Source organism: Stenella coeruleoalba (genome assembly GCF_951394435.1).
Source record: "Stenella coeruleoalba genome assembly, chromosome: 8".
NCBI classification, from domain to species: domain Eukaryota; kingdom Metazoa; phylum Chordata; class Mammalia; order Artiodactyla; family Delphinidae; genus Stenella; species Stenella coeruleoalba.
This window is the reverse complement of record NC_137154.1, coordinates 7,336,477-7,473,671: the sequence shown is the minus strand read 5'-3', so window position 1 is coordinate 7,473,671 and position 137,195 is coordinate 7,336,477. Positions and strand designations below refer to the sequence as shown.

Here is a 137,195-nt window from a genome sequence, read left to right as displayed (position 1 = left end):
CTGAGCGTCTGTATATATATAGGCTTACTGGGCTCCCTCCACTATGATACAAGGGACAGGAAGGCAGGGTTTCTGTCTGCTTTGCTCATCGCTACATCCAGCATCTGGAACAGCATGGCAGCAGCTGACCTAGTACAGGAGCAGGGGCCCGCAGGAGTTCCCGTGGAGTGAGCGCTAGCTGAGCAGCAGGGACACGAGGGCCTGTCCCGGCGCCCCACCCCGGCTGGCCTCACCTTGCTGAGCTGGATCTCCATGAGGACGTGGTGCTGCCGGCCACTGCCCCCCTGCGCACGCCAGGAGTTCTGGGGCCGGTTGGGGCCGGAGCAGCGAGAAGGGGAGCTCCTGGGGCCTGCGAGGCCTGCTCTTGCCCTGGGAAGAGGAACAAGGGACACGCTGCCTCAGGGGAAGCCCCTTTCCTCATTCCCTCCCATCACAGCAGGACTTTCAGCCTGGGGCAAGAGACCCTCTCCTGGGAGGTAGGCGGGGCAAGGGAAGAGGAAGAGTTAATAAGGCCAGAAGGTGAGGATCTGGCTCAAGGTTACCAGCTGCTGAGGGTCAGAACTGGACCCCAGCCCGGGCCTCATCTCCTGGGGGCCCCACTGCCACAGCTGCCACCTGCGCCCTCTCCTTCTCACCTGTGTCCGGGATGGGGGCCAAAGTCTCGGCCCCCATAGAGGTGCCAGACGAGGGAGACCTCACGCAGCACCACACGACTGCTGGGCACTGGGAAGTGGGCAGGTGCCCGCAGCAGGTCTGTGCTGCCCAGCGGCTGTGAGAAGTGCCCGTCCTGCACTATGATGGGGTCTGGATGCAGCTGTGTCACCACAGGCTCCCCATCTTGGGGCTGCAGGAAGGAGGCCAAGTGAACATATAGGCCACAGAAGCTTTCCCCAGTCCAGGCCACCTGTTTATCCCTCATCCTCGCATCTCTCTCCCTTTTTTCACAAAAGATGATTCTCACGGGCAATTATCCTGAGGAGCCTGAGTGCCCCTTGCTCCTGTCGGCCCTGTCAGGTCTGGCTTGCGTGTGACAGTGAGTCTGGACGTCATTCCCACTGGCACTTGGGGGCCAGGAGGCCAGCACCGTTGCAGCCAGGTGGTTCTCCTCATTCTCCCGCTACCTGCCCTGCTCCTATCCCTCCCTACTCTTATTTATTTATTTATTTATTTTGCGGTACGCGGGCCTCTCACTGCTGTGGCCTCTCCCGTTGCGGAGCACAGGCTCCGGATGCGCTGGCCCAGCAGCCATGGCTCACGGGCCCAGCCGCTCCGCGGCATGTGGTATCCTCCCGGACTGGGGCATGAACCCGTGTCCCCTGCATCGGCAGGTGGACTCTCAACCACTGCGCCACCAGGGGAGCCCCCCCCCTACTCTTGAATGTCCCAGTCCCTCTGCCCAGGACTCCATGCCTTGTCACTTCCTCTGGAAATCCGTCAACTCCTTCAAAGCCCAGAGTGAGGGCTGCCTCCCCAGGGACCCAACCCCACTTCCCCACTGATACTGACCACCTCCTGCCTCTCTCACAGTGGGAGCTCTAGAAGGGCCTAGAACTGAGCCACCCTCTTCCAGGCCCCTGCCCAGCCTGCCCACCACACACCAATATGCCCAGGCCAGGAGCGTCAAGGATGCAAAACTCATCGCTGTCCAGAGTGTCTCCATCCCCCTCCTCTTCCTTCTCCTCTTCTTTGGCCTCTGAGTGGGGCCCCAAGCTGCCAGTGGGGGCCCCAACCAGGGGCGAGGGGGGCTGGGCCCCACTCCGTTCACCTGGGAATAGGTAGACTGACACTGGAGAGGCCTGAAAGAAGGGGCTCCCTGTGGGGGAGAAAGAGGCTGGCTTAGGGCGATGCCCGATGTGGGTGTCTGATTGTGTCTGCTGGCCGCAAAGCAGCCTGAGCCCACCTGAAGCCTGGGCCAGCTCCCGCAGGCTGCGCTCCGTGTCCAGGAGGGCGTCGGTCAGGTCCCGCTGGTTGATGAGGGCTGTCTCCACTGGGGGGCATGAGGGCAGGGAGGCAGGGCTCTCCGAGAGCTGCGCCAGGCAGGGGAGGACTGGTGAATGCGTGTCAGGAGGGAGGGGGGCCCCAGGGCTCCCCCATCACCAGGTCCCTGGCGGCCATGGCGGGGAGGGGGCTGGGCAGGGCTCTGGTGGCCTGTACGGCCAGGCCTCACCTGTACCTTCTGGCCAGCGATCTCCGTGGGGCTGGGGGGCCGGGGAGGGGGGTGCAGGTCGCCCTCACTCATCACATACTGGAGCAGGTTGACCAGCAGGGCACAGGAGTCAGCACAGCTATGCACGTGCATCACATTGTTGGAGCAGCGCAGCTCGAAGAGTGGCTGGCTCTGCGGGGTTGGGGGCGGGTATCAGCCTGGGTTCTAGCCCCACCAGACTTAGACAGGACTGGGCCAGGTCTCCCCTGGGGCGGTCAGCCAACTACCCTTTGAACACATGGGCAAACTGAGCCTAGAGAGTAAAAGGGGCTTCGCCCAGGGCCGCCTGAGGAAGCAAGAGTGCACTCCCGGGTGAGGGACTCTGAGCGCCATCTCCAGTGAGGCGGGGCCTGGGATCTCCCTTTTACAGATAAGGACACTGGAGACCCAGAAAGGCTGACTCCTGAGGCCCTGCTTTTTCGTGGCTACAGCTGCCCTCTGCTGGCAGGGTTCATAGGGAGGGATGTCCACCAAAGGTCTGGCCCTTCCCAGGAGGACCAATAACCACAGGGAAGGGCTGTCAGTGACTGGGACCTGAGCCCGGGCCCAGGGAGCAGAAACAAAGAGATGGTGCGTGGGGAAAAGTGATCCCCCGAAGGCTCCCTTGCCCCGGTCCCTGCTCTGGCTCTGGGGGACCCTGGGCGACAGCCACACTCACCAGTTTGTCCTCAGTGCTCCCCTTCCAGGTTTTGATCACGAGCTCCAGAAGGTCGACGTCCAAGACACAGACATAATCTGAGGCAGAGGCAGGAGAGGCTCCCGTTGCCTCCTCCTACCCAGGCCCCGGCCCCGCTGCGAGAATCTAGGGTTTGTCTGGGTGCAGCCCTTGTGTGCGTGCACGTGTGCGTGGGCGCTGAGGACCTGGCCAGCAGCTGGGTGAGGACAGCGGGCTGCTCTGGGTATGGCCGGGGGCCACAGCCCCTCAGACGGGAGGGAGCCCAGTCCAGGCCCTGCCCACCTCGCCGCAGATCCAGGGTCTCCATGTCACACTTGTCGGACAGGTACAAGGCGGAGTCGTCGAGGATGAACCTGGGGGGGAATGGGGCTGAGAAGGGCCGGGAGCCACTGCAGGCGGCAGCTCCGAAGGAGCTGGCAGGGGTGGTGCTCGCTCATAGAGACGGGCAGCGGGGGCACCAACAGGGGGTCCCAAGCCCACAAGAGAAGACTAGTGCTGGGTCTTCTCTGGCCTCGGTGTTCTTGTCTGTACAGTGGGGAGACTGGGCCTGGAGTCTTGTACCACAGGCCCAGACAACAGGCACTCGAGGCAACCGGGCAGCATTTCTCTTTCTCCAAAAACTTCCAGCTTCTCCACCTCACCTGGGCCTCATAGCAGCCCTGGGAGGGAAATGTCCTGTTTTCCCCCTACAGCCTGCATTGTTCTTTTAAAATAAGTCCTTATTTTAATGGCAACCTAACATAAGCTCCTTTCAAATATTTAAAAAATATAGTTAATCCCGAATTCTGACAAAAGCACCTTATACGGTCAGCCCTCCATATCTGCAGGTTCTGCTTCTGAGGATTCAACCAACCGCGGATCAAAATATTTTTTTAAAAATCCAGAAAGTTCCCAAAAGCAAAACTTGAATTTGTCATGCGCTGGTAACTACTTACATAGCAATACATTGTGTTGGGTATTATTAAGCGATCTAGAGACGATTTGAAGTACATGGGAGGGACTTCCCTGCTGGCGCAGTGGTTAAGAATCCGCCTGCCAATGCAGTGAACACGGGTCCAGGAAGATCCCACATGCTGCGGAGCAACTAAGCCTGTGTGCCACAACTACTGAGCCTACACTCTAGAGCCCGTGAGCCACAGCTACTGAGCCCACGTGCCACAACTAATGAAGCCCGTGCGCCTAGAGCCCGTGCTCCGCAACAAGAGAAGCCACTGCAATGAGAAGGGCACCACAAAGAGTAGCCCCCTGCTCGCCACAACCAGAGAAAGCCCGCGTACAGCAACGAAGACCCAACGCAGCCAAAAATAAATAAATTAATTAAAAATATATACATATGGGAGGATGTGCATGGGTTATATGCAAATATTGCACCCTTTTATATGTGACTTGAGCGCCCCTGGATTTTGGTATCCACGAGGGGTCCTGGAACCAATCCCCTGTGGGATACCAAGGGACAGCTATACATCTCCACCCTGTCTTTTCTATGAAGCCACACAGAGATGCATACAAACACACCCCCAAAAATCTTAAAAAAGAAAAGAAAAAAAAATATAGTTTTATATCTATATATAAATATTGTACTATGGCATTTCCCCATATTTGTCAATGTTATTCTTAAATTTGACTTTAATGGTTGAGTGGGCCATGTTTACTGACTGAGGTCATAATTTGGGGGCATTTAAGTTGTTTACAAGTTTTGACTATTTTGAATTATACTACAGAGGCCTTATATTCTACCTTTCTTATCCTTCTAGCCTAAGGACAACCACCAGAAGTGAGGTGATCAGGTCAGAGAGCTCAAACACCTTTAAGGCTCTGATTTGAAGGCCTGACTGACTCTGGGAAGGTGAAACCCAATCTTGTTCCCCGGGGAGGGATCACCTAAATGTCCAGAAAGGCTCAGACTGACCTGAGGATATACAGCAGGTACACAGGACCCTGGGGGAGTGGCAGCTGCAGCCAACTTGGGGTGGGATGGACGGGGAGCTCGGGTGGGGGAGCCGCATACCTGAGCAGGAAGGTAGAGGTGTCCATGACGATGTTGCTGGAGAGGGTGAAGGTCTCAGCAGTGACAAGGACACGTACAGGGAGGTAGAGGGGCCTGGAGGGGTGGGCCACATTTGGGTTGGGGCAGGCTCCTTACACAGGGGCCCCAGCCCCTGGCCCCCAGCCCCCTGAGCCGGGGTACCTGTAGTCCACGGCACAGGAGAACAGGTGTACGTGTAGGATGGTAATGACCGTTGGAGGCAGGTAGCCCAGCACTGGGTCATCCAGGACATCTAAGAACTCCAACAGCTTTGGGGGCCAGAGTGAAAGGGACAGGGGAGGAGGGGGCCTCTTTCTTCCTCAAGCCCCCCAACCCCAGCACAGCTCTCCAGTTGCTGCCCATCAGCTGTCTGTCACACCCTTGCCCAGGGGCTCCACCCAGAAGTCGGCTTCAGTCCAAGGTCAGCTCTGGCCCAGCCCACGCCCCCCACGCGACCCTCCCTCACCTGGGAGTGCCAGCTCTGCTCCGGCAGGGCCATGTGGTGGCGCAGGGTGGCTCTGTGCAGCCGCAGTGTCACCAGGAACTCCTGGGGGCAGGGCACAGTCAGCATGGCGGCAGCCCAGCGTTCCAGGCACCAGGGAGGCAATGGCCCTGGCCAAACAGGTGGGCCAGAAGCAGGCGTGGCTGTACCTTGACGTTCCTGTGAGGGTCCAGTTGGATGCGCACCGCGGTGGACAGCATGTGGGGGCCCCGGCCCTGGCCTTTGCGGCCCACGCCTCCTTGCTCAGTCATCCCTTCCTCCGATGGGTAGATGGTTCGGGCCAGCTGGGCCGGAGGAGCAAAGGTGGGCAGCTCCAGGCGACTGGGCAGCAGGTAGTCATCCACAGCCGCTGAGGAGGCATCTGGTGAGCCCCCTGCCAAGCTGGCTGGTCACCCACTCCATCCAGGGCACATGTCCCTCCCGAAGGAGCACCCCTCCCCATGTACCCTAGAGACCCCACGGCGACTGGCCGCCAGCCCTCACACCTCGGTGGTACAGTGTCGCCTTTTCAGCTTCCAGGCAGAAGTAGCCGAGTCCCGGCTGGCCTCGGTACTGGCAGACGCTGAAGATGGTGCCTTGCTCCACGTCCAGCACCAGCTCCCCATGCGTGGCCTCCAGCCGCTTCCCGCACTCGTCCTGCAGGCAGCGTGTGGCTCAGCCTCACCAGCTACACTCAGCAGCCCCCACACCCTCAGGGCGGAGGGCGCCTCTTGGAGCCCGGGCCTGACTAGCGTCGGCTTCAGCCCCTACCCAGAGCGCGGGAGGTCCGGAGCAGCACCTTCTCTTTTGCCAGAGGGGAAGGGTCATCCCTGCCCTGTCTATCTCCGAGCATCAGATGGTGTCCATTCGGGCCCCTGGCATAGTACCGTACGTACAGCAGGTGCTAGTAAGCGGCTGACGGGGCGTGATGGGATGGGTTGGGGGGCATGGGTGGGTCAGTGGGTGGCGGGTGGGTGCTACTGGCTGGACAGGCCGCACTCGGCCCCCGGTGGGGCCTCTGTCTCCCACATTCCCCACTTGGAGCTGCTCACACCGGCCTTGTTCTCCTGCCAGTGGGGGCTCTGGAGTCAGGGGCTCACCTCCCCTGGGCTGTGCTCACCTTGGTCTCACAGTGGGCCGTGATCCGACCCTTTAGCACCGTCACCAGTGTAGAGAAGGTACTCTGGGAGCGAGGGCTCTGGGACTCAGGGGCAAGGCGCTGGGGGGTGCCTGATGCCCCCGCTGAGAAGTGGGTGTCCTCGTCGTCCGAGTCCGAGTCTGGGGGGAGATCAAGGAGCCGAGTGGGAAGGAGACCTGGGAGGGCGGCCCCGGCCCCAGGGCCCCACCAGGGCGCCCCTCCTACCCAGCTTGAAGGCAGACTTGCACATCTTGAAGCTGTCGTGCCAGAAGCCCGAGGCATCTGGGAAGCCAGAGGGGCGAGTGGCAGGCGCGGGGGTGGGAAGCAGGTCCGCGGGCTCCCACATGAGCAGGTCGTTGTTGATCCTGAAAGGGCAGTTGGACCACGGCGGTGAGGGAGGCCCGGCCCAGCCCCTTGCCACCCCCTGCCCTGCCCACGTCGCCACCTGTTGTAGAGGCTCTCGTAGACCTCCTTGCTGGGCAGGAAGACGTGGGCGCCAGGCAGGACCACTTCCACGCTGCAGCGGGACAGCGCCAGGGCCCGGCTCTGAAAGTTCCTCATTTCCTCAGGGTCTCCAGGAATCACCATCTAGGTGTGGGAGCAGGGAAGGGGATGCGAGAGATGTCAGGGCCTGCTGCCGGCCTTAGAATCTGACCCAGGTCTGCTTCCTGAACTCCTATCATTCATTCATTCATCCACATGAGCCCTTCTCTGCTGGGATGTAGGACAGCCGTCTTGTCTGAGGCGCTGACTGCAGGCAAACCCTGCTCCAAGGGCCTCGTTCAGGTTAACCCCTCATCCTCACGACAGGCCCATGAGACAGGTCATTATACCCACTTTCCAGGTGAGGAAACTCATCTGTAGGTAACTCTCCAAGAGGTTAGACAACTTCCCCAGATGACACAGCCACTGAGTGGCAGAGGCTGGATTCGAACCCAGGTCGTTTGGCCCAGAGGCCAGGCCCCTAACTACCTCTCACTCAACCCTCATCACCTTCAGAGAAGAGGATCCTGAGGCCCAAATGTACCCTGCTGATAAATGGCTGATGGGACAGGTCATGATCTTCCCCATCGAGGGCCCGTGTCCCCCAGGCGCTGCCCTCACTCTTGGGCCCCCTGAGACTCCCCACTGACCAGAGACAATGGAAGAAATGAAATTCTCACTGGTGCTGGTTCACATTTTCTGGTGCCCCATGTGGTCTTGTCCCCCTGACCCAGAGCCACCAAGTGGCTCCCGTGAGACCCAGAAGGCCTTGGACCTCACCTCTTCCGTCTCGTACATGGTCCTTTTGGAGGAGAAGGGGGAGGGCTCAGGCTCCCGAAGCTCGCACAGATTCTCGGCCGACAACTCCAGCTCCTCTCCCTTCTCCGGGGTCACTTCCCACTGTGCGCCGAGCTGGGGGTTCAGGGTCACCACTACCCTGCCAGGGCACAGGCCTGTCACTGGCCTGCAGGGCCCCCCAGCCCCTGGTCCCAAGTGGCCTCCCACTGCCCTCAGTAGCAAAGCCCTCCCCTCCTGTCTGCTCCTCCCAGAGCCCCAACTTACTGGGGCAGGAAGTACTTGTGCCCAGGGCTCTTGGGATCCAGGGCTTTGGAGACCCGCAGGCAGGGGACAGGTGGCTTCTCTCCGTCTTCGTAGGTGACTGGACGGGATGGGGAGGGACGGGGGGTTGTCACTGCCACCTTTCCCCATTTCTTCCTCAAGGCCAGGTGGGTCAGTGGGAGCACCCCCATGACAGCTGTGTTTTATTGTGTACAGACCCGTGCCCTCCCTCGCGCCCACAGTCTGCAGCGGCCCAGGGATAAGCGGCCCACTCTGCCCGCTGCCCAGAGGAGCCCTGGGATACCCAATGCTGGTGCCTCACGAAGCAGATGAGGTCTGGACCAGGGTCTGCCCCCGTCGTGACCCAGCCCCTTCCGTGGCCCCAAGCCCACCTCTCCTAGAGGCCTGAGCCCCCTGCCCAAGGGGTTGTCTCCTGGGGGGGCTCTTACCATGGAGGTCGGAGCAGGTGAGTTCCAGGCGGGTGGGGGCTGGGGGGCCAGGCCCACTGCTCAGCTCTGACCGGAACTGGGGCTCAGTCAGCTCCAGGCGCAGCTGCTCGGCCCGCACGGCCCCGCCCACCCAGGGGTCCCGCTCAGGCCGCAGGTCAGCAATGGGGAAGCGCAGCTGCAGTGTGGCCCGGGGTGCCGAGAGCCGCACCACCGCATGCTGCTCAGCTGCTGGCGGGGGCTCTGTCTGTGGGAGGGGGGAGTCAGAGCTGCTGCTAGCCCCCCCGCCCCCACCCAACTGTGGCCGAGAGCCAGAGGGCCCACGGCCTGCCCTCCACCCTGGCTGCGCCTCTTACCAGCAGGCCAGCCGGCTGCTCGGGAGGGGGTGTGGTGGCCTGGTACAGCAGGGCAGCGAGCCGGTCCAGGGCCCCCAGCTCCACATCTGCCTGGAAGTCGGCCAGGTCCAGGGCCAGTTCTGAGTGACAATGGCAGGCAGTTGGGCGCCGGGGCCGGCTCTGAGGGTGAGGGTGCTCAGGTCAGCGAGGGCTGTGGGGTGGGTGAGGGCAGGATGGGCAGGGTTCCCCTTGAGCAAAAACAGAAAGGACACAGAGCCCCCCAAAGCTGTAAGGAGAAGAGCTTGGGTGAGGAACCCAGGGGACCTTCACCGCCTGCTCGGGGCAGACAACCATGCCCGTTTAACGAGAACCACCCAATACTTACCACCTCCAGCCCTGGAGGCTGGCAGGGGTTTGCCAAGATGAGCCAGGAGAGGGGCTAAGAGAGTGGCATGTGTATGGCCCGGAAGTACTCGAGGGCTCCGGGATGGGGAGGTGTGCTCTGGTTTGAGCACAGGTAAGGCGGGTGGAGGGTGGGAGCAGGGAGGCACCAGGGGAGGCCGGTGGGGGGCAATACACCGTGGGAAACAGCCAAGGGCCCCTGGGCCTGGAGCAGGGCGGGTTACCTTGGGCAGCCGGCGCAGGGTCTGCGTGTGGTGCAGGTGAGCACAAGGCTGAGCTGAGGCCTGGGACCGCAGGCTGCTGGGGAAGCTCAGGACCTGGGACGGGACAGGGAAGACGACAGGGTCAGGCCGAGCCCCCAAGCCCACCCTCACCTCTAGGCCCTGCCGTGCACACACTGGCTCTCAGCCCTCACCTCTGTGTACTCGGGCTCCGGAGTGCCCCTGGGCCACAGACACTCCAGCACCTCGAGCTGCCCGAAGTGCACTTCCGTGCTGGTAACCCGCCGGCCCCTGCTTGTCCTTAGCTCCCAGGAAAGCTGCACAGCGGCACCCGTTAGCCTACGGGAAGAAGCTGGGCATCAGAAGGTGGGCTTCAGGGGCTCAGGGAGTCCCCTCTAGTTCAGGCCCGCCTCGGGCTTGTACCGGACGTGGCTACAGGGACAGGCCCTCTGGAAGCGCGGTCGGAGATGGCAGAAGTCATGGGAGCCAAAGGACCCATCCTTGGTGGCATCGAACTCCGCAAAAAAGTGGGTGGTGAGGTCAGGTGGTCCGGAAGACGGGGCAGATGTCTGAAGCAAGGTCAGGGTCACACCCCCCAAGGTCATCTTCAGCAGCGAGTCGGGGCGCAGGGTGTTCGAGGGGGGTGCAGGGGCTGTCTTGCCTGAGAGGACAAAGGCTTCACCAGAGGCTCCCCAGAGCTCATAGGCATCCCAGGTAAAGTGACAGTCAGACAGTGGCCTAGGGGCCAGAAGCCCTGGCCTAGCTGGATCGTGACTCTGGCCAGGGGCTTGGCCAGGCAGGGGTGACGTGAAGCCTTATTATGCCAGACACTGAGTCCAAGCTCAACTCAACCCGCTCAAGGAAGCTGGAAGAACTGGAGGTGACGAAGCACTTACTACCTGACACGTGCGATCTCTCAATAAACATCAGCTCAAACGTGCAGCCTGGCAGGGTCAGATCTCATCCCTTTTTTATGGAAGGGGAAACTGAGTTTAAGTGCTCGGCCCAAGGTCTCTAACTCCAAAACCCAGGTTCTGTCCATCGCACCGCCACCTCCCCTGAGCGTTTCCCACGGAACCAAGTCACCAACGGTGGACCTCCAGGCAGCGCTGGAGGCCTCCCACATGCACGTAGCAAAGATGACACCGGCACCAAGCCTTCTTCCAGCTCTTCCTGCCCCTGGAGAACTCACCGGTTGGGGGGCCCTGAGCAGAGAGCCGGCAGGAGGCCATGTTGCTGTGCACAGAGGCGCCCAGGTCTACATCGGAGAGGGAGAGCTCAGACAGGGCCGAGGCCACGCTGCTGGTGAGGCCCGCCATGGAGAAGAAGAGGTCTGTGGGCCAGGGGAAGGGGGTCAGAGGCAGCCGGGCTCGGCCCCCTGACTCCTGCGCCCACAGTAGACACCCCGCCCATTGCTGGCTCTGGCTCCACACCCACCAGTGCTCTCCAAGTTGACAAGGGGGTTCGAAAGGGGGTCTGAGCTGAGGGGCTCAGCTACGGTCCCCGCCTGCAGCTGCTGATTCAGATCCTGTTCAATCAGCCACAGATCGTCAGCACCTAGTGGGCGGCTCTTGTTCAGCTTGTCGACCAGGCCCTCGGGGTCTACGGGGGAGAACAACTCCTTGTGTCAGTCCAGTCTAGCCGGTGCCTTCCCAGCCATCCCACTCCCTGGACCGCCCAGAGGTCTCACCTGCAAGGCTCAGTGCGCCAAGCAGTTCCTGAAGCTGCTGGAGCTGCCGTGGGGTCAGGAGCAGGTGCAGGGAGCCCAGCTGCCCACACACCTCCAGCTGGGGGTGGAGGAAGCAACCATGGAGCCTACACCAGCCACTGCCGCCACCCACGTGCCCTCACCCTGAGGAGGTAGGACGCCGGTCGCCAGGCTAAGCTCTGCCACCAACTAGCTGTGTGACCCTGGCTCCAACTTGACCACTCTGAGCCTCAGTTTCTCCACTTGCCTAGAAGGCAGTAATTTCCCCCACTCAACGACCCCGCTCTGTCCCAGGGAAGATCAGCATTGCTGAGGAGGATTCTGAGATGGGGCATAATCCCTCCTCCCCAGGGGCCTGGAGACCCACCTTGGGGCCTGGGAAGGCCTCATTTTGCTTCAATTTCACCGTCAGCTCCAGGCACCCTGAGCAGCTGCCAATCTGCAAGGGAGGCTCTGGGGGTCCTTCCTGGGAGACAAGAAGACATGGGAGGGGAGGGGTTGAAAAGATGCAGCCAAAGACGGTCAGAAGGGATGGAGAGGGAAAGATGGGTCAAGGGCCAGAGAGGACAGGGATTAGAAGGAGAAAGAGACGGTCGGACCAGAGTCGGCCCACCTGTGGGCGGAGCTCCTCGAAGTGCAGGCGGACCCCCGCCAGCTGCAGCAGCTTGTGGAGGAAGGCAGGGGGCTGGTGCACGTCCACGGGCGGTGCCTGGCTTGGGTCTCGCACGGCCTCGTCGCAGTACTCTAGTCTGGGGAGTGTAGGATCAGCTCCTGCCCAGGCCGCCCTCTCCCCACACAGCATTCTGTTCTAGGAGTCTGGGGTTAGTGAAGTCTGGCCTGCGGAGCCGTCCCATCATAGCCAGGCCATCCTGGACCTCCATGGCCATTGCTCCCCAGACCCTCAGCGTGTCACCTGACCCCGGGGGCCCAGCTACCCTAGGCCTCTACCACTTGGCCCCGGGACACCACTCCGGGCTCACAACACAGTTCGCCGCCCGCTGCCCTGGCCACAGCCCAGGCCCACCCAGACTTGCCCTGACACTTCCCAGGAGCCCAGGCTGGGGGTGCAGGTGGGGCCAGGGCCACTCAGCAGCCCCTCGCTCCCCCTCTCCCTCACGCCAGCGCCCCCGCTCAGCCCGCCCCTACCTTTGCACGTGGGCTTCCACGGCCACGCCACGCTCCCCAGCACCGGGCGGGTGCTCTACCCTCACGACAGTGTCCAGGAAGGTCACCTTGATCCTTCGCAGTACTGAGAGGTGGGGAGGGGTCTCAGGTCAGGCAGGCAGCAAGGGCCAGACAGAGCTTCCCTGTCAGGCGGCAGGGTGCTGTCTGAGGCCTTTGCCCTGCGGGCCACGGAGGGGCGACAGTGGCCGGGCGGGGCCTGCTCACCAGTCTCAATCGTCTGGGCAAACATCTCCAGTCCTTCCAGGGGCTGTGGTGGTTCAGAGGGCTCGGGCAGCCCATCCCGCAGGCACTCCTGGGCCAGCTGCATGCTCGTGGTCATGCACGAGGCCCAGCTCTGTGAGTCGGCAGCCCCCGGCCCTGCAGGTAGGAAGAGGGTCTCAGGGCCGGCAGGCCCAGTCGGCTCCTGGGTGTCCAGGCCCACTCGCACCGCCTTCTCCCGCACCCCCACCCCTACCCCCGCCCCAGTTTTGCTCTGTCCTCACCCGGGCCCTGGTGGGGCTGTAAGGTGAGCTGGAGGCCTGACACGTGCACGGTGCAGTGGTCGGTGAGCAGCGCGGCCCAGGGCACGGCCACCTCGATAGAGCCCACGAAGCCTTCCACCAGCTCCAGTGGCGACTCCATGGACTCCAGCACCTCATTCACAGACTGGGAGCAGGCAGGAGACAAAGCCAGCTCAGGGAAGCCCCAAACCTAGCCATCTCGCTGGCTGCTGCACTCCTTGCCCGGCTGTTCCACCTCGGAGAGCACCCTCACTCCCCCTGTCCGTCCACATGCTACCTACAAGATCCTACCTTTGCTCAACCGATCCCTACTCTTGGCTCAACTGATCCCTACTCTTGGCCCGCCCTATTACCGTACAGTCCAACGTGCCCAGTCTTTCAAACCAGAGGAGGGCAGAGCTGAAGGACAAAGAGGAGGGAGCCAGGCAGAGGGGATGGAAGGCAGGGTTTCAGGCATGGGCACAGCACATGCAAAGGCCTGGCAGAGAGAGCAGCAGCCCACATTTACCTGGGCGAGCGTGGATTAAGGGGAGTGTCCAGGAGAGGCAGGCAGGGGGCTGACCTGAGCTGGAGGGGGCCCCCCAACTCCAAACACTTGGGGTAGCTGTACTCTCTCCGAGGCACAAGGCTAGAGCCCCTGGTGACAAATAGGGGAGCAGCCCCCCCACCAGTCTGGAAGCTCCCTGAGGGCAGGAGCCCACCTGCCTTCTCTGTGTGACTCCAGGTGCTCTGTGTGGTGCCACCCAGAGAGGGCCTCAGTGAACACCTGTTGGATCCGCGAATGAAATACGCGGCAGAGCTAGAGGGCCCACAGACATCGCGTGCAAATTCCTCACCTACAGATCCACAGATGGGGAAACTTGAGGCCTAAAGAGAAGGGACTAGCCTAGTCACCCAGTGTACTATGGGAACAGAGACTGAGACCCAGGCACTTGGCTTCTTTGGGGGTCTGCAAGGGAGAGGCTGCAGGCGTGGCAGCCTGGAGAAGGGCGGGCATATTGGGAAAGCACTTGCATTCCACCAGGGCCCAACTCCTCCCTGGAGGCCGGGCAGGAAAGCAGCCTAGCTAGGAGCCAATTCAAATCCCCAACCAGAGGGCAGGGCGGGTGGAAGTATAGAAAGGCAGCCTAGAGGTCTGGGCCAGCCTAAGAGGCTGAAGTCAGAGGTCAGAAAAGGTCTCCCGCACTGGGATTCACAGGCAAGAGGTGCCACAAGTCTGGGCTCAGGGCTTTCCGCCTGCCCCACGTTTGCTCAGGAAGACCTGGTCTACCCTAAAGCCCAGTTTCTCCTGCCCAGACTGTATTGAGGCCAGGCACCCTGTCTGCTCCCCCAGAAAACTGCGAAGCCCCTGTCCCCATGCCCACCCCTGTTGCTCTGGACTGGAGGGTTGACCCAGTGCCAGCCCTGGTCTGGCGCCCCTAACTGGTGGCTCCTTTGCAACTTCCCAGGTCAGCTGAACCGTGAGACACAGCTCCTCACTGCCCCCAGCCGCAGGTCTCTGACCCAGAGCTTATTCCTCTTTGCTTCCCCAGCATCTCTCTCCTCTCTGCCTAAGGCCAGATCTCTCCACCTTTCCTCAAGGGCTTTCCTCTAGGTGGGGATGCTGATGCCCAAGCTCCTCCCCAAACACCCATTCAGTCCATCCCACTCTCCTAAAAGCAGGAAGTAGGCAGCGGTGGCAGTCACACAACGTGTTGATCAACAGGGGTGCTGACGCGGTTGTTGACATCCATATCCGGAGACGAACGCCACCCACCGAGCCAGGGTCGTGGGGTCAGGAGGTCAGGGCACCTTTCCCACAGGTGCCCAGAGCAGGGCCCTGGACCCCTGCCAGACTTCCCTAACCAGCTGTGTGCCCCAACTGTCACTTCCCTGGCCTGGTCCCACCAGAGCCCCCTAGTTTCCGAGGTTCCTCCTCACCCTCTCCTTAGCCCCTTGGCACCACGCTCAGCTCAGGCCCCCAATTTGATACACTAATTCTGGCATTCTCCAGACAAGTGACATCCTGCTCCCCAGCTTCAGTTTCTCCTCCTGTGAAGTAGAGGCAGGGGCCCCTTCTGTCCAGCTTCTGGCTCTGGAAGCGATCAGCTGACCCCTGGAAAGGGCCGGACGCCCAAGGCCTCTCCACTCCGGTGCCTGGTCCCCTAGTCCGACCCTTTCGCAGGGAGACTCAGGATGCTGCGCCCCCCAGTCCGACCCTTCCAGGGCTCGGGCCTGGATCCTCACCCAGATCTCCAGGTGTATATCCCGCAGGACAACGCTGCCCTTGTACAGATCGAGGCTGAGCTGGTCCAGGCTGAGGTGCTCCTGGAAGAAGTGACCCAAGTAGTGGTGCAGCAAGTAGCGGCAGACCCGCTCTTTCACACAGTTCGACCACGGCCATAGCCATCGTGACATCTCGGAGACTGCCGGGCCCGGGCCGCCTCCCCTCGCCGGCCGCCGGCGTTCCCCGTCCGGTTGCGCTGTTCACTAGAGCCCCCGGCTCACCCCGCCGCTTCTCTTAGCGCCAGGCCGCACCCCCGGACGCCTGACCACGCCCCCACGCTCACTGCCATTGGTCACTGCAAAGGGCAAGGCCTACTGATTGGCCGCGGGGGCGGAGCCTTCAGGCGCGAAAAAGGGACTGGGCTCTCGGTAAGATATAGGGCTCCCAATATTAATTTACGCTTGCGTATAAATTCTGTGTGGGAGGACCTTTAACCTCTCTCCTACGGGCTCCGGGAAGGCTGTTGCTTGAGGTGCCAGCCCCTCTGAGGAATGCGCATGTGCTGACTCGTCCGACTAGTACTTGAGGTAGTTGGCGAGGATTTAAAGGGACAGTGTCCCATTAAACTTCGCAAGAAGCTTTTCAGAGTCATATTTAGTGTGAGCCCAGTACGCATCTCTAGAAACGATTAAGTGAAAACATTTGCATTTTACAAAACGCTTAACCTTCCGCTATCTCATTCAACCCCCACAGCAACCTCTAAGGTGGAGATTATTGTCACCATTTTACAGATAAGGAAACAGATTTATAAAGGTTGCTGTGAGTCCACCGGGAAGGAGGTCTCACCTGGAATGCTTGACCGGAGATGAACTGATCTTCCCTTCTCTCTGTACTTGGTCAGGGCTCCAGCCCCTCCCTGGAATAATAATAATAATGGTTTTCAATATCTCTAATCCTAGAATTCGGTAAAGAATGGATTCTAACCCCCTTGAGCAGAGGTTTACTGTTTTGCACAGCCCTTGAGCTAAGAATGGTTTTTTTAAAAAAATATTTATTTATTTATTTTGGCTGCCCCGGGTCTTGGTAGTGGCACATGGGATCTTTATTGCGGCATGAGGACTTCTTAGTTGCAGCACGTGGACTCTTTAGTTGCGGCATGCGAACTCTTAGTTGTGGCATGCATGCAGGATCTAGTTCCCCAACCAGGGATCGAACCCGGGGCCCCCTGCATTGGGAGTGTGGAGTCTTATCCACTGGACCACCAGGGAAGAATGGTTTTTACATATTCAAATAGTTGGAAAAAAATCAAAAGAAGAATGTGATTTCATGACGTGAAAATCATATGAAATTCACAGTGTGTCCACAAATAAAGTTTTAGTAGAAGACAGCCATGCTCATTTGATTAAGTACTCTCTAGGGATGCTTTCTTGCTATAGCAGAGTTGAGTACTTGAGACAAAGGCCTGCAAAGCCTAAAATATTTATTTTCTGGCCCTTTACAGGAAAAGTTGGCCCACTCCTGCTCTACAGGTTTAGTCACACAAGCTCCCTTACATCATGATGACTTAGGAGATACCCACAGGTAATTATAATTCCATTTTAGCCTTACTAGGGAGATGGACTCTACTGCAATCTAAAGCCAAAAGTTGGCCGGAAGCAAGGGCAACCACCCTGGCCTGAGGGGTCAGGGATCTGGATTCCAGTCCCAGCTATGTGTGGCCTCAGGCAAGTCACTGCTCCTGTTGGTGAGACTGTTTTATTCCCCTTCGCCTGGGGTCGGGTTAGTAGGCCGGAAGGCTCATTACCTGGAAGGGATTGAAGAACAGCCTCTGAGAGAATTGTGGGGAACACTAGGAAGGCCCCATTCTAGGAGACTGGTTAATAAGATGGCTGCTCAGAAAATGCTTGTGGAATGAATCAAGAGGTCTGCCTGACCCCCATGACAGGCCAGGGGCAGAGCTGTGTTCATCGAGTGTTCATTAAATTAATAATAAAAATAATAGACACCATGAGTTGAGCCATGTGATGTCCTGGACCCTGGGCTTGTCACTTTACATGCATGACTTCATCTGCTCTTTACCACATAGGCTCATGAGGGAGGCACTGTCGCAGCAGAAATAGAAATGAAGTTTTCCCTCTCCTGAGAACAAGGTAAATAAAGGGAACAGTGAACAGGCTAGAGAAGAAACATAACCTGGCCGGAAAGAGTGAGTCAATCCTAGTTTTATTTTAACTGTTACTAAACTGTAATGTCTGTAGTTAGATTTGCCCTTCACAAAGCTAACCTGTCACCACTAATCCTGTGTAATTTACATTCTGCACCTGGTATTTGCTCTCCCTATAATCTCTAGTAGCAAATCACCCCTTGTAGCTGTTTGCATTTCAGAAAGGAGGTCCCAGACCAATAACCCAGAGACTAACGGACCCAATTACTGGGCTGCTGGACCCAATTACCAGCTTGCCTGACTCCAGCAGTGACTGTTTTGAAATAATGCAAGAAGAATGCAAGACATTCACCATTTTGATCCTTATCACTTACTTCGGACTGGGAACTCCCCTATAAGGATCCCTGTAATTCCCCAGGAAGGGGGGCACAGTTCTTGAGGTGCTAGCCTACTGTGTCTTCCCTTTGCCTGGCAAAGAAAATTTAAAAAGCCTCTCTATTTCTTACCTTCCAAATCTCTGTCTCCGTATTTTTATTCGGTATTGGTGTACAGGGAGCCAAGATTTTGGCAACAGCACTATTAATACCCCCATTTTATGGAAAGGAAAACTGAGGCTGTGTGCCTAAGTGCCTGTGGAGCAAGTGAATGACAAGCATCACTTCTCCTCCCAAAGGCAGTAGGAATAGAAAGGCATATTCTCGAGTCTAGGAAAAGTTGTCCTTATGTTCCATCTAGGAGGGAGCTACCATTCCCCTGCAGTGGGAATGGAGAGTACCACCTGCAAAGGGTGGGGACACCGGGCCATTCCCTATATCCAGACAGACCTCCAGTCTGGGGTGGCTGCTTCCTAGGTTGGCTTCCTGCCACTGAGGCTGCACTCAGATCTTGTCTTTCACTGTAACTTTACTAGGAGCCACATCTGTCTCTCAGAAGTGGGTGCTTGTGAGTCCACTCCTAAGCCTGATTCCCTCTGTGACCAGGACACAGTGCAGTGTCTGTGCCACAACAGAGAAGTAGATAGGACTCAGAGGGATAGAAAGTTCCTTCCTGCCACCTCCCCCTAGACAGTACACAGTGAACTCCACAGAAATCCAACAAATACAGTGGCCCTGGGCACTGGACAACGGGATCTCAGAGAACTCAAGGGGTCTGGAAAAGCATGGGGCCAGGGTTCCTCCCCACAGAATGAAAAGGAGAGGGCCAGGCTTTGTGGGGCTTCTTGGGGGCCTCCCCACATCAGATAGGTAGGAACTTATAAGGCAAACCAGGTTCTATAGGCCTCAGGGGCCCTAGGGGGAGGCTCTCCCTTCCCTAGGAATGGCCCACCCAGAAGAAGTCCCTCTGGCAATGTCCTCAGTGGGATCATGATAGGTGTAAAATTGATCACGGAAGGTAGCCTGGGGGCTGTGGCTTTTGACTTGGCCATGGTGGAGGGCCTGGATTTTGCATTTTGTCTGAATTGTGGTAAAATATACATGATAAATGTTACCATTTCTAGAAGTACAATTCAGTAGTGCTAAGTGTATTCACATTGCTGTGGAACTAATCTCCCGGACTTTTTCATTTGCAAAACTGAAATTCTATACTCATTAAACAACAACACCAAACTGGGTGAATTTTGTGGTATGTGAATGATACCCCAAGAAAGATGATTTAAAAAATAATTTTCAACTCCCCCCGCCATGTGACATTGTATCTATTCTGAGACACAGTTCAAAGGCTATTTCTTGCAGGAAGTCTTATGTGTGTCCTCCACACTTCAGTGCCCCAGTCCTCAAACTGAGCACCCCCTTTGTACAAAGCATCAACCCTCCATGGCCAACCTGGCCTGGAGATCCTCAGAGTTCAGGGCACTAGCCCCCAGGGGACCTGGGATGGGGGGCTGGTGCTGGCGTGCACCTGACTTAGGCTGGGAGGTGGGGGCATGGACCGTGGTCCCAGCTTTGATGGTAGGCTATGTAACCCTGGGCAAAGCACTTCTCCTCTCTGGGCCTCGGGGTCCTCACCTGGTTGTAGAAGGCTTGGTGGGCCTGCCCTCCCCCAGCTTCCTCTGCAGGGGCGTGGGAGAGGCTTCATCTCCTGAGCCTGGGAGATGGGCAAGGAGGAGATTATGGGTTTCCAGTTGACAGACGAGGTCACCAAGAGCCAAGTGGATAAGACCTGCTGAGCAAGGGGTTTCATCCTGGATCTCAGCCTGGCTAAACGGTGGCCTTTGCTCTTTATTGCTCCAGTAGGTGAGTACCTCTTGGGTACCCAGGCTCCCTCTGCAGCAGGGAAGGCGGCTGGGTGGTTCCACTGGGGTACTGAGTGGTCAACAAGGCCTAAGGCAGAGTGAGGAAGACTCTAAAAAGGGCCCCATCCCACTCCCTGACTTCATCGCGAGGTTTCACTGCCCACTCCTGACGCTCACATGGACCAGTTGTTTATTTAGACAAAACTGCTGGGTGGAAGCAGAAGCAAGAAGAACTACAATTCTGCAGACTGTGGAAGGAAAAACACATTCACAGAAAGACAGACAAAATGAAAAAGCAGAGGACTTTGTACCAGATGAAAGAACAAGATAAAACCCCAGAAAAACAACTAAATGAAGTGGAGATAGGCACCTTCCAGAAAAATAACTTGGAATAACGATAATGAAGATGATCCAGGACCTCAGAAAAAGAATGGAGGCAAAGATCGAGAAGATGCAAGAAATGTTTAACAAAAACCGAGAAGAATTAAAGAACAAACACCTAGAAGAATTAAAGAACAAATACCTAGAAGAATTAAAGAACAAACAAACAGAGATGAACAATACAATAACTGAAATGAAAAATACACTAGAAGGAATCAATAGCAGAATAACTGAGGCAGAAAAACGGATAAGAGACCTGGAAGAAAGAATGGTGGAATTCACTGCCATGGAACAGAATAAAGAAAAAAGAATGAAAAGAAATGAAGACAGCCTAAGAGACCTCTGGGACAACATTAAACGCAACAACATTCACATTATAGGGGTCCCAGAAGGAGAAGAGAGAGAGAGAAAGGACCAGAGAAAATATTTGAAGAGATTATAGTCGAAAACTTCCCTAACATGGGAAAGGAAATAGGCACCCAAGTCCAGGAAGTGCAGAGAGTCCCAGGCAGGATAAACCCAAGGAGAAACATGCCAACACACATAGTAATCAAATTGACAAAAATTAAAGACAAAGAAAAATTATTGAAAGCAGAAAGGGAAAAAACGACAAAAAACATACAACGGAACTTCCATAAAGTTAACAGCTGATTTCTCAGCGGAAACTCTACAAGCCAGAAGGGAGTGGCGTGATATATTTAAAGTGATGAAAGGGAAGAACCTACAACCAAGACTACTGTACCCGGCAAGGATCTCATTCAGATTCGACAGAGAAATCAAAAGCTTTACAGACAAGCAAAAGCTAAGAGATTTCAGCACCACCAAACCATCTCTACAACAAAGTTCCTTTAGGAACTTTTCTAAGTGGGAAACACTAGAGAAGAAAAGGACCTACAAAAACAAACCCATAACAATTAAGAAAATGGTAATAGAAACATACATATCGATAATTACCTTAAACGTGAATGGGTTAAATGCTCCAACCAAAAGACACAGGCTTGCTGAATGGATACAAAAACAAGACCCATCTATATGCTGTCTACAAGAGACCCACTTCAGACCTAGGGACACATACAGACTGAAAGTAAGGGGATGGAAAAAGATATTCCATGCAAATGGAAGTCAAAACAAAGCTGGAGTAGCAATACTCATATCAGATAAAATAGACTTTAAAATAAAGAATGTTACAGGAGACAAGGAAGGACACTACATAATGATCAAGGGATCAATCCAAGAAGAAGATATAACAATTATAAATATATATGCACCCAACATAGGAGCACCTCAATACATAAGGCAACTGCTAACAGCTATAAAAGAGGAAATCAACAATAACACAATAATAGTGGGGGGCTTTAACACCTCACTTACACCAATGGACAGATCATCCAGAGAGAAAATTAATAAGGAAACACAAGCTTTAAATGAAATAATAGACCAGATAGATTTAATTGATATTTATAGGACATTCCATCCAAAAACAGCAGATTACACTTTCTTCTCAAATGCACACGGGACATTCTCCAGGATGGATCACATCCTGGGTCAGAAATCAAGCCTCAGTAAATTTAAGAAAACTGAAACCATATCAAGCATCTTTTCCGACTACAACACTATGAGATGAGAAATAAATTACAGGGAAAAAAAACGTAAAAAACACAAACACATGGAGGCTAAACAATACGTTACTAAATAACCAAGAGATCACTGAAGAAATCAAAGAGGAAATCAAAAAATACCTAGAGACAAATGATAACGAAAACACGACAATCCAAAACCTATGGGATGCAGCAAAAGCAGTTCTAAGAGGAAAGTTTATAGCAATACAAGACTACCTCAAGAAACAAGAAAAATCTCAAATAAACAATCTAACCTTACACCTAAAGGAACTAAAGAAAGAAGAACAAATGAAACCCAAAGTTAGTAGAAGGAAGTAAATCATAAGATGAGAGCAGAAATAAATGAAATAGAAACAAAGAAAACAGTAGCAAAGATCAATAAAACTAAACGCTGGTTCTTTGAGAAGATAAACAAAATTGATAAACCTTTAGCCAGACTCATTAAGAAATAGAGGGAGAGGACTCAAATCAATAAAATTAGAAATGAAAAAGGAGCAGTTACAAGAGACACCGCAGAAATACAGAGCATCATAAGAGACTCCTACAAGCAACTCTATGCCAATAAAATGGACAACCTGGAAGAAATGGACAAATTCTTAGAAAGGTATAATCTTCCAAGACTGAACCAGGAAGAAACAGAAAATATGAACAGACTAATCACAAGTAACGAAATTGAAACTGTGATTAAAAATCTTCCAACAAACGAAAGTCCAGGACCGGATGGCTTCACAGGTGAATTCTATCAAACATTTAGAGAAGAGCTAACACCCATCCTTCTCAAACTCTTCCAAAAATTTGCAGAGGAAGGAACACTCCCAAACTCATTCTATGAGGCCACCATCACCCTGATACCAAAACCAGACAAAGATACTACAAAAAAAGAAAATTACAGATCAGTATCACTGATGAATATAGATGCAAAAATCCTCAACAAAATACTTGCAAATGGAATCCAACAACACATTAAAAGGATCATACACCATTATCAAGTGGGATTTATCCCAGGGATGCAAGGTTTCTTCAATATACGCAAATCAATCAATGTGATACACCATATTAACAAATTGAGGAATAAAAACCATATGATCGGGCTTCCCTGGTGGTGCAGTGGTTGAGAGTCCGCCTGCCGATGCAGGGGACACGGGTTCGTGCCCCGGTCCGGGAAGATCCCACATGCCGTGGAGTGGCTAGGCCCATGAGCCATGGCCGCTGAGCCTGCTCGTCTGGAGCCTGTGCTCCGCAATGGGAGAGGCCACAAAAGTGAGAGGTCCGCATACCACAAACAAACAAACAAACAAACAAACAAAAAAACCATATGATCATCTCAATAGATGCAGAAAAACCTTTTGACAAAATTCAACACCCATTTATGATAAAAACTCTCCAGAAAGTGGGCATAGAGGGAACCTACCTCAACATAATAAAGGCCCTATACAACAGACCCACAGCAAACATCATTCTCAATGGTGAAAAACTGAAAGCATTTCCTCTAAGATCAGGAACAAGACAAGGATGTCCACTCTCACCACTATTATTCAACATAGCTTTGGAAGTCCTAGCCATGGCAGTCAGAGAAGACAAATAAATAAAAGGAATACAAATTGGAAAAGAAGGAATAAAACTGTCACTGTTTGCAGATAACAAGATACTATACATAGAGAATCCTAAAGATGCCACCAGAAAACTACTAGAGTTAATCAATGAATTTGGTAAAGTTGCAGGATACAAAATTAATGGACAGAAATCTCTTGCATTGGTATACACTAACAATGAAAGATCAGAAAGAGAAATTAAGGAAACAATCCCATTCACCTTTGCAACAAAAAGAATAAAATACCTAGGAATAAACCTAGTAAGGAGGTAAAAGACCTGTATGCGGAAAACTATGACACTGATGAAAGAAATCAAAGATGACACAAACAGATGGAGAGATATACCATGTTCTTGGACTGGAAGAATCAATATTGTGAAAATGACTATACTACCCAAAGCAATCTACAGCTTCAGTGCAATCCCTATCAAATTACCAGTGGCATCTTTTACAGAACTAGAACAAAAAAATCTTAAAATTTGTATGGAAACACAAAAGACCGCGAATAGCCAAAGCAGTCTTGAGGGAAGAAAATGGAGCTGGAAGAATCAGACTCCCTGACTTCAGACTATACTACAAAGCTACAGTAATCAAGACAATATGGTACTGGCACAAAAATAGAAACATAGATCAATGGAACAGGATAGAAAGCCCAGAGATAAACTCATGCACCTATGGTCAACTAATTTATGACAAAGGAAGCAAGGATATACAATGGAGAAAAGAGTCTCTTCAATAAGTGGTGCTGGGATAACTGGACTGCTACATGTAAAAGAATGAAATTAGCACACTCCCTAACACCATACACCAAAATAAACTCAAAATGGATTAGAGACCTAAATGTAAGACCAGACACTATAAAACTCTTAGAGGAAAACATAGGAAGAACAACACTCTTTGACATAAATCGTAGCAAGATCTTTTTTGATCCACCTCCTAGAGTAATGGAAATAAAAACAAAAGCAAACAAATGGGATCTAATGAAACTTAAAAGCTTTTGTGAAGCAAACTACAAACAAGACAAAAAGGCAGCCCTCAGAATGGGAGAAAATATTTGCAAATGAATCAACCGACAAAGGATTAATCTCCAAAATATATAAACAACTTATGCAGCTCAATACTAAAAAAAAAAACAACCCAATCCAAAAATGGGCAGAAGACCTAAATAGACATTTCTCCAAAGAAGACTTACAGATGGCCAAGAAGCACATGAAAAGCTGCTCAACATCACTAATTATTAGAGAAATGCAAATCAAAACTACAATGGGGTATCACCTCACACCGGTTAGAATGGGCATCATCAGAAAATCTACAAACAACAAGTGCTGGAGAGGGTGTGGAGAAAAGGGAACCCTCTTGCACTGTTGGTGGGAATGGAAATTCATACAGCCACTATGGAGAACAGTATGGAGGTTCCTTAAGAAACTAAAAATAGTATTACCATATGACCCAGCAATCCCAGTACTGGGCATATACCCAGAGAAAACCATAATTCAGAAATATACATGCAAAAAAAAATACACATGCAGCCCAATGTTCATTGCAGCACTATTTACAATATCTAGGTCATGGAAGCAACCTAAATGCCCATGGACAGACGAATGGTTAAAGAAGTTGTGGTACGTATATACAATGGAATATTACTCAGCCATAAAAAAGAACAAAATTGGGTCATTTGTAGAGACGTGGATGGATCCAGAGGCTGTCATACAGAGTGAAGTAAGTCAGAAAGAGAAAAACAAATATCGTATATTAACACATATATGTGGAACCTAGAAAAATGGTACAGAGGAACTGGTTTGCAGGGCAGAAATAGAGACACAGATACAGAGAACAAACATATGGACACCAAGGGGGTAAAATGGCAGGGTGGGGTTGTGTGGGGTGGGATGAACTGGGAGATCGGGATTGACATGTATACACTAATATGTATAAAATAGATAACTAATAATGTGCTGTATAAAAAATAAATAAAATAAAATTCAAAAAACAAAACAAAACAGAATTGCTGGGTCGAGATTTCACAGCATAGTGTAGGGGATGGAGTCCAGGGGAATGAAAGGTGTTGGGGTCCAGAGTGCTAGGAAGGGGGTCCCGGACTACAAGCTGGAAAATTTTGGCAGGAATGCCAAACTCCTGGAAGTCCACCTGTGCCTTGGATACCCTGCAGCAGGATTTTGAACAGGAGACCCCAGTAGCACATCTTAGGTCCCAAAGGGGCTGGGAGTTCCATCCAGGGAGGCTAGCTTGCCTGGGGTGGGGTGGCAGCACCGGGGAGCACCCCCTGCTCTGACGCTTTGCCACTCCTAGGCTGGCCCTTTAAACCCAGATCATGATGTCACCTTAGACAGCGAGGGACGGGAGGGGGACTGCAGGTCTGAGGAAGGACTGCATTTCCCAGCAGCCTTGGGTGCACCACACCCCTCCCAGCAGGCACTGGCTCACTGCAGACTATTAACCAGTCCAGTGCCAGTTTCTACTGGGGTTTTGAAGCGTCCAGCCATTCTGGAGTGAGGGTGGGGTTCCCTTGGGGGTGGAATGCCTGGGGCACAGATGGAGCAGGCCAAATCTTTGGGCCTGGCATAGGATTGGGCCTCTTTCCTGCCGGAGTCCTGGCATCGCCCCAGCTTCCTGGTGCAGACTCCTGAGTCTTCCTCTCTCCCTATGCAGTCTCCCTTGCAGAAAGCAGGAACCCAGCGCCAGTTGGACCCCTTCCCGCTCAGCTTCAGTCTTGTCCCTGGGTGCCCGCAGGGATTACCCCTTTGGTCAGGCAGCCGCTTTTATTGGTGAGGGGACTACATCTCCCAGCTGCCCCGGGCGGGAACTTCCTGACGCAGCACCCCACCCACCCACCCCGCCCCCGGCCCCCAAACCCGCGGGGATGTGCGGGCCGACTGGGGGAGGTGACTTGATGTCATCGTGAGCAGCTGGGCGGCGGGTGCCGGTGCGCACAGAGCCGGGGCTCCTGTGGTGCTGCGCGGGTCGGGTGCCACGACTTGAGGAGAGGTCTGCGCGCTGCCCCGGCCAGCCCAGAGCCCGTCGGGCGCCCGCGCCCCGACGCGGGGCTGAGTTGGGTGCACGCTCCGGCCCCCCCGGAGCCAGAGAGAGAACCCAGGAGCGCCGCCGCCCAGCGCCAGCGCCCTGAACCGGACCGCGGCTCGGGAGCGCTGAACAGCTGCTCCCTCCCCACCGGCAGCCCCTGGAGGGTCGGCGACCAAAGTCTGGGCATCTGAGAAGTGAGTGGCCCCCCCCTCGAGAGGCAGATGAGATCTGGGAGCGAGGAAGGAGAAACTGAGGCGGGGGGAGGCTGCGGGTCGTGGGGGGGGCAGGGGGATGGGACCCTCATTCTTGGGGAAGTCCCTGGTGACTGGATTAGTGGAGCAGAAACGGGGGCCCCATTCTGTTAGGGGCCAGGGATGAGGAACGAGGTCCCCGTTCCAGGTAGGGTCTGGCTGGCGGGAGAGGCCCTATTTCGAGATGGGTTGTTTTGGAGTCTGGGGCCTTTCAGTCAGGGAGAAGGGAGGGCCCTGTCTCCTGTGGGAGAGGGCTGCACCTCTCTTTAGGGTCTGGGCCAGGGTAGGAGGGAAAGAAGACTTGGGCGCTCCGCCGCAGCCCCACAGGCTGTCCTGAAAGAACTGACAGGCTCTCTCTGTCTCTTTCTTGCTGACCTCTCTGCCCTGACTTCTTTTTTAAAAGAGCCAGGGTGGGAACCCTAACTGGACTCTTCCGACCCTCAGGAAGGACCTGAGACCTGAGCCATCCTCCTCTCTACCGTGCTTGCCCCCCAGGACTGGGCAGTTGCCAGAGGCCCTGGGGGGGGGGCCAGGACTGTGCTGTGCTCCTCCCCACCGCACAGGATGGGCCCAAGTTAGTCAGCCCAGCCTCACGCAGCATCCTGCAGGCCCAGAGGGAAGCTCAGGGGCTCTGAAGGCTTGGCCCACCGCCTGACCGCCATGGAGACGAAGCTGCCCCCCGCGAGCACCCCTGGCAGCCCCTCGTCCCCAGGGCTGTCCCCGGTGCCCCCACCCGACAAGGTGGACGGCTTCTCCCGCCGTTCCCTCCGCAGGGCCCGGCCCCGGCGGTCCCACAGCTCCTCTCAATTCCGCTATCAGAGCAACCAGCAGGAACTCATCCCACTGCCCCTGCTCAAAGGTGAGCCCGGTCTTGGCTCCGGGGCTACCTGAGTCCTGGAGTGAGCAAGTGAGGTTTGGGGGTGGGGTGGTGGGAAGCAGCTGGCAGCTGCGATCAGAGGGAGTCTGGACGGCCCCTTCCAGGCCAGGGACTCCACCACCTGACCGCCACCTCCCAGCCCTCTACCCTCTCTGCTGACGCATGGCCTGACTGGCCTGTCATCCTTGGAGGTGGGGCATCTGGAGGTGGCACCACCCTGGGGGGCAGACCAGGGCCAAGGGTGGGGCCTACAGCTTGGGTTCCAGGAGGCCACTACCAGCCCAGCTGCTGCCGGGGTCCTGGGGCAGGTGCTTAGCACGCTTCCCTGCAGTCACCGTGAGGTCCCCCCAACTCTGGGCTACAGGGCCCAACTGGCTGAGGCAGAGGCACCCGAGAGGTCCTCGGTGCTGGCTCTCCTCCCCACTTCTGGCTCTTAGAACAGAGTGCCGCCTACGAGAGGGAGGCAGTGGCTGTTTGGGCACCTGTGGAAAGGCCAGGCAGCCAGGGTCTGTTCCCATGCTTTAAAGTCAGGCTATCGTGTTCTCTGAGCCTAGGTTAGGATGAAGAGATGAAGCTCCTTTACTTCACAAGAATGGAGGATGGGACAGAAGTTGTTTGCTTTCTGCAAGGAGTGGGAGATGGCACAAAAGCACGGGGTCTGGGGGGCAGAGGAGCCAGCCTTAGGGATTAGGAGGGCCCGCCCCTGCCCAGAGCTGTGGCAGCTGGGGCCCAGGCTCAGCCCCCTCCTTCCTCCCCAGATGTGCCAGCCTCTGAGCTGCATGAGCTGCTGAGCCGGAAGCTGGCCCAGTGTGGGGTGATGTTTGACTTCTTGGACTGTGTGGCCGACCTGAAGGGGAAGGAGGTGAAGCGGGCGGCGCTCAATGAGCTGGTGGAGTGTGTGGGGAGCACTCGGGGGGTCCTCATTGAGCCTGTCTACCCAGACATCATCCGCATGGTGAGCACCTGGCACCTGGCCTCCGGGGGGAGGGCTTGGTGCCCATGGGAACCCTAAGCCTGCCTGCGGAGCCCCCGTGCGGAGAATAAACCCACGGTCTTTGGCTTGGCCTCAAGGCCCACATCTTCCTCCCCCGCAGCCCCTGTCCCAGCCCCACTGCTGCCCAGCGCCCGGCCAGTGTAGGTAACTCAGTGCCTCCTGGGCTTGTCCCACCCTGCGCTGTTGCTTATGCTCTCCTGAGGCCTGGTGTGCACTCCCACCACGTTCCTTATCGCCATGGCCTGGCTCAGGTGCTGCCTCTTCCATGAAGCCTCTCTCAATGCCCAAGCTAGAAATCTCCCTTTTGCTGCTTAGAATGTCCTTAGACCTGACCACTTTCCATCTCGTCTTCCCTGCTGGACTGCACCTGATAGAGGGCAGGGATGTATCTCATCCACCCCTGGGTCCCCCACCCTGGGCCCAGGTCTATCCATGAACTACATGTTCAGGTAATGATTGCCAAGGAGTGAATTGGTTGCTTGGGTAGGTGCTGAGGCCCATTAAACTTTGGATGAGCGATGTCCTGGTTTCCACCTTCAAGGGTTCTTCCGTAGAGAACCCTGACTCTGTCCCCTCAGATCTCAGTGAATATCTTCCGGACGCTGCCGCCCAGTGAGAACCCTGAATTTGACCCTGAAGAGGATGAGCCCAACCTTGAGCCTTCATGGCCACATCTTCAGGTATGAGGGCTGGGGAAGACAGGGATCTGAGTTTCAGAAGAGATCCGAGGAGAGGGTAGAGGGTCTCCTTAGGCCCCGGACTGTTGGATGAGGGCCACAGGGCAGGATGAGGGGGGAGGCTGCTCCTGAACTCACCTTTCTGTCCGTTCCCCTCCTCCAGCTGGTATACGAGTTTTTCCTGCGTTTCTTGGAGAGCCCAGACTTCCAGCCCTCCGTGGCCAAGAGATATGTGGATCAAAAGTTTGTCCTGATGGTGAAGTGGGGAGCCCAGGCCGGGTGGTGTCATGGGGCAGGGGCAGGCTCTCTGAGTGGCGTGGGGATAGGATGGAAGCAACCTGGCTTGGCCTCTTTCCTAACCCCTGATCCTGTGTCCCACAGCTCCTGGAGCTATTTGATAGCGAGGACCCTCGGGAGCGTGAGTACCTCAAGACCATCTTGCACAGGGTCTATGGAAAGTTCCTGGGGCTCCGGGCCTACATCCGCAAACAGTGCAGCCATATCTTCCTCCGGTGGGTGCCTGCGGCCTACCCCGCTGGGACCTGGGGAGGGAGGGAGAGAGCTATGGGGAGAAGACAGAGCAAAAGCTTCTGGGCTGGGGGGCCCAGTTTTTTCTTGGCAACATATTGTATAATTTTTGCTTATACAAATCCTGTGAGATCAGTAGAGAAAGGTATTTATTTCCATTTTACAGATGAGGAAATTGAGGCTGAGAGATGAAGTGGTTTGCAGGGACTAGGTCAGTTCAGGGGGCCTAGGATCTAATGTCACACCAGGCCTTAAGGACCCAAAGAATGAGATTCTTTCTGCAAATATGTATTGAGCGCCAGTGCCCACTGGGCATCAGGGACCCACATTGCCTTGTAGTTGAGACTGGCTCTTGAGCTAGATGGTCTGTGTTTGAGTTTGGTTCAAATATTTGGGTGAACTTGGGCAAATTATTTAAGCTCTCTCCTAGTCTCCTCGTCTCTAGAATGGGAATGATAACTATACTACACAGAGATAATCATCAAGATGAAATGAGGCAGTGCCTTCAAAGCACTCAGTGTAGCTCCTGGACCAAGGCCGGAACTCTGAAACATTAGCCTTTATCGTTATTAGCTAAAAAATAGGTGAGGCACGATCCCTCTCCTCCAGGAGCTCAGTGTATTAGATCCCTTGCTTATTAACTTTGCGGCAAGTTTCATTGAACTGCTGAGCCTTGATTTCTTCGTCTATATAATGGATCTAATAAGGTCTACCTCCTGGGATAATTTTGAGAAGTACATAGCGCAGAATAGACACTGTAAGTGTTTGTCATTCTTTTGGTTGATTGGCATGAGGAGCGGAGGACTCAGGCTAGGTGCCTGTGGACTGGATGGGGACCAGGTAATGAGGGTTAGGGTCTCGGGGAGGAAGAGACGAGTTGGAATGCTTCATAGAAGAGGGGTTTGAATACCAGAGGGGAAAGGGTGGGTGGGATGAATTGGGAGATTGGGGTTGACATATATACGCTATTGGTACTATGTATAAAACGGAGAGCTAATGAGAACCTACTGTATAGCACAGGGAACTCTACTCAATGCTCTGTGGTAACCTAAATGGGACGGAAATCCAAAAAAGAGGGGATATATGTATATGTATAGCTGATTCACTTTGCTGTACAGTAGAAACTAACACAACATTGTAAAGCAACCATACTCCAATAAAAATTAAAAAAAAAAAAAAAGAAGAAGAAAGGTTTGAGCTGGGACCCAGAGTGGCACTGGTGGCTGGGCTGAGAAGGGTAATAAAGAGGTGGGTGTGGATCTCAGTGGGGCCTCGTTTGGGGTTTGGGGAAGGGAGCACAGCCTCTGGGTGGGGAGAGAGTTGGATTGATGTGCAGGCTGGGGGTGGGCAGGCAGGGTGACAGAGAGGAGGGCTGGGCCTGCTCCAACTGCCTTGAGCCCTTCTGCATCCTTCTCTTCCTCTCAAAGGTTCATCTATGAACTTGAGCACTTCAATGGCGTGGCTGAGCTGCTGGAGATCTTAGGAAGGTGACTCTCTCTGGGCATCAGCTGGAGCCTCAGGATTCTGGGGGGAGGGACTGAGGCCCAGTCATGCCAACCCTCCTCATCTCTTCTGCCCCCTCCTCAGCATCATCAACGGCTTTGCGCTGCCCCTGAAGACCGAGCACAAGCAGTTTCTGGTTCGAGTCCTGATTCCCCTGCACTCTGTCAAGTCGCTGTCTGTCTTTCACGCCCAGGTAAGGCCCAGGCCTGGTCCTGCCACGGCAGAGAGGTCCTGACAGAGTCAGGGCAGCCACCCGGGCCCGCAGAGCCAGCCTGACACTCTGATTTCAGCCACACTAAAAGCGTGAACTCACGGGATCCTCTCTCGCCTTTTTCTTGACTAATTCTGTTCCGTCTACCGTAGAGAATCCCCATGACCGTTTAAGGCCGATCTCAGACATTGGCCTCTGAAGACTTCCCAGCCCCCTCCCGCTCGACCTGCCTGTGCAGGCTTGAGCTCTCCTCCTTCCGTATTCCCATAGATCATGATACGGATTCCGGTTAAGGAACCTTTTGTAAAATTTCTAAGGACTAGTTTGCTGAATGTTTCCCCTGTGAGGTCGTTATTGTGTCCCTGCACACCAAGCATGGTGCCTGGTGTATCCTAGGTGGTCAGTAAATGATTGGTGACTAAGAGAATAGACATAGGAAATGAGCCAATGTCTAGCGTCCTGTCCTGGTCCCCTCCTGACCCCTGTCCTCTTTCTCTATGCCTCCTCCTCCCCCACCACGCCCCGCTGCAGCTGGCATACTGTGTGGTACAGTTCCTGGAGAAGGATGCCACTTTGACAGAGCATGTGAGTACCTCTGGGGGGAAGGGCAAGCCCCCACCCCTGCAGGTCTGACTCTTTTCTGCCTCAACTCCCACAGGTGATCCGGGGGCTGCTCAAATACTGGCCAAAAACCTGTACCCAGAAGGAGGTATGAAGAAGGGCTTTGATGTCCACCACAGGGAGGTTGGGAGGGCTCAGCTTCCAGAGGGCAGGCAGGTGTGTGTCAGGGGAGGTGGGAACTGCTGCTCCCTGTGTCCCTTCCCCCACCCCAGGTGATGTTTCTGGGGGAGATGGAAGAGATTCTGGATGTCATTGAGCCCTCCCAGTTCGTGAAGATCCAGGAGCCCCTCTTCAAGCAGGTGGCTCGCTGTGTGTCCAGCCCCCATTTCCAGGTATGGGGCTGGAATGGGTGGGGGTGAGAGCCAGGGTATGGACTGGTAAGGTTGGCAAGTTGACCTAACACAGCTTCCTCTGCCCTCAGTTTCTCCTCTGGACCTTCCTGGGTCTAATAATGGGGAGATGCTGGACTTAGGGTCAGGAGACCTGGGGTCAAGCCTCAGATCCACCTCCCACTGGCTGAGGAGCCTTGAGCAAATCACTTCACCACTCTGAGTCAGATTAGGCTTCCTTATCTGTAGAATGGGCCAACAGGTGGTGATGAGAGCCGAAGGGATGGTAGCATAAACACATTTCATAAACTGAAATGGATGTTTAGCAAACGTCCATGAATGGGACGGATGGCTGTCCGCTTCCTTAGTGGCCTTAGGTTTCATTAGCCCCACTTCAGAGCCCAGCAAGGCTTCTCCACACCATCCAGGCTGGCTGTAACCAGTGTTCTCCTACATGTGTGTGCAGACTTTCATTTTTATGAGCCATACCTGGTGGTTGTCAATTTTTCCTTCAGTTTACTGAATACCTCATTTGATGCTTACAACAGCCGTTGTATTATTAGCCCCACTTTACAGATTTGAAAACAGAGGCTGAGGGGTTAAATACCCTGTCCAAAGTCACGTGGCCAGTGTGTAGGATTCTCCTCTGAGCGTTGGACTCCTAATCCAGTGTTCTTTTCACCTCACCATGTTGCTTCCTCCCGTGGGTCAGATGAGCCCTGAAGACGGGGTGTGTGGAGGGCAGGGCGCCCTGGGTTTGGGGTTGGGGATGGATACCAGGCCTTGCATGTGCAGGGAAGCCACTGCCAGGCGCCTACTCTGCCATCTCGCTGCCCCAGGTTGCAGAGCGGGCTCTGTATTTCTGGAACAATGAGTATATCCTGAGCCTCATTGAGGACAACTGCCATACTGTGCTGCCTGCTGTGTTTGGGACCCTCTACCAAGTCTCCAAGGAGCACTGGAATCAGTGAGTGCCCAGGCCTTGACCTAACCCACAGAACCTGGGGCAGGGCCAGCCAGTCCAGAACTGGGGTTACTGCTAGCTGGAGAGGATCAGGGAAGGCATCCGAAGATGGCAGAGGGGTGGTGAAAGGGGCAGGCAGAGGGCGGTGCTTGGGGTGTTCAGGGCTGCATGCTGTATTTGGGACACAGGGACAGGCAGAATGCCAGAGAGGGAGGTGGGACCCAACTGAAATTGCTCTCATCTCTCACCCCCTCCCTTGACCCTGCCAAGAACCATTGTGTCTCTGATCTACAATGTGCTCAAGACCTTCATGGAGATGAATGGGAAGCTGTTTGATGAGCTCACAGCCTCCTACAAGCTGGAAAAGCAGCAGTGAGTGCTGGGAGGCTGGACATGGAGGGAGAGGGGAGAAAAGCAGAAAAGAACCAGTTCCTAATGGTTGGAGGGAACCGAAGAGGACAGCCCACATCCCACCTGATCAGATGTTTAAAGTCTTTCCCTATGTTTTTGCCAAGTGCTGGGGCATCCGAGCCCAGTTATCCCCTGCATCCTCCAATTATCCTCCCAAGTACTTCTTCCAGGTATGGAGCATCCTATACTTCAGCTGGGGCCTCTCAGGGCCAGGCTGATCCATCTACTCCATGACCACAGGCTGGGACCAGTCTCTCCTTAGTGCCTTCTCCCCTAAGTGGAGTCTCTTTGCAGGTGGGGTGGTGGTGAGGGAGGCTGAATTGCAGGTGGGGCCCCAGGTAAGGGAACTGCCTCGCCCTCTCTCCCCAGGGAACAGCAGAAGGCCCAGGAACGTCAGGAGCTGTGGCAAGGCCTGGAGGAGCTACGGCTACGCCGGTTACAGGGGACCCAGGGGGCCAAAGAGGCCCCGCTCCAGCGGCTTACACCCCAGGTGGCCACCGGTGGAGGTCAGAGCTAAAGATCCCCAGAAGGGGAGGAGCTAAACCCAGAGCTGTCAGTCCCTCCATCCTCCCTCCTGCCCAGGGGTCCAGAGAGATACACACCTACTCCTGGCCTTGCCAGAGGGGGCTCGGAGGGCTTCCTGTCTGGCCCAGCCTGGGCAGTTTCCACTGGGGGGAGAGGAGGAGAGATGGGGGTCCGGGCAACAGAACTCTCAGGCCGTCCTGGCAGGACTTGACCAGGGCAAGCTTGACCAGGAAGCTGCCATCAGGGATCTGCCTCTGCCCCACAAAGCTGGGCTACAGACTGCAGGCAGGTTCCCACCCCCTGCTCCCAGCCTAGGGCAAGGGGACTCGGCCCCTCACCTGCCCCACCTTGTGCCAGCGGGAGGTCCTTCCTCACCCCACCATGGGATCCATGGTCTATTTATTCTCCCCCAGCTCACCTGCAACACAGACATTATCCTGGGCCTGGGGCACCCTCCTTCCTTCCCTCCCCTCCCTTGCCCTGTACATCCTTGTCCCCTTTTTATTTATTGGGCAGGGGGAGGGGTGAGGGCACAGGCAGAAGATTCCCTGTGTCCTGGGGCAAGGGTGGGTGGTCACAGTAACCATGGTCTGTTCCCCTTTCCCTGGCTGGGGGTAGATTTAATAAAGAGAGAAACTCATGATCTGCTTGCTTTATTTAGGACAAAGAGGGAGATGAAATGAAGGACTGGTTAGGAAGCCAGGCAGAGGTGGGGAAGAGGCAGAAACGCCCCTCTTCTCACAGGGTTGGAGCTGTTGTCCTTGCTGAGGTTCAGGATATGTAGGATATACTCCAACATTAAACCCTCTGACCAAGGGGAGGGTGGCGGGGGGAGAAGGATGGGCTAGTAGCGCGAGAGGCGACACATGTCACACTGGCAGGCCCTGGCCGTGAAGATCTCCAGCTCCTCCCTCCGGTCCCCCCCACAATGCAGCTGCACCTTCACCTGTGGGAGAGGTGGGTGTCTGTTCCAGTCCCCTTCCTCAGGCCATCTGAGATCCCCATCTCCTCTGTCTCCCCTACCCGCAGCGAGCACCACCGAGCTGGGCCCCCTCACCTTCCTCAGGCTGCTGATGGTGCAGCACTGAGAGACGGAGGTGATGTTATGTCGATAGCCACTGGCCACCAGCACCGAGTAACGGGAAGGGAAGGCGCTGGACTCACAGTGGCCCACACAGGCCTGTGCCACATGGGAGCCCTGGCAGGTGCCTTGCCGGTCACTTCGCACCGTCACATTGAAGGCTAGAAGAAGACAGAAGAGCGGTAGATGGTGCCTTGGAGAAGGCTCGCCCAGCTCCTGTTGCCTGAGCCTCACTGGGTCCCTCGAGGGTGCTGCCTGCCCCTCTGTCCCGTCCATCAGCTCTCTGCTCCCACCCAGCTCTCTGCTCCCACCCAGCTCTCTGCTCCCACCCAGCTCTCTGCTCCCAGGGTTACTTACAGTGCAAGTAGCAGCCTGGGATGGCTGCCTGTTGACCCTGGCCTTCAGTGACCACCAGGACCAGCAGGCAGAGGAGCAGGGTTTGGGGGGACGCCATGGGCATCTGAAACACAGATAGGTAGATAGATGTCTCTAGATGGGTGTGCAGGTGGGAGGGGGAGTTCTTTCAACACTGCATGCCTCCAGGTGAATGAGGCAGGGCTAGGTTGGTCTGTCTGACTGGGGTGAGGCCTGCCTGCGAGGGGCTGTCTTTTCCTTGTACCTGCCTTTGGGTGCGTGTGCATGTGGATGTGCGTGTCTGTCTCTCTGGATGCGTGTGAGTGTGCACAGCTGTCCCAGTGAGACTTGTGTGTCAGCCCACTGCCGTGATTCTCCCCCCGAACTTCCTCCACCATCTGGACCACGAACCTCTGCCTCCCTCCATCTGCCCCATCTATCTGCCCGCAGGACCCTTATCTGCAGTCCCCAGCCCCTCCCAGGGCTCCTCCTGCCTCAGTGAGCTCACCACTTCCAAGGCCCAGGAGCTGAGTGGCTTGTTGAGTGGCTCCTCTGGCCTCCTGCTGGTCTCCAGGCGGTGCTGGCTCTCCGGGTTTTTATTTGCCATCATTCTGGAGCCACGCCTTCTTGGAGGTCGGCTTTCAGGCCTGCCTTCTCTGCCTGAAGCCTCACAGCAAAACCACCTGGGAGATCCTGCTGTTCTCTGAGGTGTGGTCCTCTAGGGCGGTTTCTGCTTCCCCTATGTCCAAAAGCTGCTGGTGGCCCAGGGCTGGGAAGTGAGGTGTAGAGAAAAGCCCAGGAGCTGGTGGAGTAGGCAGCGTGTGTGCAGTTGGAGAGGGAGGGCTCTCACTGGGCTGAGTTGTGGCCACCTGGGTTCTCTTCTTTGCTATGTGACCTCGGGCAGGACACTTCTGTTTAGGGCCTTGCCAGCCCATCCTTAAAACTATTAAACTCAGCCCTGCCTGTCTCTTTTACCCACTGCAAAGGAAAGGGTGGAGAGGAGATTCTTATGGACAATGGAAATGCTATCAGTGGGGGGTCTCCTGAGAGATGCTTGGTGGCAGAGCCAGGGAGAGTCAGGGGGCTGGTTCTAAGTCCGTTTCAGAGCTTCACTTTCACTGTCAAGTGGATGACTTCTCATTCTGGGGGTCAGCTACAGAGCGGGGCTTCCCCTAGTTTCTGGACTAACAGGGACCTGACTCCTGGAAGTGCCTGAAGCTATCAACCCCAGCAAATCGATCATTTCGTCCAGCCCTGGCTCTGGTTTTACAGGTGAGGCAACTGAGGCTCAAGAGAAGGAAAGTTACTAAAGGTCACACAGCTAGTTCATGTCAGGGCTGTTCTGGAACCCAGATCTCCTGCTATTCATGCCTGGTGCTGAATTACACTTGGGGCAAGAATGTGGCAAGTTAGAAAAAGACCCCTAGCCAGCAGGAGCCACAGGGGCCGGGGCAGGGTAGCGATCAGAAGGAGGCCTGTGGTGGTTCTGTCCCCACACACCCCAGGGCTACTGGCTCAATGACCTGCTCCAAGAGGCAGAGCCAGCCACAGACTGCCAGAGCTGGAAGGCACTGAGAGCTCATCAGATCCTACCCTTTCATTTTCCAGATGAGAAAAATAAGAACCAGAAAGGAAAGTGACTTTGCCAAGCCTTCATTATAAGCTTGTAAGTCAGAATGGCGCTCAGATCTCCAGATTCTGGAGCTGTGCCTTTGAACAGCTTTGGAAAGTGGGCTGTGTTTGGGACAGCAGGGCAAAGGCTGTAAACACAACTTGTCCCTAGTCCTCCAGTCCTCACACACGGCGACTTCCCCTTTGGCCCTCCTCCCCTCAGGTCCCAGGCCCTTCAGCAGCCCACCTCTTCTCTCCTCCCCAGCCAAGGGAAAGGCGTCAGAACAAGGGGTCTCTGAGGGACTTTAGCAGTCCAGCCCCAGCGTTCCCACCCACCGAGAGTAACTTCCAGCATCCGACAGACAATCAGCTCTGTTTAAAGACTAGGGTTGACAAAGGCTTGTTACCTTACAAGGTGGCCCATTCTAATACTGGACATCTCTACAGGTACAAAATGATTCCTTTGGCCCTAACCTACACTGACTTCCAGTTGATCCGATAAACTAATCTGCATTACTGTCAAAGCCAAAGGGGTAGCTAGGTGAGAAGCATTTACCTACTAAGAGACTGCACTTTGGGGCCAAACTGGGTGAACTGAGGAGACATGATTTCTTGAGGGTCAGCAGGGCTCAGGACATTGAGTCTTGCAAAACCCCATTCTCTAACCTGGCCAGGGGAGTTTTAAGGTTTGAAGTCAGGTACAGACCCCACCTACCCAAACTGTTCTGTCAACAACAACCAGGGAGACCCAGGGGAGGTTTCAGGCATTGTTTCCCTGTATCTTGAGGAAAGAGTTTGCTCTCTCGTGCTCTCTCTCTCTACTCCACTAAAATTCAGTCAATAACTCTTCATAAATAATTTATTTTCATTAGAAATCTAAGTGCTGCAGATGGAAGACCTAACTGGCTCATAGGGCAGTAAAGTTCTCAGACTAGAGCATTTTAGAAAGTTACATTCTTAGTGTTTTAAATTGGGGAAGGACAATCCATTGTAAAGGACAAACCCACAAGAGGACTCAGGGAGTTTGGGGCTCTCATTCCCCAAGACTGGAACGTCATAAGCAGGGAGTGGAGCGGGAAGAGTCGCTGCAAGAGAAACGCTCTTCCCACCGCTGCATTTAGGAGGCGCACTGGCTGCTCCTTCTGAAGAAATACCGAAACGGGAAGAGAGAGCTGCAGGAAGAAGAGCAGAGCAGGTTGAGACTCTAGAGGTCCACTTCCCTTCTCCCAGGTCCCATTAGGGCTCCATTATTAGCTAGGGCATTTTTGCTCTGAGACCACTGAATGGAAATTCAAGTCTGAAACAGCATTTGAAAAGGTACCCAAGTTAGAGTATACTCGGGAGGTGGAAATAAAGAAGAACAATTGCAATGGTATGGCTGAGCTCTAGATAGAGAAAGCGATTTGCTAACTGTACTCTGCAAAAAGGACTCTGAAGACAGCCTAGATTCAGAGGGGAGAATGGAAAAATTTTGGTAACGAAATCATCTGAATAACCCAAGCACGATCAGAATAGTTTCTGTCCAAGCAGCATTTGTGGAATCAGGTCCAATGCTGGGCACATCGGGGTGGGGTAGCTTGTGTACAAATGAACAAGACACAGTCTCTGTTAAATTCAGTTAGGGCCCTAATGCTCACTTCATTTCCATCATTTATCCCGTACAAAATAGAGATTATGCAGGTAATCTTTCTTTTGTATTCTAATTTCCCTGAGAGACTCAGTGGGGCAGGCTCTGGAGCTAGACTGCCCTGGGTCTCAGTTCGACGGCAGGAGAGGTCTATCCTACCTTAGAAACCCAAAGAAGCCACTGGTTCCCAGCTCCGTGCGTCCTTCAGGAGGAGGTGGATTGTTTTGCTGCAATGGTGGGATAATCTTCCCTGCTCGGCCGTCTCCCCACTTAGAATCTGCAAGGAAAACACTCAGGCAGGGAAAAGGTGTCAGTCCTCAGGCTACTTTTATGTGAGCAGAAGGCAGGACACAGAGCCTGAGCCCAGGGCAGCCTCAAACCAAGATTATTCAAAGCCAGGTGAATTGCTTGTTCTGACCTTCCCAATTTCATCTGAGCTCAGTAAGGTGCTATTCTGACCTTGGAGTATTTTCAAAGTCAGGACCCTGAGATTTTTTTAAAAAAATAAATTTATTTTATTTTTGGCTGCGTTGGGTCTTCGTTGCTGTGTGGGCTTTTCTCCAGTTGCGGTGTGCAGGCTTCTCTTGTTGTGGAGCACGGGCTCTAGGTGCGTGGGCTTCAGTAGCTGTGGCTCGCGGGCCCTAGAGCACAGGCTTAGTAGTTGTGGCGCACGGGCTTAGGTGCTCCGTGGCATGTGGGATCTTCCCGGACCAGGGCTTGAACCCGTGTCCCCTGCATTGGCAGGCGGATTCTTAACCACTGCGCCACCAGGGAAGCCCTGCCCCTGAGATTTTTACACTGCTCAAATCCTAGACACCTACCGTGGCTGGTGTGTCTGCACATGGAATGACAACTTACTGAAGAACTCACCTGCTCACAGGACTGCACCTGTGATAACTGTATCCATATCGAATCCTCACGCTGAGTGAAAGATCAGCAAGTTGAAAGGGCGATACCTCAACATGCATTCCCAGCCCTTGCCAAGCATCCACCTGCACCTTCAATATTAACACTAGTGCCCCAAAGGGAAGAGGAGGAGAGACAGCTTCCCAGAGATTGTTCTCCAGGATAGAAACGTGAAACATATCCCTCCCAACATTTCTGTAAAACTTATCACACAATATGGAAATGTTCTGAAACTGGGAGCATCAGTTTCGCTACCAGAAGCACAAGAAGGACATACGTTGCCTCCTTCACTCCTTCTGGGAACTGCGGGGGCTTTTATGACTCAAGAGGCTGCCCCCAGGCTGGAGGATAGCCAACAAGCACCTCCACGGGAGTGAGGTACATCACCCACTGAGCGTGTCCAGACTCAGAGCTCTGTGCTGCTCTGCTCATCAGACGACTAAAGAGGACGGCATGATTATTAGAGGAGAATACGTATGAATTTCCCAGAACCTACCCTGGTCCTGAACATCAGTGATATCAAGTGCTGGGGTCTCCTGCCATTCCTGCTGGGTTTTTCTTTCTCTGTTCTGATAAAAAGACCAAGAAAAGTCTTAAACGTTACTCCTTTACAGCTTAGTGGTCTGAATGCTATTTGCTGGTAAGGTGATATCACATCAGTGCTGGGGCCTGCCTTCTGACTGCCCAGGCAGGTTCTGTTTTTCCTTCTATAGGACTGTCCTTTTCTCATATCAGCTTCCCAAACACTGTCTCTCTAAAATCATAGTATTTAAGAGCCATGAACAAACCAAGCTGGGTATACCTTATCATTCCATGTTTCTGAGTGCCAACTATTGCCAAGGACAGAATATTGAGGTTTCAGAAATCAGGAGGACCTTTACTTTACCTTGGAGAAAAGTATAATCTATGTGGTAAAACTGACGTATAAACTAAATATTGTAAGTCAGTGTGATAAGACTACTCCATCAGTCTATACAGAGTGCCGTGGTTACTGAGGAGGACGTGAATAGAGTGGGTAGTGGTTAGTCAAGGAAGAATTCACAGGGAAAGTGTTATTTAAATGGGGCCTTGGTGGATGGCATCAAGGGGTCAGAGAGAGCAGGGCATTCCAGAAAGGGACATGATGTACAAGGGCACATTGCCATTAACATGTAAATATGATCAACGTGGCTAGAGCCAGGGCAGCAGAAACGTGACTGTGGCGTAAGCAATCTTATTATTTCTGTCTACTGCTCTATAGACCTTCCTTTGTACTTTGAAGGGGACATCCTACAACCTGGTTCCAAGCTTATAATATTCTAGGAGACACCCTGGTAGCCAGAAACATGGTTGATATATTTCCTTTGAGAATCTCTGCCAGCTGGCCACTTCCCTCACCCAGGCACAACCTGAGGGCTTGACTGCCCAGCAGTGCTGGGGAGTTCCTTGAGCCATTTTGCTGGTGAAGAATTCTCTCTCTCTCTTTTTGCTTTTGCCATGCCACGCGGCATGCGGGATCTTAGTTCCCCAACAAGGGATTGAACCCATGCCCGCTGAAGTGGAAGCACAGGTTCTCAACCACTAGACGGCCAGGGAAGTCCTGCTGGTGAAGAATTCTATAGCAAGGGTGTATCTAGGAGGCAGAGGCACAGCAATCCCAGGAAAGTTAGGACAGATCCCCCATCCTAAGCATAAGCTGACATTTCTGTTAAGCTATTCCACAAACCCCTCAAATCCCAGACCACATAGGCAGCCACCTAAATCATACCTCCTATAAAAGTGAAAGGTAACTCTCGGGAGGAAGGAGACTATCTCTTATCTCTTCCAGACAGGGCGGAGATGAAATTTAGAGGGCCCAGGTCTGATTTCTAGCTTGAGGGAATGATTCTCACAAACTTACTATGGTGAGGTATGGAAACTATGGTTTGGGGTTTAAATACCGCTGCATTGGCCCTAATGGAAGCATCATCTACTAAGGTTGGTAGTGGGGACCAGAAGGGCGAAGGCCCTGGGCAGAGGTATAGCCTCTACCTCTGAACCAGGGGAAGTTTCCCTCATAAGGCAGCCTTTGTGCTCTCCTGAAATCTTGACAGAGGTTTCCTCAGGCAAATGTTGTTAAGAGAGGAAAACCATTATAGCCTGAATTAAGACTGAGGGTACCATCTAGGACATCCAACAACACATAATACCCTGAAAACCTGATGCAAGGTTGTCCGCTGTATGTTCAGGGTCAGATCTGCTTAGAAGTGCAGTTCAAGCAGAGGCTTGAAAAAAAAGCTACGTGCACGGCAGTCTGTTTCACTTCTGGTCCATTCATCTGCTCTCTCCCATTTTTTTTATCTTTTTAGAGTCTGGATCTCTACATCTGGGAGCTAAAGTAACAAAGGGAATGAGTCTGTCCTTCCGTCCCATTCTCCTCAAAACACCTCTTATGAAACAGAGACCTTATTCAGGTATATGTTGTGTTCTTCTATGCTTTCCCTGCACAGGCTCCCTATGTGTACAGATGTGCACCATCCACACTGACTGCGTTTCTACACCTTAACTTCCCCCAAAGGGAAGAGAAGATATCAGGCATTGGACCATAGGAGTAAATTCAATTCTTCCAGCTCAAGTGACTTACACTAAGAGTCCCTGTGATCACTTTAATTTAGGAGAAGTCTGCTCTCTGGGAACAGGGTCTACAATGGAGACTGCTTGGGCTGTGAGTCAAAATCAATAAACATGCTCCTTTTTTTTTTTTCTCAGAGTTTTTTCTAAACCCAGTATCAGGTTGAAAAGGTAATTATGTTGAGTAAGAAACTGTGGGTTCTTAAGGGAGATGATGCGTCAAACTAAGAATAGGACGGTACAAAGGGTAGAGAGTGAGGGAAATGTTCCTTTAATAGTAATTATCTTGGTTGTATAAAGTGTCTTTGTTCTCCAGAGCTTCGTGTACTCTTCTTGTACTTTCTAATTTCTTCTTCTTCCCTCTCTAAAGGATGAGGGTATAGAAGAGGGAAACCATCTGCTTTAAATCACTCCATGGGCCAGCTGGCCATGGGCACAACAGGGCTCTGTACCCTGCCCCCGCCACAGAGGCAGAGGTCTTCATCTTTAAGGGTTCACTCTACTCCAACTAAATGCTAAGCTCCTGGAAAAAAACTAGGTTTTATATGTTTGGGTGCATCCCAGCACCTAACACAATGCCTTGCTAACAGGAGACAGAATTGTTTAGAAATGAAAATCACTCCACTTTTCTAGTTTAAAATGTTTTAGGGAATTTCTGTGATCTTGAAGGTGGCTTTAAAGCCTTTTAGGATCCACCCCATGCTGACCTCTCCAGTGACGGTTCTCAGCACTGTACTCTAAGCGCCGGGTACACTGGCTTCCAGTCACCAAAAGCACTGTACTCTTTCCTCTTAGCCTTAGTTCTCTGAGCTACTCTGAGCTACTCTGGGAACTCTCTTTCACACCACTTGGTCTGAATGAGGTTCTCCTTTGTGGTCCCTTTGTACCCTGTGCTTCCTTTATTCCTGTACGTAGCACGTTTATCAGTAATGTCTACCCAGCTTTACACTTTTGGTATTTTTCGGGAAGAGTGTATGTGATAGCTTTAGTACTTGGCACATAGGAGTCACTCAATAAATGTTTGTGGAATGAATGCATATGTAAACGTTTGTTCGATAACTGATCATGTTATAGATCCTGGGAAGGTGAGGGAGGGAATGTTTGGATACCTAAGGTTCGAGCTGCTTTGGAGCGACGGCAGAGAAGTAAGAAAAGTCACAAATAACAGCTATTTCAAGAAAAAGGGCACTATTTTAGAGACTACTATGGAAAAGGAGTCCTGAAATGGAGGAGTAGCAGATGTATGAATATCTAAATGGAGAGCAGACCTCACAAAATGAAATGAAATATTATTAGGGCCAGACCATCACTGCTCTAAATGAAGTTTTCTCTTACCAGTATCCTGTGCTGATATATACCTATTTTATCTGTAAAAACTAGATGTTCCCATACAGATGAACTGGTTTGCTGGGCAGAAATAGAGACACAGATGTAGAGAACAAATGTATGGACACCAAGGGGGGAAAGTGGTGGTGGGGGGTTGGTGGGATGAACTGGGAGATTGGGATTGGCATATATACACTAATATGTACAAAATAGATAACTAATAAGAACCTGCTGTATAAAAAATAAATAAAATAAAATTCAAAATTTCAAAAAAAAAAACAAAATAAAAAAACTAGATGTACCCAGACTCAGAGTCTAGTGCAGATGAGAGCAAAAAGTTTTCTAAAGAAAATTCTAAACTGGATCCTACCTCAATTCAACAGATCTATTTTCTTTTTCAACTGCAGAGTATAAGCAAGCAGCTTTTTAAGCTAAGAGAAGACCTTTTAACAAAAGGATTTATCACTGTATGTATTATGCAGCTACATTTAGGACAGGTTGTGGTGAGGGTGGAATGGTTGAAAGTTGTTCTGCAGATGGTGAAAGGTGAGAATGAGTCCAGTGAATTCAGCCTGTACTAAGGATCAAGATGTGCTGGTAACAGGAATCCTGACTTGTAATTGAGCAGAAATAGCTACGAGTCTCGAAGTCTCCATTTTGGTGCTTACCCTCCTGGTTTCCATAGGGGCCTTCTTTTTGCTGAGCCCTTGGCTGGAAGTCCCCTTCTTGGGCCTGAGGTGGGAGAAAAAAGCCCAGGAAGTGTTACTGGCAGCAGCAACATCACCACATTCAAGCAAATGTGGCCCAAATGAATATTTCAGCAGGTTGGCTATTTTTATGCCACTCCTGGCCTGCAGAATAAATCGTGTGGCCAAACTCTCTTTGGGTGCTGCTTTAATTCACAGTAGAATCACAATTTGAGACATTTTGGGATCTAGGGGTTGAGAAAGGGAAAATGTGATTGACAGCAGGTATCAGATTTTGAAATACTTGGTTGTGCATCAAAACACAGAGAAAGGGAAGATGTGAGGCCGCATCTCCATGGATAATTCAGTCAAATGGAACTGACCAAAGCTTCATACCTCCAAGTACCCTCACATCCCACCTGGCTGGGAAAGGAATTTCCTAACTCTTCACCGATGTGTGCATTTGGAGGGTGTAGGGGTCAGCTCCTTCATGGTCTACCCTCACTGCTTCTGTATGTCTTGGGGCCCACACAGTACCAGGAAAAGAACAGCTGCTTTCTGTGAACCTGGGCTGAAAGCACTTTGGGCTGGGAGCAAACCACACCTTGGATTATTCCAGCATCTCTCTCTGGGTGCTAACATGAACAACTGAATTGTCTTACTGACTCATTCTGTCCCTGACAGAGAATCAAAAGAAGAAAATAAGCCTCTACAACAGCAACTTCAACATGTTAAGGGTTGTGCTCAACACTCCCCCTAATTCGCAGCACCTCACCCAGTAATTGATGCATATCCTGTTGCAGACATTTATGTTGCCGCCTGTACTACCTCTTAAGGTAGAGCTCCAAAAGCTTACTGCTAACTGGGTAAAATAAGATTATATTTTATTCACTCTCACTCTTTTGAGAAACCCTCTAAAGAGGGTTTCTCTATGTCCTTGGATAATATTTTGGGACTTCATATCTTGTGCCTTCTGTGTTTTCCTATAGTACGACCATAGTAAGTACTCACTGAATATTTGTTGGATTCAATTGTACAGATATGTTTACATTTCCTCTCAGTCTTCATCTTTTTTTTCTGGCAGTGCCATGCGGCTTGTGGGATCTTAGTTCCCCAACCAGGGATCGAACCCGTGCCCCCTGCAGTGGAAATGCAGTCTTAATCACTGGACTGCTAGGAAATTCCCTCAGTCTTCATCTTGATGAACAAAAGAATTCTACTTTGCTGAGGAAGGGACCGTGTTCTACTTACACTGCAAACATCAACTTGCTTCCTTCTCTTAGTCCACCCACTAGAATAGGCAGGTATGAATGAAGCCCTGAGACACAGAGTGACACGCCCAAGGACAAGATCAACCAGCAGCAACAGCTGGCAAAGCCTAACTAGGATGCAGGATTTAGCTCCTCTCTCAAAACCACTGACCTGTCCAGCCCTGGCCTGGCTGGGGAGCTGGGCACTTCTGCGTGTTTTCGTTTCCTCATCATGGCTCCTGCTGCCTTCCTCTCTGCCGGGACCTATAGAGAGGAACCACATTTCCTGTGACTCTTCCTTTTCCAGAGTTGCTCACATGAGGGCACAGTGAAGAGAACTCCCCATCTTTAAATTGCCAAAGGCAACTTTTAGCACCAGCTTTGCAAGTAAGGATAGACATAGTCTCAGAAATCTAGCCAAGGGGAAAAAGAATGTCTCACGTATACAATTCTGATTGGACTTGGGCAACGACCAAGGGGCGTAAAAGACGAGACAAGAGCAGGACTTTTGGGACAACAGAAGGCAATAAGGCCATTTTCATTTCTTACAGAAAAGGCAAACTTACCAACCCAGGAGGACTGCTGTTTATTGGTTTTCCTGCAACAGAAAATTTGAATGTCATAATGGATCAAGACTTTCTGACTATCATTGACATTTTAGAACTGGTCCTAGACAAAACTTTGGTGCGTACCCTTTTCCCTACCGCCCGGTACCACTTTTCCTACAAATACTGTGTCCTCAAACTTTCTTCCTCCCTTATTTTAGAACTACTGCCATCTACAAGCTAAAAATAGTTTGATTCGTACTATATTCTAACTATATGTCACTTAAAAGGGGATGATCCCTATTATGAAAGAAAAAAAGTGCAACTTTCAGCAGCAGTGACAAATGAATTGAGGAGATCTTTTGAGGTAAGGCCTTTGTGCCTTTTTTCAAATCAAAGTGGCAGGTGTCTCCTTATCCCTCTATTTGTAAAAATAGCGGTGGCCCCCAGAGATTAAAAATTGGGAGATATCTTTAAGATACTACTAAGGTGAAAGTCATTAAATACTCTAAAATGGAGGAATTATTTATATAATAAGTATCTTTCATTGAGTGATTATTCTAAGTCACACTGTACTTTCCATCTTCCGGTATTTATACATTTAATCTTTTTAACAACTCAGTGAGATAGGTACTATTATTATTTTTCACCATTTCACAAAGGTGGCATAGAATGAGTAATTTATCTAAGGTCACAGAGCTATTAAGTGGCAAAGCCACCAAGATTTGAAGCAGGCAGTCTAGTTTGGACACATGCTCCTGACTTCTGCACTGTCAGTGCTGGCGCCCAATCTGGCTGACTGTTCCACCATATTCAGCTTGCACTGCTAACCCATGGATGTTCAACCTTCCCTTTTTTCTTCTCCACCACCTACACTTCTATCATTCTACTTACCAGTTGACAGGTTTTCATGAAGCCATTTCATCTCCACATACAGAGTGAAAACAAATGGATAAGGGACCAAGACAATCTCTCCTTGTTTGAATTTCAGGTGGGACACTCTCTCCCATTTGCTTTTATCTGGGAAATGTGCTAAGGAGTAAGGAAAGAAGCCAGTACGAATCCCTGAGTACTATTTTAGGGAAAAGACTCCCTCTGGTTTCCCTGACCTACCGTCCAAACTGCCTATGGGTTTGCTGCTTCCATTTGAATATACAGTGTGAACTGTAGTTCATTTCCACCCAGTAAAGGATACAGGGAAATACAATGAAGTGTTCTGTAGCAAACGGCTGCAGATTATCCAGGTTTCCCAAGACCACACGAATAGAATCCTGAAAAAAAAAATTTGAAATGACTTTAATCTAATCTCAGCCAATCTATCAATTTATCCTTATCACTGCTCTTCACATACTCTATACGCTTTTAAAGTTGAACTACTTGCTGTTCCCTGAATATGCCTTCTGCTTCTCTATTTCTATGCTCTTGCCTGAAATACCCTTTCAACCCATCAGTATATGACCAAATTCAACCTATCCTTTTATGATACAGTTCAAAAGCCACCTCCTCCAGAAAGTTTTCCCTGATTTCCCGAGTTTTATTAACTATTAGTCTCAAATTTCACAGCAGTTAGCCTTGGGCTTTTACTATATTCCATGTACTGTTTTTTTTTTTTTTTTCCTGTCATGCCCCATGGCTTGCAGGACCTTAGTTCCCTGATTAGGGAGTGAACCCTGGCCCCGGCAGTGAAAGGGCTGAGTCCTAGCCACTGGACTGCCAGGGAATTCCCTCCATGTACATATTTTTATTTTCCTTACTGAGAAATCTTCTTGAAGTAGAATATACACCTGATTTATCTTAGCATCCCTTCTATGGTGTCTACCATTAGTGGATGAAGCATAACAGGTCCTCAACAAACATATACTGGATTAGTGAATAATACTGGTATTTATTTACATATACTTATTTTGCTTTTGCTTAAATCAAATCTTTTCTTCTACTCTCTTTAAATCTGAATTGATTAGTCTCTAATTAACCTATGCTTATTAGTATACACTAGTTAAACAATTGGTATCATGAAAAGACTACTAAATTTCTATGGGAAAAAAAATTTGAATTTCAGTCTCAGTTTGTTTTTTTTTTGTGCGGTACGCGGGCCTCTCACTGTTGTGACCTCTCCCGTTGCGGAGCACAGGCTCCGGACGCGCAGGCTCAGCGGCCACGGCTCATGGGCCCAGCTGCTCCGCGGCATGTGGGATCCTCCCGGACCAGGGCACGAACATGTGTCCCCTGCATCGGCAGGCGAACTCTCAACCACTGTGCCACCAGGGAAGCCCTCAGTCTCAGTTTTGTCATTTCATCTCTCTAAGCCTTATTTTCCTCATATTTGGGCTCACAGAAAACGGAAACTGTGTCATGTTCATCTTTGTATGATCTCTATTAGCATAGTATCTAGCTTATAATTTTAATAGCTAGTATTTATTGAGTAATCATTATGGCAAATATTTTTGTTTTTATACACATTAATGAATTTAATACTCATAAAACCCTATAAGATAAACACTTCTATTATCCCCATTTTACCCATGAGGAAACTAAGACAAAGAGGTAAAATGACTCATGGAAGGCTACACAGGTAGTAATGATGGAGTTAAGATATGAACCCAGGCAGTGGGGCTCCAGAGCTTACACTCCTGACCATCAGACTAAACTGCCTGTCAATAAATGTTTTCGAAATGAGTGAAAAAGGATGATAACATCTGCCTCAGAACTAATGAGAGTAAGAAAAAGAACATATAAAAAGCATTTCAAAAACTTTAAATATGATTATAAATGGATATAAGTGCTCTCTAGCTACTCTTAGTTGAACTACTGTGTGGCAGGCATTGCATACATCTATTTCTAATCCTCACCACAACCTTGAAAACTGGTATTATTTATCAATATCACTGACAGGTAAGGAAACAGACTCAGAGAAGGCAGACAGATTTCCCAGAGTCACACTGTGAAGGCAGAACTAGAGTTCAAATCCAGGTTTCACTGGCCCTGAAGTCTAAGCTGTCTCCACTCTACTATGCTGCCTTGAGCTTTTCTCTGCCCATATTAAGTGAGGCAAAATGAAGTAAATTCTGCTCTACTCATAATTAAAATAAGCAGAAAACTGTCATGGTCCTATATTAAAATAATTTTTATTTATACTGATGCCTCTGAAGTCCTCAAAGATCCTAATGTATCTTAAAACATACAGCTGAAGAGCCACAGGTACCTTTAAGACTTTGGTTTCACAGAGTTTTCACATTCAAATTCCTTGAAATGTGGCAACATATGTCTTCATAAATCACAACAGTCATAGATCACTCAGTTGTGAAGTTAGAAGAGAATACGCTAGTTTAAAACTCTCATTTTATGAATGAGGCGATTAAGACCCAGAGAGATAAATGATTTGCCAAGGCTCACACAGCTAATTAGTGGTTCAGCCAGGACTGGAATCCAGGGCCATCCCCCAGAACTCTAATTTCTTTTCCAATGCTTTCACCAATCTGCGAATTTGCCCACCTTCTCTGTCTTCTTGTGGGAGAATCTAAAGCTAGAGGAGCTGGGTAGCAAAGGAATGAAAATGAAGTGGGAATAAGGCAATTGCAAATGTTTCCAATTAAAATGAAGACACAGCAGCCTTGTCTGTGTATTTACAGTTGAGTTTCCTGAACGTCAAGTACCGGGCAGTGGTTGGGATGGTGAGGTTTCCCAGAGCCGTGGAAGGCTGCAGTCCTCCGGAAGCTTTCTCTGTGCCAGCTGCCACAAAAGAGAGCTCCCCATGGCTGGGAACTCTAGTGGAAACAAAATAACTCTTAGCCTCAAAGGTGCTGACATTTCAACTAGGAGAATTGAGAAAGAGTATAGGCTTTAATTTCCCTGAAAAAGCAGTAAAGTTTCTTTGCAGAGGAAATGTGGCAGGGAGAAGCCAAGTAATCAAGTGGAGGTTGTGACTCAGTTTGCAGGAAATAACTAAAATCTGAATATGGACTCATCCTCAGTTCAAAGAATAACATTCCCAGACGTTGTCTGCTTCTTTCCCTACCTCTAGCTCCTGGACGATGACTTCCTTGTTTTCTACCTCTTCCCCTCTAGAAGGTAAACAGACAAGAGATAAGTAAGCCAAGAAGGAAAGCTCTGGAGACAACAGACTCTAGTAGAGCAAAAATGAAACTTCCATTGAGCTAAGGAAACATAACTAAATAAAAATTGTGTGTGCTGACCCAGTGCTCAAGGGAAGAAGTGATCACCTAGGTGGTGTGGTCTGAGAATTGGTACAAGGCTGTACCAAAATATCTTCTCCATTAACCCGCCAAGACCTGAAATTTCCACTGTGAAAGTTAATAATTTGTTAGACCCGTTGTACAAGTGCAGTCTGTGGACCTCTAGGGGTCCTCAAGACCCTTTCAAGGAGTCTCCAAGGGCAAAACTAGTTTCATAATAATATTAAGATGTTATTTGCCTTTTTCACTATGTTAACATTTATAATCTGTAGTGCACAATCAATGGTGGGCAAAACTGCTGGTGCCTTGGCACAATATAGCCAGTTGCACTAAACTGTACTAGCAGTTGTAGTCATCTTTACCATCACACAGGAAAAAAAATCCAGTTTCATTTAATATCCTAGAGGAAGCAGTGAAAAATTAATAATTTTATAAATCTCAAGCCTTGAATACATGTCTTTTTAATATTATGTGATAAAACGGGAAGCATGCATAAAGCATTTCTGCTGCATACCAGAAGATGATGGTTGTCTTGAGAAAAAGCACCTGTACAACGGTTTAAGTTGCAAACTGAACCACTTGCTTTTTCATATTTTACTTGAGTGATCAGCTGACAGATAAACTATGATTGTTATTCAGACTTGGGAATGTGACAGACATTTTCTCAAAAATGAACAGTGAGCTTATCAATTTAAGGAAAACAACTGACAGTATTTGTTGTCAAGGATAAATTTTGGGATTTCAAGCAAAATTTTGAATTTTGGAAAACTTCTATCCACCACTGTGGGGTTGACAGCTTCCAAATACTTAGACATTTTTCTGACAAGTTTGGTAGTGATATTAGCAAATATGATTTTTTGATATTATATAATGAAATGTGTTGACATTTGAACAATCTGCATAAGCCAGTGAACCAATATTTTCCAAATGACCAACGAAACACTTCAGGTTACAAAATCAAGTGGCCTCGCTGCGCAGCTTGTGGGATCTTAGTTCCCTGACCAGGGATTAGACCCAGCCCTGGCAGTAAAGTGCTGAGTCCTATCCACTCAGGGAATTCCCACAGATACATTTCTATTTAGGTCTCCTTTAATTTCACTCAGAAATATGTTTTTTTTTGTAGTTTTCAGTGTGCAAGTCTTGCACCTCATTGGTTAAATTTATTGCTAAGTATTTTTTCTTTTTGATATTATTGTAAACAAAATTGTTTTCGTAATTTTCTTTGCAGAGTGTTCGTTGCTAGTGTGTATAAGTCAGCTGATGTTGATTTAGTATCCTGTAACTTTGCTGAATTCATTGATAAGGTCTAACAACTTTCTGTTAGTTTGTGTGGATTCTTTAGGTTTTTCCACATATAAGATCATGTCGGGAATTCCCTGGCGGTCCAGTGGTTAGGACTCTGTGCTTTCACTGCTGAGGGCGTGGGTTCAATCTCTAGTCAGGGAACTAAGATCCTGCAAAGCCACGTAGCACAGCCAAAAAAGAAGAAAAAAAAAAAGACCATGTCATCTGCAAACAGAGAAGTTTCACTTCTTCCTTTCCAATTTGTATGCATTTTATTTCTTTTTCTTGACTAATTGCTCTGGGTAGAACTCCAGTACTATGTTGAGAAGAAGTGATGAAAGTGAGCACCCATATCTTGTTCCCGATCTTAAGGAAAAAGTTTAAGGTTTTCACCACTGAGCATGATGTTAGCTGTGGGTTTTTCATATATGGCCTTTATGTTGGGGAAGTTCCCTTCTATTCCTAGTTTGAGTATTTTTATCACGAAAGGGTGCTGGATTTGGTCAAATGCCTTTTCTGCGTCAATTGAGATGATCATGTGTTTTTTTTTCTCTTTTTTTCTAATAATGTGGTGTATTATGTTGATTGATTTTTGTATGTTGAACTATCCTTGCATTCCTAGGGTAAGTCCTGGGAATATAAACAATGTCAATCTTCTCATTAATTTTTCAAAAATATAGTTATTTTAATAAAATGTTATATTATTTTTAAATTAATAAGTAATTATTTTAGTTTTTCTGTTTCAATTTTATATGATGAATATTGACAGGTATAACCCTCTTAATCAAAAACTCTTTGGGATCCTCAATTTTAAGAGTGCAAAGGGGTCCTGAGATAAAAAAATTTGAGAACCACCACCCCAAAGGTATGCCATTGCTAATTTTAAAACTTATATGAATAATAAATATATAGAACACAAAATACCTGGGAAAGAGTCCTACAAGGTGCTGCTTCAGCCAGTCTCCTGGACTGGGTGAAGGCAGAGAAGGAATGACCTGTGGGAAGGTACTAACCTGTGTTTGCAAAGACTACCCTCCTGGTTTTAAAATTACCTGATGTTGTTGCCATATCTAATTTTGAATTTATACACATTGGATCCTGCATGAAGAAACCTCGTCTCCGGAAATGGGTAGGTGAAAGGTTTTAAACTCATTGCTTCCAAACAATAACCTAAAGAAAATAGAAATATTAGAGAATTATTAAAAAGCTAAATATGGTTCCTTATGTACAGGAAAGAGAGCCTGCCTAACCTGTAGCATCTCTTCATCAGTATAATGTCCAATTCTCAGTGACACTGCCTATGTCCCAGGCTCAGTTCTGATATTAATTACCTGGACCATTTCCCCACCTGCATGGGGAGGATACATGATATTCTGGGACAATCTCTATACTTGAAGTCAAAAGACCTGAGTTGAAGTTTTGCTGTTTACCTTATGACCTTGTGCAAATTACTTCTCTTCCATGAGACTAATGATACTAACATCTGATGACTAACAAGGTTTTTGTTAGGATTAAATCTACCTCCCAAATATCTCTTGAATCTGTTCTTGTCCCTTGTCCCCACTTTCCCTGGAACCTATGTCAAGGTGAAGAGGGCTCAAATCACATAATGAAACAGGATGCACCAATAAGAGGCACAATTGGGAACACCTCTGCTATTAATTTTAGACGAAGTTTAGGAATTAGCACACCTCCCTGCTACAGCCAATGCAGTAAATAAGGATGTACACTAATGTTTTCCAGTGTTGCCAAGGAATGCCTTATCTTCCCTACCTCTCGACTACTCTTCTTCCTCACCACTTATGAGAGTGCCCTGTGCCATAAGAGTGCCCACTCTTCTCCTAGCACTTACTAGTTTTACTTTTCCTATTCCAGAATCTCTGCTCACTTAAGGTCCTCTCTGCTGGAAACTCAGGAGAGGAAGAAATGGAAAAAGAAGTACAGCATGTCTCTTCTACTCCAAGAGAGCATTTGATATGCACTCAGAAGTAAGAATCAAGCACACTGTGATTTTCTAAGTCACTAGGACTTTTCTAAGCCTCTTTTTATTTGTATAGATAATAAACCCTGTACTTTCTGTCTCTTCATATGGAAGTTTAAATAATAAACAATGAGAGTAAAATGTCCAGAGTTCCTAGGATCAAATCTACCTACATACAATGCAAGGTATTGACTTCAGAGGCAGCTGAGATGGGGTAGATACAACAGGCATAAAGTAAGAATAATTTGTGTTTTAATTTCAGCTCCATTGTCCCTACCTAGTTTCTCTGGGCCTTGGTTTTCTTGTTGATATTTATACATAACAACTTATTTATACAACAACTAACAACAACAACAACTTTTTGTAATACCCTATTCTAAGTGCCTTATAAATATATCTCACTTAATCCTCACAAAAAGCCTATGAAATAAGTAGTCTAAATTTGATAGATTAGGAAATTGAGGCACTGAGAGATCAAGTTTCCCATGGCTATGAATGTTGGAATTGGGATTCAAACTGAGGCAGTGTAAATCCAGACTCGATGGTCTTAATCACTTTTCCTGGGGTCATTAGGAAGAAAAAAATGAGATAATGAATATAAAATCATTTTGTAAGTACTACAATATTATACACACATAAAGGACTATTTTCATTATTCTTTCCTTCATATTATCTTGATTCCATGTCTACTCAGAAGGGAGAACTCTAGTATAGTAGAATCAGAAGATCTATGTGCCCAAAGAATGAAATTTCCCACAATTTCCAAAGCTTAAGTCTGGGGCTGCCAGTAAAGAGATATCCCAGTGTCTGATCTTGGCTGCTTGGGATTAGAATCACAGGAGGCTGGAGCCAGAGCCCGAGACTATTTAGACTAGAACTACAGTCAAAAGTGAAAAGAAATAGTTGGTGCCAACTGCAAAGTTACCAGAGAGGAAATACCGTTCATATCCTGAGAAAAGCTTGCAGATTCCCCATGTCCTAGGCATGGCAGGAACCTACGCCAGATTTGATGGTGTTTTTGGTCCTAGATGACTTTACTAAGTAAGCGGGGAGTCCATTTGGTAAAACTTAGGGTGCTGTCACAAAAATTGAGCCCTTAATTATTCAGAGGGTTCTTCAAAAATGCAGTCACCTTTCCCCACAGACTGAGGACTGGGGGCATCAGAGCAAAGGAAATGAAGAACATTTGCTGGAAATGACGATCCAGAGAGGAAACTTCATGTGCTGTGCCACAGCTGGATGGCTGAAAGAAGTAAAAACAACTCTCTTCTAGCTGGGGCCTGTTCCTGTTAATTGCTGGCTGCCTGCTTCAGAAACAAACACTACACTCTAATTACCCTATTTGAAAACAAAGATTAGACAGCACAATCCCAAACAACCACATAGTAGTAGTGGTTCAAAGATTTCACAAGGTTATTTTCCAACACGAGTACTGCAGTCATGGTGACACTGTCCCAGGGACTATCATTAAGTTGATGAGATCTTGCAGATGAAGGGTTAGACTCTCAACCAATTTTAGGTGATCATAAAACATGATGCCTTTAAGACAAAAGAAAAGAAGTTATAGGCAATACGGTATAGTGGGAAAGACACAGGATTTGGAATTGGGGGACCAAGGCTTGAGTCTTAGCTCTGTGTCTTATCAGTCATTAGACCCTGATCAAGTCACTTAGCCTTTTCATTTCTCAGTTTCTACATCTATAAATAGGGATTACACCTACCCCTGGAATTGTCGTGAGGATTAAATGAGATAAAGCTGTAAAAAGCACTTCGTAAACTCTGGATTATTATATTAACATTAGCCATTTTGATAAGTTTGAAGTGTTTCTTAATGCTTTACTAGAAAAGCAAATTCAAGAGAAGAAAACTGATTAGCTTTAATAGCAGTACAAAATCTGACAAATCTCAATTAAGAATCTTTCCTTGAAAATCCCCAGTAATAGATTTAAATGACACATAGGCACTGATGTTAGAAAGGGAAAGATTTTTCAAGGTTTTAGTAATTTGTCTCACGGAAAGAAACATCTGGGTCAATGCACAGAACCTGAAGCAAGGCTGAATGTGATATGAGGATAATGATATTGACTACTGAAGCTGAAGGAGAAGATCATACAGAAGTACTGTCACTAAATATATCTGGTGATATTTGACGGGAAAACCCTCCACAGTGTTAAAGAATAAAAGAGCTTTCATAAGCATTTAATAAAAATACATTTACTGAGCAAATCTAACATGTCAGGCTCTCTGACCACTAATGAGTGTGGGCAAAAAAACAGGGAAATCCCACTGATGCTATGAATCCAACACCCAAGTTTTAGAACTGAGTTTGAGGACAGACGCTCAGCTCCTCCTTCTACCTTCAAAAGTCCCTGGCTAGTTTCAGAGGTCTGTCGGTCTGTCTGCCTTTGCTGAAGTAGATCCAGACTCTCTGAAAATCTATATTCCTAATGAGATTCACGCTTGCCTATGGCTGGAAATGCCTTTCATTTTAGAGGGGACGAAAAGGAAGTGAATTCATCAAAGAAGGAAATGACTCCTATAGGTCACATAACTCAGTATGGAACCAGGATTAGCACCCCTGAGATTGTTGACTCCTTTGGCCCATACATTTTCCATTATAACACATCGACTGGTCATTTTATTAAACTGTAACCCTGGTCACTCTCATAACTCTGGATGACTCAAGGCAAACTCAATTTGGGTACAAAGCCATCAAGCCAAAATGGAAGATTTCCTGATTAAAGCTTCTTAGGGTTATATCTTGGGGTGCAGGGGTTACAGTCACATGTTTGTCTTCAAGCTCTATTTTCAAAAGGAACTCTTCTCAGTTTCCTCACTTGCGGGGTGACTAGGATGATTAATGAAATAATGTATGTATAATTGCTTATTGTAGTGCTCCATGCACAGGTTACTCAATAATGAATAGCCTTTTTAGACTTCCCTGGTGGCGCGGTGGTTAAGAATCCGCCTGCCAATGCAGGGAACACGGGTTCAAGCCCTGCTCCTGGAAGATCCCACATGCCGCGGAGCAACTAAGCCCATGCACCACAACTACTGAGCCTGCGCTCTAGAGCCCGCAAGCCACAACTACTGAGCCCATGTGCCATGACTACTGAAGCCCGCGGGCCTAGAGCCCAGGCTCCGCAACAAGAGAAGCCACTGCAATGAGAAATCCACGCACAACAAAAAGTAGCCCCCGTTCGCCACAACTAGAGAAAGCCCACGCGCAGCAACGAAGACCCAATGCAACCAAAAATAAATAAATAAAAATAAATTTAAATTTTAAAAAAATAGGCTTTTTTAAAAACATCTTTATTGGAGTATAATTGCTTTACAGTGTTGTGTTAGCTTCTGCTGTATAACAAAGTGAATCAGCTATATGCATACGTATATCCCCATATCCTCTCCCTCTTGCGTCTCCCTCCCACCCTCCTTATCCCACAAGAATAGCACTTTTTTTAATGTGTCAATATTTTCTCACATTGATAAGCAGCTACTATTTTTTATTCCTTTTTTTAAAATTAATTTTGGCTGCATTGCGTCTTCGTTGCTGCGCGCAGGCTTTCTCTAGTTGTGGCAAGCGGGGGCTACTCTTTGTTGCAGTGCGCGGGCTTCTCATGCAGTGGCTTCTCTTGTTGCAGAGCACGGACTCTACGCGTGCAGGCTTCAGTAGTTATGGTGCGTGGTTTCAGTTGTTGTGGCTTGCGGGCTCTAGAGCATAGGCTCGGTAGTTGTAGCGCACCGGCTTAGTTGTTCCACAGCATGTGGGATCTTCTCAGACCAGGGCTCGAACCCGTATCCCCTGCATTGGCAGGCAGATTCTTAACCACTGCACCACCAGGGAAGTCCCAAGAATAGCGTTTTTAAAAGCAAAACAAATCCAAGTGTTAAGATACAGGACAAGAAGAGGCTGATCTAAGACTACCCAAGATACTTCCATGCTTATTGATATCATTCTCTTTCTCATTAGATTTCTACCTACTCTTTCTGGTAAGATACAATCTTTAAAACACCACTGGTATTTATTCAGAAATATATTTGCAATTGGAACTGTGTCAGATTTTGTTTTGTTTTGTTTGGGAGGGGAGGAATAACTAAATCTTCTAACAGAGGGGTAGGAAGATGCCCTGAAATGAAATCAAAAGGCCTTAGTGAACAACTCAATAGGCCAGAAAGGAGATTAAGTCAACCTCTTAAGTTACTCTTTACACCTAAATGGCTCTTCCACTTCCATTTTAACCATCCTAAAAGTTAATAGCAAAGCTATCTTTGGTCAATAGGTCCAGGACTGTACTCCTTATTCTAGAAAAGCAACAGAATGGTATCTCATCTCACCACCTGCCCATTAGCTGTGGCTTGTTACATGATGATCAACCTATTAGCATTCACATCACACTGAATTCACTGCAGCACTCTAAAAATCCTACTAATCCCAGGAACCCTAAAAGCATTTGGATGTAAAATTGCAGGCAATGAGGGACATTTTATTTTTTGGTTACACCACTGGGTGATTGCCCTGAAGCAGTAAATGTAAGAAAGAAGATTAAAAATGATGAAAAAGCATCAGTAGTTTCAGAAGGGCAAATGATGGAGAGAATATCCTTAGCTAGAGAGAAAGGAACATCTTTTACAATTTTGAGCTATAAACTCTGAGTCCTTGATGTACATATCTCAAGAGTCTTAGTGACAGAAGACAGATATAGGAAAGTATGAAAAGAAAGCTTCTAAAATATAGCTTTGTTCTTGGCATGAAACAATGGCAGATTCTGAAGAAATTGAGTTAATAAAAAACTATATTACTTTTTATATAAAGAGAGCAAATTTCACACAGGAAACCTGCAACACTTTTACTGACTTTAATCTAACTCTGGTGAGATACTGGGGAGATAAGAATTGTATTCACTAGGTTTACAAAAAGATTAAACGTGACTTGAGGATATCATCTAATTTGACCAAGGTCACACATCAAGGGCAAGACTAAAACTCAGACATATTGCTAAAGCAAGATGGTCTGGCTGAATTAAGGGTGTCAAGAATATAGTTACCTTATGAGTTAGCCTAGACTCAATATTAGCCTCAATTCTTTACATTTTACCACCTAAGCATAGCTCTAAAGTAACAGAATCAGGCATATTGTTAAGAAACATAAAGCTTTGTACTTTGAAAGACCATCAGACCATAGGGATCTGATGAAAAAAAATCTTATATTTATAAAAGCACTCTCAGTTTATACAGTGCTTTCCTATCCCTATCTCACAAGATTCAAAAACATCTATTGAAGTAGGCAGGGCAGATTCAGCTAACTTACACTCCATGCTAACTGCTCTCCTAATTTTTACCTGATTTGATCCTCTCAATCTTATGTTCACTCAGTATTCATTCATTCAGTTCACAAATATCTGCATGCCTCCTATGTTCCAGAAACTTAAGTGCTGGAGATAAAGTGCAGAAGAATAAGAACTTGGTCACTGCCTACAAAGAGCTTACAAATAATTTTAAGTGTGATGACTGCTACAAAAAAGGATAGGATGGGGCTTCCCTGGTGGTGCAGTGGTTGAGAGTCTGATGTGGTTGAGAGCCTGCCGATGCAGGGGACGTGGGTTCTTGCCCCGGTCTGGGAAGATCCCACATGCCGTGGAGCGGCTGGGCCCGTGAGCCATGGCCGCTGAGCTTGCGCGTCCGGAGCCTGTGCTCTGCAATGGGAGAGGCCACAACAGTGAGAGGCCCGCGTACGGCAAAAAAAAAAAAAAAAAAAGGATAGGATGATATAGGAACATGACAGAGAATCCTAACTTAGAATGGAGGTCAGGGAACTCTAAGTAAGTGACTCATATCTGAAGGATGAGTATGAGTTGGGGAGACACACATGGAGAGTGGGTGTGGGGTCTGATGTGGGTACAGGAAATAGCAGATACAAGAGTCCTCAGTTGAAAGAGAGTGTGGTAATTTCAAGAGAGAGAAGTACAGTACTTCAGAACACAGTCGGCAAGGACAGTGCTACGAACTAAGACCACAAAGATAAGCAGTGAGTCAGCACACATTTGAGAGCCTACTGTGTATCAGGCATTGTTCTGAGTACTGAGAAGAGTGGGTAACAAGAAAGACATGTTTCCTTGTCTTTACGAGCTTAGATTTCAGGAGGTTTGGGGAGCAATAATAAACATATAAATAAATAAATGTAATTTGAAGTACTGTAAGTATTATGAAGAAAGTAAAACAGGGTTTTGTAGTAGAGAGTGACTGGGAGGCTGCTTTAGCTAGTGTGGCCAGCGAAGGCCTTTCAGAAGAGATCACAACTGAATTAAGGCCTCAGTGGAAAGTGAAACAACAAAGTCAAGGGGAAAAGCATTCCAAGCAGGAAAAAACAGCAAGCACAGACGTCCTGTGATGATGGTAGTTTAACGCAGCGGTCTCAAACCTTTTTGGCACCAGGGACCGGTTTCGTGGAAGACAATTTTTCCACGGACGGGGGTGGGGGAGAATGGTTTCAGGGTGATTCAAGCACATTAAATTTATTGTGCACTTTATTTCTATTATTATTACATTGTAATATATAATGAAATAATTATATAACTCACCATAATGCTGACAGGAGGCGGAGCTCAGGCGGTAACGTGAGCGATCTGGAGCGGCTGTAAATACAGATGAAGCTTCGCTCACAGGCCTGCTGCTCACCTCCTACTGTGCGGCCCGGTTCCTAACAGGCCACAGACCACTACCGGTCCGTGGCCTGGGGGTTGGGGACCCCCGGTTTAATGGACAGAAAGGTCAGTGTGACTGGATCACAGAGAATGAAGACAGAGTAGAAAGAAATGAAGTCTGAGAGATAGGCAGGAGCTAGATCATATAAGGCCTGTAGGTCATTGTAAAGAGTTCAGATTTTATGCTAAGGGTTTTATAAAAAGAAGTGAAATTATTTGATTTATGCTTTAGAAATAGCACTCTGACTGCCAAGAAGAAGATGAACTGTAGTTAAGAGTACAAGAGTAGAAGCAGGGAGACTAGTTAGGACGATTTGTAGTAGTCCAGCAGAAAGATGCTTCTGATTTGGACTTTGAGGTCTTAGTAGTTAGTGACTAGTTAGATTTGGGGTATATTTTAGACTGATGGACTAGATGTGGGAATCAAGGATGGCTCTTGATTTTGGCCTCTGCTATTAGAAGGTAATGGCACACACACTTTACTGAGATGGAGAAGGATTCTGGAGAAAAAGATTTGCCATTCTCTTTCTGTTCTGTTTTGGTTAAGTGTGAGAGGCCTGTTAGATATCCTAATGGATGTTTCCAGGGGGTGGTCTCCTACTACGCAAGGAATGGAAATCAGGATAGAAATATAAATGAGTCATCAGTGTTTAGATAGTATTTGAAGTTATTGGAATGGATGAGATCATCCAGGGAGACAATACAGATAAGAGAAGGGATGAGGGCCTTCCTTATAGGCCAGGTTATGGACTGCGAAGTCCATCCTAAGAGAAACAGGACTGCATAATAAAGAGATGACATGACCACATGTCTGTGAGTTTAAACAAACAAACAAGACAAAAACCAAAACAATCTCTCTGACTGTAATGTGGGAAATAACCCAGAACCAGAACAAATGCAAGAGGATCAGCCAGGAGACTCCTGTGGTTCCAGGCAGAGGCTGATAACAGCATGGTCTATAGTGATGAGTGGAGATGAAGAGAAGTGGACTGGTTTGGAAGATGTCTAGTCATGATTTGGTGACTTCATGGCGTAAGGCAGAAGGACAGATAAGGATAATGGTGAGTTGCTTGAACAAATTGAAAAAGTAAAAGTGCCACTTCCCAAAAAAAGGAGCCTTAGAAAGTAAGTTTTTTTTTTGTTTGTTTTTTTGCGGTACGCGGGCCTCTCACTGTTGTGGCCCCTGCCGTTGCGGATCACAGGCTCCAGACGCGCAGGGTCAGCGGCCATGGCTCACGGGCCCAGCTGCTCCGCGGCATGTGGGATCTTCCCGGACCGGGGCACGAACCCGCGTCCCCTGCATCGGCAGGCGGACTGTCAACCACTGCGCCACCAGGGAAGCCCAGAAAGTAAGTTTTTGAGGGGAAGATGTTGAGGCCATTTTTGGACATGCTCAATTTTAGGGTGCCCACGAGATATCCAAAGAAAGATTCTAGGTAGACTGCTGGCTATTGTGGTAGATTTACTACCTGCAGATGAAGGAACTAAAGTTCAGAAAAGTCCAGGATGTACGGCCGAGTATACCTTTCCCAGATGCCAACATTCAAGGACCTGAGCAGCTGAACAGAGAGATCTGAGGGCCCTGACGCAGATGCAGTCAGGCGTCTGAAAGCCAGAAACGCATTCAAATCATGAAGACATGATGTGACACGACATGTTGCGATGGAAGACTTGTTTTCAGGGCAACTGCTAAGCCTGGGTTAGAGGACGGTTATGGACAGAACGATCACTTTTGTGGGTGTTTTTTTTTTTTTTCTTTTTTCAAAGGGGTGCGGCGAGCGGAGCTGGGGGCCTAAGAAGACTGGATCTCTGCCAGAGGCAGCATTCGTGCTGGGTGTGGTGTGGCGGCAAGAACAGCCCCCGGACAGGGATCTTCGCCTCGGCGCTGCTCACTCGCCCGTGGACGGGGATGCGGACACAGCTCGCGGCGCCCGCCCGGCTTCCCTCCCTGCCCGCCCGGCTCCCCCTCGCACCTCCACCGCCCGCCACCTGTGCGCCAGGCCTGCCGCCCCGACCACGAGGCCCTGCGCTGGGCACAGCCCAGGCGTCGTGTGCACTGGGCTTCCAAAAGGGCCCGGAGCTGCGAAGGCTGCCTCAGGGGGCGGCTGTGGAGTGGGGCTGGGGTCTGAAATCTCCCTCAGAGTAAGGCGCCAACCCCACCAGAGCACCAGGCCGGTGCCGACCGTTACCTCAGACCCGAGGACCTCCCAGGCTCGGCCAGGCTCTTTCTCATAAGGGTTCTTCGTGCCTCATCAAAGTGGCCTTGGCCGGGGTACCCACTAATAACTGCTCTCTGAAAAAGGCAGGCGCCGACCTCTCACGAAGCCTGGCTGGCTGACTCGACGACTCGCCCGGCCGCTTACCCGCGCCTCAGTTAGAGCCGCGCTCCGGCCAGGCCCTTGGCGCACGCGCAGCTGCGCTCCAGGGTCACCTGGTGGGCGCACGCTCCGAGGCCTGGCCGCGGTCTGCGCGTGCGCGCTGCTGCGACAGCGTCCAGGGGTCGCGCGAGGCCAAGACCCGGGGCGGCCCCCGGGCCCCACGCGCCCCACCCGCTGGAGCACAGAAGTTCAGCGCCTTTCTGTGGTTCCCGGGCTTGTCCGCCCAGTGGTCTTTTCGCGCCTACTGCGCGCCTGGCGGGGGAAGGTCCGGTGCTGTAGACCGCGGAGCCCCTACTGTGTGTGGAGCGTCGTGGTAGCACTTTTCGTACACGCTCTCCTTTAGTCCTCACCCCGGTGCTGTACAGCAGTATTAATATCTCAGTTCTAAAGAGGCTCCAAAACGGGAGCGACTTGTGGACATTCAAGAACTACAACACTGGGCTTCCCTGGTGGCGCAGTGGTTAAGAATCTGCCTGCTAATGCAGGGGACACGGGTTCCAGCCCTGGTCCGGGAAGATCCAACATGCTGCGGAGCAGCTAAGCCCACAGGCCACAACTACTGAGCCTGCGCTCTAGAGCCCTCCGAGCCACAACTACTTGAAGCCCGCGCGCCTAGAGCCTGTGCTCCGCAACAAGAGAAGCCACCGCAATGAGAAGCCCACACACCGCGACAAAGAGCACCCCCGCTTGCCACAGCTAGAGAAAGCCCGCGCGCAGCAACTAAGACCCAATGCAGCCAAAAATAAATAAATAAATATATAAAAGAACTGGAACACTCAGATGGGTATGGGTCTTTGTGATACCAAAGCCCAGCACGTTCCCATCCACTTCCTGCTGATCAAATTCTGACGGTGTTGTGAATTATTAAGCCATTTCGTTGCAGGAAGGTGGACCCCTTCCAGGGGCTGAGAGTGGGCTCTTGTCTAACACTCAGAAATGAATTTTCCGAGGAGACACACGTGCTGACAAAGCAAGAGACTTCATTAGGAAGGGGTGCCTCGGTGGAGAACAGGAGGGTAAGAGAACCCAAGAGGACTGCTCTGTGCCACGTGGCTCGCAGTCTGGGGTGTTGTGGTGATGGGATTAGTTTTGCCACCACTAATCTGTTCTCCATAATTTTGTCATTTTGAGAATGTTACATAGTGGAATCTTACAGTAGGTGGCCTTTTGAAATTGTCTTTTTCCACTCAGCATAATGCCCTTGAGATCCATCCAAGTTGGTATGTGTCTCTGTAATTCACTCCTTTTTATTGCTGAGTAGTATTCAATGGTATAGATAATTTCCCCCTGGCTTTTCAAATTTCCTGCTGAGCATGAAATATTTTAAGTCTTAGGGAAAAGGAAACATACTTGTGAGAGGAGCAGTGCAGAGAGAAGCAGTTCATGCATTCAAGGAAATTTTGTGTTGAATTAAATAATAGAATTTTAGTCTTGGCGTGCCCTCAGCATTCACCTGGGTAAGTTCTTCATGTTGTAGGAGTCCTCCTTGCAGTATCCTGGCAGGTTTTTGTGAAGCCTCTGTGTGGATGCTCCCAGCAACAGGGAAATCACTACCAGATGAAGCAGCTCATTAAATTGACACAAAATATGCCTTCCTTCCTGGAGCCTGCGCATGACTGAGAAATCTTCCGTCATAGGTTATTTTTACCCTGCCTGGAGTCCTTCCCTCTCCCCACTAACTAGATAAACACAAGCCTAAGATTGTGAGCAAAGCCTGCAAGAACCTGAGCAAGATGGGGATGTCCTGGATCCAGAATTGGCCTCTCTAGGGAGATTTCAGCATTCACTGGCTTAGAAAAACAAGGGGCTGCAGACTTTTTAAAATGGAATGAATTTCTGCATGAACACACACACGGATACCCATGGTCCCCTAGGAATATTCTCCTTTCTGCATGATAGGCGTGCCCTTCGGAAGGAACTGAACTGCTAATCTCAGAGGAAATGTCTTAGATTCTCTCCTGCCTCGAGTCCCCTGTATCAGACCAGAGATCTCTTCCTTTTCCTCCAGCCATCCTTGAATGCAGATTCTGACCTGTCCATGGTTCTGATTGTTAATGGCTTCACTTGGGGCCAAGGCATGGCTTCTTTCATTCATTCCTTCGCGGTAGCTTATATTTATTGCTCACTTGCTATATGCCAGGGACTGTGATGTGCTGCTTACATCCACCCTCTTTCTATTGAAGTATATAAGACATAACAGGAAAGAGCACATATCATAAACATACAGCTCAGTGAATTTTCGTACAGTGAATATATTCATGTAACCACCACAAAGCTCAAGAAACAGAACATTATCAGCACCCCAGAGGCCCCTCCTGTCCCCTTCGAGGTTCTATCCTCCAACTGTAACCATAAACCTGACTTTTAACAGCATCGATTAGCTATTTTCTACTTTTAAACTTTTTATTTATTTATTTATTTTTATTTTTGGCTGAGTTGGGTCTTCATTGCTGCGCGTGGGCTTTCTCCAGTTGCAGTGAGCGGGGACTACTCTTCGTTGCGGTGCATGGGCTTCTCATTGCAGTGGCTTCCCTCATTGTGGAGCACGGACTCTAGGCGCGCGGTCTTCAGTAGTTGTGGCACGTGGGCTCAGTAGTTGTGGCTCGCGGGCTCTAGAGCGCAGGCTCAGTAGTTGTGGCGCACGGGCTTAGTTGCTCCACAGCATGTGGGAATCTTCCTGGACAAGGGCTCGAACTCATGTCCCCTGCATTGGCAGGCGGATTCTTAACCACTGTGCCACCAGGGAAGTCCCTATTCGTTATACTCTTGATGGGGCATTTGGGTTGTTTCCAGTTTTCTACCCTTATCCATATTCCTGATATAAAAATTCTGTTCATGTCTTTTGGTGAACATATGCTTTTCTATTATATATATAATATATATTATATTTACATGTATATATGGATATGTATACACATACACACATATACATAGGGTAGATTGTGGGTGGGTACATTTTTCAGTTCCCATTTTTCAGATAAGAAATCTGAGGCTTGAAGAAGTTGAGCCAGGAAGTAGTGGAGCTGGGACATGAACCCAATCCTATCTGACCCTGGAGCTCAAGCTCTCTCACCATCATGCTTTACTGCCTCCCAATGAATGAGCTGTTTAAAAGTACTCATGGAGGGCTTGACTAGTTGCTGCCATTGAGGGAGATGGAAAGAGAAAAAGCCACAGTCACAAAAGAAGGAAAATGATAGATGCTGGTGAAAGGCACATGGGTGTGATTAGGAGCCTGAGGGGGTCATTTTTGTCTTGGAGGGTCATAGGAGGCTTCCTGGAGGAAGAAGCATTTGACGAGAAAGGATGGGGGCAGATTCTGGGCGTGCAGGAGGGAAGGAGTGCCAGGCTGAGAGAGCTCTGGGGCACAAGAAGAGGAGGCCCACATAGAGACACAGCTGCAAGGGCCTTCACAGATCATTTTATCTGGTCCCCAGTGTCCACCCACCCATCTGTACACTGCTGGCTTCCAAATTTATATACCCAGTCTTGAGCATTCCCCTAATTGCCAAACTCTTGTTCTATTCAGTTAGATGGCAAATAGGCATCTCAAACTTGACATGGCCAAAACAGGCCTCCTGATCTCCCCTCCCCGCCACACACACCCACTCCAAGCTGCTCCTCTCCCAATCTTTCTTGGTCTTTGGCACTACCAACCACCGGTTGCTCAGGCCCCAAGTTGCAGCCTCATCCTTCCTTCCTCCCTTTCCCCACGTCCAATCCATGAGCACATCCCATCAGCTCTACCTATAAAGCACACCTTGAATCAGGCCTCATCTTACCACCTCCCTGCTACCCCCTGGTCATGGCCACCACCATTACTCACCTGGATGAGTACAACAGCTTCCTCACGGCTCTCCCTACTCCTTTTGAAGTTCCATAGGGGAGAAGCCTTCTTTGCCTCTTCCGGCTTCTGGTAGTTCCAGACGTTCTTTGGTTTGAGGCTGCCTAACTCCAATCTCTGCTTCTGTCTTCACATGACCTTCTTCTTTGTGTCTTCTCTTCCCATTACTAGCGACCTCCTCTTATTGGTCATTGGACTCAGGGCCCACCTGGACAATCCAGGATGATTTAATCTTGAGATTCTTAACCTAATTACATCGGCAAGACCCTTTTTCCAAATAAGGGCACATTCACAGGCTATGGGTGGACTTATCTTTTAGGGAGCTACCATTCAACCCACTATAGAGGTGAATACCAGAAAAAAAAAATAACAGCTCAAAGAGTTTAAATTGAATTTAAATTTTAGTCCTCCAGTGAGTGATTACTTTTCAAAGCACAGAAGACTCTTGGCCCACACCTACCTGCTATTTCAGCACTGACCATTCATGCATCACTTCAAAGGTCATTCTGAGGAGTGAGTGTCTGCTTGGTACTTGCTGCAAGGCTGCCTCGAGGCTGTGGGTCTCTAGCCTTGCTGCAGCCTCAAACCTACCAGATCCTCTCTGCCCACTGTAGGGGCATTGCCACTGCTGCAAAAGGTTCAAAATTGTTTCCTTCTAAAGAGATGGTCTCCCCAGAGAAAGCCAGCTGCTAGCGTTGATAATAAAAGGAGAAAGAAGGGATCCAGGAAAGTGCTGGTTGTCACCCAGTGTGATGGGCAGCCTCTAAGATAGATGTCCCCCAACGATCCTGCCTTCTGGGTTTTATGCCCTTGTGTAATCTTTTCTTCTTCAGCATGGGCTGTATCTAGTGAGTTGTCTCTACTCAATAGAATATAGTAAAAGTGACAGGATGTCATGTCTGAAATTAGGTTACAAAAAGACTGTGGCTTCTGTATCGCTCACCTTTTTTCACTCTCTAGCTTACTTGCTCTGAGGGAAGCAGCTGCCATGTTGAGCGGCCCTGTGGAGAGGCCCAAGTAGCAAGGAAATAATATCTCCAACCAACAGCCTATAAGAACCTGAGGGGGACTGACCTGTGGTCCAGCAGTTAAGACTCTGCGCTCCCAGTGCAGGGGGCCCAGGTTTGATCCCTAGTTAGGGAACTAGATCTCGTGTGCTGCAATTAAGACCCTGCACAGCCAAATAAATAAATAAATATTAAAAAGAAAAGAAAAAGAACCTGAGGTCGTCAGTCCAACAGCCCTCCAGAAACTCAATCCTGCCAACAACCTTGTGAATAAGCTTGGGGGTGGACCTTCTGAGGCCTGCAGACAGCCACACAAGTGAGCTTGGAGGTGGATCCTCCCACTTGAGCCTTCAGATGATTGCAGCCCTGGACAACACTTAGACTGGAGCCCGTGAGACACCCTGAGCCAGGGGTACCTGCTAAGCTATGCCCAGATTCCCACTCCACAGGGACTGAGATGATACATGTTTGTTGATTAAGCCACTGAGTTTTGGAATAATTTGTTACGCAGCAATAGATACACCCAGATACAGATTTCTAGGATATATTCAACCATGTGGAAGGCTTCTGCTACAGTGGTAGCTGTGTTTACAGTTTGGGAATTCACAGATATTAGCTCATCTCCCTCAAGAATCTACAACACCTCCTTGCACTCCTTTGATTCTGTCTATATTTTTAAACAAACATAATATCACACTATAGTGACAGTTGCACATTCTATTTTTTCTGCTTGATATGTCATAAGCATTTTCTCACCTCACTAAATATTCTTCAAAGCATTCTTTGTTCTTAGCATCTGTTCAGGGGATGAGCGTACCAACGTTAATTAAGTGACTCCCCTCTCTTGTTTTGAGCTTAAAGTAGGGTTTTACCTTCTTGGGTCACATCTATGGGCATGTTTCGGCCCCTCCATTCCGGGCCTACAGGGAAGGTTCCGGGAAGGTAGAAGGCAGGATCACCTGTGGTTAAGTGCTCCTAAAAGTTACATTGACCCTATACCATTTCCTAGCTATGTGACCTTAACACCTCTGGGCTTCACTTTCCCCTTCCAAACAGAGGGGTAATAAGTATATCTACCTTGCAGAGTTATAGAGTCATCATTGAGTTAACCCGAGTTAAACACAGAGTGCCTGACAAATTTTAGGGTATATAGACACAAGCCAGGCCACAGTATCCTCATCTCCCTGTGAGTCCTGGAGCACCGTACATCATATCGACTCTTGTCCCAGACCTCCAACCAACAGCATCTTGGCTTCCCTCCCACCAGTCTGTTCTCCCTGAACCTACTGGTGACCCCAGCTCTGCAGCCATCCACAATCCTGTGGCCATGACACCTCCTCTTACTGCATGGGTCCAAGCACTTCCATCCCATCTCGAGGCCTCAGTTTCCTCATCTGCAGTATGGGAGGGGGGTTGGATTAGGAGGTCTACGAGGGATCACCTGCCCCTGAGATTCTAGACTATTCCCTCTTCTTGAAAAGGCCCTTTGGTTTCCATAGTACAAAGTACAGCCAGAGCTTTAAACAACTAACCAAAGCAAAAAGAATTGGACAACACTTTATTAACCATAAAGTCTAGGTACCAAGACTTGTACTCAGCATCCTGGAGTGTGTCAAATACTAGCATAGTGTCTGTTTACATGTGTGTGAAAATCTGGGTGAAGAGCTGGAGTTTCTCATCTCAGGCCCCTTACAGTGTTTGTCCTGAGTCTGAATGAGAACCCGCCACCCCCCAACCCACCCCCATCCCCGAGCAGGTGCTACAGCTGAGCTCCCACCTAGCCCCAAGCCCCTGCTCTTCCAGCTGCCATCAGGCCAAAGAGCAATGAGGGGCACTGCTCAGAGGGGCCTGAGGGTAATGAGGGCCTGAGGGCTGCACAGGGATGGGGGTGATACCGGAGAAGACACAGTTCTCACCGCGGCCAGGTTCAAGTCCAGCACTTGCTTAAACATAACTTTGCACCTGGTCCTTCCCTCATTCTTTCCACCTGCCTTTTGTGCGTGACATGAATGCTCTCAGAAGTCCACCCACCATGGCCCTGGGAGGAGGGGGGAGGCAGAGAGTTATTGGGGAGTAGCCTGGAGAGCTAACCCTTCACAATCTCCCCAAGGTCACGGTATGGCTATGGGTACTCAGCATGTAGAAATCCCTGGGGGGACTGCTCCAGGCTTGTCCCCAACTCCAACCCTCAGGTTCAGTTCTTTGGCACTGAAAAGAACAGAAAGAATTCACTTCTGGGCTCCTGCCTGGCCTCTCCCCACCCAGGCTTGGACTCTGGACCAGCCCCAGAGAGGGCAAGGTTTCAGAGACTGCAGGGCTCTGTGGCCCTGGGAATCACAAAGCAGAAGGGAGAGCCCCTCCCCACTCCCAGCACTTAAGCCTCTCACACCAGTTCTCAGTTTCTAGGACTTCAGCCCCTGCGGTGCCTGGGCCATGACCCCACTAGGAGGAGGAGCAGATCATGGTGTTTCAGGTCCCAAGAAAGGCTGTGTGACCTTAGCCAAGTCATCTGGCTTCTCTGAGCCTGTCTCCTTCCCACTCCTGAAAAACAGACTGACAGTCTGGATTCTGCAGGATGACCATGAGGTTGAAATAAGAAAGTAGCGGTGACAGGACCTGGCAGAGTCGTGGGCACACAGTAACGGCTTCCTTTCCCTGGTGAAATACTGGTTCAGCTGGTCAGCCAATAAAGGCAGCTTCCAGTGGCAACAGAGGAGATGCCCACATGCTGAGGCTGCTTCCTGAGTCCAAGGAAGGGGCCAGCCCAGCTCTGGGGGCCAGGTTAGAAGTAGACTTGAGCAGAGGAGAGCAGGGGGAAGGCCAGAGGGGGTGGGGCCCTTGCTGATCTGTTGCTGGGGAAGCAGGCTTTATGCTCCCTGCCCTGCAGAAAGCCCAGCCCCAGAGGAGCTGAGGGGCTGTGGGTTGAGGACGCCAGCTTCCCCCTGGTGGGGTGCTCCAGCCCGAGGGACTGTAGAGGGGGAGGTTGGGCTGGGGGGCTGGGCAGGAGGGTGCTCAGCTTGGAGGAAGACCTCAGCAGGCCGGAGCCAGTGGGCGAGGCAGATTGGACAGGGCTAGGGGACGGCTCGGCAGAGGATGCAGTGACAGGGGCGGGACCAAGGGACAGTGAGGGCAGAGGGGACAAGAGGAGGCCAAGGGAACCATGAGGCTGTGGATCTGGAGAGAGCTGCAGAGCCATCGGAGAGGAGACCGGGGTCTGGAACGGGCCTGGCTGTTCCTGGCAGCCATGTTGTCCGGGGCACACGGGGCCTGGGGGCCACTCAGCCTGGCCCCAGCAGCCAGGGGACACCGGAGCCAAGCAGGAGGCACAGTCCATGGGGCATAGGCGCTCATGCATGTGCAGGGTCCGACTCCACCACGCCAGCTCAGCCTGAAGGGCCTGGATCTCCTTCCGCAGGGTGTGGTTGTGTTTCTCCAGTGACTCATGCTGCTGGGGGGAGAAGCAGATGGGTGGGGAGCGTTATGTCAGCCAGAATCAGGGGCCCAGCAAGAGCCCTATTTCCCAATCCCCCAGGGTCCTCGATTTAGGAGGAAGGATACCACCGCCGTCTGAATGCCCTTTGGCTACTCTCTGGCCAGGCTTCCGTAACACCAGCAAGTCCCCCCAACTCACCCTCCTGCTAGGGCTCAGATCTGCCTGCTCTCCATCCCTGCTGCCAGGTCCCTGAGCTAGTCAGCCTGGGATCTCCACTCACCTGGGAGCTCCACCAGCCTCCTAATTGGCGCGCCCCCCAAACCACCCAGATCTCTTGGCCCAGAGGAGACATTCAGTGATTGCGTCGTTAATCGAACGTTAAAGCTCTTTAAAGTCTCTAATGACTCCCTGTGCATGGCGGCCCCAGTTCACACCTCCAGTTTTATCTCTCCGACTTCTCTTGATGCCCCTACTTCCTGTTCCCCATATGGACGCTGCTCCCTTGCCACACTTCCGTTCTCCCCTGCCTGGACACTTCCAGCACCCCCATCCTCGGGCTAATCCTGACACTGCCTTCTTGTGACAACTCAGATGTCCTCTGTCCTGGACACCTCTACGGCTTAGTGCCACTGCCAGACCTCCCCAGTGCCCAGAACTTTCCCACTGAGGCACCATGGCCGGAGTCAGGGTCATGTTTTACAGGTTGGCAGCACAGGTGTGTTCTGTTCCGCATTTAGGTTCTGTTCTGCTGAACCCTGGGTTCTGTCCCAGTGGGACAGCAGTTCTAAACAACCATTTGTGATGACAGCAATGGTGGAAAACGCAGAAGGAACTTTATTTCCACAGCTCATCAGGCTCAGTGACTTCCTTTGGCTCCCTCCCCCACCTACCCCCCTTTATGGACACTTTTTAAAAGAAGAAGCTGCAAGGGTGTTTCGCATTAAAATGTTGCTTAAGCCATGGACTCAAAGTTCTAACAGGCCCCAAAGCCACCCGCAGCCCCACTCCCAAGCTGGTTTCTGCCGTGGAATGTGGAGACATTTTAAAAACATGTCATTAGGTCACCCTTCACCTAAATTCTCCAAAGGCTTCAATTCACCTCCAGAAATTGAGTCACTCGCTCCTCACTCATTCGTTCACTCATTCATTCGCCACCTTCAGGCTGCTCAAATGTCACCTCCTCCGGGACGGCTTCCCTAGTTAGGTTTCTATCACCCCACGTGCCGCAGTCCCTTCCCTCTTCCCTGCTTTACTTTTTACCAAAGCACGTATCACCATCTGATATCCTAAATACCTCATAGGTCATTTATTTGTCCGGCCCCCCCATGAAAATACGAGCCCTGGGGAGGGTGAGCTGGGCTTTTGTCTGCTGTCGTCACAGCTGTATCTCCAATGCTTAGAATTGTGCTTGTCACACAGGAGATACTCAATAGGCATTTCTGGAAGGAAGGAATAAACGAACGCATGAAGTCTCTACCGCTGCCAGGCAGGCTCCATCCCGGGCATCAGTCCTCATTCTCATGCATTCTACAGGGTGCTACTCTCTTATGGCCACGCCAGCCCTATTTCACTTGCTGAAATGCCTTTTCTTACCTTCATCCATTTGGAAAACTCCTATTCATCCCTGAAAAACAGTTCAGGCTTCATCTCTATACCACCTTGACCCAACGACCCGTGTGTTGCTCCCACCTATGTGTTCCCAAAGCACTTTACCCTGACTCTATCATTCGCTCCACAGGGAATTATTGAGTCCCTTCTATTTGTCAGGCACTGGTCCAGGTGATGGGGAAACAGCAGGGAACAGAATATGTCCCTGCCCTCAGAGTGCTTACAGTCTGGTGGGGAAGACAAGCAGTGATCACATCTAAATATGTGATAGAAAGTCAGTACTAACCAGAAAAATAAAGCCGAGTAATGGGAGAGGTCTCTTTAGATCAGATGTTTAGAAAGACCACCTCCTTCTGAGGACGTGACATTTGAACCAACAACCAGAAAGAAGTGAGGATCTAGCTAGGCTGCTGTCTGAAGGTAGACGGAGCAGCCAGGGGGAGCCCCTGAGGCTGGATGTGCTTGGCCAGTGAAGGAACGGAGAGAACAGGGTGTAGGATGTTAGGAGAGGGCAGTGGACAGGTGGGGGCGGGGTTACAGAGAGTGTAGGGCCTTTGGGTGTGGAGGGCTCTGAATGTTACTCATTGCTGTAAGGACTAACGTGTATGCAGCCCTCCCAAAGGCCAGGTCCTGAACCCAGCCTAATCGAGCCTCTGGGATGGAACTGGTGGTGTCCTTTCTCTCCGCATAGAGGTAGAAGGGAAGCTCCAAGGTCAGGTTACCATCCAAGGTCAGGTTACCATCCAAGGTGAAGAGGCAAGTGTGAGTGGAGCCCTCCCCCTTCCCACCGGGCTCCTTTGCCTTCTTTAGTCTCCACAAGGGTCCTGCCAGTGGGCAGGGATTATTGTCCCCGTTTTCAGATGAGGACAGTGAAGCTCAGTGAAGGAAGCGACTTGCAGCTAATGAGTGCCCCAGCTGGGACTCTAAAGCCAGCCCATCTTAACCCTGAACCGGTTTCTCACAGCGTGGTCTTGGCCAAACCCATCAGAACCCATCTATCAGAGTGTAGCACCTCCTGAGGTGGGTCCTGGGTGGGGAGGGGCCAGGAGCTGCATTGTAACCAGTGCCTCAGCTGGTCACTGAGCCAGGTTTTCCCTGTTTGCCTCCCTCCTTGTCTCCTCCCCCTAAATTGGAGGTGCCTTGAGGGTAGGCCCGGGCTGAGGATGCACTGTCATGTCCCTGGAGCCCAACGTGTGTCTGGCACACGGTTTCCACTCAACACCCAGGAATTTCCAAATCTCAATTGCAAAGCCCTTCCCTCCTCCCAAACTCAGGCCCCCTGGCACATACGGCAGTGCAGGGGGAACTGCTCATGGGCGGGACAGAGAAGAGGTGGCCGGGCCAGGTAAGTGACATCAGGAATGGGAAGGGAGGCATCCCCCACCTGGTGCAGGGCATCCGCCTTGTTCGTGTGCTTCTGTCGGCTCCTCTGGGCGGCCGCACGGTTATTCTGTTTCTTCTTCAGCTGCCTCTGATGTTCGTCAGGGTCCTGTAGGGAGACAGGCCAAAAGCTCAGGGGTCCTGGCAGGGGCTGGCTAGCTGTAAAGCCATGCCCTTCTTGAATCAAGTCCCCGAGGGTCCCCCTCCTCCTCGAAGCCCTCTCTGGCTCCCTCGGTGTCCACACACCCCATCGCAGACACAGCACTCCTCGGTGGATTGCCAGCCTCACCCACGTGTCCTGCTCACAGCTCACGATGGGGCAGCACGAGCGAGGATTCAAACCCAGACAGGACCAACTTCACACCCACCGTCTCCTTATCAGCCGTGCTACTCTGAGCAGATCACTCACTTCTCTGTGCCCAGCTACCTGATCCATACAGTGGAGGCACCAGCGCCTTCCTCGCAGGACATAAAGCAGGCAGGGGTTAATAAAAGCCAGCCGCTCTTGTTCTGATCGCTATTACTTCCACGGTCAAGGTGTTGATTTCTCTAGCCATGAGCTCTGTCTGTAAGGGCAGGGCGGGGGTTCTGATTTCACTCCATATTCCCATGCCTAGCTCAGGCCCAAAGCTGATATTCACTTACGCAACGCAACAAATATTTCTTGTGCACCTACTATGTGCCACACACTGAGCTATGGGGACACAGCAGCAAAGAAAAGAGGCAAAACTTCCCGCCCTCAAGTTGCTCGCATTCTAGGGGGACAGCAGCCTAGAATGGGTGAATCGAGTCCCTTCTGATAGAAGAGTGGACTCAAAGGTTGACAGCTGTGACCCTCCCCCTACACTGGGGTTCATGAAACTTAGATGAAATGTTTAACCCAAATGCCCAGGGCTCTGGAAGGTCAAACAAGAGGGAACATTGGAGACCCCACAGTCCAACTCGCCCTCCCACAGGTCACTCTGGGAGGTGTGTTCTGAGTGTAGGGACCTCAGGCAAGACCCTGGCCTCCCTGGTGGATGATTCTGTGCTCCTAGGTTCATGGCCATAGCAGGCCCCTTCTTGGTGATGTGGGGACTGAGAGACTGGAGCCTGGGGGAAAGACCTGCAGAGAGAGAAGTGGGTGGGCCTCTGGTACCTGGGTCCTGGGAGAGAGGCAAGGTTCCAAGGGAACCATGGCTAGAGAACTTGGGGAGGAAAGAGAAGCCTCCTCTAATGGCAGTGAGCAAACAGGTAGGTTAGGAGAGAGCAGTATTCAGAGGCTAAGTTCTAAACTGGAGGCTGGATCTGCAATGTGAGAGCAGGAAAGCCCTCGATCCAATCCCCTGGAGAAACTGAGGCCCAGAGAGAGGGTGTGTGAGCCCTCGGCCACACAGCCCATGTGAACAGAGCTGGCACCGGGCACCCTGGGGCATATTCCCCTTCTCATCCCCTGAACCTGGCCCCTGTACTCACCATCCTGATCAGCAGCCCATCAGCCCCACAGAGGTGCATGGTGGGGCAGGAGAACAGAGGCTCACACCCGGTTCAGGGCGTCCCTCCTCCGCTGTGACCTCCCAGTACCCTCTGGGAACCCCAGGAAGTGGCAGCTCTTTAAATTCCCCGTGACCACTCCACCCCCAGCAAGCCAAGTTTCAGTTTCTCCTAAAGCCACCGGCTGCTCAGAATCCCAGGCTTGGGTTGGCTCATGTGGCTGGAATTTCCTAACACGAACTGGCCTTCCGGTTGGGCCCCTTCTCTGGAAGGAGGACGGTGGAGGGTGGCGAGAGGAGGAGCCCGGATGCCAGGTGTGGGGAGGGGTGTTCTGGGAGAGTGAGGGCAGGCTGCCATGGACAGAGCCAAGAGGAAGCCAGTGGGGGACTGAGGGCTCACATGGGATACGGGAGAACCCCTGGTCTCTACAGTTGCAGGAGCCCAGGTTCACAGTCCACCTCTGGTTTGCTGGAGCTGTGCAGCTTTGAGAAGGTGATTTACCCTCTCTGAGCCTTAGCTTCCTCATTTGTAAAGGGAGATGATACAGACATCCACTCACAGGCTTGATGTTGGAACTAAGCAAGATAATACAACCGCCCCCAAACCCTGTGAGACTAAAGTTGAGGCATGTCTGCAAAAATAAGCAACGGCCCTTAAATAGGAGAACAGATGGCTAATGACTGTGTTTTCATACAACAGACCACGCAGCAGTAGAGAGAGTGATGTCTAGCAATTAAGAGCACAGCTTCCAAGCTATGTGACTTGGGTACATAATTTCACCTTTCTGTGCCTCTGTTTCTAAATCTGTAAAGTGGGGATAAAAATAATTTTGTCGTGAAGGTTAAATGAGTTAAGGCAGGTAAGGCACCTAAAAGCATGCCTGGTGTAGAATGAGGGCTCAACAAGTATTCACAATTATGATACGGTGGAAGATTCAAAGCTGCACTGATCATCACGCCTAAAAGTTCGTAACATCCAATTGTATGAAAATGACAAGTGGCAACAAGATCTGAACAAAAATAATTTCTGTAGTGTTGAATAATATGGATATGTAATTATGTGAGAAAAGTATAAAAATATGCATGAGAATGAGAACCACAAAATTCAGAGAGTGGTAGCCTGGCGGGGGTGGAGGTAGAGATGGACTGAAGGGGACACACAGGGACTTCGGTTGTGTCAGGGATGTTCTGTTGCTTCAACTGTGGGAACACAATTGTCTGTGATAATATTATTAACTACACTTTGGGGTATACCTGAATGTTTCATAATAAAAACTTCTATTAAAGACCTAAAAAAACCTGAAGCCCCAAGCAAACCTGTATGGTTGTTGTGTCTCTAAGAGAGGCCATGCTTGGAAGGGACAACAGTTCAGGGGATGGTGGAGCCATTAATCCCTCTCCAAGAACAACACAGCAACTGATGTACAGTGAAGAGTCCTGTGCCCTGCTGACTAGAGCATCTGGGGGTTGTGCCTGAGTCCTGAGGACTCAAGGCTGATGGTGTGGGCTCACTGGAATGGCAAATACTGTGGATTCCATTTTCTGATAGGAAATGGTGTCCTGGAGTACTGTGTTTAGGAGTTCACAGCTGCCTCTGAGCTTACTAGAAAAGAACACTGCAATTGATTAGCAATGTCTGCCATGCCATGATTGATTAGTGATGTCTGTCATGAGCAGGGCATTAACTGTAATAGTCTCTTGCTATGCTATGAAGTGGGTATGAAACCAGTTTGGGCTTTATAGTCAGACTTGACTCTGACACCTGGCACTCTACTCACCAGGTCTATCACCTGGAGCCTCAGTGTTCTTGTATGTATGCTGTGGATGACCAAGAAATTATACCTACTTATAAAGTTGATTTGAAGACCGAAAAGAATAAGATGAGAAGGGAGCTCTTTGCATATTGGCTAGGATCCATTCCCACTCCTGAGATTTATGGGTACACAGGATTAATTATGCAGCCTCATAATTTAAAACACCTGGGTGGGTGGGGCTGGGCATGACAGCTGGGCCTGGCCCTCCTTGCTTGTGAAGGGCATGGGAGAGGAGCCTCTCTGAGTTATTTTTGTTTCCCAGAAACCGGGAGGGCTGAGGCATCTTGCCTGAGGAGGGCACCTGAGGGGCTCATTAAGCCATGAGCTCCTCAGGGAAGGATCCAGAGAGCCTTGCATGATGTAACCAAGAAAAAACATCTGGAGGCAGATGGGGTGGGGGGAGGCTAGGGCCCAAGTATCCCCACTCTAAGCCCCCAGCCCCAGACCTGGACCACCAGTCTTCCCCTCTCAAGACCCTGGCTTCAGGTGTAGAGGAGACAGTCAGCAAGTATGCCTGTGGCCCCTCTCAGAGGCCCACAGACCTGGAGGAAGATGGAAGAAGGCAGCGTTTATGGCTTGATCTCCCTGAGGAGTGGCAGGGAGGGAGGGACACAGAGTGGGTAATGTTTAACCATGAATGGCCATGCAAAGCTGGCAGAGCAGGCTTCAAGGCCAACCAGTCCAAACTCTCACTTAGAAGGTGAGGAGCTAATGCCCAGAGAGGCAAGGTCACCTGGCGGAAGGGGGCAGAGCTGGTGGGAGGACGCTCTTCTCTCCTCCAAACCCTCAGTCTTTCTCCACACCCAGCATGGAAGGGCCTGGTCCTTTAGTCCCAAACCTGCTGCCCCCTGTGGGTGGAGGCTCAGAGGCCTCCCCAAACCAGAGCTGCAGAGTGAGCTCCTGGGCAGCCGGATCGTTGCCCATCTTACTCTCTGAAGCACCCCCAGTGCCTCAGACACTGCCACCACATAATAGGCGCTCCATTAATGAATACGTAAGTGAAATCCAGCAGGCAGCTTGCCATCCGGGAACCCCAAAACTTCCTGGATGAGTAAAAAACTGCTTTACTCATTCCCACAGGAACTTTCCTAGGTTCCTGAGGGACTCTCCCTAACCATCCTCCTCATTTTACCAGTGAGGAAACTGAGGCACCGGGAGGTGACAGTCACACAGCTGGTTTGGGAGAGGCCAGGATGCATTGATACCCTGTCCCAATTCCTTCCCACGCCTCCTGGGCTTGGAGAGATGCCTGCGGTCTTCAGCTGCCCGGGGATGAGGACCCCTCTCTGCAGGTCCCCCACCATGAGCACCCCTCATTTGCCTCCTCAGGGCACCTCGAGGGAGCTTCGGATGATGGAGAGCAGAGAAAGAGGCCAGGCGACTGCTGGTGTGTCTGAGGCTGGCTGTCGACTTCCTGCCCACAACCATGGATGGGCCTGTGTGGAAGCTAAGCCTCAGCTGAGAGGGGTTCACAACCAGATGGGGTGTAGGACACATGCCCAGCACATTGACTTGCAGGGCAGGGCAGGAGGGTGACAGCCTGCCTCTGTGAGGGCATCTGGGGCGGCCAGGGGGCACTTCCTGTTGGGGAGATCAGAAAAGGCTTTGCAGAGAAAGAGCTCTTTGGGAAGGACATTGAAGAATGGGGGGAGGGGCTTGATCCCAGGGCCTGGAACTTGATCTTGAGCAAGTCATTTAACCTCTTTATGCCTCACTGTAATAATATAAGTATTTAATGAAGTAATATATGTAAAGGGCTTAGAACTGTGCTTGGCACACAGTAAGTCCCATAATCATCTGTTAAACTTTTAACAAACGCACTTAATAAACGACTGATGAATTTTTTGCTCACATACAGCAGGCTTGTATTTTATTATTATTCTTCTAAGAAAAAACGGCAGAATTCAAAAACAGGGATGAGTTTTTTTTCTAATGAAATACATTTGATGAAAAGAGGGTTAATGACTGTGTTCATATGTAAGAAGCAGCACTTAATATTTGATGAAATCTGCTAAAAATTTCTCATGCTTACAAAGGAGTCTCAATAAGAGATGGGAAATTAGTTATCTCTGGATCCTTAGCTTCCTAAATGATCTAACTAAGCTTAAGTTACTGACAAGTCTCGAGTATAACAGCTTCAGGTGGGCTAGATCATGATGCCCAAGCAATGTCATCAGCAGTCATTGTCTCACCCTATCTGCTCTCCCCCGGCTGGATACATCCTCAGGCAGGTCCGGCTCAAGGTGGTAAGCTGGCCACCTGACACACCAGCTTAGCTGCCCCAGGAGGGCGCATCCCTCCATCCCCTGCCACTTTCCCAATACTTCCAACAAAGGTCCCAGACCTGGCTCTGCTTGGTCTGGCTTTAGTCCTGTGGCTATTCCTGACATCAGTCACTGTGGCCAGGAGATAAGGCGAAAGGGACTGGGGGTGAGGGAGGGGAAACTTCCAGAGGGTACTGGGGTGCTGTTGGCAGGAGAAGGGGGAACGAATGCTGGGCTGACACCACCACCTTGGTTCAGGTTCAGATATGAGGAAGCTGCCGCTCAGCGGTACATCCCTTGGCCAGGTCACATCCCCAGGTGGGATGGACTCAATCCCCACTTGTCTCTGACACCGAGCCCAGCCCTCTCTCTTTTTATTGTTTCACAGGGACCCATAAGTGGGAAAGGAAAGGCTTGCTAAGGGGATGACTCCAGATGAACTGAATGCTGGGCAAGGACTGGGGCAGTGACATCGTGGGGACAACCCAGGGCATAGGGAGGAAAGGATTGACCTTCACTTCAGCACAGCACCTTGACCTTGGGGGCTCTCATTAAAGCTGGAATCTGCCAATAGCTGGGCCTCCCAGGAACTGGGTGACTTCACAGGGGCTCTATGACGCCATCACCGCCCAGTCCTAGGTGGGAGCTGGCGCACGTTCCCACCCCCCAGTCCTGCTGGGCCCCCTGCTGCCTCCAAAGCCTTGTGCTTCTGATTCTCTGCTACTCCTTGAACGTACACATCTTTCTGGGAAGCCGACTTAAACTTCTGGAAGAGGGCAGGGACTATAAATTATAAACAACTGAGCACTGAAGAGTCAGCGAGCCTCCCAGGGTTTCGTGGGATGTGACAGCAGTGACCACAGCACGTGGATTTTCCCCGGTGGTCCAAGTCCCAAACAGGCTTGAGTTCAAATCCCTGCTCTGCCTCTTTTAACCATGTGATCTTGGACAGGGCCCTTGGTTTCTCTGGGCCTCAGTTTCCTTGTCTGTATAATAGGCTGTCATGATAACTGAAACCATGCATGGAAAGCAGTCACCAGGGAGCTCCTTCTTGTCCCAGTGTCCCTGGCTGTACCTCCCTTGTGATGTCACATTCCCACTGTCCACTTTGGATGGTGGAGAAGTCCATGCCGGGCACCCTGCTGAGATCCTGGACACTGGAGAGAAAGGACAATCACCCCGGCGCTGGAGGGAGCCTTTCCATTCCTCAAACAGCTCTCTCCCTTCTTAGCTTCTGTGTCGGTTCCCACAAGAGCGCTGAGAGACAGGAAGGCCTCACTCAGAGGCCGGTTTGGGGAAGTGGCCAGCCAGGGTCACGAGCAAGAGCCTGGAGGGCTGGGGTGGGATGGGGGATAAAGCCCAACCCCGTGTGGCCAGTGACTCACAAGCACAGACAAGAGAGGGCTTGCCTTGGCCGACCAGCCCGGGACTTGTACCAAGGGTGCTGAGAGCTCTGGCAAGGGGGACTGGCCGTCGGTCATGGTCAGAAGATTCTAGACATTGTCGTCCACTCTCCTCGCTTTATAGCTGGGGAAACAGGCTCAGTGAGAGGAAGGTACTTGGCCCCGGGCGGGGAGGAGGCAGAGCCAAGCAGACGGGGTTCTGTTGCAGCTCCGGTGCGCTCTTCCCATCTTACTCCTCGCCGAGCCAGCTAACGTCTCCCAGCTCTGGAGTGGAAATAACAGGGACACAGGGCACCCTCAGAAGGGCGGGGAGCATTCGCACCTGTGGCAGAAACCTGCCGTGGGTCAGAGGGGGCAGGACTGCTGAACTTCACTGAAGCACCATTGAGGATGGGGTCTCCCACGGGTCCTGGGCCAGGGTTCCTGAAGCCGGGAGGGGGCCCCAGCCAGAAGGCGGCTAGGAAGTTGTCCCAGGAGAACTGGGTTCACCTGCAGTCAGGTGCTACCAAGTGCAAGGCCTCAGGCAGCCTTGTGCCCTCTCTGGGGCTCAATTTCCTCTATGGAAAATGAAGGAAAGTGACAACTGACCTCGGAAGGCCCCTTTTCTGCGGCTGGAGGTTGGGATTAGCCTGAGGCCTCTTGGGAGGTGGACACCTCCACGGCTGAGGGCGGTTGTGCCATTTGAAAGAACAGAGTGGGCATTTTACCGAGCCAGGGGCTGACCACTGAACTGAGGGTGGACATGTGGGCACAGGAGACCTGGCGCTTCCCTGCCTTCCACTCCAGGCCCCAGCTCCCACTCTGGACATGTGCAGGAGGGCTGTCTATGAGATGCCCTCCTCGGTTTGGGCCTGGTCTAGGAGTTACCCTCTGTGGGATCTCACAGGAGACAGTGGGGGCCAGGCCTGAGAAGCCTGGTGGTTAGGAACAAGGCTGATGAGGTTCTGCTGCTTTCTGGTTGGGTGAGTAGCTAGAAAGCAGTTAATGAACCCTCTGCTCCATTCCTTTTACTTAATGGATATTTATTGAGCATCTACTATGTGGCGGGCCTTGTTCTAGGTGCTGCGAGACAGCTTTAAAAAAAAAAAAAGATCCAACTCTCTGCCCTCATGGTGCTTCCATTCTAGAGGGGACGGAGGGGTGGGGGAGAATAAATGTAATAAATTAAGGGAATTATATAGGCTGGTAGAAGACCTTAACTGTCATGGGGGAATATAGAGCAAAATAAAGGATTTGGGGAATGTGGGTAGGGGATTGAGCAGTTTCAGACCTAAATAGGGCGGTCAGGCTGGGCCTTACTGTGACATCTGAATAAAAAAATTTTTTGAGACATTGGACATTTGAGCAAAAAATTGAAAAGAGGGAGGTGACAGGGAGGTATGGGTTAAGGGCGCTGGCCCCTAATGCACTGGCCAGCTGGAGAACTGGTAAGCAGGGGAGGGACAGGCGATGGGGCACAGAGCCAGCTGGAGAACTGGCAAGCAGGGGAGGGACAGGTGATGGGGCACAGAGCCATGGGACCACTCACGCAGGGCCTGGTAGGCCACTGAAGCCCTTGGGCTCTAACACGTAAAGATACGGGGAGTACCCACCCAGCAGACAGTGGAGGGCTTTTTTTTTTTTTAATATTTATTTATTTAGGCTACACCCAGTCTTAGTTGCGGCATGTAGACTCAGTTGCAGCACGCAGACTCTTAGTTGCGGTGTGCGTGCGGCATCTTGTTCTCCGACCAGGGATCGAACCCAGGCCCTCTGCATTGCAAGCGTGGAGTCTTACCCACTGGACCACCAGGGAAGTCTCCAGTGGAGGGCTTTGAGCAGAGGCCAGACATGATGTGACCAGAGGTTAAAAGGTCCCTCCGCCTTGGGGAGGAGGAACAGGGAAACGGGTGGAGAGGCTACGGCAGCAATCTGGGTGAGTGGAGCCCCTGGCTCACCTGTCGAGTGGAGGTAAGTGTGGTACCTGCCTCTCAGGTTGCTGAGTGAAGGCACAGCAACTACTCCCTCCCCCCAGCCCCATTCACCAGGCCAGGCCTTGCAGAGACACGAAGCTGCTGGCACAGCCTTACTCTTGGGGATGCCAAGGCACAGGTCAGGTGGCCGTGGACGTGGTTGTTGGAATAGCTCAGGTTGTCATATCCTTAATCACTCCTAAGGTTCTGGAAAGGCCTGAGGATGTCACGTGCCCTGAGGAGGATGACAGGGGTATAACAGCTCACTGCGTCATCTGGACGTTGAAGAGGATACCTCCTCTGTCTCCCACAAGAGGCAGCTGGGCTGAGACCTAGAATGAGGATGCTCCAACACTCTGACTTGCCATCTGAGGCGTTCTGCTGTGGCCTGCACGTTGTACACATGCACTGGGGACAGGTTGGCCCTTGGATACTTAAGGCTTATAGACAGATAAGGGGTGGAGTACAGGAGCAGGCCAGGGTAGAACTGTCGTCTGTAGGCAGTTGCTGGTTCAGTGATTAGGATGTACATTCAAGCCTCCAGTTGTTTACTCATTAGTAGGACGAAAGCTACACTTGGGTATGCTGCCATCAAGTGCTGGTTGGTGACTCTGTCATATGCATGTGGTCCCCAAAATAAAACTTGCATCACAGATGTGTTTCAACAGAGAGAAAAACAGGATTCCTCTTATCAAAACTGTAAGTTGATTTTAAACCACCTCACATAAACATTACAGTTTAAAAGAATCAAATAGGAAATTCATCTAGAGCATTAAATATTTATATTTATATTATATTAAATATATATTATAATATATAAATATTATATATTATATATAAATATAAATAATATATATAAATATATAAATATAAATATATAAAAATATTTATATTATTTATATATAAATATATAAATATAAATAATATATATAATATATTAATATATATAATAATATATATTTATATAAATATAAATAATATACATTTAAATATATATTTATATTAAATATTTATATATACAAATAAATAAATAAAATACTTAGATAGACTTCTTGCTAATGCTTCATGATCAACAATTATACTTAAGCAGCGTCTTTTCCCCTGGCTTTTTGTTGTTCTTGTTGTTTCTGAGTAGCAAATAAAGTTTCTTTTATGATTATAAAGGTGATATATGGACTGTCTGGATCAAAAAGGCTACACCTCTTAAAATTAAAACCATAAAGCCAAAATTTCCTCCCCAGACATTGGGTAAATTTGCCCTTTTAAAAGGCATCTAGAACTCTACCCTCAAGTTATAATCCACTTACTTAGCCCCAAGAAACTCTCCTTTCAAACGCCTGTTTCACAGCTGTTAGGATTTGGGTATTTTAATCTCATGATTATTTCCTGTGAATATATATATATATTCACAGTTATATATAACTACAGCTCTAGAGATCTTCTTTCCCAGTTTTCTTCCAAAGGTATTCCCCAAAGATTTTATTTCCTCAGGAGCACCCTTTCCACCTTTCCATGAGGCAAATGAAAATACTGTCATGAGGCCCCTACATCAGTCCTTAAAAGCCCCTCCACCTTCACTCCCCTACCCTTGACTTCTAGCTCCTGGCAATCATTATTCAAAAGTTCAATACAGTTACCCCCTGGTCTCCTAATGTTTCACCAAGCTATGAGGTTGTTTTTCAAATTGGTGTCCACTGCAATCCTACTCTAACCCCTGGGAAGCTATACTAAGAGCTTGGACAGGACAGGGCTTTAAAGCCTGACATTTAAGGATTTCCATGCCAGTAGTAGTAGTGAAGTAAAACAATCCAGAAGTGCTTATGGTAACAATTTTAAGTTTCCCTCAAAACTGCTCCAGAGTCAACAGCTGAACTGCAGCAATTTTAAAACTTTTGGGACTGTGACTCAGTGTGTACATATATCCATATAAGTATCTGAAACAAATGTTTCAACAAACACCACTTACCTGCTCTTCAAGGGGGCACCGGCAGCAATGTTTTCTGCTCTGTTCATTCTACTTAATTTTTGCTAATGCTACTAGGTTGAGCTATACGAAACTGATATCTTTGTTGTCAAAATGGTCAAATATGGGCAATTTCATACATTTCAACTTGTGACACTAAAATAATTTCACAATATACTTAATGGGCTGTATCCCATAGTGTGAGAAAACATTGTTTAGGGGGTTATTGTTATTTTAAATGTTAAAATGGGTTTGAAATTCGGGTTTGTTTTTCACTTAATATGGCATGGACAGCTTTCCACGCAGGTACTTCACCTTTCTCAAAGGCTTCATGGAACCCACCACACAGGGGTACCCCGGCTTAGGTAACTGATCCCTGGTGAAGGCACTTAGATTTTTTCCAATTTCTTGCTGTTCCAAACCATGCCAAAGTGAACTTCCTTGTCATAAAGGTCTACGTGCTGGTGCTAGAAATTCTGTAGCATAGACTCATGGAGGCAGGATGGCAACACATTGTGATCTTAGTTGTGTCTCAAAGGCTTTGAAGAGGAGTTCCGCTCACTTTCTTCCCTTGTGTGCGCTTGGTGGAGAGCAAATGGTGCTGATGGAAGGGGCCCAGCCAGGCACCCGCTTCTGTCCAGCCCTCATCTGTCTACAACCTTCTTCTGCAAGATGGGGAGCTCCAGCTCACTCCAGACCTCTCCCTCTCTAGACAAACACCATGGAGGGACCCAGAAAAACAGTGCCCTTTCCTGTTGACCAGACCCGAGTTTAAATTGTTGCCCAAGCTCCTTAAACTCTGGGGACTCCACTATCACATCTACAAAAAGGAAATAAACCTCTCAGGGTTGCGGGGAGGATAAAGTAGAAAACGTGAATGCTTTACAAAATGACACAGAAGTTAGCCATTATCTTCATCTGATGCCTCACTGTTCTTTCCCAAGCATTAGAAAGAGCCCACTCTGCTGCCTACTCACATTTACCCTGTGGTGGCCTAGGGGAAGGGCTCAAGAAAAGACAATAAGGCTCACCCTTCTGTGTTTACAATCTGTCTAGTCCTCGGCCTCGGCTTCCTCACTTTTTCTGGACTTGAGCGCTAAGGTTAAGAACCAAACGCTTGCAGTCATTCATTCAACCACAAATATTTACTGAGCACCTACTGTATGTCAGTCACTATGTCAATCACGCTAAGCACCATGTGAGCTTCAATTTTCTTATCGGCAAAATGAAAATTATGCTTCTCAATAACGAAACAATGAGCATCTTGGGCGGGACAATTCTTTGTGCAAGTCTTTCCCCTGACCTCTAAACGACAGGGACTCTACCTTGTAATCGGTACAATCCAATGACGCCTCCACACATTTCCAAAGGGGCCCTAAAGGCCATTTTCACCCTGGGTGGAGAATCCCCGGGCTACCCTCTACGATTTCAGGAGCCAGGAAAAGTAGGGAAGCCCTGTAACTGGTAGATTTGGGATGATGTCGAGTCCCAAGATGAGCAGGATATGGACCATGCTTCCGGGGAACTGAGCCTCACAGTGGCCGCAGGGTGACGTCAACATCCTTGGGGCTCTTGGTTCTGGCTCCTAAGTCAGAACTCCTACTCCCTATATGCAGCCAAGATACAACCCAGGAATTTCAGGTTTCCGTTCCCAGCCGAGCCTGGGATCCTGGAAAGGAAAGAATGGCGATGCTCTAGTCACCCAAGCCCTCGGGATGCTAAGGGTTAACGCAGGTGGCCGCGCAGAATCCGCCAGCGCCGCTAGAGGGACCTTCCGTCGCAGCAAAGCCAGGCAGCTTCACAGTCACGTGGGAACGAGGGCGGGACTAAGCGCGGAGCCCACCAATAGGCTGTGCTGTCTGTGGGCGTGATAGCCAATAGGAGCAGGGAAAGGGGTCCCGGGATTACGAAGAAACGGCGGCCGGTAAGGGGCTACTGGGACATGGGGCTTCTGACCATTCTGAAGAAGATGAAGCAGAAAGAGCGGGAGCTGCGACTGCTCATGCTGTATCCTCCCCGATGCCGGAGCCGCGAGGGTAGCAGGGGGCCCCCGCCGGGTGGGCGGTGCCAGGCGCCCCCTACCGGCTGCGGGATGTGCTGCCGGCCGGCCCATACCAACTGCCCTTTGTGCGTCACGCTCGTGGGCCCTACCAAAGCTTTTGGCGGGTGGCCGGGAGGAGGCCGTACCACCGGCTCGGGGCGCGGGGGGGTCGGGAGGCTTCGTTCCTAAGGCCAAAGGTGTGGGCGTAAAGGCGCAGCGGCCGGACCAGATGTCCCAGTGTAGGGGGAGGTGGGGCCCGGAGGTGACTCGAACGTTACCACCCGTCGGTCTGGCCCGAGCGTGGAGCCGCTGTCCTCTCGGGCTCTGGGCGCCTCCTCTCCCTGTCGGAAGGTGCCCGGCCTCGGCCCCGCCCTCAAGGTCGGAATCCCGGGGGCGTGTGGGCCCCGCCCTTCACTCCTGGGAGAAGTGGGTGTGCAGTCCGCGGGTTGTTCAGCCCGTGGGTCCAACCGTGCGTCTCCTTACTGCTTCACGGCCAGTCGGTGTCCCAGCGGCTGACGGCTTGCAGGCCCGAGGGCCCCGCTGACCTTGAGTCTCGTTAGCAGTCATCTGCACTCGTTCGCCCTCCTCTGTGCCAGGCCCGGGGGCACCCCTAGAAGAGAGAAGACATTTCTGTGCGCAGATAACTTAAAATGTACATCATGTCTGTTTTGAAGAACTCTGAGAAAGGCACAGAGAATTCACTCATGCAGTAAACATTTATTGAGCGCCTACTGTGTGCTAGGCACTGTCCTGGGGGCTGGGGTAAAACAGCAAAACAAAAAAACCGGAACTTCACGGACATTCTAAGTAATGCTGAGGGGAGAAAGACCTTAACAAAATGAGTAAAATGCATAGCATGAACGGAGAATAATGCAGCTTAAATAAGGTGGTCAAAGAAGGCCACACTGAGAAAATAACAGTTGAATAAAGACAGGGAGGTGAGGGATGAACCATGTAGATACCTGGGGAAAATTATTTAAACAAAGGGAACAGCAAGTGTAAGGGTCTCCAAGGAGGAACTTAGCTGGTGTGTTCAAAGGACTGTCAAGGAGGTCAGATGGAAGAGCCACCTCACGTGGGACCTTTTGGTTCTGGACTTTTCCTTGTTTTTCTTCTTTTAATTTATTTAATTTTCATTTTATATTGGAGTATAGTTGATTTACAATATTGTGTTTGTTGCAGGTGTACAGCAGAGTGACTCAGTTATACGTTTACATATGTCCATTCTTTTTCAGATTCTTTTCCCATAAAGGTTATTACAGAATACTGAGTAGTGTTCCCTGTGCCATACAGTCGGGGACTTTTCCTTAAATGAGAAGTGCAGAGAGGAGGTGAGATCTGAGACTAGTTAGGCCACTGCAAGTAACACAGGTGAGATACTATGGGAGCTTGGATCACGATGGAAGCAGTGAGGTAATGGAAGTTGAGGGACGTCTTGATAGTAGGCCAGTAGGAATTGCTGCTGGATTGGACATGAGTGTGAGAAGGAGTGTAAAGTCAAGTGTGACTCCTAGGTTTCTGGCCTGAGCAATTAGAAGAATGAGGAGCCACTTGCTGAGAGGTAGAAGGGTGTGGGGAACACATTCCGGGGGGAGGATGAGAGCTCAGCTTGCGCCATGTGAGATGCCTCTGAGACAACCTAGAAACGTCATCTAGGCAGCTGGATATAGGGACCAACGTCCAGGGGAGCAGCTGGGTGGGACGTGTGAATTTGGGAGTCATCAGCATAAAGATGGTATTTGAAGCCGTGATCCTGGATGAGATCACTGAGGGAGGGAGTGTGGACAGGGAAGAGAACCTAGGCTGCTCAGATCTAGAGGTCAGGGAGATGAGGAGGAAGGACCAGGTAGGCCAGGGGAGACCCAGGCAAGGGCGTGGCCCGGAGTGGGGGGCGGGGCTGGGCTCTGTCAGCGCTGCTCATTGAGCAGGGGGAAGAAGGCTGAGGACTGCCCAGCCAGCTGAGAACAACATGGCGTCTCTAAGGACTGACCTTGGCCAGAGCAGTTTCGGGGAAGCAGTGGGAGCAAAAGTCTAACGGTTTCCAGAAAGAGAAGGAGGATAGAAATTGGAGAGGGTGAGTATGGACAACAGTTCTGAGATTTGCTATAAAGGGAAGGAAATAAAGGAAAAAGTCAGGGGGAGAGGGATCAAGAGAGGGTGTTGGGGCTTCCCTGGTGGCGCAGTGGTTGAGAATCCGCCTGCCGATGCAGGGGACACGGGTTCGTACCCCGGTCCGGGAAGATCCCACATGCCGCGCAAAAAACAAAAAAAACAGAGAGGGTGTTGTTTGCTTCTTGTCAGCTGACGGAAGCATCCAGTGGAGAAGGAAGCATGGATGCTGGAGCTGCGGCGGGTGAGGGGGGACGATCAGCCGCCAATTATCAGGGACTACGGCTGGGTCTCCGGAGAGGTCCTCCCGCCCGCTCCCAGCTGCAGGCCCCCTTAAGTGTTCGAAGGAAAGAGGAGGGTGGTTCTCTCCTGCTGCTGAACTTACCCATTTGTGTGCATGCTCAGCAGCAAAGGGTTTGGAATATTCGAAAAGCAGAAAAGGCAAGGGTGGCTGCCCCCACATACTTTGTTTTGTTATTCCCTCTGCCTAGAACGCTCTTCCCCCAGTCCTTCAAAAAGCTGGCTTCTTGCAGTTTGGGCCTCAGCTCGAGACGGTCAGAGAGGCCTTCCCTGGTGCTGAGCTAAAGGAGGCTCCTGATGGCCCTCTCCGAAAGCCTCTTCACTGCGCTGACACTCACCGGGCTCTGACAGCACCTTCCTTCTCACTTGTGTGCCCCGTGCCACTGTCCCGCCCTAGACTGTAAGCTGCACAAGGTGGGGACTGTGGCTCCAGGCCGCCCGCAGCACCAGAGGTGTTCTGGCTCAGAGCAGGCCGCCAGTATATGTCGTGGGATGAATTAAGGAGCCTCTGGTCAGAAGATGATAAGGTATTTCTTGACACTTTCACATGTATCGTGTGGGTCTGGCATGTATTCAGCTTATTTTGATATGTGGTGGGAAATGATTTGTCCCCCAAGAGAGGGGCACTGTGACGATGTCACCAGGCTGCAGAGCATGGGGACTTCTCCTTAACCTGGCACACCCCAGTGGCCTGGACAATGCTGGCAAAACAACCATCCTCAAGAAGTTCAATGGGGAAGACATCGACACCATCTCCCCGACGCTGGGCTTCAACATCAAGACCCTGGAGCACCGAGGGTGAGCGGGGTCCCCGAGGGGGGGCCCGCCCAGAGCAGGGCAGGGAGGGCAGGCGAGGGGCCAGGCTGACCTCCAGCCACCCCCTCCCTGTCCAGATTCAAGCTGAACATCTGGGATGTGGGCGGCCAGAAGTCCCTGCGGTCCTACTGGCGGAACTACTTTGAGAGCACCGACGGCCTCATCTGGGTGGTGGACAGCGCCGACCGCCAGCGCATGCAGGACTGCCAGCGGGAGCTCCAGAACCTGTTGGTGGAGGAGGTGGGCAGGAGGCCTGGCTGAGCAGGGGAAGCGGGGCTTTCCCCCGTGTCCGGGCCCCAATACTTTGTGCGCATATGTGGATGTGTGCACGCCTTCCTCAGCAGATTCCCTGAGGGGGCCGTGAACCCAGAGGGACACCTCAGGTGGGGTCTGTTCCTTCACTGAGCCCTCACCACGTGTCCAGCACCCTTGTGGAGGCAGAGACAACCTGTACACCTGGTCTAGGGAGGCCCACGGTGCCTTGAGCAGGACACTCTGTGGATGGAGACATTAGTTTACATCCCTGCGATGTCACTGCTTCACCACCCTGAGCTTCAGTTTCTGCACCTTGAATTGGGCTTCAGGGAGGATGACTTGAGGCCAGTGTGTGAAGCTTTGGGAAGCAGTGGAACCTGGCTCAGCAGTCGGACTCTTCGCTGTGTGACCTCAGGCAAGGCACTTAACTTCTCTGAATCTCCACTGCCTCATCTCTCAGATGGGCATTATAATTATGGCGATCTTAAAATTTATTGTCTGGGCCAAAATGCTCTTCTTTAAATAAAATTTTAGATCTACAGAAAAGTTACAATGATAGTAAAAAGATACCCCATATACCTTTCACCTCGCTTCTCTTAATGTGAACATCTTACAGAACTGCCATACAAATGGCAAAACTAAGAACTTAACATTGGTAAGTTACTATTAACTGAACTCCAGGTTTTATTTGGATTTCACCAGTTTTTCCACTAATGTCCTTTCTCTGTTCCAGGGTTTGAGCCAGGTTACTACACTTCATTTAGTTGAAAACCAGGACACTTTTGAGAGTAAAAGAGAGCTGTTAATAATTATGGAGGGACAACTGGCATAAACAGGGGTGTCGAGCAGGTCCAGTGAGACCCTGGCTGTTGAATGCTCAGCCCTGGGCTGGCATGTCATGGCCCTTTTTAAGGGCCAGATCCACCATCCACATGGAGGAACTCCCAGTCACAAACACATATATGGAAATAACTGGAATCACAGGCAGAGAGTGAGGCCTGTCAGGGTAGTGGGACAGCTAGAGGGCTACATGAACTTGGAAGAGGGAAAGGTCATTTCCAACAGAAATAGCCTGTTCCATAGCCTCTGGGACAGTCGCATTCCTTGTGCATGTCAGGTCATCAGATCGGAGCAGTCTAGAACTGGGGAGCATCTTACCCATCACCCCCTCCCCATTTATGGAAGAGGAATGTGAGGCATGGAGGAGAGAAGTGCCCACTGGGCTGGTGATTGGGCTGGAACCAGGGTCTCAGCCCAGCCCAGGGCCCCCTCCACCCCATAAATGGCTGGGCACGAAGGCCGTCTCCACACTACCCACCCCGCTTGTGCCTTCGCAACTACCGCGGGACCTTGCCCTGAGCTTCCAGGTTGATCTCTGACCCCAGGTGCTCTGGGTGATTCGTGCAGGGGCCAGGCTGCCCTCTGAGCCTGCACCCCCTTGACCCCCTCTGTTTCTCTTCCCCAGCGCCTGGCTGGAGCGACCCTCCTCATCTTTGCCAACAAGCAGGACCTGCCCGGAGCACTGTCCTCTAATGATATCCGTGAGGTGAGTCCAGGCCTTGACGCAGGCTCACGGAGGAAAAGGGGCACGCATTTCTTTGTTAATTTATTTAAAAAACATTTATTAGCCCCTCCTGTGTGGCTGGACCTATTTGGGATACTGGAGATTCAGTGATTAATAGGATATAGTTGTGCCCCACAACCTGGGGGAAGGCAGACCTGCAAATAGATTATTCCACAGGATAACAGTAGCCAACAAGCAGTGGGTGCTTTCTATGTGCCAGGCCCTTTGCATAGGTTAACTGATTCAATTCTCAAAGCAACCTCATGAGGTAGGAACTATTATAATCATTCTACAGATGGTGAAGCAGGCTTAGAGAGGTTAGGTAACTCACCCAAGGTCACACAGCCAGTAAGCAGAGAAGCCAGGATTTAAACACAGGCCTGTGTAACCCCAGGTTGCATCTTAACTCCTATTCTAGGGCTTGAACACCAGAATGAGAAAGAGTGGGGTTAGAATCTAGGTTCTGCCACTTACTAGCTGTGTGACCTTACACAGGTTGCTTAACCTTTCTGAGGTTTCCTCCTCAGTAAAATGGCCAACACATCCCTGGCTTATGGGGCTGTTGTAGGGCCCATAGCACAATGTCGGAAGCCCTTGTTGCCATCTCATTACTAAGGGGTAGTACTGGCGTGGCGGTGTACAGAGAGCCTGGGTGCCCTGGGGCCCTGACATCTTCACCAGGGGTCAAGGGAGGCTTCCCAAAGCAGGCCCTTGAGGGAGGCATGCATTTCCCCTGGGCCAGCAGAGGGCAGGGGCTGAGGGTGGGCAGGGCCTGTGGTTACTGGGGCCCACCATCACCTTCTACCCTCCCAGGCCCTGGAGCTGGACTCCATCCGTAGCCACCACTGGTGCATCCAGGGCTGCAGCGCTGTCACTGGGGAAAACCTGCTGCCCGGCATCGACTGGCTCCTGGATGACATCTCCAGCCGCATCTTCATGGCTGACTGAGGCGCTCCCAGCAGGCCCTCACCAGGCACCATCCGTGGGGGGATGGGAGTCAGCCAGGCCAGCTAACACCCCCTGCCCACCCTGTAACCTGCTGCTACTGCTGCTGACTGCTGCGCTGTGGCCAGCCAGTTCCCATGGCAGGAGGGCTGCTGCCCTGGCTGTCACCCTGGCTCCTGACCCGGCCTGCTTGCAGCTGCTGTACCAAGAGGAGAGGGCTGGGGCTGGGAGGGCCTGCCTCTGCTGCTACCGAGGCTGTGAGCCTTGCCATTCGCTCAGCTGTGAGAATAAATTGTTCCTCGCTCCCATTCCTGGCTGAGTCATTTGTTGATTCAACAGCTCTAGAGACTGCCTAGAACCCACAGTCCAGTGGGGGACAGAAAGGGACAGATGATTTCAGTCAGAGGGTTAACTGTCGCTGTGTCAAAGGGATGGCAAAGAATTATAGAAGCACAGGACAGCGCTGTGTAATTGCATTTGGAAGGGTCCAGGTGGACTTCCCAGAGGTGGTGACATGAAAGCTGAGAGTTGGGACTTCCCTGGGTGGCGCAGTGGTTAAGACTCCACGCTCCCAATGCAGGGGGCCTGGGTTCTATCCCTGGTCCAGGAACTAGATCCCACGTGCATGCTGCAACTAAGGAGCCTGTGAGCCGCAACTAAGGAGACTGCCTGCTGCAACTAAGGAGCCCCCCGGTTGCAACTAAGACATGACGCAACTAAATTAATTAATTAATTTTTTAAAAAAGCTGAGAGTGAAGGATGAGTAGAAGTTTTCTGGTGAGAGGATGGGAGGAAAGTTTACTAGAGCAACTGCTACCATCAGGGGGTATGAATTAGAAAAAGGAATGCACCGCCACATCAGGGCTCGCAGCTTATTGACTGCAACGTGGGCTGAATTTCAGCTCCCAACTTCCCACTGCAGCCAGGAACCCATGTGCAGTAGACAACCTGCACAGCCCTGTGAGGCAGCATTGGTTCAAGTAGAGATAATTACAGGAAGAAAAAAAGAAAGCAGAGCAAGGGCTCTTGGGAAGCACAGAGGGGTAAGGTCTCCGGTGAAGGATGTGGACATCAAGCCAGGTTAGCTCACCAAGAGCGGAGCTGGGAAGGGGCCTTCCCTGAAGGCTAAAGGGCACTCTCTGAAGCTGGGAAAGAATGGGAACTGGTGCGGGGCGGGGATGCCAGGGCCTCCATCCAGGTGGCAAGATAGACGGATGTTTTCACAGGGCCCTCTGCTGTGGTCCTACCAGCGGGGCCTTACTCTGTAGGGTTCGGTTTGAAGCAGTCTCACTTGCCGTCACATTGAAGAACAGCCCCAAGCAGGACAGACTCTTAGTGTCCCCATCTGTATAAGAACTGAGCCTCCAGAAGTTTACGGGACTTACTCAAAGCCACCCAGCTAGGAAGCAGGGGAGCTGGGATTTGGACCCAGCATGCTTAGCCACTACACCCTACTAACCTGTTTTCTTTTTCTTTTTTTTTTTTTAATTCGGGTATAGTTGCTTTTCAATGTTGTGTTAGTTTCTGCTGTACAGCAAAGTGAGTCAGCTATATGTATACACATATCCCCTCTTTCTTGGATTTCCTTCCCATGTAGGTCACAGAGCATTGAGGAGAGTTCCCTGTGCTATGCAGCAGGTTCTCAGTAGTTAATCTATTTTATACATATTAGTGTATATATGTCAGTCGCAATCTTCCAATTCATCCCCACCCTTTTCCCCCTTGTGTCCATACGTTTGTTCTCTATGTCTGGGTCTCTATTTCTGCCTTGCAAACTGGTTCATCTGTACCATTTCTCTAGATTCCACATATATGCGTTAATATATGATACTTGTTTTTCTCTTTCTGACTTACTTCACTCTGTATGACAGTCTTGAGGTCCATCCATGTCTCTACAAATGACTCAATTTCATTCCTTTTTATGGCTGAGTAATAGTCCATTGTATTCTGGCTTTGTTTCTCTGCTTGAAATTCAAGTGCCAGATAGAGGGAACCTAATGTGTTTATGAGGGAAGGTCAGTTTTCCCAAGGGAAAGGCGAGGAAGAGATACTGACTTACTCGTAGACTGCCACTGGGATCCCTCGTGGAAGAAGGGAAATGGATGTTGGGTGGACAACCTTAGAACATAAACTGTCCTTCAGTGTAGAAATGTAGAACCTCTTGCCCTGTCCTCTGTGCAAGACTGGCACTGTGGTCCCCAAGGTTCCATCCCTGCGGTGAGTGGACACCCAGTCTCCAGAGCCAAACCCTGGCTCTGCCACTCACTGATTGACGCTGAGCAAGTTGCTTAACCTGTCGGTGCCTCAGTTTCCCCATTTGGGTTAAAGATAGTGTCACCTACCTCCTAGGGTTGGGAGGAGGACCAAATGGGTGGGTTCCTTGTGTGTCATAAGCACTGTATGTCAGCTATAATTATCATTATTTGAACCAGTAGGATCCAATCAATGTGAACTCAGCCATCCACTGATCTGGGTTGACTCACTCATCTGGGCAAGGGAAGGGAGGGAATGATGGGCAAGAAGGGAACTTGGAGCCACAGCCCTGCTGAGAGAACTCTGAAGACCAGGAGCGGATGTCTAAAGGGGTCTCCAGAGGAGCCCTGGTGTGGGCTGTGGGAGGGGACACCACTCCATCCCAAACACCTCCTGCATGTACTCCCCTCTTTGCATGCTCCCAGGAGTCTGATTTGAGAGTTTGCTTTGTGTTTCTTTCTGCAGTTACAGCGCCCCCTCATCTGAGGTCCAGTAACAAGAGTAGCCATGAGCGCTTCACCCATGGTACTGCATTCAAGCTTCGAAACCTGGTGGTGGTGGTGTTACCAAAAGCTCGGCCTCTCTGTACACCAGTGCCGAACCAAATCCCGGAGACAGAGTTTTGGATGAAGTAGAAAAGGATAGCTTTATTGCTTTGCCAGGCAAAGGGGAACACATCGGTCTTCTGTCTCGAAAAACTATGTGCCCCGACCCCAGAGGATTTGATGGAGGGTTTTAAAACAGTGGTTCAAAGGTGGGGTCTCTGGGCTTCCCTGGTGGCGCCATGGTTAAGAATCCGCCTGCCAATGCAGGGGGCATGGGTTCGAGCCCTGGCCCGGGCAGATCCCACATGCCGCAGAGCAGCTAAGCCCGTGTGCCACAACTACTGAAGCCTGTGCCCCGTGCTCTGCAGTAAGAGAAGCCACTGCAATGAGAAGCCCGCGCACAGCAACAAAGACCCAATGCAGCCAAAAATAAAAAATAAAATAAATTTAACAACAACAAAAAAGAAAAGGTGGGGTCTCTGACAAGATAAGGGCGTAAGCAGGCTAATCTCAGGTGGTCATCTCAATCTGGGTGAGCTTCTCTGGTCCCTTTAATCTCGCCTCAGGTGGTTTCTTGGCTGCTCCTCCCTTGATGAGCAACTGTTCAAATCCGCCCTTTGGAACTCAGGAAAGGTCATGGAGGCTGGAGTCTTGCCTAAAAGAAATGGTGGACAAAAGGAGGCCTCTGTGCCCAGGCCCCACTCGGTTTCAGCAGTATCAGTCAGGGTCCTGGATGGTTTGCCCAGACACAGATTACTGTCTTTAGCAGAAAAAGCCTCTCTCGGAAGGATACTGGGAACTCATGGCATCTCGATGGAGGTCGGACATCCAGGCTTAGAAAACAGAGTGCTCCAAAGGCTGGGCAGCCAAACCCACAGCCAGCACTGTACTCAAGGAACAACTTAGTCCCCTTGCCAGGCACTGTGCCCTCTGTCCCTCACTCAAGATTCAAGGCTTCAGGAGGGAATCCCCCACCCCCACTTGGGACCTGGAGCAAGGAAAGGGGCGGGCATCTTCGGATTCTGGACTAAGAGGCTGGAGGGCTGCACATACTAGCGAACTACCTCTAAAGATCTGGTGCTATGGTGCTAACAGAAAGAGGCAGGGGTGAACGCTGGACAGACCAACAAAGGAAAAAGAAATATCCACTGCAGTAGATTCTATTATAAACATCCCCATTCTAGAGATGACAAACTGAGGCTCGAGTAGTTAAGGGAATCTTTTGCAGCTAGTAAGACATGTGACTTCAGAACCCATGACGCCATTGTGCTTCTCTGGAGTTCTTTTTGCTCCCCCCACCTTTCCAGAAAACGTGAATTTAGTGAATCCTCGGGAAGGAGACAGGGGAATGACTTGGCAATTTCTGGCACATACTGAACACAATAAAAGTTGGGTGGATGGATGAAAGAAGGGAATTGGGAAGCAAAGGAGAAGTCATTTGGAGATATGTGATGAGGGTTTACGATCGCATGGGGTGGGCTTATCTCTAAGCAGACCTGAGTTGATCCAACCTCCCCAATCCTTATTCTCAAATCACTTAGTTCCTGCTTTACCAACAACCGAGGACTTTTTAGACGCTCCCTTGGCCAAGCGCCCTGGCCGAGAATTGCACTGTCACTTGCGACCAGCTCCCTGGGCCCGAGGACGAAGGGCGCAGGCCCGGGAGAGGCTGTGGCTGGCGGAGACTGACCTGGAGGGGCAGGGGCGGGGGCGGCGTGGAGGAGGCGGAGGCCGGCGGTCAGCTCTGCTCCAGCTCGATTGCCATGTCCCGCCAGGCGAAGGACGACTTCCTGCGGCACTACACAGTCTCCGACCCCCGGACCCACCCAAAGGGCTACACAGAGTACAAAGTGACGGCTCAGGTGAAGTGGGGCCCAGCGGGGACTTTGCCCTTTTAACAAGGGGGGGCCGTGTTTTACGTTAAGGCAAGACGCTGCTGTAAGCTCCCATGTTAGACGACAGATATGGATTTCCCCTTTAAGGGGAGGTGCCGGTAGGGCCTTAGTTTACTTCTTTAGCCATCAAGGGGCGGGGCCATAGGAGGGCGGTGCCTTTTTAAAAGGGCGTGACAGCCGTTCCCAGACTGGGGTGTGGGTGACCACGCGCAACGCGTGACATCTATCCGTGAGGCTGTGAATTTCTTTTAAGTTAACATGAAAACTCTGGCTCAACTCAAATACTGGTTAGTTCTCCAATCTCTTGGAGTAAGTTTTATCTATTGGTTTGTTTGATATTTATATAAAAGCCCTTTAAGGAGTTGAATTACTTTTAATTTTTAAAAAAATAATGCTTTGTGTATGACTAAAAATTCATACAGGTCAAAAGAAATTAAGGAGTAAGCCTCTTCACACAGCAGGAAGTCAATAGATAAAGACTGAAGTTGATGTATGAAGCAGTAACAACGTTATAAGCATATATAAAGACGGAGGAAATCATGAAAAGAATTAAAAACAAACAGTATAACAATATCTGTAGAATGATATACAAGAACTGCCTAGGGAAGATTTTTCACTGTAAAATTTTTGTACTTTTACAATTTTGAAGTAGGCAAATATTAAACTGGTGCATTAATGACTATTAAAGTGGAGCAAAAATGTAGAGACTTCCAAAGTGATTTAGAAATTTATTTATTTTTATTTTTGGCTGCGTTGGGTCTTTGTTGCTGTGCGCGGGCTTTCTCCAGTTGTGGTGAGCGGGGGTTACTCTTCGTTGCTGTGCGCGGGCTTCTCATTGTGGTGGCTTCTCTTGTTGCAGAGCACGGGCTCTAGGTGCACAGGCTTCAGTAGTTGTGGCGCACGGACTTAGTTGCTCCGTGGCATGTGGGATCTATCCGGGCCAGGGATCGAACCCGTGGCCCCTGCATTGGCAGGCGGATTCTTAACCACTGTGCCACCAGGGAAGTCCTCCTCAATGTTTTTTAAATATAGTTTCTTTTATCCAAAATATTTTAGGCAAGTCTGTTGTGAAAAGCAAAGTCCAGGGTTTCATTGCTAGCAGTCCCTCCACAGGTCATGTCCCCTCTCTGAGCCTCTACTTCCTCATCTTTTAAATGGGCATGTGAATCATGTCTGCCTCCCTGGGGTCTAGGATAATGAACAGATGTTTTGAAAACTGTCAAAGTTACTTCAAACTGTAGGATTTTTTTTTTATTATTATTATGAACGTAACATAATGAAAATGGAGTCTTTTTTTCCACCTAAGACACCAGTCTGCTCTTTCTGGGTCACAACCCCAGTGAGGGTTTCTTCTGTGTCTGGGAGTGTTCACACACACAGGCTTCCTCCTTTGAGGGAGAAGTGGCTCCTGGGACAGAACCTCATTCTTTAGAGAACTTGGGGTTCTTTGTTTTCAGAAGAAGATGCAGGGACTTGGCCCTTTGAAGGACCTGAGATAAAAGTTGGGCTGAGAATGGAGTCCTCTAGATGGACCTTTAGGGACCTGGGGCCCTTTACTGGAGTGCTTGCACTTACACCTAGACAAACAGAAAAAACAAAGAAACTATAAGGGGCTAAAAATAACTGTATGCCTGCAAAGCCTAGGCAGTTATGAACAATAAGATACAAAAAGACCACAAACCAGTTGCCACTTCTGAGGTGCCTGGAGCAGAAGCAGGGTACTGCGCATGGTCCCCGCACACAGCACCACCAAGGGGGTGGGCAGACCACCTAAGCCGCCCCTCCAGCCCAACCCACAGATCTGCCCCTGCCCTCACCCCATTTAAGGAAACAGTCAACCCTCCTTGGAGACAGCGGATAAGGGCACATGTTACTTGTTTTCCATGCCAAACCAGTAAAGCCTTAGGTCCCAATGAAGCCGTGCCTGAATTTCTCAGCTGGCCTCATCAATTTCTGTTGATTAAAGAGTCCAAGGACCGGTAACAATTTGACAGATGAAGAAACTAAGGTGCATGGTAGAAAAACTGCTAAAAGTTACACTCAAAGCCTTAAAGCCAGGACACCTTGATACCACTGGCCAAAGCGCTCTGCCCCTTTGAAGGTGGCTAGGAGGTGGCCCCGATTTTACAGGGTGATGGGGTGTCTGCGATGTCAATCTCTGGTCTCACTGGTTCTTAACTTTCTTCCTCAGTTCATCTCAAAGAGGGACCCGGAGGATGTCAAAGAGGTGAGCCTCCTGGGAGGAAGGGACCATTTCGTAATTCCAGATCTGGAAACAGTAAAGGGATGGGGGTAACTCTGCCAGGAGACCAGCCCCCCTTCCTCGCTGGCCCTGGGAGGAGGGGGTGCTGTGCCCTAATGCACACACAGCGTGGGGCCAGGCTGGGGGTGGGGAAGGCCACTTCCTACTGTTGTTCAGCCCTGTCGAGTCACGTGTCCCTCTTAGGTGGTGGTCTGGAAGCGGTACAGTGACTTTCGAAAGCTGCATGGAGACCTGGCCTATACCCACCGCAACCTCTTCCGCCGCCTGGAGGAGTTCCCTGCCTTCCCCCGCGCCCAGGTGTTTGGTGAGTCTTGATCCCAGCTTTCAGGCCAAAGATGGAGAGGGCATTGAGCAAAGGGGACCCCTGCTGGTGAGGGCTGGATAGAGGGACCCAGAAACTCCTGGCAAAGACGTGTTTCAGACAGCTGGAAGGGCCCTTAGAGATGGCCTCATTTGACAGATGGGGAAATTGCTCTCCCCTTATTGTGTGTTGAGCCCTTTAACATTCCTGTTCTCATTAGCCCCATTTTCAAGATGAGGAAACTGAGGCTCAGGGAGATGAAGGGGCTTGACCTGTAAGTGGCAGGACCTGAACTCCAAGCCACAAGCCAGTGTTTCCTCTAGACCTGTGCTTGTCCAGAAATAGCAGCCACGGACCACCTGTGGTTGAGGAGCCCCAGAGACGTGGCTAATCTGAACTGAGATGTGCTGTCTGATCGAATACACACTGAGAAAAGAATGTAAACTATCTCAGTAATTTACATATTGATTACATGTTCAAATGAGAATATTTTGGATATACTGGGTTAAATAGAGTGTATAATTAAAATTAACCTGTTTCTTTTTACTTTTGTAAAATGTGGCTTCTCGGGAATTCCCTGGTGGTCCAGTGGGTAGGACTTGGCACTTACACTGCTGTGGTCCCGGGTTTGAGCCCTGCTCGGGGAACTAAGATCCCACAAGCTGGTGCAGCACGGCCAAAAAAAAGAAAAAAGGTGGCTTCTAGAAAATCGTAAATTATACGTGAGGCTCATATTCCTTGTTACGTGTATCTCTAGACTCAGAGGACATGTTCTTTTGTAGCAAGGTGAAAGCTCGTTCCTGGTAGATTATGCCAGGTAATGCGAAGTACAGCAGGTTCCCCACCCTGACAGCATGATAACTAGCCCAGAGTTAAATAACCCTACATGATACCTAGACCAGAACAGTGAAACTGTAAAAATGGGGCTACTTGCTGTGTGACCTTGGGTGAGTCAGCTCCCCTAAGTCTTACTTTCCTCCCTAATACATCAAAACCACCTGTAATTATCTGTTTCCTGTTGGTTGCCTGCTTCCCCCTGTCTAGGATGTGATATGCATGAGGGCAGAGACCTTGCTTTTCTCTCATTCACCTTCTGAACCTAGCACATAGTAGGTGTTCAACAAACATCTGGTAAATGGATGAATAGGGAGGTTGGTCCCTCCTTGCAAGACCCTCACCCCAGGCAGAGCCAAGGAAGATTCCTAGGAGAATGGGGAGGGGGGCAGTGGGCTCCTCAGAACCAGGAAAAGTGGCCTGGGGGCCAGAAGCCCTTGTGGGTCACTGTTCTCTCCCTGCCCCTTGTCCTGGCGGGTGCAGGCCGGTTTGAAGCCTCGGTGATCGAGGAGCGGCGAAAGGGGGCCGAGGACTTGCTTCGCTTTACTGTGCACATCCCCGCACTCAACAACAGCCCCCAACTCAAGGAGTTCTTCCGGGTATGTGTACCTGCTCTTCCCCCGTCCTCCGCACCTGGGAAGCTTACCTGCCCACCAGGGTGCACCCTGTGACTCCCCGTGGCTGGTCTTTCTCTCCTGAAGGGTGGGGAGGTGACACGGCCCTCCGCGATGTCCAGAGACGTGCATATCCTGCCACCCCCTCTGATCCCCACACCGCCCCCTGACGAACCCCGGGTGCAGCCTCATGAGCCCTGGTTGCCCCAGCCGCTCCCTGCAGAGAGGAGGGGCCTCGAGGAGTTGGAGGTGCCAGGTACATGGGGTGGGAGAAGGAGCCAGGGCTGGAGGGCCCAGAGCATGTGTATATGGGGGGTGGGGACCACTCCCTCCTCAGTGAAAAGCCTGGGGTGTTTCCCAGCTCCTCTACCACCATCCTGCTGAGGAACTCTGCACAGGTCATTTTCCCTCTCTGGGCTTTAGCTTCTTAATCTGTAAAATGGGCACAGACCCTAAGAACGGGCTTATGTATGCCTGTGGTTGCTGAAAGGATACAGTGAGAGGGTAATTACATTTTGAAAGCTGGGAAATAATAAAAGCAGGCATGTCCCCAATGATCTATTCCTCAGTGGACCCCCTGCCATCCAGCCCTGCCCAGGAGGCCCTGGATCTCCTCTTTAACTGTGGGAGCACCGAGGAGGCGTCCAGTTCCCCCGGCCGAGGCCCCCTCACCGAGGCTGAGCTTGCCCTCTTTGACCCCTTCTCCAAGGAAGGTAACAAGTTGGGACAAGTGAGGGGTGGGGCGAGGGCGGTAGCTGGGCAGGAGGTCCTTAGGGGCAGGGAGGCAGAGGCGGGCACAGCCAGTGGCTGGCCTCGCCTTGCCCGTGTAAATCTGAGAAAGGCGGCCCCTGTGGGCGAAAGGCAGCCTTGGTGAGAATTAGAAGCAGTGACCTTCCCCCATGCTGGCGAGCTGGACGGTCCTGTACAGTGAGCAACTACGGAGGAAGTGAGCCACTTCCCACCATGGCATCTTCTCCCTGAGAAAGCTGTGGAACCAGCAGGATGTCACCGTGCCCCGGGAGGATTTCAGTTCCTTTGCTGGAAGCCCGAGGTGGGGTTTCCTGGCTAGCTTGGGGTCTGGCTGTAGATCTTCTGCCAAGAGGCCCTGCTGGTCAAGGGAGGGGAGGTCTGGGTTCAGAGGACAGCAGAGGAGGCCCCTGGAGCAGCCACTGACATGTGACGGCACCAGAGATGGAAGGCCCCCCATGGAGGCCCTGGTCCTGAGCTCCTTGTCAGATCAGGGACTTGACCATCCCAGGCTCTGAGACACGGGGTCTTTCCGTTTTAAAATTCTCCAAGTTTATGCTGTTACTGAAACTGGGGTATTGAAGTGGCTGACTGCACTTCCGGATCATCACGCAGCAGTTTCATTCTGGATTCCGCAGCAGTCTTTTTAAGCCCATTTTTTGGCTTCCCTTGGTGACCTCTTGGGTAGGCCCTTAGCTTTCTGAGGTCCGATCCAAATCAGGACCTCAGTCTCCCATCCACTTTTCTCCCATCCACGTCCCCGCCAGCTCAGGCCTGACTGCCCTTGGCCATGGTGACAAGGGTGTGAGGACTGTCCTTTTACTCTTCTTGTTCTTCTTATCCCCCTGCCCCGCTCCCAGGGCTGGGGAAGGGAAAGAAGGGACTGGAGGGGAAAGGCAAGAGTGGTGTCACCATGGCTGATGAACCGGCCACAGGTGGGCGGGCATCCAGATACTCTGCCTTGCCCCAGCCAAACCTCCTGGGGTACCCAGTGCCCAGATGCTTGGGCAGGAGCCTGTCAAGACTCCTCAAAGGCAGCTCCCATGAGACATTCCCTTGGCCCACGGACAAACTCCTAAACCCTTGCCCACACCAGGCCTGGAAGTGCACTTCACTCAGATGCTGCCTTCTACCCTTGCCCCTCTTTGTGGGCACCTCCAGCCAGCCTTTCACTGTCGGAATTCTCCAGGCGAGGAGCCGGCGCTCGTCTCTCTCTTTTCAGCACATACACCAGGCTCTTGAACTCAAGTACTAGGGCATCCCAAGAACTCTTCCGTCTTCTGCTCCATTAGCAACACAGGGAGGGCTGTAGTCCAACTGGGAAGTGAGATGTCACCTCCCCTTCCTGTAAGAGGCCCCTGGTCTCCACATGGGATCCCTTGGATAGGGTTGGAGAGAGGCCCACCCTTCCCTCTCCAGGCCGGTGGTGTGCAGCGGTGGTTCCCAGTCCTGCACCTTCCCTTCAAAGGCCCTTTCATCAAAGATTCACCGAATCTCTAGCCTTCTTTTGTGTAAGCTATGGAGGGCATCTTTAACCATCTCTTTGCCAGTCCTAGAGGATATGAGAGCCCTTCTGTCTGGAATGTGCGAATACCTACCACCCCCTGTCTTCACATTTGGGGGCCTCAACTGAAATTGTAAAACCTTAAAAAAGCCTTGAGATTTTCTGGATCCATTATCCTAAGATTACAAGGCTTGGAGCATTTCTGCCCTTGACCTGGCATAGTTGGTCTAGCATCCTTCAGTTAAACTTTATGGAGGAAATTCTTGGATTTATAGGTCAAGCGTAGTCAGGACGGAAGTAGAACCAGTGACCCAGAGCTTGCAAGCTAATGTTAATGTGTACCTAAAGAAAGAATTAGGCTACACTGTACATCTGAAACTTATATAATATTGTAAATCAATTATACCTCAAAAGAAAGAAAGAAAGGAGGAAAGAAAGAAAGAAAAAGAAAGAAGGAAAGGGAAACAATGAATTAGGGAAGTAAGGGTGTTTTCACCAAAGTACACGAACTCCACCAATCAAATAGATCATGGCTAGTGTGCTATGTACAAGTGGCTTTTGGATTGCTCAGGCACTGAAGAACCCAGGACAGGTTGGTGGGCAAGAGAGGTCTGGGGATGGACAGCAGGCCCTGGGAATAGAAGGTCCAGTCTGGCTTGAGTCCTCCATATCTGATTGCAGAAGGTGTAGGCCCCAGTCCTACCCACATGGGTGAGCTGGCAGCATTGGAGGCAGAATCTGAAAGACTGGACCAGGAACCCTGGGAGCCAGGAGGGCAGGCGGAGGAAGAGGACGAGGAAGGAGGGCCCGCCCCTGCCTATCTGAGCGAAGCCACAGAGCTCATCACCCAGGCCCTACGGGATGAGAAGGCAGGCGCCTACCCTGCAGCTTTGCAGGGTTACCGGGATGGTGTGCACATCCTGCTTCAGGGAGTTTCTGGTGAGCGGGACTGGAGGGCGGAGGGTCAGGCCTGGGGTACTGGCTGGTGCAGTGAAGAGAGAGGAAAGTAAAAAACAAGTCAAGGATCAGAATTGCTCCTCACTGGCCAATTGTATAACCTTGGGTGGCCTCAGTTTTATTTGTAAAATGGGGAGAAGATATCTGCCTCCCAGGGAGCAGGGAAAGACACATGGTGATGCTCTGAACTGTAAGGGGCTAGACCAGGGGTTCTGAACCCAGGTATCTCTGCTGAGCCATTCTGTCTTCACAGGTGACCCATCACCTGCCCGCCGGGAGGGTGTGAAGAAGAAGGCGGCTGAGTACCTGAAGCGGGCAGAGGAAATCTTGCACCTGCATCTGTCCCAGCTCCCACCCTGAGACGGGAGAGGACCCTTTCCCGGGACTCTAGCTCCAGCACTGCCAGCCACCCTCTTCTCCTCTCCCTGGTGCCTGGCCTGATCTTCTGGTCTTGTAACTCCAGAGGCCATTTCTGTGTGTAACTGGACCAAGAATGAGACAAAGAATGAATTCTCAGCTCCCTGACCACACCTGCCACCTTGGAATCAGGGACTCACAAGTCTGATCCTGCCTATCTCTATCTTGATATGTGAGCAGCAGCTCTGGTCCCTAGGCTCTTTGTTTATCCATCTAGAACCGGGGTCTGCAGGCTATGTCCCACACCCAAATATGGCCCACTGCCTTTTTTTGTAAGGCCCACAAGCCAGAAGAGTTTTTACTTTTTTTTAATAGTTGAAAAAATTCAAAAGAATAATATTCTGTGGCAGGTGAAAATTACATGAAATGTAAGTATCTAAAAAAATAAAAGTTTATTGGAACACAACCAGGCTTGTTTGTTTACGTGTTGTCTATGGTTGCTTTTTCACTACACCAGCAGAGTTGAATAGTTGCAGAGTTGACTGGTTACGACCTGTAAATCCCAGAACATTTACTGTTCTGGCCCTTTGCAGAAAAAGTTTGCTGACCCCTGATCTAGAAAATAGGGATTAGAGTCTCCAGGGAAACATTAGAGAATGACAGCAAGGCCCCTTGAGCCAGGTTATTGGGTGAAGAGGAACCAAAGAGGGTGCACGCACTCTGGGCCCGTGGTTCAAAGCCAAACCGTGATGATTCAGAGGGCTGGAGCCTGGGAAGGCGTGGCCCCACTCCTGCCCCGCCTCTCCTACAAAGCGATTGGTTGCGGAAGGGACTACAAACCGGAGCATCATGGGAGTGGCCCAGACCGCTGAGGTGCATGATGGGCGGGCTTTAGCTGGGCCTGAGCGTGAGGAACAGTGTTGACCCTGAACTACAACGCAGAGCATCTCGGGAGGCCTGCTCGAAGATCTGTGGGAAGCCACAGGACTCGGTGAGAGAACTGCGGAGCCAAACGGACGGCGGGGATGCTTAGACCAGGGCGGGGAGGCGGGCCCGTCGGGGTCGGCCCCGCCCCGCCTCCCCTGAGCCTCCGCCGGCCTTGGCGTGCTCTTGCGCAGGATGGGGCGAGTGGCCGCACCTGTCCACGGGATGCTGAGCGCCCATCCTTCCCCCCCAGCCCACCCATGCCCGGCTACGAGCTGCCCGTGGGCACGTGCGTGGACATGTGTCCGGCCGCTGAGCGCGCCCAGCGCGAAAAGGAGCGTCGCCTGCACCGCTTCGAGGTGGCGCCGGGGTGTCGCGGGCACAGGCCCCGAGCCGACCCGCAGCGCGCAGTGAAGGAGTACAGCCGGCCGGCCGCCGGGAAGATCCGGCCCCCACCGAGTCAGCTGCGTCCGCCGTCCGTGCTGTTGGCCACCGTGCGCTACCTGGCCAGCGAGGTGGTGGAGCGCACCGACGCGTCCCGCGCAGAGGTAGCCAGCTTCGTGGCGGACCGGTTGCGCGCCGTGCGGCTGGACCTGGCCCTGCAGGGCGCGGGCGACGTCGAGGCGGCGTTGGTGCTGGAAGCGGCGCTGGCAGTGCTGTTGGCAGTGGTGGCGCGGCTCGGACCCAGCACAGCGCACGGGCCAGCGGACCCGATGTTGCTGCAGGCCCAGGTGCAGGAGGGCTTTGGTTCTCTGCGGCGCTGCTATGCGCTGGGCGCCGGGCCCTACCCCCGGCAGGCCACCTTCCAGGGCCTCTTTCTGCTCTATAACCTAGGTGAGTCGGGGTCCCCACGATAGAACAAGGGGCAGGCGGCCCTCCGTGAGGACAGTGGAGGCCGGGAAAGGAAGGAGAAGCTTTAAAACCTCACCAGAAGCTCCCTCTCCATCCCTGCCTCCTAAATGTGTGTCTCAGCCAATGCACAAGATGTACCGGCTCCTACTTGGACCTTCTGGCCTGTCTCTTCCCATCTTTGGGTCTCAGTTTTCTCGTTACAAAAGTGGAGGGGATGGGGTTAGAATGGGACAGTTGACCTAGATAGTGTTTTGTTTGTTTGTTTGTTTTTGTTTTTGTTTTTGCGGTACGCGGGCCTCTCACTGTTGTGGCCTCTCCCGTTGCGGAGCACAGGCTCCGGATGCGCAGGCTCAGCGGCCACGGCTCACGGGCCCAGCCGCTCCGCGGCATGTGGGATCTTCCCGAACCGGGGCACGAACCTGTGTCCCCTACATCGGCAGGCGGACTCCCAACCGCTGCGCCACCAGGGAAGCCCTAGATAGTGGTTTTCAACCTTTTTTTTAAACCTCCAGTTCAGTCAGTGTTACAAAGCAGCCAAGAACACATATGCTAACAAATGTATCTGAAACAGAAGGTTCAAGACTAGATCTTTTCTATGGATGGATGGTGCATTTTAATAAATTCTTTTTAATTGTAATAAAATGCTGTTGACTTCACAACCATTAATGGGTCAGAAGCCTCAGTTTACAAAAAGTGACCCAAGTTTCCAGTGTCGTGATTCTTGGAAGGGGAGCAGAGGCAGAATTTGAAAAAATAATTGCCTCATCAGGCGGACAGAGGAGGATGTGGCAGAAGCAACTCCCAAATCTTGGGGCAGCTACGGCAGTGGAGAAAGGGCTGGGTTGGAAGTCAGAAAACTCAAGATTTGGTTGGGTCAAGTTCTACTACGTACAAACTCTAAGGCCGTCTGAGGCAAGTCATTAAATTATCTGGGCCTGTTTCCTTCCTCTGTAGACACTGCCTCACTTTATTATGAGGACCCAGACTATTTGAAGGGGTTCTCGAACCTCTGGCAACAAATTCTGATGTGGCTTAGGAAGGGGCCAAGGGGGAAAGGGGGAGGGAGGGTGGGCTTGGCCTGGGGGAGGGGCGTGGCCAGACTGGGAGGTGGGGGTGGGGTGGGGAGTGAGGTAGGGTGATGAGCTCCGAGGAGGGCCTGAAGGAGGTGGCGGAGGTGGCGTGGCTGAAGACCCGAGCAGGTGGGAGGGGAGACAGGGGGAGACCTAAGGGGATGGCACGGGAGGTGGGCCTGCTCCAGAAGGAATCAGCGTCCTCATTTGGGCTTCCCGCCCTCACAGGCTCGGTGGAGGCCCTTCACGAGATTCTGAAGCTGCCCACTGCCCTGCGTTCCTGCCCAGCCCTGCGCACTGCCCTGGCAGTCGACTCTGCCTTCCGCGAAGGCAACACTGCACGCCTGTTTCGCCTGCTCCGGACCCTGCCCTACCTGCAGAGTTGCGCCGTGCAGTGCCATGTGGGCCGTGCCCGCCGGGGAGCCCTGGCCCGCCTCGCTCGTGCCCTGAGCACCCCCAAAGGCCAGACCTTGCCCCTGGGCTTCATGGTCCACCTACTGGCCCTGGATGGGCCCAAGGAGGCACGGGACCTGTGCCAGGCCCATGGACTGCCCTTAGATGGACAGGAGAGAGTCGTGTTCCTGAGGGGTCACTACACTGAGGAGGGGCTGCCACCTGCCGGGACCTGCCAAGTACTGGTGGGGAACAAGCTTGGAGGGCGCACCCTGGAAGAGGTGGTCACGGCAGAGGAGGAAGATGAGGCTGTAGACACACCCAAGTGTGCGGCATGAGGAGGGCTGTGCAGTCTCCCAGAGCCCCAGGAGTGGGGCTGAAGCGCTCAGGTGTTTTTTCATGATTCCCACACAGTAAAAGGAACTCGTTGGGCATCCCTGGTGGCGCAGCGGTTAAGAATCCACCTGCCAACGCAGGGGACACGGGTTCGAGCCCTGGTGAGGGAAGATCCCACATGCCGCGGAGCAACTAATCCCGTGCGCCACAACTACTGAGCCTGCGCTCTAGAGCCCGTGAGCCACAACTACTGAAGCCCGTGCGCCTAGAGCCCATGCTTCACAGCAAGAGAAGCCCCGGCAATGAGAAGCCCGTGCACCGCAGTGAAGAGTAGCCCCACTCACCGCAACCAGAGAAAGCCTGCGCACAGCAACGAAGACCCAACGCAGCCAAATATAAATAAATAAAATAAGTCTAAAAATAAATAAATAAGTGAAAGGAACTTGTCTTGCAAGGACAGCAGCTAGGCTCAATTTATTTGGGGAGGGCAGGGAGGAGTTGAGACATGCTAGGGGCGTGGGGGGAGCGGAACCCAAATTGGGCAATGCCCTATCCACCCTGGGCCTCAGTTTCCCTGCTGGTCACTGAGGAGTAGCTCTGGTGGTCTCTGCGTTGACATCTAAGGTTGCCATTATGCGTCCCATCCTAACCCACCCACCACCAAGAGCAGTTGGTGGTTTTGCCATCCCCACCATCCCTATCTCCTGTTCACCCTCTGCCAACCAAGAGCCAGGAAGAGGGAAAGTTTCATCTGGGGCTTGTCACTCCCTTCAAGTGTCCGCACCGGTGGGGCCCTGAGCTGTTGCCTCAGAAGTTTGAGAGGGTCCTGTGGTCGTGCCCTTTCCTAGCATCAGGAGAGACGGGGACACACTCAAAGAAAACTGGAGTGGGAGAGGGTTAGGATAAAGGGTGGGGATGGGAGCTGAAGAATGAGGGCTAGGGTCAGAGGTCAGCCACAGGCCTCAGGGTGGCTGCTGCGCCCTCCAGGGCCACCACCAGGATGCTGAGCTGCCTCTGCACCTCAGCCCAGGCTGCAGATCCGGGGCCTGTGTTCATGGCCTTGGAGCAGGCATTGGACAGGCCCGGGAACGTGGGTACAGAGCCGGTGCGGGGTGCCCAGAGCACATGGCTGACAGGAGAAATGGGGGAGGATAGGACCATTCAGGGGCCAGGAGAGAGGGGCGCTTCAGCCCGGAACAGCTCCTGTATACAGCTAGGCACAAAAGCCCCTCTCCACTGGTGGTGGGAAGAGATGCAGGTTCTAGTCCCAGGGTGACCTTCACCGATTTGCCTCCCATCCTTTAAGCCTGACTCCCCAACTGTCTCAAGGGACTGGGTTGTGCTCTAAAGGCCAGCAAAACTGACATTTTCGTCCCTCCAGCGGGTGCCCATTGCCCAGCCTCACTGCACCTCGAAGAGCTTCAGGACAGGTTCACCTGTAGTAGCGTTCCTCTGGGAAGGCTCGCGAATTCAGGAAAGTCCGTTCCAAGAGCATCAGCTGGTCATTGAGCATCCGCACCTGCAGGGGGCTGGAGGCGACAGGGCCCTCTGATCACCCTACAGCCAGCAGCCCAGCTGCCAGCCTGCGTCCTGCCCTGGATGCCGCCCTCCCAGACACCTGCTTGCAGCCCTTGCTCACTCGGGGGTGCCCTTCTGCAGTGCTGATACGTGTTGGCCCAACACCGTGGCTGCCTCCTCAAACTTCTCCACTGCGGTCACCAGAGGTCCTGTGGGGAACAGCCAGCATCTTAGCCCTGGGGGTGCAGGGCTCCCCATGCCTCAGTGTTGGGGGGCTCCGTACCCAGGCTGATGTTGTGCTGCTCCAACAGGCCACCAAGTTCCTGCTGGGCAGCCTGCAGGAGGCTGCGGAGGGTCTCGCTGTAGTCACTGACATTGAGAGGCAGGAAGAGGCTGTCACTGAGCCGGAGAAGCACACTGCCCACGGTCTGGGCCACGGCCTGATGGCTGCTGAAACCTTGCAGGAAGCGCAACAAGGCCAGGACTCAGTCTTCAGCCCATCCTCCTCCAGCCTCAGGATGCCCCTTGCCCTCGTCCTCACCAGGGTCCACAAACTTGTCCACGTAATCAAAGGTGTCAAAGGCTGTGTGGTAGGTAGGGTAGATCCGGGCTGAGGTCTTGCTCTGGGGGAACAAGACCCAGAGGTGACAAGCTTGGGATGGGAAGTGGAGGGAAGCATACAATGTAGAGACATTATTTCAATTCAATTGTCACCACATCTGTGAGGAAGGTTCTAGGATTCCTACTTTACAGAGGTGGAAGCAGGCTCAGAGAGGTTAAGTAACCTTCCTGACATCACACAGCTAATAAGTGGCAAAGCTGGGTCAGGTGCCAGTTTCCCGTTTCACATGAAGGAGAAGAACCTGGGGTTTGCAGTCAGACAAGAGGATTCACATCCCAACTCCACCACTCAAGAGTGGTGTAGCCATGGAGGGGTGAAAGGGCCTTTTGGAGCATCAAACAGGGAGACAGGTTGGGCACTCCGCATCCCTTATCTCACTTTACCCTCAGACCACCCCTGGTTTATACTGTTATTTAATCTATTCTGAGATAAACATTTTAAGATCTCTGGAATCAGGATGCTTCTTACAGTCAGTGTCATCCTGCAACTACTTGACAGTGCTTTCTTCCCTCCTGAATAGTGCGTATCATGACAGTGCATCTTATACTCAGCTGTATCTTAAATTTGATAAAATAACATAGACGAGGGTGAACATGCTCAAGAGAGGTAAAGAAACTTGGCTGAGGTAGCACAGCTAATGAGTGAGGGAGCTGGGTTCAGTTTGCACTGGAGCGGCCCGAAGGAGAGGAGGGGGCTGGTGGAGCAAGGAACCGGGATGGGGGACGGAGGGGTGTCCGTTTACCCGGTCATAGGTGTAGGCGATGTCCATGGAGGAGATGCCCAGGAAGTGAATGAAGGGTGCGTAGTCGCTGCTCGCACCCAGAGTGCCCAGGCTGCGGGAAGGAAGATGGTTAGGCTGCAGGGCGCTGGGCCAGCTCGCCAGCCCGGAGTCCCCAGCCCGGCCCTGGGCTCACCTGGGGACCAGGCCGTACACCGGGCTGCTACGGTTGGAATATCGGATCCAGTTGTCATAGATGCTGAGACTGCCGGGGCCTGGTGCGCGGATCTGAGCGGAGGGGGATCTAGTCTCGGGGCTGGCCCCTCCCCAGGCCCCACGACCAGGCTGGTCCTCCGCTCTGCCCACCCGAGCCCACGCACAGTCCTGCGGGTCCTACAAGGCCCACCCCGCAGCCTCAGTCCCACCCCCAGCCCTTCTAATAAGTACCAGCTCCAGCCCCGCCTACCCCGTGTAGCCCCGCCCCGCCCGTCCTCCTCCCAGCCCAGCTCCCAGCCCCTCCCATTTCCACCTGTTTGGCTGCAGAGAAGATGACGCTTTGGACCGGGGGCGTCCCCTGCGCCCTCAGGGTGGCATTGGCTGTGAGGGGATCCGAGAAAGACTCTATTCGGGCCCCGCCCTTTCGTTTCCCTCCTCCCCGAGTAAGCCCAGCCGCCCCTCATACCAAACACCGAGATGTCCACGTTGATGTAGGCTACGGCGCGCTCCTGCAGCTTGCTGAAGGACTCCTGCAGGCGGGTGGGACCCCGTCAGCCCCGCGCTGCCCTGCCCCGGAAACCCCCTCGAGCGGCGAGCTGCGGGGCTCGCTCACCTCCGTGAACTCTGTGGAGCCGATGAGCCCAAACTCCTCTGCCCCCCAGCTCGCAAACACGATGGATCTTCGGGGACGCCAGGTGCCTGGGGATGGGGATAAAGGGCTGGAGGGCAAGATTCCTCGGATCATGGGGTGGCTTAGGGGGAAGGTTGGGGATGTGGAGAGGAGGGAGGACTGGAACGGGCCGGGCACAGGCGACTGGAGGTAGGTCCTGGCACCTCCCTGGCCAAGCCTTCCCTGAGGCTCCATCCTCCTTTTACCCGCGCCCCTCCGCTTCTGTGACAGCCCCCAACATTGACGCCAACACCGATCTCCCTCCGTCAGGGGGTCCCTTCTGCCAGAATGCCCTATCCCCCTCTTCTCTCTGGCTATGCTGATTAGAGGTCCTCCAACTCTCTCCTCCATGTATCCTATGCAAAACTCTCCCCTAATCATCTTCACTTGGCGATGATACATTCACATTCTCCTTAGAGCGTTATCCACATTGAGCCAATCCTTACAACACGTCGTGAGGGACAGACTATGACTCTCTCCATTGAGGAAACTGAGCCATAGAGAAGTTTAATGACTTGCCAGGATTACACAGCTGGTAGGCAGCAGAGCCAGGGTTCAAATCCAAGGCCTGGCTCCAGAATCCAGGGGCTTAACCAATGTCCCACATTGCTTCTCATAGCCTCCCGCAGCCTGGCTTCCATCTCCAGTCTCTGTGCTCTCGCTGCTCTTGCCACAGGCCTCAGCCACCTCCCGGAAGCCTCCGAGGTCCTTGCTTGACCCCCTCACCGCCTTCAGATTCCCCCTACCCCTCCACAGCGCTATGGGCCCCTGGCTGTGCTCCCGTCTCTGGATGCAACTCAGTCCCCTTTGATCATTCCTCATCTTTTTGTTTTAAACCAAACTTTTTAAGTATAGGGACTTCCCTGGTGGCCCAGTGGTTAAGACTCCGCGCTCCCAAGGCAGGGGGCCTGGGTTCGATACCTGGTCAGGGAACTAGATCCCGCATGCCGCAACTAAAAGATACTGCGTGCCACAACTAAGACCCGGTGCAGCCAAATAAATAAAATTTTTAAAAATTTATTTTATTTTATTTATTTATTTTTGACTGTGTTGGGTCTTCATTGCTGCGCGCGGGGTTTCTCTAGTTGCAGCGAGCAGGGGCTACTCTTTGCTGCAGTGCGCAGGCTTCTCATTGCAGTGACTTATCTTGTTGCAGAGCACGGGCTATAGGTACGTGGGCTTCAGTCGTTGTGGCTCGCGGGCTCTAGAGCGCAGGCTCAGTAGTTGTGGCGCACGGGCTTAGTTGCTCCGCGGCCCGGGGATCTTCCCGGACCAGGGCTCCAACCTGTGTCCCCTGCATTGGCAGGCAGATTCTTTTTTTTTTTTTTTTTGGGGGGGTTCGCGGGCCTCTCACTGTTGTGGCCTCTCCCGTTGCAGAGCACAGGCTCTGGACGCGCAGGCTCAGCGGCCATGGCTCACGGGCCCAGCCGCTCCGCGGCATGTGGGATATTCCCGGACCGGGGCACGAACCCGTGTCCCCTGCAACAGCAGGCGGACTCTCAACCACTGCGCCACCAGGGAAGCCTGGCAGGCAGATTCTTAACCACTGTGCCACCAAGGAAGCCCTAAAAATTTTTTAAGTATAAAATGATTACATGCTTGCAATGAAAAATTCTCATTTTTTTCTGCCAAAAATGCATAAGATGAATCTAATCAGACAAACCCAAATTGAGGGACAGTCAACAAATGAAATATCAGGATCATGAAAGAAAGAACAGCTAAGAAACTATTACAAATGACCCATGCAACTACTACATGTGCAACGTGTGATCCTGGATTGGTTCTTGGACGAGAAATTTCTTTTGCTCTAAAAGTTATTGGAACAGGGGCTTCCCTGGTGGTGCAGTGGTTAAGAATCCGCCTGCCGGGTTTCCCTGGTGGCGCAGTGGTTAAGAATCCGCCTGCCAATGCAGGGGACATGGGTTCGAGCCCTGGTCCGGGAAGATCCCACATGCCTTGGAGCGACTAAGCCCATGCGTCACAACTACTGAGCCTGCGCTCTAGAGTCCGCGAGCCACAACTACTGAGCCCATGTGCCACAGTTACTGAAGCCCGTCACCTAGAACCCTTGCTCCGCAACAAGAGAAGCCACTGCAATGAGAAGACCACGCACCGCAACAAAGAGTAGCCCTCACTCGCAGCAACTAGAGAAAGCCCGTGCGCAGCAACGAAGACCCAATGCAGCCAAAAAAGTAAAATAAAATAAATAAAGTACTTTGCCCATTTAAAAACAAAACAAAAGTTTTCAGAACAATTGGCAAAATTGTTAATTTCCTGATTCTGAGCATTGCACTGTGGTTATGAAAGAAAATGTCCTTATTTTTAGGAAATATCCAGCTCTGCCACCTGGTCCAGCTGCTCCTTCCCATATGCTGTGCCCTCCACCTGGATCTCCACCCCTACCGCTCCCAGAACTGCCGCCTCCCTGCGCTCTGGCTTGCATCTGGAAAGCCTGGTAGGTATTTTTCCTTATAGCACGTTTCACAGTTGTCATTACAGCATGAACTCTGGTGTTCACTGGGGGACGTCCAGTGCCTAGAACTGGCCTGGCACATACTAGCCACGGGGGACATATTTGTTGAGTTGACGATTGTCCGTCACCCCTGCCTCAACTGGGCTGAGACTCCCTGAGGGCAGAGCCTGGGCACTGCCTCGCTCGAGACCACATCTGGCCTCGCTTCATTGGAGGGGCCCAGGAAACCCTCAGAAGGTATTGCACAAGTTCCCTGCACCACCCTGGGCTACTCGAGCGAGGCCAGGGCTGGTGTCCATGCATGTCTGCCCCCAGGGCCCTCAAGCTTCGCCCAAGTGGGGACTGGAGAATGAGAGAGAGGAGGGGGGACAGGACGCCCAAAAGCTCGGGGAGGACTGAGCAGAAGGCGACCTCCTGGGGAGAGAGTCCCTGGACCAGGGGAGCAGGATCCGCTCACCCTTCTTCAGCAGAGTCCCCAGGACGCGGGAGAGCTCCAGGAGGACAGCAGTGCCACTGCTGGGGTCCACGGCCCCGTGAACCCAGCTGTCCCGGTGGTTTCCATACAGCACATAGCGGTCTGGCGGGAGGAGCAGAGTCAGACGCCCAAGTGGAGGAGCGAGGGTGGGTGGGGCAGCCAGGCTGGGCAGAGGGGGCATGGTCAGGGGCGCTCAGAGCAGGGCCGGGTCCTGGGGGCGCAGGGAACAGTGAGGCGGCGCTCACCAGGCTCCACGGCCCCGCGGATGATCCCCAGGACGTTGGAGGAGTTCCGCAGCTCCAGGCGGTTGTAGACACTCACGTTCACCTGGCTGGGGGAGCGTAGGGGTGTTAGGAGTCTTCCCCTCCACCAAAGTAGGAGAAACTGAGGCCCAGAGCAGGAAAGGGACCTGGCAAGATCACTTGCCTGGAAATACCAGGAGAGACAGCGAGGCTAGAGCCCAGCTCTTCTGATTCCAATTCTCCTTTGTACTCACTCACTTATTGGATACCTAGTGTATGCCAGCAGCGTACCAGGCTCTGGGCGATGACTGAGACAGACATGGACCCCACCCTCGTGAGACCTCCCTCTCCTGAGGGAGGCAGACCCCAAGGAAGTGAACAACTGCAGGCAGTGAAGGGGCTTGGGAGGACACCGACAAGGTACCTGGTGGCAGGTGGGGAGGTTAGTGCAGGCCAGGAATGACAGAGCGTGGGGAAGGATGTTCCCATCAGCAGGAACAGCAAGTGCAGAGGCCCTGATGTGGGAAGGAGCTGGGTGTGTTCAAGAGAGGGGGCGGCTGGAGAATGGAGGTCCAAGGTGAGGTGGGGGGGACCCCACAGGGCCTTGTGAGGCACGCAGCTGTTTCACAGGCTTCCCCAAAGACAAGACAGATACTCTGGAATCAGGGAGGGGTTGGGAGACAGGAGAAAGGGAAAGGCCAGGCCTTGAAGTGAGCACTGAGGAAACCAGGATCAAGGAAGCATAACAAGGGAAGAGAAGGGAAGCGTTGGGGGAGGAGGGGGCCCCATCTCACCTGCCTGCTGGGAAGATACCATCAGAACGGAAGCCGGGCCCCAGCTTGTAGTCACAGCCCAGGGCTCCCTGCCAGGCAGCCGGGGCTGAGGCTCCCTGCAGGTTGCTGGGGAGGAGGGGGAGGCCCATCAGAGCAAATATGGGTGCGGGGGTTGAAGTTTGGGGGCCACTGGAGAGTGGGAAGGAGACCCCAGGGCAAAAGCTCACCAGAGAAGGACTTCTGCATCCTTGAAGCCAATGGGCTGAGTGGGAATTGGGGGAAATCCGGAGGCATTGTCAGAGTCCAGGCGGAAGGAGGAGGGGTTGGCTGGAAGGTAAGGAGTCAGGGGGTCCCCAAAATACTCAAAGTAGGAGCCTCGCTCCACCCCCGAGGGAGGAAGTCCCCAGGAGTGCGGGAAGGTCTCGTTCGGCAAGCTTTTCCCGTCGTTGATATCTGCAGGGTCCGTGTACACCAGCACCCCAGCCACCCCATACTTGGCAGCATTCACAGCCTGCAGAAGGCAGAGGAGGCTGTGTTTAGGGGAGGGGCGAGAAGGGGGCACATCTTGTTCCTCTTCCTCCCTCCCTCACTGTGGAAGCCAGGACAGATCTGTCTTCCCACCGGCAAGATGATACTTAACGCAAGTCATTTGTTGCAGTGCCGCTTGAGGCAGCAAAAGACTGTTGAGCCTAGGCAACGGCTCATCAATGGGGTCATTAACTAAACGGAGGTACCCTGCAGTGGAGTACTATGCAGCTGTGTAAAAGAAGGAGGATGTGCTCCTAAACCCATGTTCATATAAACACTGTTCATAGTAGCCAAAAGGTGGAAACAGCCCAACCGTCCATCACTGATGAATGGATAAGGAAAACCTAGTATATAACGTGCAAAGGAATATTACTGATTCTTAAAAAGGAGTGAACTTCTGATACATCAATGAACTTTGAAAACATTGTGCTAAGTGAAATAAGCCAGACACAAAAGGACAAATATCACATGATTCCTCTTATGTGAGGTACCGAGATGAGGCAAATTTATAGAGACAGAAAGTCAAATAGAGGTTACCAGGGGCTGCAGAGGGAGAATGGGGGAGTTAGTGTTTAATGGGTACAGAGTTTCATCTGGAACCATGAAAGCATTCTGGAAATGGTTAGTAATGATGGTTGCATGATATTGTGAATATCCTTAATGCCATTGCAGTGTACATTTTAAAAATGGTTAACCTGGTAAGCTGGTAAAATGTATGTTACATATATTTTAGGACAGTAAAAACAAAACAGTACATTAAAAAAAAAAAAGATCAAGGACAGAGTTTATGCACCAATTGAGAATGATCTCCAGGACGTATTAAGGTGAAAACAGCATAGCTCAGAGCAGTATATTTATGCTACCTTTATATAAAAGGAGAAGGAAGTGAGAATATATCTTCATATGTTCTTCTTCCCAAAGAAACTCTGGGTACATATCCCGTAAACAAACAAACAAGCTACCTTTTAGGAGGATGGCATTATGAGAAAACTTTTTCACTCTATACTTTTTTTTTTTAAACTGGAAGTTTCATAATCTGTATAATTCCACCACGCCTGTTCGCCCTTCTTCTCTTTTCTTTCCATTTTTTTACCCCCAGCTCTTATCACGGGCACTTCTTTTATTTATTTATTTATTTTACTTCTTTTTAAATTGTGATAAAGTACACATAACATGAAATTTACTCTCTTAACCATTTTAAAGCACACAGTTCAGTGGCATTAAGTATATTCCTATTACTGTGCTACCATCACCTCCATTCACCTCCAGAACTCTCTTCATTTTGCAGATTTGAAACTCTGGACCCACTAAAGACTAACTCCCTAGTCCCTGCTCCCACTCTATACCTTTTTATATTTAAAATAAATAAGTAAGTAAACATTTAAGAAAACACAAACATGTAACCCTCAGTCAAAATTTTGTGTTGAGGGCTTCCCTGGTGGCGCAGTGGTTGAGAGTCTGCCTGCCGATGTGGGTGACATGGGTTTGTGCCCTGGTCCGGGAAGATCCCACATGCCGCGGAGCGGCTGGGCCCGTGAGCCATGGCCGCTGAGCCCGCGCGTCCGGAGCCTGTGCTCCGCAACGTGAGAGGCCAGTGTACCGCAAAAAAAAAAAAAAAAAAAAATTTGTGTTGAAAAGAAGCAAGTTGTGGAGGAAGGGACAACAGGAGGGATTTAAGTCGAATGTTCAGAAGAACTATGTCACAGGAGGACTTAGACTTCCAGAATATACCAAAGCTGAAAAATGTGCCCAATTCCTTTATTTCCCAAGGCTCAGGGAGGTTAGGGGAGATATCCAAGGTCACACAGCACCTAAGTGTTCTTTGGGCCAATCAATGGGCTAGAGCCTGGCTGGGCAGAGTGCCAAAGCAGGCCATTGGTGGGTGGAAGGAATCCTTCACCCTCTACTGCCCCGAGCCCAGGGCTTGGCCTACCCCTCAGCCCTGCTCCATTCCCTTCCCCACACATCCTCCTGTCCACTGGGGGCTGCTGCTTACCTTAGCCCAGCGCCCTACACCCCCATAGCGGGTCAGGACGATGCTATCTTGGAGTTTGATGCCCTGTTGGTATAGCTCCATGAAGTCTTCTTCCGAGCCCCGGTTAGCATAGACGAGGAGGCCCTGTTCCCCAGAGAAGGTGACCCTTAGAGCCAGGCCCAGGAAAGAAGGGGAAAGGCTGAGTGGCAGGATGAAGGATTTAGATTCCGTCCCCCAACCTCGCCTAGAGCTTATAAGCTCCCCAAGACAAAGTCACACCTGGTTTGCTCTGTGTCCAGGTACCCTGTATCAGGCCTGGCTTTGAGCAGGGCCCATTAGTGTTTGTTGAATGACTAAGTGATGGGCAAAAGGAGTCGTAGTGGAGTGTGGAAGCAAGTAAATTCTGGGTGGGGCTGAGCCCCAGTTGAGGCACTTTTCTTCAACTGCCCGTGGGTCAGGATGGGAGCAGCTGGGGTAGAAGCCAGCGGGAGCTGGGCCATGGCAGTGGGGAGGGGGTGTCCCAGGCCCACCTGAGGGGTTCCGGGGGGAGCATAGGCAGCATACGGTGGTACCACATTGGGGTCCCCCTGCTCCCCAGTCAGGTTCTCTTCACTTCGTTGGGAGGAGAAGAGGATGTCCCCAGCAGGACCCACTGTGGAGAGAGGGCAGTGTCTGGGCTGGGCCAGCAGCTCTCCCGGCCCACAGGCCTCCCCAGGCCAGAGCAGGACCTCACCAACATCCACACGGTTGGGCTGCTTCTGGCTGGGGAAGGACAGCAGCACTTCGTACTCAGAGGTCCCGGCTGAGTCCAGGCCCGACTCCGGGTCCTGCCAGCGCCGCAGTAGCAGCTGCACCAGCGCCTCATCCCGGGGGCTGGTGGCCAGGTGCGGCTCCTTGGAGAGTTCTCTGCAGGGTGGGCCCAGGGTCAGGGAGGAGCCTCTGGCAAACAGGAGGGGCACCTGGGCAGGCCTCTCACCTAAGGTTCTCCCGGATCCTGTTGGCATCGAGCTGTCCCACGACAGCCTCAAGGATCTCCAGGTCCAGGTCCTGGGAGGCTGAGGCACTGGGGGCTGGCAGGTCAGTCCCCTTGGGGATGGCAAAGTGGCCCAGGATGATCCCCAGCCCCAAGAGGGCAGCGGCCCCCAGCACCCCTCCAAGCACCTTCACACACTGCATCCTGTGGAGTCTTGGCCAGCTGGTGTGGCTCCTTATAGATGGGGTGTCGGGTCCAGTTAACCATTACCTAATAGGTGGCCCTGCCCTTTGGCCACTAGCTGGCAGGGAGAGTAAGGGAGTGTCCTGCAGGAAGGGCCAGGAGCTCTTCACATCCAGCTCGATTTCTGCAACATTCACTTGGAAGAGACCTCCAAGGGGCATCAAATGCATACCTGGACGCTGAGGCTTGGAGAGGGACAAAGTTTCACCCACGGTCTCCCAATAGGAGAGGCCAAGGTAGGACTAGAACTCAGTCCCTGTCTCCAGAGCAGGGCTGGGCCTGCTGCCCACCACCCCTGCCTCTGTTTCCCTGGTGTCATTCCATCTCCAGCACATCCAGCCCTGGCTACCTGATTGGGTTTTAAGTTCAAATCCCATCCTTTGCTAGACGTAAGTTGTGTGACCTTAGGCAATTCACTTAGCTTCCCTGAGCCTGTTTTCTTAGCTGTAAAATGGATAATAGAGCCTATTTCACAGAACTGTGGTGCTGTTTTCATTAAACAAGGCCACATCTGTAAAATGTCTAGCGTGGTGTTGAGCCCATAGTAGGGACTCAGTACATTGTAGCCACTCCTGCCTCATCTGACCCCTTAAAATGCTAAGCCTAGAGCTAAGGGGAAAAGAGGGACTCAGAAGAATTCTCTGTAACTATCCCGCAGGGGTCCCAGTTTATAGGAGAAAGTGGGACTCTTAGAAGAGGAGACTGGGCACTTCACTGGTGGCGCAGTAGTTAAGAGTCCGCCTGCCAACGCAGGGGACACGGGTTCGAGCCCTGGTGTAGGAAGGTGTCACATGCCGCAGAGCAACTAAGCTTGCGAGCCCCCACTACTGACGCCTGCGCACCTAGAGCCCGTGCTCCGCAACAAGAGAAGCCACCGCAATGAGAAACCCGCACACCGCAACGAAGAGTAGCCCCTGCTCGCTGCAACTAGAGAAAGCCCACGTGCAGCCACAAAGACACAACGCAGCCAAAAAGTAAATTAAATTTAAAAAGAAAAGAAAGGAAGACTGTTCTAGAGGACAGAGCCAGAGAAGCACACTTTCTTGACAAGCTGACCTCCATCCCCTGACCCTACCAGGAGTCCATCCATCTATTCATTCATCCATCCATTCATTCATCCATCCATTCATTTATTCACTCCTACCTGCAAGCACCTTTCATTTATTCAGCCCTATGCCACCTCCATGCCAGGCCCTGGGGAAGACAAGGTGCCCAGGGACTCAAGTCTAGCAGGGGAGTCAGATAGGCTTTGGGTTCAACCATGTGGTAAGCGCCCCTATAGAGGGAGGACCACCATGCTCCCAGTGGAGAGAATGACAAATTCTGTCCAGAAGGGAACACTTGAGGGGAATCTTCCAAGGATGAGAAGGCATTCAGCGTGCAGAGGAGGCAAGGGGCAGGCCATCCTTACAGAGGGCCTGGCACGTATAAGGGCTGAGAGGGAGAGGGAACCACCAAGTACTCGCTTTAAGCCTCTTTCAGACTTCATAGACAGCCAGGCAGGGCTGGGAAGGTCCCTGGGGCTCAAGTGTGACTCCTTCCACCTGCCATGGCCTATCCTGCCTTGGGATTCTGCCCAGCCAGGCTGCAACCCATTGGGTTTTTTTGTTTGTTTGTTGTTTAAATATTTATTTATTTGGCTACATTGGGTCCTAGTTGTGGTGCATGGGCTTCTCCAGTTGCGGCATGCGGGCTCTCTAGTTGTGGCGTGTGGGCTCCAGAGTGCGCAGGCTCAGTAGTTGTGATGTGCGGGCTTAGTTCCCCCTCAGAATGTGGGCTCTTAGTTCCCCAACCAGGGATAGAACCCGCATCCCCTGCACTGGAAAGCGGATTCTTAACCACTGGACCACTAGGGACGTCCCCAGGCTGCAACCCATTGATTGGCCCAAAGATGCCTGGAAATCTGGGGGAGCTGGGCACGGTGTGCACGTGTGTGTGTGTGTGTGTGTGTGTGTGTGTGTGTGATTTCACAGCACCCTCTCAGAGCAGCCCCCTTCCTACTGCTTACAGCCCCATTCACCTGCACCACCGTACCCACGTCCCCTTGAGCTGGTTGGGAGGGTTAGCGTGTTAGAGTGGCGGGACTAAGGGTAGGGTATAGTGTGATCAGGGACTTCAGGAAGGTGCACCAGAAAGCCACAGTCCTTGGAGAGCTGATTATGAACACCTAGAATATAATATTATCAGAAGGCCATCAGTGTGGGGGGCACACACATTCCTTATGAGGGCACAGGGGGACAGCCACCACCAGGCAGCCAGCCAGACACCAAGGTCAGCTGATAAGCTGAGGAACAGACCTGGTGATGACACCATGAGGCAGCAGCTCCATGGTCCTGCCCCACCCTCTCCTGGAAGGAACATGTGAAGCCACAGACATGACATCTGGACAAGAGCGTGTGACATCTGAGTGGTGACACCGGAGAGCTCCGGCTCAGGCTGTTGGAGTCAGCTGATGTCTATGCTGCTGTAGGCACCAGACAATAACTCGATCAATCTTTTTTCCCCTTCTTGGATGGGAAGATCGTATGGCCCCTCCCTGAACATTTTGGACTGTGAGTGTTGATGGAAATCCCTTCAGGGAGCTAATGCATTTGATTTCCTTTTTATCTTCCCACCTCGCTCGCTCCATCACTCGGACTTGGAGAGTTCTTCCACCCCTCCAGGACAGCCAGTCCATTGGTGCTAGCTCCTTTCCACTCTCCCTCACCTCCCACGTGTGCTTTCCTCCCTCCTGGCCCAGCCTGAGTCCCTTGCAAACCCTCTCCACCCCCTTGATCCTCTCTGTTTTGGTCACATTCACTGGAAAACCCCCGACCTGGTTACATCCGCCCCTCCACCTACTCTGAACCTGCACCCTTGACCCTGAATATGCCTGTGGAGTCAGATGACCTCCCTCATCTCGCTTTAGGTTTACGATCCTAGACCTCAAACAGGTCCTCAGTACTGCCCGGCAGTCCTACCGTCCTTCGCCGGTCCACACTCCCACCAGCACTCCTAGATGGGAGTTGCACATCCCCTCCTCTCTTCTCAAGCCTCCAACACATTCTCCTCCACCCTCACGCCCAGCTGATGACCGTGCTTCCTACTTCACTGAGAAAATCAGAGGGAACGTCACCGTGATGTGTGATCCACACCCCTGTCCAAGGCAGCCTCTCCCCTGTGCAGAGCCCACCCCCTCGCTGCTCAAGGATGTGGCCCCACAAGCCTCCCTGCCTTTAGTGGATCACTTCCATCCACCTAAAGCCCCTGTTTATGGTGTTTAACACCATCTTTAAAAAAAAATCTCTCAGGCTTCCCTGGTGACACGGTGGTTGAGAGTCCGCCTGCCGATGCAGGGGACACGGGTTCGTGCCCCGGTCTGGGAAGATCCCACATGCCGCGGAGCGGCTGGGCCCGTGAGCCATGGCCGTTGAGCCTGCGCGTACGGAGCCTGTTGCTCCGCAACGGGAGAGGCCACAACAGTGAGAGGGCCATGTACCACAAAAAAAAAAAAAAAAAAATCTCTCAATTCCACTTGCTCCTCTAGTAACCGTCCCATTTTTCTGTCCCCTTTTATGATAAAACTCCTCGGAAGAGTGGACCATGCTGGTCTCCAGATCCTCTCCTCCTATTCTTTTTTTTTTTAATTTATTTATTAATTTATTTATTTTTGCCTGTGTTGGGTCTTCGTTGCTGTGCACGGGCCTTCTCTAGTTGCGGCGAGCGGGGGCTACTCTTTGTTGTGGTGTGCAGGCTTCTCACTGCAGTGGCTTCTCTTGCTGCGGCGCACAGACTCTAGGCGCACGGGCTTCAGTAGTTGTGGCTTGCAGCCTCTAGAGCACAGGCTCAGTAGTTGTGGCGCATGGGCTTAGTTGCTCCGCGGCGTGTGGGAGCTTCCCGGACCAGGGCTCGAACCCGTGTCGCCTGCATTGGCAGGCGGATTCTTAACCACTGTGCCACCAGGTAAGCCCTCCCGTTCTTTCTAGAGGCCACTCCATTCAGGCTTTACTCCACTAAAATTACTCTTGAAAATGTCCACTTTGCTCCATGTTGCTGGATCCAGTGGTCAGTTCTGTCCTCTCTTCTTACTTGACCCGGCAGCAGTGCTGGTCACAGCTGATCAATCGTCCCTGGATCGCTTCTCTAGCTACACCCATTTCCCAGGCCATCTCCTGACTGTAAATTCCATTGTGGCCCCTCCCTCAGGTCCTCCACATCTCTGCTCAAATGTCACTTCTGCACGAGTGCCACTTTCTCTGAATTGTGTTCCTTCTCCTCCCTCAGGCTTCCTCTCCGTCTCCAGCTTCATTTCTCTCCATTGCATCTATCACTCTCTGACATTAATTATTCCTTATCTCCCCTCCTAGAATGTAAGTTCTGCTGGGGCCTGGATCTTTGTTTTATTCGTCGCTGAATCTCCAGAACCAAGAGCAGTGCCTGGCATGTAGGAGGCGCTCAATAAATACTTGTAGAATGGATGAAAAACTGACCCAAACGAGCTCAGTTCCTCCACCACCCTGGGCATTCGTACAGCTGTCTGATATTTAAGGAGTGTCCAGGGCAACCACAAGGGATACAAAAGGTGGGCACAGAACTCCTGGGAAACAGACCCCATCAGAACAAGCCTCAACAGGATTGCTGAGCCAGCCGTGGGTGGGAGCCTGCATAGCACAGGGGCTGTGGGATTTAACAGACCTCTACGGCAGGATCTTTCTGAAGGATGATTCCCCTGGATGGAGGGTGACGCTGCCAGGCTGCAGGATAGGGGCCACCTCCTCGGGCAGGAATAGCAGGACCTTTAGGCTGGGCAGGAGTGGGGAGCTGCTGGGAGCCTCTAGAGGTACCCAGCCCACTTCCACTGGGCCTCCGAAGCCAGTCGGAGGTTTGGGTAGATCTACTGGAGGTTGGCTTCAGCAGAGAGATGGGACCATGCGGACACAAGAGGCTGATTTGCCAACCTGGCCCCAGCGCCTTGATGGCATAGAGGCTGGAAGATCTGGGCACAGCTTGTGACGAACACAGTAGCCTGCTTTGACTAGTAGTTCTGGGGGAAATGTGTGTCTGTGTGTGAACTAAAATACCTGGTAATGCCCTGGGGCCCACACAGCTTTGCCTTGGGACTTCCCCTTGAGAAGGGCTTCCTGACTGGGCTGCAGGATTGCAGGGACATGGCGTCCACAGGAGTGGTTGTAGGGACTGAGCTCGGGGCCATGCTGGGGCCCTGGGCTGCTGGGCCGTGGCCAGGATGCCTTTGGGACATCTGTCAGCACTTCTGTGGTTTAGACATAACTGGGGAGGGGGCTCTGTAACCGTCTCCATTTCCTGCAGCCGAGCAGCATGGATGTCGCCACATGTGCTTGCTTTCCCAGGCTGAGATGCTGGAGGCTTTCAGAAAAAACTCTTTAAAAAAAAATAAATAAATCGTGGATTATTTATACAGCAATAAAAGAACAAACTACATTTACATACTCTCACCTGTAGCAACATGGATGAATCTCACAAACGTAAAGATGCGCAAATGAAGCCCGACACGAAAGATAATATATTGTAGAATTCCATTTATATGAAGAGTCAACTCATATGAATTTATATGAAGTATATTAGTTATAGACTGTTGCAGGAGGTCATTGACAGGACGTGACCGCCAGTTGACCCGTGAGCTGCACCGGGGCAATTGGGGGCTCCTCGCCCCTCCCCCGTCTTCAGAATGTCCGCTCTGCCCCACAGTTCCCACACTAGGAGCTGTTTTAAGGATGCAGCCTTGAGAGAGTAAGGTGGTGTTGAGACCATCTGGACTGAATACCTGACCAAGCCCAGTTAAAGCCTCTATATAAATCTTCAGGATTCTGGCAGGCGGATGCAGGGATCTACTGGTCTTTTGGAGCCCAAGATAAGCCTTGTATGTAAGTTCCTTTGCTTATCAAAACTGCCGCCTATCTTGCCAAGGGTGGGGGGGTAGGTGGAGAAGGGATGGATAGGCGTATGGGATTAGCAGATGCAAACTATTATTATATATAGAATGGATAAACAACAACGTCCTACTCTATAGCACAGGAACTATATTCAATATCCTGTGATAAAACCAGCCTAAGGCAGACACTCCCCACTGGCCAGGTTATAACCTGGTGCCAGCAGAGACCCCAGGGAAGACAGAGCTGTTCCAATTCTGTATGTCTTCTGTAGAGGGGATTACTGAGACAGGGAAGAAAAGTGCAAGAATTGGTCGCTGGTGCTGCATGGTGGCAGCTTTGACATTTCTCTGGCTTCTACTTTATTTTTTAAATATTTACGATTCTCACCTGCCCTAATCCAATATTTATAAAAGAGGCAGTCTAGAGAAAAAAAAAAAATATATATATATATATATCTCCTGTAATAAACCATATGGAAAAGAATATGAAAAAGAATATATATATGTATAACTGAATCACTTTGTTGTATAGAAATGAACACAGCATTGTAAAACAGCTATACTTCATAAAATAAAGTTTTAAAAATATGCCACCTATCAAATGGGAGCATGCTGATGACTGTGTCTTGGTGACAGAAGCCCTTAAGTGCTTACATTGATTTAACCATTTAGCTGTTGGTCCAGCTATGCCCCTCAATCTCAGTATCAGATGATTCCCATCAGGAAAATAGCAAGATGGCTGTACAGCTGGGTCACTGGTTGGCGACGCCGCTGGTCAAGAGCCAATCAGGGAGATGCCTGGGAGCCCTGGAGCCATCCAGGGGAGGAGGGTAGGGTCTTGGGAGAGGAGAGGAGCTCAGCTCAGCCTAAAGCTGTGACCAAATCAAACCTTCACTAATCAAGTGTGTCATCAGTTTTTGGCCTGGGCAAGGTCCCACGGGTCTTAGTCAAACCAGGTCTGACAAGGGGCCACAAACCTGGATTTCCATCCTCTTGGCTAGTGTCCCCCCTGTAGTGGGTATAAGGCAGAAAGATGGTCACAGTTCTTTCCGTGTCATATTAGAGGATTCTGCCCAGTAAATAATACCACCCTTAGGGTTAATGGGACTTTGCGAAAAATTGCCCTATAGCATATTGACTGATTTTGTATCTGATTTAGCAATCTTATTTCAGGATTCCTTCCATTTTTCCCCCATGAATATATATATATATATATGTGTGTGTGTGTGTGTGTGTGTGTGTGTGTGCCACTTTCTTGTATCCTCCTTTAAAGTGGCTTTGTCATCTTGCTGGCTCTGTCATCTCCCTCATTAGGGAGTTAAAAAAAAATCGAAAGCACATTCCTTGTCTAGTTGTATGGGAATTATTTCTAAGTTTTGAATATTCTACCTATACATTCTCTGTGTGTCTCTGTCTCTCTCTCTCGTTACATCAGTAACCAGGGGATGCTTAGAAAGCCTCCCTGGGGCTGGACCGAGTCTGAGGGCAGCAAGGCTGATGGGCGCAAGCCTTGAGGGCCTGTCGGTGGCCAGGGCACAGTGACCACAGCTGGACACTCAGGCCTATGGATGGGGTGGGGGTGGGACCTATGACCCAGGACAGGGAGAGCCCCATTGGTGAAGGGAAGCAGGTCTCAAGGGAGGCCCCAGGAGGCCCTGGTTGAAGGTGGGAGTGGGAATTCAAATTCCAGAAGCACCTCCAGGCCTGAAGCATGTTGCATGTTGGGCCCTTGGGAAGCTTTCACTAGCCCCTCCCCCATGACTTGAGTGACAAAGAGGAAGAGACTTATCCAAGGCCATAGTATGGGAAGTGGCTCTTCCTACCCCTCCCTAGTCTTCTGCCCTTTGGAGTTAGACCTGGGGCTTCCAGTCCTCCCCAGGAGAGGGTGTGGCCCCCTTCCAGTCCCAGCCCAGGGCTTATCACAGGGGCATTGATCTTGAGGCTGATAAGAGCCAGACCTGGAGCCTCCTGGGGGTGGGGGCAGCTCAGGGCCAAGGGAGGTGGTGGATGACGGCCTAGGGCCCACAGACAGGCAGGGGAGCCATGGATCAGCTGCGGAAACGTTTACTGCTGGGACTTGGAGAGGAGCCACCAGAATGGCTTCCCAAGGAGATGTCCTATCTCCAGCCTTGGGCCTGGTTAGGGCTGACATTGGTTTCCATTGTCACGGGCAGTGTCAGGCTGCAGGATGACCAGTTCTGCCTTCTGGGAGCCGGCTCGCTGCAGGCAAGGGGAGCCGGGTGAGCAACGCTGGGAAAATGTGTCCTCTCTCCCCACCCACGAGTAGGTGGAGGCCCGGGTACCTGAAGCAGTGCCCCGTCTTGGGCGGCCTGGGCTCCCTCCTGGGTGGCCTTCCCTTCCTCCAGGATGGCCTTCTCTCCCTTCAGGATGGCCTTTGCTTCCTCCTTCAGGCTCTCATACAAGGAGTTGGGCTGGAACAAAGGGTTGCAGGGTAGCTGACGCCAGGCAGGACTGCCTGCCACGTGCCCGCACGGGAGCTGGGCTGGGAGGCAGGGAGGAGGCACAGCAAAAGAAGGGGGTCCTGGGCTGAGGTCTCACCAGGTCTTGCAGCTTCTCCCCCAGCGCCAGGTTGTCTGCTTGGATAGTGCTCAGAGACTCCCGAAGCCTAGGGTTGAAAGCGAGACCCCCGTCAGGCCCCAGACTCTTGTCCTAGGCAGTGCCCCACACCCACAAAACACAGCTCTTGCATGAGCTGCGTGGCCCGGCACAGCCAGGAGCCCAGGGTTTCACCAGCAGCCGCGTCTCACTCTGGCAAAGCTACAGGCAGGGAGGGAATTGTTCTCCCCATGTGACTTGCAGCAGGGGACCCAGACAAAGACGAATTGTGCTTTTCCTCTTCTCCAGCGAGGGAAAACCAGGCTGCTTCATCGCATATGCTAGGCTGGAAAGCCTCTAAGGCAGCCTCGGGCTAGCTGCCCATCCCTCTGAGCAGCAGTGGGGGCAGTGGCAGGGCTCTGTGTGGAACTAGCCCTGCCTGAGTGTGCAGGCCAGCTGTGTATGAATAAAAGCGCTGACCACTCAGATCCATGGCTCTGGGAGCCACATGCAGCCCTGGGGAAAGGACTGTCACACTCCCCCCACCCCAAGACCTCTGTCTCCAGGTGGAGATCGGACCCTGGCATTGCCACTGACAGGCAAGCGGCCATGGGACTCTGCAGACCTAAGCTCCAGAGCCAGACATCCAGAGAACAGACCCCCACCCCCACCCCCCGCCTTCTCCACAGACCAAACTACCCCTCAAGTCCTTGGATAATTAAAGATGGCGGTCTTGAGACTTCCCTGGTGGTCCAGTGGTTAAGAACCCACCTGCCAATGCAGGGAACACAGGTTCGATCCCTGGTCCGGGAAGATCCCACATGCTGTGGAGCAACTAAGCCTGTGCGCCACAACTACTGAGCCTGCGCTCTAGAGCCCACGAGCCACAACTACTGAGCCCGGGTGCTGCAACTACTGAAGCCCACTTGCCTAGAGCCTGTGCTCCGCAACGAAGAGTAGCCCCTGCTCGCTGCGACTAGAGAAAGCCCGCGTGCAGCAATGAAGACCCAACACAGCCATAAATAAATAAATATATTAATTAATTAATTTAAAAAACCCAACCAATACCTATTAAAACAAAAAAGAGAGATGGCCGTCCCTTACAGGTAGCTTCATAGACTGCCCACTAACCAGGCATATAGGCACATTGATGGGAAAGAGCTGTGGCCCCCACTCCCATGGGGCAGGTCCTGCTCACATACAAGAACACTGATGCTTGGGAGGGAAGGGACCTATTGGCCAGCAAGGGGGTCACCCAGAGTAGAACAGAGAGAAGGCAAGGGAAGGAAGAGGGCCAAGTGAAGGTGCCAACCCACAGCTGTCAAGCTCCAGGCCCTGACCTCCATCGGGCAAGGCCCTGTCACCTTCCTGTCCCCACCTGCCTCCGCCCAGCTCACCTCACGCAAACATTCTGCAAACAGCTCATTTCCTTGGAGGTCCGCTGGGGGCCCCAGTCTTCCTTATCCAGGAACTGGCACTCCTGGATCTCCAGGTCCCTGGGTGGGTGCATAATGAGGGCTGGACCGGAATCTGGAGGCTGGGGAGGGTGGGGCGGGCAGAGAGGGGAACCAAGCCCAAGGCCCCGGCTTCTTCAGTCCTGTCTGGGCCACACCCCCTGAACCCCACCGCAGGCTGAGTCCCGGCCCAGGTCTGAATGCTGATGGCGGGGGAGCAGTACACTGTGCCCGCCTCCCCCCCGCAGCCTCACGCACGTTCGCACGGCCTCACTCTGCAGGGTCTTTGGTGGACTCTGCTGTGCTCAGGAGCGTAAACAGGAACGTGACGGTGGCTTCCTGTTGCAGGCCCAGCTTCTGCTCTGAAGAATCTGAAGAAGGTGGCTTTGGCAGAGAGGGTGCCTTGGTGACTGAAGTGGCATGAGGCTGGCAGCCCAAGAACCGGGGTCCTCCCACACCCAACAGCAAGACAGTGGAGTGCAATGGTCGGGTGTTCAGATCTCCATCCAGGCAGGAGGAGAATTTCTCTAGCCCTCCTGCCACCCCGGCCCTCTGCCTTGGGAGGTCCTGTCACCTCTGTGCCCTGCTCCCTGGAGACCTGAGTGTCTTCTGGCTGCTGCTCCCCAGGAGGCTGCGGCAGCGGCTTCTCCTTGGGCTTGGAGTGGGCTCTTTGTCCACCCGTGGGAGACTGAGGGAGACGGAAACTTGGTTGGTGAGCCATGCCCACCATCCTGCTGGCCTCCCCTTTCCAGCCTCCCCTGGTTTTCTTGGGGCGGCCTCCAGCCTCGAGAACCTCCACCACCAGCTCTGTCCAGTAAACCAGATCCCTCAAAGTTTGGGTTGCTAGATTTAGCAAGTAAAAATAGGACACCCAGTGAAATGTGAATTTCAGAATAAATAGTGAGTCATATTTTTCAAGCATAAGTATATCCCAAATATTGCACAGACCATACTTATACTTTAAAAAGTATTTGTTTTCCATCTGAAATTAAAATTTCACTGGGGTGTCCTGTGTTGTGTTTTCTTTCTTTCTTATTTTTGTTTTTTGTCACACCGTGCAGCTTGTGGTATCTTATTTCCCTGACCAGGGACTGAACCCAGGCCCTTGGCAGTGAAAGCGTCCAGTCCTAACCACTGGACCACCAGGGAATTCCCTGGGGTGTCCTGTGTCTTATCTGGCAACCCTACTAAAGCTACATGTTGACAGTATTTTGTAAAAATGAATTTCTGCAAATGCAAGGTGTCAGGGTAGGGGGTGGGGGATAGAATGGCACTGTTTAAAGGGATCCTATAGAAGCTTATAGGAAAGTGGAGACTCCCTCCCATTCTTGCTGTAGAAATCATCTATCAGTTGGGCATTGAGAAGCAAATAGTGTGGCATTCAAGACCCTGAACTATGGACACCCTTGTTTGTAACCCACCTACTATTCCACCGTCCTTGAACAAGCCTCTGCTCAGACTTGGCCAGGAGCTTCCCTTCCCAACACCACCCCAAATGTCCCCACCACCGTGCTCTCACCCACACTGTTGCCCCCCTCCCATTCCCTCCTGCCTTGGTAATCTGAACCTGGTCCACTCTTTTCTCTGCTGAGCAAAGACGGCACCTCCCCCGGGACCCCCTTAGATCCGTGGTGGAGCCGGAGCTGCGCTGAGCCTGAGGATGCTTCTGTCTCTATGAGGTGGTGTAAGATGTCCCACCAAGCAGGCTTGAAATAGCAGCTTCTCCCCAAGTCACAGAAAGCCTTAAGTCAACAGATGGACTCGTCATCATTTTTCGCTCTCCAATTTTTCAGAATCTTGTCCGCTTGCTGGCCAAAAGGTGAAGGAAAATCCAACTGGAGAACAAATGGTGACCTCAGAAGCCTCTTTCTTTACACTGAGCTCCACCTGGGCTTCGGAAAGGCCTGTGGGTTGTGGCAGGAATTCTGTGCCATGTGCTCTCTGCATTACATCGAACCTTTCCAGATGGCGCCTGAAATACCACAGTCCCGTGCATGTGATGTAAACAGAATCTCATTGGCTGGCAGTGCCCGCAGAGGGCCTGTTACCCTGGGGACTCGCTGTGCCTCAGGGTAGACCGATTCTTGGAAGCAGGGAGCTCTGCCACCGGGTTTGATCTGTCCCAAAGGGATGCCGGCAATGTACAAGATCTGCAAAACTAGCCAGACCCTTGCCCTGGTAACTTTGCTTTGGAAACTAGGCCTAAAGAAACAACTCCAAAGGAAATAGAAATAATTCACATGGAGGTCCACGGTAGCCGATTTACACCATGAAGAAAAACTGGAACCTGCCTAAAGGGCCCAAATATAAGAAAAGGTAAGTAAACGATGACTTATGAACATGATAGAACACAATCCACTCTGAAGTTAATGGTCCCCAGTAAACGCTGGTCGACTAACCACTGTCCGTGGGACAAGCCTCGGGCTGGGCCCTGAGAACACACTGATAGATGACTGTGACCCGGTTCTGCCCAGGAGAAGCCCCCAGGGATGAAGCGGTGGCCCAGGCTCCCAGGTGACCACAGGGCAAGGACATGTGCCATCCAGAGGCCTGTACAGAAAACCTTGACCAAGAGAGGAGGGAGCCACTGGGCTTAGGAGCACCAGAAAGACTCCACCGAGGGGTGCTGCTTGCTCTGCGAGTCGAGTCAGCCAGAGAAGGAAGAAGGGCAAGCCAGGAGAGGGAATGGTTTGGGCGCGACGGTGCCAACAGGCATGGTGCGTCCAGGCGTGGGGTGCTCCCGCTAGCTCCCAGGGTGAGCAGGCCTGGGCTGTGGCCCCCAGGTGACAAGGGGGCATGGGAGGCCTTTGAGTGTTTGTCTGTGTGGGTTGTTTGGGCCGTAGCTGAGAGGATGGATGGGAGGAGGAGACCCTGGGGGCAGAAGCCCAGGGCCTTGGGGGTGAAGGAGAGGGGCACGCACAACTGCTGCCCATGACAAGTGTCTACACTGTGTTAATACCAGGGAAGGCGAGCATGGTCTGTACGGCTACGTACCAATGCACCGCACAGGGTTGTCAAATAAAATACAGGATGCCTGGTTAAATCTGAGCGCCACATAAACAGTGAGACTTGTTCTAGTATGATCAGGTCCCAAACACTGCGTGGCACGCACTCGTACTGCAAGATTCCTCCTTGTTTATCGGATTTGGGACATGCTTATGCTAAGCAAAAACTCCTCGTTTATCTGACATTCAAATTTAACCAGGCACCCTGTATATTTTTATTCGTTACATCTGGCAACTCTAACACCATGCCCACCTGTTGGTACCCATCAGAGGAAACTGGGAGGCACGAACAGCTTCCTGGTTACCAGTTAGTAACCAGGAAGGATTGGAGAGGTGGATGACTGGAGATCTAGGTGTGTATCTGAACAATCAGCGATACAGGAAGTTGTAATAAGATAGGGAGTCGAGGGTCACTAGTTCTTTGACTTCCCTCGGTGCCCCCACCGGCCTTCAGCCTGGCTAACAGCTGACTGTACGCAAGCTCTCTCCCCGCAGTCCGTGGAGCTCTTCCCCAGAGAATGCCTGGGGTTCCCTTGGTGCCCCCTCAGGGTCCCACTGGCCAAGCTTAGACAGGTGCTTAATTCAGATTTAGAGAGAAGACAGCTCAGAGCTGAAAATCCATAAACCCGGGTTCAAGTCCTGCTCTGCCGTTCAAAGGTGGGACAGCCCCAGGCACTAGGCTCAATTTCCTAGCCTCTAGAATGGGTATTCAACTCCACAAATATTTACAGAGCCCTGATTTTATTCAAGGCCTTGCTCTGAATGTGGGGAGGATACAAAAAGGAATCTCCTCCTTTAAGGAGTCAGTCATGGACTGAGTACAAGAATACTAGCAGTCAGTTATTACACTCTATCAGGTGCTGTGCATGTGACCATCAGCCTGGAAAACAATCCCCAGAGCAATTCTCTAATAGAGGTAGAATTAGCCCCACTTGGGACCTCCCTGGTGGCATAGCGGTTAAGAATCCGCCTGTCAATGCAGGGGACACGGGTTTGATCCCTTGTCCAGGAAGATCCCACATGCCGCGGAGCAACTAAGCCCATGCACCACAACTACTGAGCCTGCATTCTAGAGCCTGCGAGCCACAGCTACTGAGCCCACGCGCCACAACTACTGAAGCCCACACGCCTAGGGCCCGTGCTCTGCAACAAGAGAAGCCACTGCAATGAGAAGCCCGCGCACCACAACAAAGACCCAATGCAGCCAAAAATAAAGAAAGAAAGAAAGAATTAGCCCCACTTTTCATAAGAGAAAAGTGAGGCTTGAAGAAGCTAAGTGACTTGCCTATAGTCTCAGAAGAGTCAAAGCCAGGGTTCAGACCCAGGGCTACCCGGGCCTCCACCTGATGGCTGTCAGAGAGTTTGACAACTTGCCAGCCAGGAGACGGAAATACGTGAGGGGAAGGCAGCCTGCTTGAAGCCCGTATGTTGGGAGGACCACCCGGGCCTTGGGCCAAGGCCTCACCTGAAGGTTGGCGGTTGCAAGGGCTCAGGACTCAGGCTGAGGAGGCGAGGGCCGTGGTTCGGGTAGGGAGCTGTCCTGTGGAAGAGGGAGGGTACAGTCCACTCCCAGGGCCATGGGGGTCAGTGTGAGCCCTGGGGCTGGAGCCAGGATTCACGCTGGGGGAGGCAGAGGCCCCATGCCCGAGTGCAGGCCACCCAGGGGCCACTGCTCCTGACTCCACCTGCACCTCTCTCTCCTCCAGGGCACCCAGAAGCTCTCAGCCCCTAGCTCCTACAGGAGGGTGTGAGCTGCTGTGGACCAGGCTGGAGTGAAACCACCACCCCTATTCATCCATGACGCGCCCGGATGCTGGGGGGACAGAGACAAATACGATTCTGCCTCCACGCTCGGAGCTAAGACTACTGTGTAAATGTGTGTACCTCACAGACAGACTCGAGCTTACAGGAGCTGTGAGAGAGGTCCGGGAGTCAGAAAGGAGGGAGTGGTCAGGTCTCCCTGAAAACAACTACTGTCCACCAAGTACGTATCACGTACTAAGCACTTTACCTGTATCATCTCCTCTCTCACCTAAACCCCATGAGGTGGGGAAAGGTATCCCCCGCTTTTCCAAAGTTCACTTTATGCCAGTCACTTTTACAAAAGACCTAACATTAGCACCTGTTTTTGCTAATTGAAAGAAATCTGAAGACAATTTTCATTTTTAGGGAAAAAGCGAAAATAGCTTCCAGCATCAGTTTTGCCGTGTGCCGGTAGAGGCAGCTCACACCCCGAGCAGCCAGCGTGGCCCCGCCAAGCGCCTCCACCGGGAACTGCACCTTACATCTCAGCATTGTGAGCGTCTGTGCTTTAACCGCGATTTATGCTGTGTACCCGTTAGCAAGCGGTTGTGACCTAAGGTAAATTGCGTCTTTGCTTACGCCATTTCGGCTTACAAAAGGTTCACAGGAATGCTCTACTTTCAGATAGCGGGGAAACCTGTACTATTATTGTTCTCATTTTACAGATAAGGAAACTGAGGCACAGAGAAATAATTAACTTGCCTGGGGTCTCACATCTAGAAACTGGCAGCGCCAGCATCCAAAGTCCATTGAACTCCGGAATCTGTGCTGTTACCCACCATGCCGTTGCTGCAGAAGGGACAGGCAGGTAGGAAAGACTGAGCAGAGGTGGCGCTTGAGCCAAAGCCAAACCTAATCAAGTCAGAACTCAGCAGGTGAGACAGCATTGGGAAGAGTAGGTGAGGCAGAGAGTAGTCTGAGCAAAGGCTGGGAGGGAGGACCTTGCAGCAGCTCAGGGTCTGCACCGGTTCTGTGGGCCTCAGACTGGAGATGTGGCCACCAGCCTCACCCTGGAGTCCTCATGAGCCCTGCCAAGCAGTCTGGAGCAACAGGGCTCTGGGTTGCAAACAAGAGAAAACAACATTGGTTAATTTGAGCAAAAAAGGACTTTATTGGAAGGATACTAGGGAGTCGCGGAACTCATAGAACAGACTCAAAGGGCAGGAAGTATGGGATGCTGGCTGCCAGGACCACGTGAGGACCCTGCCACAGGAGCCAACGGTAGCGTTCTGCCATCTCCACCCTGGACGGCGGAGGCCCAGGGCTGCCGCTGGACACGTGAGGCCACCACCTCGCTGAATCCTCAATTATCTTTCCCTCTCTTCCTGGTCCTCGTTCCAGGTCCTCATGCAAAATCTGATTGGCTGAGCTCAGGTGAGATGCCTATGTCCTGGTTGCTGGGATCACGGGGAGCAAGTGTCTGGCCTCTTCATGCCCATGGAGGGAAGTGGCGTCTTGCAGTCAGCGCATTTGTAGAGGTTGAGACTGGGCAGCCAAAACCCAATAACCATCCATTACACGACTGCACGGACAATGGGAAGTCGCCAAAGGGTTTTTTTTTTTTAATTGTGGCACGGTACATAAAATTTACCATTTTAAGCATTTTAAGTGTACAGTTCAGTAGCATTAAGCACACTCGCATTGCTGTGCAACCATCACCAGCATCCATCTCCAGAACTTTTTCATCTTCCCAAAGTGGAACTCCGTCCCTGTTAAACAAGAACTCCCCATTCCCCCCGCCCCAGTCCCTGGCGCCTACCATCCTACTGTCTGTCTTGATGCATTTGACTGTTTCAGGTATCTCATACAAATGGAGTCATACAATATTTGTCCTTTTGTGTCTCATTTCACTTAGCATGTCTTCAAGGTTCATCCACGTTGTAGCATGTGGCAGAACATCATTCCTTTTGAAGGCTGAATATTCTATTGTACTTCTATATTGCATTTTGTTTATCCATTCATCCATTGATGGATATTTGTGTTATTTCCACCTTTTGGCAATTGTAAATAATGCTGCTATGAACATGGGTGTACAAATATCTTAAGACCCTGCTTCCAATTCTTTCGGGTATCGTACCCAGAAAGGAATTGTATCAAAGGGTTTTAAGCAGGGGAGAAACAGCATATTTTTGTCTCCTAGAAAACTCATTCTGGCCGCAGTGTGGACAGTTTGTAGAGGTGAGAGTAAAGGGAAGAAGACCCACTAGGCCAGAGCAACTGTCCAGTGGCCATGGGGATGGAGGGATGTTGAGGGTGGGGCTGATGGGATGGGGTAAAGGAGAGGGTAGAGCTGCAGAGGACCCCCAGTTTCCTGGCTTGTGCAACTTGGGCCAGCTGGTGGTGTTGCTAACATCAGGGGGAGCACAGGAAAAGGCAAGCTGGTGGATGAGCTGAATTTGCGATGACTTCTGAGTTGAGATACAATTTTTTTTTTTTAACATCTTTTGAGATACAGTTTTAGAAGACAGGTCTAGATTCCAGTTTGAAGCCCAGGAGGGAGGTATGGTTTGGAGATAGACTAGAAAGCCTTGAGCAAGGAGG

The 137,195-nt window shown here is 51.4% G+C and overlaps 9 protein-coding genes across 14 annotated transcripts in view; 4 read left to right on the top strand and 5 right to left on the bottom strand.

The window, feature by feature from the left end:
* The window catches only part of ATG2A (autophagy related 2A), a 20,666-nt gene extending 5,065 nt beyond the window's left edge, over nt 1-15,601 (bottom strand). Inside the window, exons 1-31 of one of the 2 annotated variants that reach the window (XM_079929244.1) lie at nt 15,093-15,601; nt 12,849-13,011; nt 12,571-12,723; nt 12,328-12,430; nt 11,795-11,930; nt 11,549-11,647; nt 11,164-11,260; nt 10,911-11,075; nt 10,666-10,806; nt 9,897-10,134; nt 9,668-9,812; nt 9,477-9,569; nt 8,872-9,030; nt 8,519-8,762; nt 8,073-8,169; nt 7,791-7,947; nt 6,973-7,115; nt 6,753-6,892; nt 6,510-6,667; nt 5,896-6,046; nt 5,560-5,759; nt 5,375-5,455; nt 5,071-5,177; nt 4,891-4,983; nt 3,165-3,235; nt 2,865-2,941; nt 2,168-2,338; nt 1,901-2,027; nt 1,599-1,813; nt 636-844; nt 234-369 (exon numbers count right to left, since the gene is read on the bottom strand). In XM_079929244.1, the coding sequence (XP_079785370.1) occupies nt 234-369; nt 636-844; nt 1,599-1,813; nt 1,901-2,027; nt 2,168-2,338; nt 2,865-2,941; nt 3,165-3,235; nt 4,891-4,983; nt 5,071-5,177; nt 5,375-5,455; nt 5,560-5,759; nt 5,896-6,046; nt 6,510-6,667; nt 6,753-6,892; nt 6,973-7,115; nt 7,791-7,947; nt 8,073-8,169; nt 8,519-8,762; nt 8,872-9,030; nt 9,477-9,569; nt 9,668-9,812; nt 9,897-10,134; nt 10,666-10,806; nt 10,911-11,075; nt 11,164-11,260; nt 11,549-11,647; nt 11,795-11,930; nt 12,328-12,430; nt 12,571-12,723; nt 12,849-13,011; nt 15,093-15,263 (4,440 nt within the window). In that variant the 5' untranslated portion in view covers nt 15,264-15,601. Of the gene's footprint in view, nt 1-233; nt 370-635; nt 845-1,598; nt 2,028-2,167; nt 2,339-2,864; nt 2,942-3,164; nt 3,236-4,890; nt 4,984-5,070; nt 5,178-5,374; nt 5,456-5,559; nt 5,760-5,895; nt 6,047-6,509; nt 6,668-6,752; nt 6,893-6,972; nt 7,116-7,790; nt 7,948-8,072; nt 8,170-8,518; nt 8,763-8,871; nt 9,031-9,476; nt 9,570-9,667; nt 9,813-9,896; nt 10,135-10,665; nt 10,807-10,910; nt 11,076-11,163; nt 11,261-11,548; nt 11,648-11,794; nt 11,931-12,327; nt 12,431-12,570; nt 12,724-12,848; nt 13,012-15,092 lie in introns of both variants that reach the window. The other variant, XM_079929243.1, reaches the window with a different exon arrangement.
* Nucleotides 15,602-25,594: 9,993 nt separating this feature from the next.
* PPP2R5B (protein phosphatase 2 regulatory subunit B'beta) lies at nt 25,595-34,653 on the top strand. Of its 2 annotated transcripts, none has more exons than XM_079929290.1 (14): nt 25,595-26,296; nt 26,757-27,212; nt 27,989-28,185; nt 28,803-28,904; nt 29,065-29,157; nt 29,283-29,413; nt 30,857-30,916; nt 31,017-31,125; nt 31,675-31,728; nt 31,802-31,852; nt 31,977-32,096; nt 32,933-33,060; nt 33,328-33,429; nt 33,838-34,653. In XM_079929290.1, the coding sequence occupies exons 2-14, from the start codon at nt 27,014-27,016 to the stop codon at nt 33,983-33,985; spliced, it is 1,494 nt and encodes a 497-aa protein (XP_079785416.1). In that variant the 5' UTR covers nt 25,595-26,296; nt 26,757-27,013; the 3' UTR covers nt 33,986-34,653. The 2 variants fall into 2 exon arrangements, with proteins under 2 accessions (XP_079785416.1, XP_079785417.1); XM_079929291.1 differs by having other exon boundaries at nt 25,596-26,296; nt 27,127-27,212; nt 33,838-34,651.
* Nucleotides 34,654-34,828: 175 nt separating this feature from the next.
* GPHA2 (glycoprotein hormone subunit alpha 2) lies at nt 34,829-36,050 on the bottom strand. Its single transcript, XM_079929292.1, has 4 exons — nt 35,937-36,050; nt 35,432-35,534; nt 35,051-35,235; nt 34,829-34,939 (listed from the first exon to the last, which is right to left on the bottom strand). Exons 1-4 carry the CDS (start codon nt 36,036-36,038, stop codon nt 34,838-34,840), a joined length of 492 nt encoding a protein of 163 aa, XP_079785418.1. The 5' UTR covers nt 36,039-36,050; the 3' UTR covers nt 34,829-34,837.
* Nucleotides 36,051-37,856: 1,806 nt separating this feature from the next.
* MAJIN (membrane anchored junction protein) lies at nt 37,857-62,762 on the bottom strand. The gene is made up of 11 exons (XM_079929820.1): nt 62,317-62,762; nt 52,498-52,615; nt 49,984-50,029; nt 47,164-47,239; nt 46,863-46,988; nt 45,990-46,021; nt 45,596-45,687; nt 44,156-44,219; nt 40,069-40,141; nt 38,826-38,943; nt 37,857-38,211 (listed from the first exon to the last, which is right to left on the bottom strand). Exons 2-11 carry the CDS (start codon nt 52,596-52,598, stop codon nt 38,157-38,159), a joined length of 783 nt encoding a protein of 260 aa, XP_079785946.1. The 5' UTR covers nt 52,599-52,615; nt 62,317-62,762; the 3' UTR covers nt 37,857-38,156.
* Nucleotides 62,763-69,993: 7,231 nt separating this feature from the next.
* Nucleotides 69,994-75,295, bottom strand: BATF2 (basic leucine zipper ATF-like transcription factor 2). Its single transcript, XM_079929955.1, is given in 5 exon segments — nt 69,994-70,182; nt 70,185-70,224; nt 70,226-70,804; nt 73,782-73,886; nt 75,233-75,295. Coding segments are annotated over 5 exon segments (807 nt in total). The 5' UTR covers nt 75,272-75,295; the 3' UTR covers nt 69,994-70,138.
* A 10,629-nt stretch (nt 75,296-85,924) lies between these two features.
* Nucleotides 85,925-92,977, top strand: ARL2 (ARF like GTPase 2). Its single transcript, XM_079929289.1, has 5 exons — nt 85,925-86,652; nt 89,783-89,893; nt 89,989-90,151; nt 91,632-91,712; nt 92,544-92,977. The coding sequence occupies exons 1-5, from the start codon at nt 86,588-86,590 to the stop codon at nt 92,676-92,678; spliced, it is 555 nt and encodes a 184-aa protein (XP_079785415.1). The 5' UTR covers nt 85,925-86,587; the 3' UTR covers nt 92,679-92,977.
* A 4,181-nt stretch (nt 92,978-97,158) lies between these two features.
* On the top strand, nt 97,159-105,495 carry SNX15 (sorting nexin 15). 3 transcript variants are annotated; one of them, XM_079929953.1, is made up of 8 exons: nt 97,159-97,335; nt 99,560-99,595; nt 99,815-99,935; nt 101,250-101,365; nt 101,468-101,636; nt 101,950-102,093; nt 104,313-104,570; nt 104,842-105,495. In XM_079929953.1, exons 1-8 carry the CDS (start codon nt 97,237-97,239, stop codon nt 104,946-104,948), a joined length of 1,050 nt encoding a protein of 349 aa, XP_079786079.1. In that variant the 5' UTR covers nt 97,159-97,236; the 3' UTR covers nt 104,949-105,495. The 3 variants fall into 3 exon arrangements, with proteins under 3 accessions (XP_079786079.1, XP_079786078.1, XP_079786080.1); XM_079929952.1 differs by having other exon boundaries at nt 101,923-102,093; XM_079929954.1 differs by lacking the exon at nt 104,313-104,570.
* A 322-nt stretch (nt 105,496-105,817) lies between these two features.
* Nucleotides 105,818-108,958, top strand: SAC3D1 (SAC3 domain containing 1). Of its 2 annotated transcripts, XM_079929624.1 has the most exons (3): nt 105,818-105,936; nt 106,123-106,703; nt 108,020-108,958. In XM_079929624.1, the coding sequence occupies exons 2-3, from the start codon at nt 106,130-106,132 to the stop codon at nt 108,520-108,522; spliced, it is 1,077 nt and encodes a 358-aa protein (XP_079785750.1). In that variant the 5' UTR covers nt 105,818-105,936; nt 106,123-106,129; the 3' UTR covers nt 108,523-108,958. The 2 variants fall into 2 exon arrangements, with proteins under 2 accessions (XP_079785750.1, XP_079785749.1); XM_079929623.1 differs by having other exon boundaries at nt 105,826-106,703.
* A 504-nt stretch (nt 108,959-109,462) lies between these two features.
* On the bottom strand, nt 109,463-119,906 carry NAALADL1 (N-acetylated alpha-linked acidic dipeptidase like 1; the record flags this gene model as incomplete). The annotated part of the gene is made up of 18 exons (XM_079929520.1): nt 109,463-109,649; nt 109,957-110,049; nt 110,160-110,247; nt 110,322-110,495; nt 110,580-110,661; nt 111,403-111,493; nt 111,575-111,666; nt 111,908-111,975; nt 112,061-112,124; nt 112,208-112,293; nt 115,195-115,314; nt 115,458-115,543; nt 116,249-116,353; nt 116,455-116,738; nt 118,752-118,874; nt 119,261-119,382; nt 119,464-119,636; nt 119,707-119,906. The coding sequence occupies 18 exons, from the start codon at nt 119,904-119,906 to the stop codon at nt 109,463-109,465; spliced, it is 2,238 nt and encodes a 745-aa protein (XP_079785646.1).
* Between the last annotated feature and the right edge of the window lie 17,289 nt (nt 119,907-137,195).

Coding starts and splice junctions, on each gene's coding strand:
- PPP2R5B (XM_079929290.1), top strand. CDS start 27,014: ATGGAGACGAAGCTGCCCCCCGCGAGCACCCCTGGCAGCCCCTCGTCC. Junction 27,213..27,988: donor CCCACTGCCCCTGCTCAAAG/GTGAGCCCGGTC, acceptor CTTCCTCCCCAG/ATGTGCCAGCCTCTGAGCTG. Junction 28,905..29,064: donor CTTCATGGCCACATCTTCAG/GTATGAGGGCTG, acceptor CCCCTCCTCCAG/CTGGTATACGAGTTTTTCCT.
- GPHA2 (XM_079929292.1), bottom strand. CDS start 36,038: ATGATGGCAAATAAAAACCCGGAGAGCCAGCACCGCCTGGAGACCAGC. Junction 35,236..35,431: donor CCCAGGCTGCTACTTGCACT/GTAAGTAACCCT, acceptor GTCTTCTTCTAG/CCTTCAATGTGACGGTGCGA. Junction 34,940..35,050: donor CCATCAGCAGCCTGAGGAAG/GTGAGGGGGCCC, acceptor CCTCTCCCACAG/GTGAAGGTGCAGCTGCATTG.
- MAJIN (XM_079929820.1), bottom strand. CDS start 52,598: ATGAGTTTAAAACCTTTCACCTACCCATTTCCGGAGACGAGGTTTCTT. Junction 47,240..49,983: donor TCATCGTCCAGGAGCTAGAG/GTAGGGAAAGAA, acceptor TTTTTTTTTCAG/GATTCTATTCGTGTGGTCTT. Junction 45,688..45,989: donor ACAGCAGTCCTCCTGGGTTG/GTAAGTTTGCCT, acceptor TCCTCTCTATAG/GTCCCGGCAGAGAGGAAGGC.
- ARL2 (XM_079929289.1), top strand. CDS start 86,588: ATGGGGCTTCTGACCATTCTGAAGAAGATGAAGCAGAAAGAGCGGGAG. Junction 86,653..89,782: donor GAGCTGCGACTGCTCATGCT/GTATCCTCCCCG, acceptor GGCACACCCCAG/TGGCCTGGACAATGCTGGCA. Junction 89,894..89,988: donor AAGACCCTGGAGCACCGAGG/GTGAGCGGGGTC, acceptor CTCCCTGTCCAG/ATTCAAGCTGAACATCTGGG.
- SNX15 (XM_079929952.1), top strand. CDS start 97,237: ATGTCCCGCCAGGCGAAGGACGACTTCCTGCGGCACTACACAGTCTCC. Junction 99,936..101,249: donor CCCCCGCGCCCAGGTGTTTG/GTGAGTCTTGAT, acceptor TGGCGGGTGCAG/GCCGGTTTGAAGCCTCGGTG. Junction 104,571..104,841: donor CCTGCTTCAGGGAGTTTCTG/GTGAGCGGGACT, acceptor CTGTCTTCACAG/GTGACCCATCACCTGCCCGC.
- SAC3D1 (XM_079929623.1), top strand. CDS start 105,971: ATGCTTAGACCAGGGCGGGGAGGCGGGCCCGTCGGGGTCGGCCCCGCC. Junction 106,704..108,019: donor CTTTCTGCTCTATAACCTAG/GTGAGTCGGGGT, acceptor CCGCCCTCACAG/GCTCGGTGGAGGCCCTTCAC.